The sequence below is a fragment of the Moschus berezovskii genome, chromosome 7, assembly GCF_049115385.1.
Source record: "Moschus berezovskii isolate FMDL1 chromosome 7, NW_MosBer_1.0, whole genome shotgun sequence".
NCBI lineage: Eukaryota > Metazoa > Chordata > Mammalia > Artiodactyla > Moschidae > Moschus > Moschus berezovskii.
Genome location: NC_142466.1, coordinates 13193466 through 13337644, shown reverse-complemented (window position 1 = coordinate 13337644; position 144179 = coordinate 13193466). Strand labels below are relative to the sequence as shown.

Sequence of the window (144179 nt, the reverse complement as noted above, 5' to 3'; positions counted from 1 at the left end):
ACCATTGGGGAAAAACCAAAGATAGTGGGAGTTCCAAAAAAAAAAACAGGTTCTCAACTGCAATTAAAACTAAACTAAAAAGTAGAGGAATGGAGTTTCTAGGGCACTGAAACTATTCTGTATAATACAATAATGATGAACATATGTCCAATAAAGGACAGAAACGGTGTAGACCTAACAGAAGCAGAAGATATTAAGAAGAGGTGGCAAGAATACACAGAAGAACTGTACAAAAAAGATCTTCACGACCCAGATAACCACGATGGTGTGATCACTCACCTAGAGCCAGATGTTCTGGAATGTGAAGTCAAGTGGGCCTTAGGAAGCGTCACTACGAACAAAGTTAGTGGAGGTGATGGAATTCCAGTTGAGCTCTTTCACATCCTAAAAGATGAGGCTGTGAAAGTGTGGCATTCAATACACCAAAAAATCTGGAAAACTCAGCAGTGGCCACAGGACTGGAAATGGTCAGTTTTCTTTCCAAGCCCAAAGCAAGGCAATGCCAAAGAATGCTCTAACTACTGCACAGTTGCACTCATCTCACATGCTAGTAAAGTCATGCTCAAAATTCTCCAAGCCAGGCTTTAACAGTACATGAACTAAGAACTTCCAGATGTTCAAGCTTGATTTTGAAAAGGCAGAGGAACCAGAGATCAAATTGCCAACATATAAAAAGCAAGAAAGTTCCAGAAAAACATCTATTTCTGCTTTCTTGATTATGCCAAAGCCTTTGATTGTGTAGATCACAATAAACTGTGGAAAATTCTTAAAGAGATGGGAATACCAGACCACCTGACCTGCCTCTTGAGAAATCTGTATGCAGGTCAAGAAGCAACAGTTAGAACCGGACATGGAACAACAGACAGGTTTCAAATTGGGAAAGGAGTACGTCAAGGCTATATACTGTCACCCTGCTTCAGTTCAGTTCAGTTCAGTCACTCAGTTGTGTCCGACTCTCCGCGACCCCACAAATCACAGCACGCCAGGCCTCCCTGTCCATCACCAACTCCCGGAGTTCACTCAAACTCATGTCCACAGAGTCGGTGATGCCATCCAGCCATCTCATTCTCGGTCGTCCCCATCTCCTCCCGCCCTCAACCTTTTCCAGCATCAGAGTCTTTTCCAGTGAGTCAACTCGTCGCATGAGGTGGCCAAAGTATTGCAGTTTCAGCTTTAGCATCAGTCCTTCCAATGAACACCCAGGATCGATCTCCCTTAGAATGGACTGGTTGGATCTCCTTGCGGTACCCTGCTTATTTAACTTCTATACAGAGTACATCATGTGAAATGCCGAGCTGGATGAAGCACAAATTGAAATCAAGACTGCTGGGAGAAATATCAATAACCTCAGATATGCAGTTGACCCCACCCTTATGGCAAAACGTGAAGAGGAACTAAAGAGCCTCTTGATGAAAGTGAAAGAGGAGAGTAAAAAGCTGACTTAAAACTAAACATTCAAAAAAAAAGATCATGGCATCTTGTCCCATCACTTCATGGCAAATAGATGGGGAAACAATGGAAACAGTTACAGACTTTATTTTCTTGGGCTGCAAAGTCACTATGGATGGTGACTGCAGCCATGAAATTAAAAGAAGCTTGCTCCTTGGAAGAAAAGCTGTGACCAACCTAGACAGCATATTAAAAAGCAGAGACATTACTTTGTCAACAAAGGTCCATCCAGTCAAAGCTATGGTTTTTCCAGTGGTCATGTATCGATGTGAGAGTTGGACTATAAAGAAAGCTCAGCGCCAAAGAATTGATGCTTTTGAAAAGTGGTGTTGGAGAAGACTCTTGAGAGTCCCTTGAACTGCAAGGAGATCCAACCAGTCCATCCTAAAGGAAATCAGTCCTGAATACTCATTGGAAGGACTGATGTAGAAGCTGAAGCTCCGATACTTTGTCCACCAGATGTGAAGAGCTGAGTCATTGGAAAAGACCGTGCTTCTGGGAAAGATTGAAGGCAGGAGGAGAAGGGGATGACAGAGGATGAGTCGGTTGGATGGCATCATTGAATTGATGGACATGAGTTTGAACAAGCTTAGTGTTTGTGATGGACAGGGAAGCCTGGCGTGCTGCAGTCCGTGGAGTCGCAAAGAGTCAGACACAACTGAGTGACTGAACTGAACTGACTTAAGAATGAACACTATTGTAAACTGTGGATTTAATTGTTAACAATGCTTCAGTGTTGGTAATCAACAAATGTACCCCACTAATGAAAGATGTAAATAATAGGGGAAACTTCAGAGTCGGTGAGGGTAGGGTCAAAGGATTAGGAGGGAGATAAATAGTCTTTAATTTAAAAACAGAAACGATCAATTTATTAAGATAAAAGCAAAGGTATCAAAGAACAGGAAGTGTCCATTGTCTTGACCTAATATATTTTATAGTAAACAGTCCTGAAGGTTATATTACCACCATTAGGAATTTGCATAAAGTGGGGAGTATCCAAGACCTGAACTGAGTCTGTACAAACGTTAGCAGTCCTTAGGAGAGGTCAACGCACCCCCCAGGGGATGCAGCGGGCACAGCACACAGCGCGTCACCTGTCACCAAGGCGCACAGGGGACCACAGCGAGGCTGGGAGCTCAGAGTCCACCGCTGGATCAGCCAGGCATCGATCATTTATTCATGCAAAGAGTGGGGTACCGCGCTCCAGGTGGACACCTTGCTCCTCACAGGCACCGCCCTCCCCTGTGATGGCCCAGGACTGGTCCAGGACAGGTGCTGTCTCTGCCTGCGGCAGAGACCTCTGTGTGCAGGCTTTCGGGGCCTATCACATCTTCCTCCCAGAGTTTCTCCATGCCTTGCTCCTGATAGCCTTGCACCCAAACAGTGTTTAAAGGCCAGAGTTATTTAGCCCATTGAAACTCTTAATAAAAAGAATCCATCTTATCAAGAATATTATTAAACAATGTTTGTAATTTTTACTTTCTTTGTGAGTGTCATAAAGATGTATGTGTTTATATGGCAGGAATACATAAGCCAAAACCACATGAACATGAACTTAGTTTCTTTTTGTTTTCTTATAAATTTAAATTTTTTTCTTTGGGAAATTTCCAGATACAGAGAGATTACTCCCCAGTCCCCTCAGTTGGAACCTAAGGTCTCAGGTCAATTAGGGATCTATTGACATTAAAAAACACATAATCATGGTTATTATTAAAAACTTACAGAAAATGCAACACTGTAAACCTTATCCAGGCAGAAAAGGTGGGGTGAGGTGCGGTGAGTCCATTGGTTCGCATGACTTGCAGGGTTTTACATGAAGCTGTTAGTTGTAACTCTCATGAAATACTCTGGCTTATTATTTACTGTCTTAAATATACCATGTAAGTAATGATAACCTGACAAGTATAAGAAATTTAGGACATCCTATTTAGTCAAGCTTATGGTAGGATAATAATTGTATAACTAAGATGCTATATTTAAATTATATTGTACATTATGATAAAATCAAATGTATAACTTTTTAAAATCAAAATTCATAATTGATTAGTAGTAGTAGGTGAATTTGAAATATAAATCTTTATATAACTTTCTTGTACTAAATAATATTAAAACTCTTAAAATGTGAATACGGGGTGTGTGGAACCATTATCTGATGAGTAGTTATTGACCAAATGCTGAATTGCGTTTATTTATTCCTTGTAAGTTATCGAAAGGAACTGCTGTTATTAAACTCTTACATTTTTTTTCTTTTCTGATCCAAAAGCTTTTTAGAGAGAATTGGTTTAGTATTAGAAAGCAGAAGTACTTTTTATATTTTTATTAAGGATTTATTTAGACATTGTTTTAATTTTTACTAATTAGGATAATATATACCTTTTTTACTATTAGGGTAATATATGTCTTTTTCTAAACTGTGTTAACCATTTTTAAGTTTATAACTATAGATGCTAAGTATATGCACATTGGTTTGTAAAAATATACCTTTTAATCCATGTTTTAATAACTGTGTTAAATTTAAGTCTTCGTATTGGAAATCTCCCTTTCCAGAAAGGGAGCTAGTGGATGCTTCAGTTTCTAGGAGACTGATTTCTTTAAACTATTCGAAATACGTGTATATATAGGTGGTTACAGTATATAATTTGCAACTTGACTCTCTCCAACAAATTGTACATTTTATTTCCCATGGCTGAAGAATTTTTCTTAAAGGGCCAGCATGTTTAAAGCATTAAGTATTTTGGCATCATTTTTTAACTTTTTTACTCTTTGGGGAGGCTTCAAGATTCTTTGTCTTGCTTATTTATGTTTTTTTAACTGCCAAAAATCATCAAAATAGGAACTGTATTGAATTTGACTTTCCAACTGCATTTGCTAACTACCCTGGGCAGACAGGCTATCCTGGTGATTCCTATGTGCATTTTTGAGACATTCTGGAAGCTGTATTGAGATATAATTTGTTCTCACATCTGGTACAACATGGATTGGCTAGTATTATAGGTTTCGTAAATTAATGGAGATTTTTTTTAAAAATTTAAGGGCTCTTAATTAGGTTTAAAAATAGCACCTAACTCATGGCGAAGGTTTATCTATTACCACCTGATCGTTCATTCATGCTTCCAGTGGACATGTGCTGGTTGACAGTGGAGGCCCATCTGTGTAAGAGCTGTTTGAGAGAGGGTGTTACTGGATCAGAACCTGATTTTCCTGTCACAGTTACAGTGAGCGGTTGGTGAGGGAGATTGCCTTCTCGTGATGTCTTGGTCCTTTCAGGCTGCTGTAACAAAATACCACAGACTTGGTGGCTTATAAATAGCAGACAGTTTATTTATTGCCCGCAGTCCTGCAAGCCCAAGATCAGGGTGGTAGTCTGGTCATGGGAGGGCCCTCCTCCAGGTTCATTTATGCTGTGACTTCATGTGATGGAAGAAACTTGGAAGCTCTCTGGGGCCTCTCTTGTAAGGGCACTAATCCCATTTTTGAGGGCTTCACCCTCACAACCTATATCACCTTTCAAAGGCCCACCTTCTAACACCATCACAATGGGCTTTAAAACACAGCATGGAGGTATGGGGGACACATTCAGTCCATAGCAGGAGGCATGGTAAGCAGAATGGGAGTAGCTGTCAGTTCCTGCTGTGACTTAAGGCAACTTCTGGACTTTAGGAGTTTTCACGTCTTTAAATTTAAGAGCTTCTTGAAGATGAATTACCAAACATACTAAACTTCCAAACAAGTTATCCCTCAGAAGACCTTGGCAACTAATACACTGATTCCATTTCTCTGGTTAGTTGTAAGATCTTTCCTATAGTGTATGAACGAGTAAAAATCACAAGTATTTTTGTTTTTTCAAAAGAGATTTGTTTCCTTTCATTCAGTCGCTCAGTCGTGACTGACTCTTTGCGACCCCATGAACTGCAGCACACCAGGCCTCCCTGTCCATCACCAACTCCCAGAGTCCATCCAAACCCATGTCCATCGAGTCGATGCTGCCATCCAATCTGTCATCCCCTTCTCCTTCTGCTCTCAATCTTTCCCAGCATCAGGGTCTTTTCCAATGACTCAGTTCTTCGCATCAGATGGCCAAAGGATTGGAGTTTCAGCTTTAGCATCAGTCCTTCTAATGAACACCCAGGACTGATCTCCTTTAGGATGGACTGGTTGGATCTCCTTGCAGTACAAGGGACTCTCAAGAGTCTTCTCCAGCACCACAGTTCAAAAGCATCCATTCTTCAGCGATCAACTTTCTTCACAGTCCAACTCTCACATCCATACATGACCACTGGAAAAACCATAGCCTTGATTAGATGGACCTTTGTTGGCAAAATAATGTCTCTGCTTTTTAATATGCTATCTAGGTTGGTCATAACTTTCCTTCCAAGGAGTAAGCATCTTTTAATTTCATGGCTTCAACCACCATTTGCAGTGATTTTAGAGCCCCAAAAAAATAAAGTCTGACACTGTTTCCACTGTTTCCCCATCTATTTCCCATGAAGTGATGGGACTAGATGCCATGATCTTAGTTTTCTGAATGTTGAGCTTTAAGCCAACTTTTTCACTCTCCTCTTTCACTTTCATCAAGAGGCTCTTTAGTTCTTCTTCACTTTCTGCCATAAAGGTGGTGTTATCTGCATATCGGAGGTTATTGATATTTCTCCCGGCAATCTTGATTCCAGCTTGTGCTTCATCCAGCCCAGCGTTCCTCATGATGTACTCTGCATAGAAGTTAAATAAGCAGGGTGACAATATACAGCCTTGACGTACTGCTTTTCCTATTTGGAACCAGTCTGTTGTTCTATGTCCAGTTCTAACTGTTGCTTCCTGACCTGCATACAGATATCTCAAGAGGCAGGTCAGGTGGTCTGGTATTCCCATCTCTTTCAGAATTTTCCACAGTTTTTTATGATCTACACAGTCAAAGGCTTTGGCATAGTCAATAAAGCAGAAATAGATGTTTTTCTGCAACTCTCTTACTTTTTCCATGATCCAGCGGATGTTGGCAATTTTATCTCTGGTTCCTCTGCCTTTTTTAAACCAGCTTGAACATATGGAAGTTCATGGTTAATGTATTGCTGAAGCCTGGCTTGGAGAATTTTAAGCATCACTTTACTAGTATCTGAGATGAGTGCAATTGTACGGTAGTTTGAGCATTCTTTGGCATTGCCTTTCTTCAGTTCAGTTCAGTCTCTCAGTTGTGTCCGACTCTTTGCGACCCCATGAATCACAGCACGCCAGGCCTCCCTGTCCATCACCAACTCCCGGAGTTAACTCAAACTCATGTCCATCGAGTCAGTGATGCCATCCAGCCATCTCATTCTCTGTCGTCCCCGTCTCCTCCCGCCCCCAATCCTTCCCAGCATCAGAGTCATTTCCAGTGAGTCAACTCGTCGCATGAGGTGGCCAAAGTATTGCAGTTTCAGCTTTAGCATCAGTCCTTCCAATGAACACCCAGGATTGATCTCCTTTAGAAAAGACTCCTTGGATCTCCTTGCAGTACAAGGGACTCTCAAGAGTCTTCTCCAGCACCACAGTTCAAAAGCATCAATTCTTCGGCGATCAGCTTTCTTCACAGTCCAACTCTCACATCCATACATGACCACGGGAAAAACCTTGACTAGATGGACCTTTGTTGGCAAAGTAATGTCTCTGCTTTTTAAAATGCTATCTAGGTTGGTCATAACTTTCCTTCCAAGGAGTAAGCATCTTTTAATTTCATGGCTGCAATCAGCATCCGCAGTGATTTTGGAGCCCCAAAAAATAAAGTCTGACACTGTTTCCACTGTTTCCTCATCTATTTCCCATGAAGTGATGGGACCAGATGCCATGATCTTAGTTTTCTGAATGTTGAGCTTCAAGCCAACTTTTTCACTCTCCTCTTTCACTTTCATCAAGAGGCTTTTTAGTTCCTCTTCACTTTCTGCCATAACGGTGGTGTCATCTGCATATCTGAGGTTACTGATATTTCTCCTGACAATCTTGATTCCAGCAAAACTGACCTTTTTCAGTCCTGTGGCCACTGCTGAGTTTTCCAAATTTTTGGCATGTTGAGTGCAGCACTTTCACAGCATCATCTTTCAGGATTTGAAATAGCTCAACTGGGATTCCATCACATTATAGATTATGGTTTGTTTCCTTAGAACAGAACAATCCATAATGTAAACACCAAGAGATTTGAAAATTTAATTCCTTAGTCTCTCTAGCCACATTTCCATTGCTCAGTAGTCACATGTGGTTAGTGGTTACCCTATTGGACAGCACAGATTATTTCCATTATCCCTGAAATTTCTGCTGGACATGAAGGTTTAGACCATATTCTCTGAAACATGGCTTAATGCAGGTTAAGTATTAACCCTACATTTCTCATGCGACGAGTTGACTCACTGGAAAAGAGTCTGATGCTAGGAGGGATTGGGGGTAGGAGGACAGGGATGACAGAGAATGAGATGGCTGGATGGCATGACCGACTCGATGGACATGAGTTTGAGTGAACTCCGGGAGTTGGTGATGGACAGGGAGGCCTGGCGTGCTGTGATTCATGGAGTCGCAGAGTCGGACACGACTGAGCGACTGAACTGAACTGAACTGAATTTGCATCTCTGCCTTTACCAACAGCTTCTCCCTCTCTCTCTGTCTCCTTGTAAGAGTTCTGTTGAGATGTAGTTCACATACCATACAATTCACTCATTTAAACTATACAAACCACTAGGTTTTAGTATATTAAAGGGCTCTGCAAACATCACCATGATCAATTTTGCAACATTTTTACCACCTGGAAAAGAAATTCCAGGGACTTCCCTTGGAGAAGGAAATGGCAACCCACTCCAGTATTCTTGCCTGGAGAATCCTGTGGACAGAGGAGCCTGGTGGGCTGCCGTCCATGGGGTCTCACAGAGTCGGACAGGACTGAAGTGACTTAGCATGCATGCATGCACTGGAGAAGGAAATGGCCACCCACTCCAGTGTTCTTGCCTGGAGAATTCCAGGGACAGAGGAGCCTGGTGGGCTGCTGTACATGGGGTCTCACAGAGTTGGACACGACTGAGCAACTTAGCAGCAGCAGCAGGGACTTCCCTGGCAGTTCAGTGGTTAAGACTGCTTTTCAGTGCTGGGAGTGCAAATTCGATCCCCTGTCAGGAAGCTAAGATCCCACATGTCTCAGGGCAAAGAAACCAAAACATGAAAGTAATATTGTAACAAGTTCAATAAAGACTTAAAAGAATGATCTGCATTAAAAAAATTGTTTTGAAAAAAGAAATTCCCCATCCTTTAGCTATCGTCTTCATGTCCTCTTATACCTCCAGCTCCAAGCAATCACCAAAATCATTTTTTGCCTCTCTGTTCTGGACATTTTGTTATCAGATCAGGTCCTACTGCTTGCTGCTTAAAAATCAGTACTCACAGATGTTGGTAGAAAGGTGAGGTGCCTTCAATCAGAATGCTGGCAGTCTGGGGAGAAGGTGGACTCGATGTTTTCCCCAAACCTCACTAGATTCTGCTCAGCCATGAGAGCTGCTGAAGGGAAACTGGAAAGTCATTTCAGTTGATCACTGAGATTGGGGAGGGGATGTCAGAGTCATTACCATCCCCCACTGTTGAAGAGGAAAAGTTAAAACTTTACACAACCTCCTGTTCCTCTGCCTCTGCAACTCAGCTTGCTCCTTGCACAGTCTGGATCACGTAGGTCACATAGTCTCAGAAAGTGGGGACTTTCAATACTAGGAACTGGAGCTTATCCCACTCACCCTTGTCCTGCTCTTTGCAATTGCCCAGCCCATGCACACCTGCTTAATCATGCCTGCGTGTAAAGGTCAGTCTTCCCCTTCCCATATGGACTGCTGTTCCTGTACACGCAAAACCCTTTAGTTTAAACCAGCCTATTATTATATTTGTTTCAGGTGTACAACATTTTTTATAGATGACTCCATCTAAATTTATTGTATAATAATGGCCACGCTTATTTGTTTTAAAATTTATTTTTAATTGGAGGATAAGTGCTTCACAGTATTGTGCTGATTTCTGCCAAACATCAACATGAGTCTGCCATAGGTACACGTATGTCTCCTCCCTCTTGAAGTTTACTTTTGGATTCTCAGTTCTACTCCATTGATCTATATGTCTATCCTTGTACCCATATCACGCTGTCTGGATCACCATTGCTTTGCAGTAACATCTGAATTTAAGAAGTGTGATTCTTCCAGTTTTATTCTTTTTCATGACTGTTTTGGTTGAGTCCCTTGCATTTCCATATAAATATGTGGGATGCATTTATCTATAAATATATTTATAACCAGGTTGTCAATTTCTGCAAAGAAGCTAACTGGGATTTCAGTAGTGATTACGTTGAACCTGATCACTTTGGGGAATGTTGTCTTTTTAACAGAATTGAAGCTCTCAATCCATGAACGTGAGATGTCTATTTATTTAGATCTTTAAAAATTTCTTTGAACAATATTTTCTAGATTTCAGAATATAAATTTTATACTTCTTTTGTTCAATTTATTCCTAAGTATTTTTTATACTTTTGTAAATGGAATTATTTTCAGATTGTTCATGGAAAGCATATAGAAATAACAGAAGATTTTTGTGTGTTGATTGTGTATCCTATAATCCTGGTGAACTTGTTTATTAGTTCTAATAGTTGTGGGGCTTTTTTAATGAATTCTCCAGGATTTTCTCTATGGAAGATGATGTTAAGTATAAATAGATATAATTTTATTTCTTCCTTTCTAATCTGGATTACTTTTATTTTGCTTTATTGCCTAATGGTCTTACTGGAACCTTCTGTACAATGTTGAATAGAAGTGGCAAAAGCATTTTGTATTATTTTTTACCTTTCAGAACCATTAAGTATGATGTTAATTGTAGATTTTTCACCAATGCCCTTTCTCAGGTTGAAGAAGTTTCTTTGTGTATTTGCTGCGTGGTTTTGTTTGTCGTTTTTAAATGAGGAAGGGTATTGGATTGCGTCAAAAAGTTTTACTGCATCTATTGAGCTAATCATGTGGGCTTTGTTTTATATTCTGTTGACATTGTGTATTACGTGAATTGACTTCCAGGTGTCCTTTTCGTATAGACATTTACAGCTACATATTTTCCTATAGGCATTGCCTTAGCTGCATAAGTTTTGGTTTTTGTATCTCCATTTTCATTCATCTCAAAATATTAAAAAAATTTTGTTTTTATTTCCCTTTCATCTATTGGTTATTTAGGACTGTGTTATTTAATTTTTACATATATGTGAGTTTCCCAGCTTACTTTCTGTTACTGATTTCTAATTTAATTCCATTTTGGTCAGAGGACGTACTAGGTTAATTCAGTCATTTTAAGTTTCTTAAGGTCTATCTTATGGTATGCTGCTGCTGCTGCTGCTAAGTCACTTCAGTCGTGTCCGACTCTGTGTGACCCCATAGACGGAAGCCCACCAGGCTCCCCCGTCTCTGGGATTCTCCAGGCAAGAACACTGGAGTGGGTTGCCAGTTCCTTCTCCAATGTGTGAAAGTGAAGTCGCTCAGTCGTGTGCGACCCTTAGTGACCCCACGGACTGCAGCCTACCAGGCTCCTCCATCCATGTAATTTTCTAGGCAAAAGTACTGGAGTGGCTTGCCATTGCCTTCTCCAAGATGCTCTCTAGTTTTCTGGGAACTAATTGTTAAGATTAGTACTAACTGTAAATTGTACAGATTGTAGCAGATCCCAAATTCTTTCTTATTTGCTATTCCAAAGTCATACTTCTAGCACCTCCATTTATTTCTTGCTGTTTAGTCGTGTCTGACTCTTTGTGACCCATGGACTGCCGAGCGCCAGGCTTCCCTGTCCTTCACTATCTCCCTTTTCTTTCTGCAAACATATTAAAATATTTCCTTTCCTTTCCAGTGTCTTCAGTCTTTTGTGAGTGTTTCTCTCCTCTTCCTCCTAACTCCTGCTACTGTGGCTTGTTTTCTCTTGTGTCTTATAAATTGTTGTTATGAGACTGTGTCCGGTGGAACCCACCTGGGACACTTCTTTGACTTGAGTCTGAGGGGCATTCCTTGAGCAAATAGTCACATTTGCTTTTGCAGACACCTGGTATACAAGCAATCAAGGATGTTTTAAAATTATCAGTTTGGTGTTCTCAGGACTTTCAGACAGTATACATTCTGGCCCTAAACCTTTCTGAGGGTGAAGTGCAAATTCTTAATATATTTGTCTCCCCATCACCCAGAGTTAAAGTCCAGAGAGATGTTTCCTTCCTATCTCCTTAAGAGAGTAAGGAAAAAATCCAAAGGGGATTTTTCCCCCTGGATTACTCAGTGAAATATGGCATTCAGGGTCCCATATAATGAAGGTTTCCAGATGGTAGACTTGACCACCTGTATAGGTGCTAGACTTCATCTCCTTTCCCCTCAAGCAAACTATCAAATGGAAACTCCAGGCCCCCAGAGTTTCCTTGAACAGTAACTGCTTCTATAGCCTTGCTCACATTTCTGAATTCATGATTTCCATAATTTTTGGTCTTTGAGAGTTTTCTTTTACCTTTTTGCCAGGCCAGCTATGCATTTAATAGCATGTTAGGTTTTAAATTTTCTTTAAAAAAACAGATAATGATAGCTGTTTTACACGAAAGGGTTATTAGGGTTTGTAATCCGCCATATAACTAAAAGTAGAAAGCAATAGTTTGGTGGGAGTTTTTATGTTTTACATTTAGAACTTTATTTAGGCTAGATCTTATTTTTGTGATTAGTTTGAAGCAAGCTTAAATTTTTTCTGTAGATTCAAACATCATAAAAAAAGGCACAATGGAAAATGGGCACTAAATGAGCGTGTTGGGGACTTTGAGTCCAGCCTTGGGAAGAAAAGGATGCACAAAAGCAGATATGAGGCAATGAACGGGTCGCTTTCGTATCTTTGATTACCGTCTGCTGCCCACCCCAGCCCTGCCTCCTCCTGATGCAAAAGGCTCGCAGTGACCTTTTCTGTAGTGCGCTACTCACCGCGTGTCCCCAGTCGTCTCACACTAGCTTTTCCCCGTTGAGCTTCATGACTGAGGATCTAGTTACTCTTCACTGTTTTTATTCCTGATTCTTCCAGGATGGTGAGGCCTGAATAAAGATGGGGGGTTAGGATGATGAGTAGATTTTAGGATTTTGGAACGAGTTTGGGTACAGATATAAGTAATCTGAGGCTGCTAATGCTGCTGCTGCTGCATCACTTCAGTCGTGTCCGACTCTGTGTGACCCCATAGACGGAAGCCCACCAGGCTCCCCCTTCCCTGGGATTCTCCAGGCAAGAACACTGGAGTGGGTTGCCATTTCCTTCTCCGATGTGTGAAAGTGAAAATTGAAAGTGAAGTCGCTCAGTCGTGTCTGACCCTTAGCGACCCCACGGACTGCAGCCTACCAGGCTCCTCCATCCATGGGATTTTCTAGGCAAGAGTACTGGAGTGGCTTGAGGCTCCTTATAAGAGTGTGTTAATAGCTGATTTGTAAATGCAACCCCATCTAAATACAGAAACTCAGAACTTAGGATAAATTCCATTCCTACCAAGTTTGAGGAACTCTCCTAATTTCTTGAAATATCAATTATATGTGTACTGTGTGCTTAGGCACTCAGTTGTGTCTGACTCTTTGCCAGCCCGTGGACTGTAACCCACCAGGCTTCTCTGTCAATAGGATTCTCCAGGCAAGAATACTAGAGTGGGTGGCCATTCCCTTCTCCAGAGGATCTTCCTGACCCAGGGATCAAACCCAAGTCTCCTGCGTTGCAAGCAGATTCTTTACCATCTGAACTATAGGGAAGTTCATCAATTCTATAAAAATATTACATATGTAAATATAAAATTAAGCCATTTCCTAGAACTTATAGATTATTTTGTTATAGATTTAAATTACAATCCACAGCATTTTTAGAAATGAGAAGAACCCTAAATGAAGACTAACTTCCATTTAGAGGTTAAAATAGTCAAACTTGAAAGCCCTTCCTACCCTTTGATTAGAATAGAAAAGTTTGCTTTCACTATTTTTTTAGAATTCTATTTTATTACAGTGCTTCCCAGGTGGCTTCGTGACATTCTACAAGAGGCAGTGATTGAAACCATCCTCAAGAAAATAAATGCAAAAAGGCAAAATGGTTGTCTGAGGAGGCCTTACAAATAGCTGAGAAAAGAAGAGAAGCTAAAGGCAAAGGAGAAACGGAAAAATATACCCATTTGAATGCAGAGTTCCAAAGAATAGCAAGGAGAGATAAGAAAGACTTCCTCAGTGATCAATGTGAAGAAATAGAGGAAAATGATAAAATGGGAAAGACTAGAGATCTCTTCAAGAAAATTAGAGATACCAAGGGAACATTTCATGCAAAGATGGGCTCGATAAAGGACATAATAGTATGGACCTAACAGAAGCAGATTTTAAGAGGAGGTGGCAAGAAGACAGAAGAACTATACAAAAAAGATCTTCTTGACCCAGGTAACCACAATGGTGTGATCACTCACCTAGAGCCAGACATCTTGGAATGTGAAGTCAAGTGGGCCTTGGGAAGCATCACTACGAACAGAGCTAGAGGAGGAGATGGAATTCCAGTTGAGCTCTTTCAAGTCCTAAAAGATGAGGCTGTGAAAGTGCTGCACTCAATATGCCAGCAAATTTGGAAAACTCAGCAGAGAGGCAATGACAAAGAATGCTCAAACTACTGCACAATTGCACTCACCTCACACGCTAGTAAAGTCATGCTCAAAATTCTCCAAGCCAGACTTCAACAGTATGTGAAATGTGAACATCCAGATATTCAAGCTGGTTTTAGAAAAGGCAGAGGAACCAGAGATCAAATTGCCAACATCCGCTGGATCATGGAAAAAGCAAGAGAGATCCAGAAAAACACCTATTTCTGCCTTATTGACTATGCCAAAGCCTTTGACTGTGTGGATCACAATGAACTATGGAAAATTCTTCAAGAGATGGGAATACCAGACCTGCCTCTTGAGAAATCTGTATGCAGGTCAGGAAGCAACAGTTAGAACTGGATATGGAACAACAGACTGGTTCCAAATTGGGAAAGGAGTATGTCAAGGCTGTATATTGTCACCCTGCTTATTTAATTTCTATGCAGAGTACATCATATGAAATGCTGGGCTGGATGAAGCACAAACTGGGATCAAGATTGCAGGGAGAAATATCAGCAACCTCAGATATGCAGATGACACCACCCTTATGGCAGGAAGAAGAACTAAAGAGCCTCTTGATGAAAGTGAAAGAGAGTGAAAAAGTTGGCTTAAACTTAATATTCAAAAAACTAAGACTGTGGCATCCAGTCCCACACTTCATGACAAATAGATGGGGAAACAATGGAAACAGTGATAAACTTTATTTTCTTGGGCTCCAAAATCACTGCAGATGGTGACTGCAGCCATGAAATTAAAAGGTGCTTGTTCCTTGGAAGAAAAGCTGTGACCAACCTAGACAGCATATTAAAAAGCAGAGACATTATTTTGCCAACAAAGGTCCATCTAGTCAAAGGTATGGTTTTTCCAGTAGTCATGTATGGATGTGAGAGTTGGACTATGAAAAAAGCTGAGAACTGAAGAATTAATGTTTTTGAACTGTGGTGTTGGAGAACACTCTTGAGAGTCCCTTGGACTGTAAGGAAATCAAACCAGGCAATCCTAAAGGAAATCAGTCCTAAATATTCATTGGAAGGACTGATGGTGAAGCTGAAACTCCAATACTTTGGCCATCTGATGCAAAGAACTGAGTCATTGGAAAATACCCTGATGCTGGGAAAGATTGAGGGCAAGAGGAGAAGGGGGATGACAGAGGATGAGATGGTTGGATGGCATCAGTGACTCGATGGACATGAGTTTGAGCAAACTTGGAGTTGGTGATGGACAGGGAAGCCTGACACGCTGCAGTCCATGGGGTCACAAAGAGTTGGACACGACCGAGCAACTGAACTTCCCAGGTGGCTCAGTGGTAAAGAATCTGCCTGCAATGCAGGAGACACAGGAGACATGGGTTCTGTCTCTGGATTGGGAAGATCCTCTGGAGCAGGAAATAACAACCCACTCCAGTATTCTTGCCTGGGAAATCCCATGGAGAGAGGAGCCTGGTGGGCTATAGGCTAGGGGGTCGCAAAAGAGTGGAACACAACTCAACAACTAAACAACAACAACGACAAATTTTATTACAACCTACATATTGCAATTAAGTTACATCTATGTGACTGAGTATTCTATTTTTTCTTTTTTCCTGCAGTGCAGCCTGGATATCCCTGTTCCTCTACTCAGAAGACATCTGTTTATTTATCTCCACCTTGTGATATCATGGAGCATTTGTTTTTTTAAAACATGTTTACTTTAAATTGGAGTATAGTTGACTTACAATGTTTTGTTTGTCTCATGGATACAGCAAAGTGATTTGATTATACATAAAGGCATATCTATTCTTTTACAGCTTCCTGTCCCATTTAGGCTATTACAGCATAGTGAGTAGGCTTCCCCATGCTATTTAATAGGTCCTTGTTGGTTATTTTTTTCTTTTACATATAGTACTGTGTACATGTTAGCTCAAAACTCCTAATTTTTTTCTTTCCTCAGTTCAGTTCAGTTCAGTCGCTCAGTCATGTGCAACTCTTTGCAACCCCATGAATCATAGCACACCAGGCCTCCCTGTCCATCACCAACTCCTGGAGTTCCCTCAAACTCATGTCCACAGAGTCAGTGATTCCATCCAGCCATCTCATTCTCTGTCGTCCCCTTCTCTTCCCGCCCCCAATCCCTCCCAGCATCAGAGTCTTTTCCAGTGAGTCAACTCGTCTCATGAGGTGGCCAAAGTATTGCAGTTTCAGCTTTAGCATCAGTCCTTCCAATGAACACCCAGGATTGATCTCCTTTAGAATGGACTGGTTGGATCTCCTTGCAGTACAAGGGACTCTCAAGAGTCTTCTCCAGCACCACAGTTCAAAAGCATCAATTCTTCAGCGATCAGCTTTCTTCACAGTCCAATTCTCACATCCATACATGACCACTGGAAAAACCATAGCCTTGACTAGACAGACCTTTGTTGGCAAAGTAATGTCTGTGTTTTTTAATATACTATCTAGGTTGGTCATAACTTCCTTCCAAGGAGTAAGCATCTTTTAATTTCATGGCTGCAATCAGCATCCGCAGTGATTTTGGAGCCCCAAAAAATAAAGTCTGACACTGTTTCCACTGTTTCCCCATCTATTTCCCATGAAGTGATGGGACCAGATGCCATGATCTTTGTTTTCTGAATGTTGAGCTTCAAACCAACTTTTTCACTCTCCTCTTTCACTTTCATCAAGAGGGTTTTTAGTTCCTCTTCACTTTCTGCCATAAGGGTGGTGTCATCTGCATATCTGAGGTTATTGATATTTCTCCCGGCAATCTTGATTCCAGCTTGTGCTTCTTCCAGCCCAGCGTTCCTCATGATGTACTCTGCATAAACCTTTCCTCAAATCATAAGCTTGTTTTCTAAGTCTGTGAGTCTGTGTCCATTTTGAAATAAGTTAATTTGTATCATTTTTATAGATTCCACATATAAGTGATGTCGTAAGATACTTCTTTCTCTCACTTTACTTAGCACGATAATCTGTAGGTCTACCCATGTTGCTGCAAATGACATTATTTCTTTCTTTTTTATGGCTGAGTAACATCGTTTTTCCAGTGGTCATGTATGGATGTGAGAGTTGGACTGTGAAGAAAGCTGATCACCGAAGAACTGATGCTTTTGAACTGTGGTGTTGGAGAAGACTCTTGAGAGTCCCTTGAACTGCAAGGAGATCCAACCAGTCCATTCTAAAGGAGATCAATCCTGGGTGTTCATTGGAAGGACCGATGTTGAAGCTGAAACTCCAATCCTTTGGCCACCTGATGTGAAGAGCTGAGTCATTGGAAAAGACCCTGATGCTGGGAAAGATTTAGGGCAGGAGGAGAAGGGGATGGCAGAGAATGAGATGGCTGGATGGCATCACCGACTCGATGGACATGGGTTTGGGTGACTCTGGGAGTTGGTGATGGACAGGGAGGCCTGGCGGGCTGCGGTTCATGGGGTCGCAAAGAATCGGACATGACTGAGCGATGACCTGAACTGAACCACAGAGATGGGGAGGCTGTGAGGACAAGCTGACGAGCTGCGACCCAAACATGGGGCAGATGAGAACTGTGTCATCGTTGCTGAAAACCTGGACTTTGTTCCCGGTGCCAAACAGGAGCGTGGAGAAAGAGCTTTGGAGGCCTAGAAAAGAGAAGCTTGATCACTCTGCTCGGCAAAGCGGGTCCCGGCAGGCTAACGTCCGCAAGACCATGCCCTCCTTCCTGGGAGCGAGGAAGGGTCTTGCCGTTTCAGGGCGGGAGATGAGGATCCGGGCTGCTGTGGTCTTGCGTCTTCTTTCCTCAGGTGCTGGCTGAGATCATTAGGGCCAGCGTCCGGTGGCTCCAGAATAGTTTCTGGTGATCCTCAAGGTTGTTATTTCATGACCACCTTTCTGGAATGAAGAATGCCCACAAAGGAAAGGGCTGCTTGGAAGTGTTGTCTTGGAGAAGTAAACACCAGGTCATAGCACAACTTTAACCAGAGGGCAGACATTTCAGAGTGCAGTTCTGTAAGAAAGAGAGGGGGAAATGACATCTACAGGAGACCAGCTGAATGGGCAGAAGGAATACGGGCTGAGGAACGGTTAATATCACGGGGACACCTCAGCTAGTTTGTACCACTGCATCACCTGAAGAGCCAGGATGCAGTGGGAAGGACCGGAGCTGTCTTGCTTGGCCTTGTCAATTAGTCCTTAATCTTTGGTGTTATACAGGTTGTTGCTGTCTTTTAATAGAAAAGACCATCTGCATTAGTCTGCTAGGACTGCCATAATAAAGAACCACACGTAGATTTAAACAACAGAAGCTTATTTTTTCCATAGTTCTGGAGGTTGGAGGTCCAAGGTCAAGTGTCAGAGGGTTGGTTTCTCCTGAGGCCTCTCTTCTGTGGCTTGTAGACAGCTGCCTTCCCCCTGTGTCTTCACATGGCCCTCCCTTTGCATGTCTGTGTCCAATTATTCTCTTCTAGTAAAGGCTTTAGCCATATTAGGGACTTCCCTGGCAGTCCAGTGGTTAAGACGCGGCACTCCCAGTGCAGGGGGCATGGGTTCCATCCCTGATTGGGGAACCTAAGGTCCCACGTGCTGTAGGGTGTGGCAAAAAAAGAAAACGAGAAAAAAAGTCTTTAGACATATTGGATTAGGGCCACTGTAGACTTCGCCTGCAATTCAGGAGACCTGGGTTCAATCCCCGGGTTAGGAAGACCCCCTGGAGGAGGAAAAGTCAACCCACTCCAGTATTCTTGCCTGTAAAATCCATGCACAGAGGAGCCTGGTGTGTCCATGGGGTCACAAAGGGTCAGACATGACTGAGAGACTAACACTTTTCAAAGATTTTGTTTAACTTTAATCATCTCTTAAAACTTTAGTCATCTACAAACGGTCACATTCTGAGGTCCTGGGGTTTAAAACTTCAAAATATGAATTTCGGGGGACACAGTCCAGTGAGCAGGGCTCTGTGCTTGTTAGTTGGTAATTACCAAGTTAGGATGGTATCCCCCACAGATGAGAGATGGGGGCCTCTCCTTCCTGAGGACTGCATTTCAAAGGAGTGGCTTGCAGGTCCTTGAGAAAGACACTCCTGAGTTGTAGGAGATACATATATATATCTCAAACGGACAGAGGAAGGGTTCACAGTTGTAGGCCCTTTTTTGGAAATGTTCTTTAAGGTCAAGTCAGGGCCTGTCATCAGGTTTCGTAGAACAAACACTAAATTCTTTTTAGGTTTGAGGTTTTTTAGGCAAGTGCTTTAAGGTGAATAGAGTCATCTTAGGGCTGTGCCCTTGAGCTGTTAGAAATCAAGTTAGTGTTGGGACTTCCCTGGTGGTCCAGTGGCTAAGACTCCGTGCTCGTAATACACAGAGGGTATAGGTTTGATCCCTGGTTGGGGAACTAGGGGTGTCACTCAGTAGGTAAAGAATCCACCTGCAATGTGGGAGACCTGGGTTTGATCCCTGGGTTGGGAAGATCCCTGGAGAAGGGAAAGGCTACCCACTCCAGAATTCTGGCCTGGAGAATTCCAAGGACTGTATAGTCTGTGGGGTCACAAAGAGTCTGACACAACTGAGCGACTTTCACTTTCAGGGAACTAAATCCCATATACTGCAACTGAAGATCCTCTGTGTGACAACCAAGATCTGATGTGGCCAAATCAACCAATAAATAGTTAAATTTTAAAAAAAGAAATCAGGTTAGTGTTATTCAAGGCTTCAAATGTGGTGGGGTAAGGAGAGGTGGGCAGAGGAAGTCACTTGTGCTGAAAGTTTGCAGATTTTAGAGGCCAAGACTGAGGCTTAGTTGAAGAAGGCTCAGAGGGTCTGATTAGAATTCAAAGGGAAAGTAAAACTGTCACTGTTGACAGATGACATGATGCTATACATAGAAAATCCTAAAGATGCCACCAGAAAACCACTAGAGCTCATCAACGAGTCTGGTAAAGTTGTAGGATACAAAATAAGTATACAAAAATCCCTTGCATTTCTATACACTAACAATGAAATATTAGAGAAATTAAGAAAATAATCCCACTCTCCCTTTAAAACATTAAAACATCAAGGCACCTTTGAACAAATAAAGTTCAGTTCACTCTGGATCTTCTTACCTTTTGCAGTACTGTGAGTGGTGGCTTAGTAGATAAGTCATGTCCAACTCTTGCAACCCCATGGACTGTAGCCCGCTAGATTCCTCTGTCCACGGGATTCTTCAGGCAAGAATACTGGAGTGGGTTGCCATTTCCTCCTCCAGGGGATCTTCCCGAACCCATGGATTGAACATGCATCTCCTACACTGCAGGCAGATTCTTTACGACTGAGCCGTCAGGGAAGTTCACTGCAGTAGTGTATCACTGGTTAAATCTGCCCTTAACACTCTAACTAGTGTCTGATTTGTTATTCTTTGATATTGATGATGACAGAATGTCCTCTTAAGTCTTAGGAGAGGAGATGTTCTCAGGTTGAAAGCTGAGAAAAACAGATGTTCATTGCTCCTTAAAAGCAAAAACCTGAGGGGCACACACGCGTGCACGCACACAGAAAACAAGGAGGAACGATGAAACTGACTCAAGGGGCTAGAGACTTATTGCCAGGGAGGAACCGATTAAACACGCAGCAGAAAGGACTGCCCTGGTGGTCTAGTGGTTATGGCTCCACATTCCCAGCGCAGGGCCATGGGGCTGATCCCTGGTTGGGAAACTAAGATCCTACATGCCACACAATGTGGCCTAAAAAAAATACAGCAGGAAACAGAGGCGGGAACTGCTGCTTCTTTCTGGTGTCTGCCCCAGGGAATGAGGAGCTGCAGGAAACACAGACCAGAGACCAGACTGTGGAGACAAATCCTGGGTCATTAGTTTGTATTTGAGGACAAACTGGTTCTTCATTCTTTCCCTATTCCTCATTTATCTTATCTCAAAAATTAAAAATTAAACTAGACAAAATAAATGGTGGCGAAGGAAGCATTGGTAGTAGAAAGAACACTGACAAGAAAGGTTAAAAAATGGATTTTGCAGCATTATTTATGATTGCCAACATATAGAGGGGCAATCTAAGTGTCTACCAACAGTTGAAAGAATAAAGAAGATGTAGTATTTATTAATACATATACACAGACACACATATATGCCAGAATTTCAATCTTTTTTACAGCTGAGTAATATCCCACTGTGTGTGTGTATATACACATGTGTACACAATGGAATATCACACACACACACACATGATGGAATATTACTCAATTGTAAGAAAGGAATGGAATTTTGCCATTTGCAACAACTTGGTGGAGAAGACTCTTGAGAGTCCCTTGGACTGCAAGGAGATCCAACCAGTCCATCCTAAAGGAGATCAGTCCTGGGTGTTCATGGAAGGACTGATGCTAAAGCTGAAACTGCAATACTTTGGCCACCTCATGCGATGAGTTGACTCACTGGAAAAGACCCTGATGCTGAGAGGGATTGGGGGCAAGAGGAGAAGGGGACGACAGAGAATGAGATGGCTGGATGGCATCACCGACTCGATGGACATGAGTTTGAGTGAACTCCGGGGTTGCTGATGGACAGGGAGGCCTGGCGTGCTGTGATTCATGGGGTCGCAAAGAGTCGGACATGACTGAGCAACTGAACTGAACTGAACTGACTGATTCTCAGTGAAATAAGTCATACAGAGAAAGTCAAATACTGTATGATTTCACTTATATGTGGAATCTAAAAAACAAACCAAACAAACAAACAGAAAAGAGTGATAAATACAGAGAACAACGAGGTGGCTGCCAGAGGGGAGAGGTACAGGGGGAAGGAAGAAATGGGTGCCTGAGATGAGAAAGTACGAACGTCCAGGTGCAAAGTGAAGGAGCCGCAGGTGTGAAACACACAGCGTAGGGAGCATAGTCAGTAACTGCGCAGTAACTTTGACGATGGCGTTAGTAACTGGGCTTATCGTGGGGATTGTCTTGAAATGCACAGAAACACTGACGCACTATGTCGTGTAACAGGAACTAACACAGTGTTGTAGGCCAGTTATCCTTCAAAAACAAACCAGGTCACAGAAAAAGAAACCAGATTTGTGGTTACCAGGGCCAAGGGCAGGAAGAGGAGGAATTAGATGAAGGTAGTCAGAAGGTATAAACTCCAAGTGAAGAAATAAATAAGTTCTTGAGATATAATGTACAGCATGATAAATATATTTAACACTGCTGTATAAGTCACTGATAAAGTAAATCCTAAGAATTCTCATCACAAGGGAAAATATTTTTTTCTATTTTATTTGTGTCTGTGTGAGATGATAGATGTTTCACTGGACTTATTGTGTGGTCATCGTCTCGTGGTGTACGTAAGTCAAACCATTTTCTTGCACAATTAAACTTATATAGTGCTTCTGTTTGTTGTTTAGCCATTCAGTTGTGTCTGACTCTTTGTGACCCCATGGACTATAGCCCACCAGGCTCCTCTGTCCTTGGGATTCCCCAGGCAAGAATACTGGAGTGGGTTACCATTTCCTTCTCCAGGATACACTGCTGTATGTCAATTATATTTCAATAAAACTGGAGGAGAAAAAATGAAAATTTTAGTCCACGGTATCTGCCATTTGATTTTAGATCAGTGATTTAGAATCTCTGAGCCTAATTTCTTCATCTGTAACATGAGAGAGTTGGATTAGAAAATTCAATTTCATTCAGGTGTATTTATCAAATATTTATCATATGCCCATGGCTGGAGCTACAAGGGTAAAGGAAATGCAGCCCTTCCCTTCATGCAGGTAGAGTTAAGGCTGCTGAAGTGTGTGGTGGAAATTATTGGCCAGTGGATGGGGTCTGGGCAGGGAAGGAAGTAACGCCGAGCAAGGCTGGTTCAGTTCAGTTCAGTCGCTGAGCTGTGTCCGACTCTGCGACCTCATGGACTGCAGCACGCCAGGCTTCCCTGTCCATCACCAACTCCCGGAGCTTGCTCAGACTCAGGTTCATCAAGTCAGTGATGCCATCCAGCCGATTGGTAGAGACCTGAAGTCTACCTGAGTAGGGCAGGTTTAGCATGAGAGAAAGCTAGGAAAAGGAGAGACTGGTGGATTGGGGGATTTGGAATTGTCACATGGAGAGAAGTTCTAACTGATGAAGAGATTACATTAAATACGAACGTATGACTTAACAACTCATATCTGAATTCCTACAAGTAACTCCCGACAATGCAACAATGAAGTTCACAGCAGCACTTACCTATTGCCAAGTCTTTTGGTCTTTGGTGAGCTTTAGGAATCCAGACATCCTCAAAAAGGTCAGCAATTATGCATCCCTGGGTCCAGGGTCACATTAAAATTGAATGTCCAGGCCAGGCCACTCCAGACAACACGCATGCTAAGCCATGTCTCCAAGTGTGTTCTTATCTTTAGCTGTCAAATTCCAGAACTTGAATTTGTTGTTGTTTTTGTTGTTTAGTTGCTAAGTGGTATCCGACTCTTGGCTTGGCAGGCAGATTCTTTACTGCTGAGCCACCAGGGAAACTCCCAGGAATTGCATTAATGCCATTATATTGTGTCAAAATATAATGGGATTATATTTTGTGATTTTTTTTTTTAACTTCTTGGCTGCACTGTGCTGCATGTGGGATCTTACTTAGCTCCCTGACCAGGGGCTGAACCTGTGCCCACTTCAGTGGAAGTGTTGTGTCTCAACTGCTGGACTGCCAGGCAAGTCCCTGGTGCTGTTTTCTTATTTTGATTTTCTTTCAACCTTAACTTGGAAAAAAATTTCCAGGTATAGAAAAGTTGCAAGAATGGTATGCACATCTTTAAGCCTTTCACCCAGATGAACCAGCTGTCAATAATTTGCCGTATTTTCATTCTCTGTGTGTACACTCTTCGTGTGTGTGTGTGTATACATGTATGTATATGTACACTTCATCTTTAAATACTTCAGTATGCATCTCTTGAGAAAAAGGACATTTTCCTGCACAACCGCATTGCCATTATCCCGTGTAAAAAACATTAACGTTGACTCAATAGTATCATCTCATATACAATCCATATTCAACACTCCCCCCAAAATGTCTTCTTGCAGTCATTCTCTCTTTGTGTCAGGAGCTGAATCGAGGTTTTGCTTCGCATTTGGTGGCTCCTTCCCTTTCCCCTCTTCAAATCTGCTTGCCCTCTTGCTTTTGTTTTCTGTGACACTGAATTTTTAGGGGAGTCCAGGTCAGTTGCCTGGTAGTGTAGTCCACTCTGTGGATGTGTCTGATGTTTTCCCCATGCCTAGATTCGGGCTAAGCGTGTCTGGCGAGAACACATCCTAGGTGCTGCTGTGAACCCGGCCTTGCCTCACATCGGGAGGTACAGAGTGTTGGGGTGTTGCGCGGTCAACACTTGCTCACGGTCACCATCACCAGCTCTCTCCTTGTAATTGCTGAGTCATCTTCGGGGTGAACCTTGCAGGTCCTCCTAAGGGGGTCATCTCTGAGAAAAAAGCAGAGAAAAGCAGAGGAAGATGGGAAAGGAAAGGATGGTGGGGGAAGGACAAAGGAAAGAAAGCGAGGGATGGTGAGGGGGGACTGGACAGGCGTCACAGCCTGTTAAACAGAGGGCTGGAAACAAAACCCAGTGTCACTCACAGACTTAAGAGAATGAGCTTACGGTTGCTGGGAGGAGAAGGTGGGCATGGACATGTACACTCTGATGCGTTGAACATGGACAACCAACAATGTCCTGCCGTACAGCACAGGGAACCTGCTCAATGCCTGGTGGCAGCCTGGATGGGAGGGGAGTTTGGGGGAGAATGGACACATGTATATGTGTGGCTGAGTCCCCTTGCTGTGCCCCGGAAACTACCGCAACATTGTTAATAGGCTGTACTCCAATATAAAATAAAAAAGTTTAAAAAAGTATGTGTCACGTTTTCAATTGTATACAAAGCTTCCCCTAAATACTTTGGCCACCTCATGCTACGAGTTGACTCACTGGAAAAGAGTCTGATGCTGGGAGGGATTGGGGGCAGGAGGAGAAGGGGACGACAGAGAATGAGATGGCTGGATGGCATCACCGACTCGATGGACATGAGTTTGAGTGAACTCCGGGAGTTGGTGATGGACAGGGAGGCCTGGTGTGCTGTGGTTCATGGGGTCGCAAAGAGTCGGACACGATTGAACTAACTGATTAAAATAGTGTGGGGAAAGAAAGAATGGGTGGCTAGGGAGGGGTGGATTTAAGAGCTGAAAGCAGGCTTTCCTCCCTACATAATTGGACAGCGATCGCAATTTAGGTTCAGTGACAATAAAATAAACCCTACAGTAATCACTGAATTTGCATTGTTGACAGTCCCACCTAGTAAATGTTCCTACTTCTTAATTATGCCTTTATTTTAGACATGTCTCTTTCTTTTAATTACATCCAATTATATGTAATTGCAGATTCTTAGTTCACCTCATTATGGCTGTGAGCAGAACGATTCTTTTCAGTATCCTGACTTCAAGTATTCTCTCTTCCTCTCTCCAGCTCCGCATGTGTGCAGGGGAAGTTCATACATGTGTGTTTCCCACTGTCAGCTGGCTCCCTGTGGCAGACGTTTTCTGACACTGCTCCTGTTGAGAGATGGAGCCTGCGTCCTCTCCCCGTGAAACCGAGTGGGTTTTAGGACTGTTTAAGATCCACAGAGGGCAGTGGAAATGACATGATGTGACATCTGCAAAAGTTGATGCGGCTCTGCTTTGCTCTCGGGAGTACTCACTCCTGACATTTTCAGCTGCCATGCATGCAGCCTGTCTGTTCCGAGGCCACTGTGTTCCTGAGGCCAAGCTCGCACTGCCGGCCTTTTGTTGTTGTTCAGTTGCCCAGTGGTGTCCGACTTTGCTGACTTCATGACAAGCCAGTAGGTCAAGAAATGAGTTGCTGGAGCAAGGAATATCAACTGTATTAGAAAAGCCAGAAGACCTAGATGATGGTGAATTAGTGTCTGGAAGAACCATCTTTCTGGAGTTAAAATCCAGCCTTCTCTTATACCAAACAGGATGGTGTCTGGTTGCTTGCTGTATACTTCTTGGTGCTGGAACCCTTTGTTCTTGGAGCTGCCCCACAGGCCTGCTCACAATGTCCCTGTAAACCTCTGGCAAGTCAAACAGCTCTTCTTTGCTCCCCAACTTTTTATCTCTATATGAGTGGGAAAATATTACACCTTAAAGGTCACAGCCTTGAGACTGGGGCTGTCCTGTTATATTTCCGGCTCTAGGCAACATTCTTCTAGCAAAAGCAATGGAAGACAAAGTAAAAGAAACAGATCTCATACAGAGTCAGATTTATTCTTCCTTATTAAAGAACTGATGCTTTCGAATTGTGGTGCTGGAGAAGACTTTTTTGACAGTCCCTTGGCAGTCAAATTTTTCCTTCGGAGCCATCAGGGAAGCCCCTGGAATAGAATTTCTAATGAAGTTCTCAGGGAATGCCGATGATGCTGGTCCCTGTTCTATGCTACCTCTTGATAGCAAGGTTCTAATTGGATGCAAAAAATCTCAAGAGACTACAGCGAGCTGTTTAAAGATGGCTGGTGTGAAAATTGCAAGGAACAAGGGTCGGGGATGGGTGTATTGAGTGGAGAGAAATAGGAGAGATGAGGCCTGCAATGCTGATAGCTGCCTGAGGGACTAAATCGTGAAGGGACTTAACAAATCAAGAAAAAAATTTAGACCAGCAGAGAGGGCTTCCGCTGCCAAGTGGGAAACAGACTGGAGCAGAACTCTAGAAGGAAGGTAACCATCTGAGAGCCTCTCCTGTCAAGTAACAAACTAGGCCGTTGCCCTGGGGATGCAGAGAAGTGGGGGGATTCAAGAGCTTCCAGAAGATGCCATCGACAGCTTAGCAACTGATTGCTTGGAGAACGGATGGAGAACAGAGAAACACAGCACAGGGTTACCAGCTCATTCCAGCCACAGGCAGTCAACACACAATTACAAAGCACACGGAGAAGAGCAGGTCATCAGTGGCTGACGCAACTGAGATGCTCCCACTGCTTCTGGCTGTCGGTTACCAGCACTGCAGTCTTCAGACCACCTTCACTTCTGCTAACTACTCAAGGCCAAATGGAGAAACACAGCACCAGGAAAGTAGATCTGTACTTCATTTTTTCCTTCTATGAATATGACTGATAGATAGAAACGATATGTAGCAAACAAGTTACAAATAATAATAAAATACATAAGCAGTTTTTAAAGGAAACATCAGTTTTTTCCTTTTTTAACATATGCTTTGAATAAATTCCTCATAGCCTTTCAATTCTCTCAAAATGCTTTTATTTTCATGCAGTTAACAGATGACCATGTTACCATGTAAATGTTGGTTGATAACGTTCATCTACTTTAAGGAAGTAAAACAAAAGTGAAACAATGCAGACATGACTGTACTCTTTCATCAGTGGCGTTCTTTGCAGTGAACGTCATAATTTAGCACTTACTGTCTCACTGTGTTCATTTATTGCGCAGGCTGCCTTGCCCTCCATAGAGCAGACATTATTCTTCGCAGACAAGGGCCATGTCAGATCTATTGTTTCCATTCTCCACTGTGGCAAAAAGCAGGCAGGCACTTAATGCATGCTAGTGGACTAGTTGATAGAATACTGTCTAGATGTTTCAAGTATCACATGAAATGATGATAACATTATCTATGAGGTGTTGATGTTTTATATACATTATAAATGGCCCCGTCTTATTTGCTTATTAGAATCCTCTGAGACCCTTATTTCTGGCCAGTTTGGATGACGACTTGTTTAACCAACAGCTTCACTCGATTAGTTTAATAGAATGAACGCCTCTCTCATTACTGTTGGACTCTACTGCCATCTAGTGTTCATGAGGTGGTTGTCGCTCAGTCCCTAAGGCGGGTCCCATGGCCTGCAGCCCTTTCACAGCATCATCTTTCAGGATTGGACATAGCTCAGCTGGAATTCCGTCACCTCCACTAGCTTTGTTCTTAGTCATGTTTCCTAAGGCCCATTTGACTTCATATTCCAGGATGTCTGGCTCTAGGTGAGTGATCACACCATCGTGGTTATCTGGGTCGTGATCTTTTTTGTACAGTTCTTCTGTGTATTCTTGCCACCTCTTCTTAATATCTTCTGCTTCTGTTAGGTCCATACCATTTCTGTCCTTGATCGAGCCCATCCTTGCATGAAATGTTCCCTTGGTATCTCTGATTTTCTTGAAGAGATCTCTGGTCTTTTCCATTCTGTTGTTTTCCTCTGTTTCTTTACTTTGTTCACTTAAGAAGGCTTTCTTATTTCTCCTTGCTGTTTTCTGGAACTCTGCATTCAGATGCTTATATCTTTCCTTTTCTCCTTTGTCTTTCAGTTCTCTTATTTTCTCAGCTATTTGTAATGCCTCCTCAGACAACCATTTTGCCTTTTTGCATTTCCTTTTCTTGGGGATGCTTTTGATCACCACCTCCTGTACAATGTTACAAACCTCCTTCCACAGTTCTTCAGGCTCTCTGTCTATCAGATCTAATCCCTTGAATCTAATCTTCCATTGTATAATCATAAAGGGATTTGATTTAGGTCATACCTGAATGACCTAATGGTTTTCCCTACATTCTTCAATTTAGGTCTGCGTTTTGCAATAAGGAGTTCATGAACTAAGCCACAGTTAGCTCCTGGTCTTGTTTTTGCAGACTGCATAGAGCTTCTCCATTTTGGCTACAAAGAATATAATCAATCTGTCTTTGGTATTGACCATCTGGTGACATCCATGTGTAGAGTCGACTCTCGTTGCAAGAGGGTGTTTGCTCTGACCAGTGCATTCTCTTGGCAAAACTCTGTTAGCCTTTGCCCTGTTTCATTTTGTACTCCAAGGCCAAACTTGTCCATTACGCCAGGTATCTGTTGACTTCCTACTTTTGCATTCCTATCCCCTATGATGAAAAGGACATCTTTTTTTTTTTGGTATCAGTTCTAGAAGGTCTTGTAGGTCTTCATAGAACCAGTCAACTTCAGCTCCTTCAGCGTTAATGCTTGGGGCACAGACTTAGAGATAGGTTGAAGGTTGCTGCTGGGGGGCACGTCCACAAGGCTGCCGCACTTTCCATTCCTGCTCCTGTTTCTAAGATAAGCAGAGCCTTGGACACATTCCTGTTCTCTCCTTGTAAATTAGGATGCCCTGCGTCAGAAGAAGGCTCCAGGAGCGTGTCTCCTTAATTTTTGTATTTTCTCCAAGTGGAGCATACAGCTTTTTATTGGAGTACCGTGTGTTTACAAAGCCATGTTTGTGGCAGGTGTACAGCATCTTCCCTTCCCCACCTACCTAAGTCTGTTCATCTTTGGTTTCTTTTCTCGTGTAGGTTATTGCATAGTGTGGAGTTCATCAGCCTTGCTCTCCAAGAGGTTCTAGCTGAATGGCTAGTGTGTGTGTGTGTTAACGGGTATCAGTTTGATCCCACCCCCAAATAGACCCTTCCTGCTACCTGTTCCCTTCACTGACAACCGTCAGCTTGTGTTCTCGATCCGCATGTGGATGTCACCTCTGTGAAGCAGCCTTTCACGGGCATCAGTGTCTCCTTGCCACATCTAAGAGACACCACACGTCGTTCTTGCTTCCTCCCTGAGATCATCTCTAGCTGCATAGGTCCCTGGGCATGCGATCAGGTCCTCCTTTTTCTGGCTGGGCCATATTCCATCTTCTGTGTGCCTCTCCTCCCTCTCCACTCATCTGTCCGTGCCTGTCTGGTATGCTTCTGTGTACCGGCTAGCGTACGTGGCGGTGTCCGTCTGGACACGCGTCTTTTGGAATTCGGGTTTCCAAACTGTATACCGTGTGGTGGGGGACCGCCCCTTCCTGTGGCAGCTGGCTTTTGGACTTGCCACGGCATTGACACGGGTGTCTCTCGTGGCTGTTCCCACCAGCGCCCTGGGAGGGTCCCCTTTCCCTGGCCTCACTCGTAGCTTTTCTTGTCTGTCACTGTTGCGCTCATGGCCATTTTGAGTGATGCCGGTGACCCCTGGTCGGAGTCTGATTTGCATATTCTAATACTCGCCTCGCTGAGCATCATGTCGGGTGCTTTTTTGTTTAATTATTGGAGTCGTAGTGTTTGCCTCATGATCCTTCAGAGTTTGCCCTGTTTGATATTCTTTTCCATGACTTGCCCCTTTAAACTGTTGGAGGGCAGGCACGATTTCAAGCCCAGGGGTCCTTGTGAATGTGAGGCTGCCCAGAAGCCACAGTGTCAGGTTGTTGTTGGGCCATGTGGCTAGAAGGTGCAAGGGTTTCTGGATGCCCAGCTCTGGTTTCTTCTGCAGCCAGAGCTTTAGTGGAAGTCCTGTTTAGGGACTTTGCAAATGAGGATGGAGTGTGCCACAGAAACACCAAATGCTGGGTCTCATTTGGTCTGTTTCATTCGATAACTTTTTATCCAGAATGGGAGGAACCTTGGTACAATATTGTGTGTCCTGTAGGACTCCAGAGTCCTTAGAAGTTTTCCGTGGAGAGACAGCTACTCATCTTTGGCTTCTGTTCTCATGGAGGTCATTACACAGTGTTGAGAGAACTGGCCAGATGTAAGTGTTGGCTGAGTATCTCCTGTGTATGTGACAGTCAGATTTTGTTCATCTCAACGTCCTGATTTCTCCCAGGCCTCCTTCGTTCTCCTTTGGCAATCAGAGTTTGTTTCTCCATTGCTCAGTCTCTTTGCTTTCTCCCGAATCAGTTCGTGATGTGCATTTTTAGATATTAGCGATGACTTTGATAGTGTTCTTTCTGGTTCTGACCGACTTCAGTTAATAGGATTATCCCTGGAATAGCGATGGTGCTGCAGAGGGCATTCTTTGCTTCTTCTTTGTGGCTGCGTCACTTTCCATCACGCTCACGGATCACTGCTCTCTGGACTCGTGCCTGTGGACCTTGTGTGCTACACGTGGCAATGCCCCCGTGTTGAGATGGTGCTGCAGTGCCCGCGTGAGTGACCTGTCTCTTTGAAAGCTGGGTTTCTCCAAATATACCCCTGCAGCTGGTTGCGCCACATCACCTGTTCGCTGAGTTTCCACCTTTTCAGGGCACTCCTCTCCCGTTCTTTTCGTGGCTGTTACCATTTACATGCCGGATGCAACATGAAAGGCTTCCCCTCTTCTAATCAGCCTCGCCACTGTTTCTTCTTTCCTGCCATTGTTTTTTTAATTTTCTCTCCCTAGACTTTTTGACGAGGGCCTTTCACACTGGAGCAAGTTGATCCCTCTCGTTGTAGTTTTTATTTGAATTGTGTCTTAGAATTCATGAGTTTGAGCAGGTTATCACAGGCCTTTTAAAACTCTCAAGGGTGGGAGTAGGATTTACCTGTTGAAAGTGTCTTTTGCTTTGTTTGTGTCTGGAGAAATTGTATTTTCGATGTCTCGCGTTGGAAATTCTTTGAGAGTAGATGTCCTTTAGAGCCCAGAAGTTCCTATGTATCGGTGTCTCCTTGCAGCATCTATTGATATCACAGGGTGTAGGGTCTAAGGTCATCTCTGGGTACACAGGTTACTAGGGATGTGGTCAGGCATCTCTGGGTACACAGGTTACTAGGGATGTGGTCAGGCCCTTCCTCTGTCTGGCCTGGCATATTCCATATTTTGGGGCCACACCTCTTTCTCCATTCATCTGTGCACGCCGTTTGGTGTGCTTCCCTATCCTGGTTAGCGGGCTCAGGGCTGCGGGGGCCGGTTGGACGCCTGCGTCTTTGGAGCTCTGGTCTGCAAGCTGTGTCCTCTGTGGGGGAGGACTGCCTGGTCACAGGCTGCGGGCTTTCTGGTTGCTCACGGCACTTGATGGCAGTGTCTCTAGCGCCCGTTCTGCAAAGCTCTCTGGGAGGGGTCCCCTTTCCTGGCCTCTCTCTTGGCTTTTCTTTCCTGTCAGTGTTCTGCTCATGGCCACTTGAGAGGTCCAGGTGACCTTTGGTCAGAGTGTGATTTGCCCGTGTGTAGTATTCGCCTTGGTGAGCATCCTTGTTGGTGCTTTTTTGGCAGCTATGATTTCCAACCCAGCGGTCCTTGTGAATATGATGCTCCCAGAGCAATCGTTTTCGGGTTGCTGTCTGGCCGTGCGTCTAGAAGGAGGAAGGATTTCTTCCTACCCAGCTCTGGTATGTTCTGCAGTCAGAGCTTTAGTGGCAGCTCTGCTGAGGGTTGTCAAAGACGGTGAACTGTGCCACTTGTTGTTTTTGTTCAGCCCTGTCAGACTCTTCGCGACCCCTTGGACTGCAGCACGCCAGGCTTCCTTCACCATCTCCTGCACTTTGCTCAAACTCATGCCCAGTGAGTCGGCGATTCCATTCGACCGTCTCATCCTCTTTCACCCCCTTTTTTATGCCCTCAGTCCTTCCCACCATCAGGATCTTTTCCAGTGAGGTGGCTCTTCGCATAAGATGACCGAAGTATTGGAGCTTCAGCTTCAGCATCAGTCCTTCCAATGAATATTCAGGGACGATTTCCTTTAGGATTGACTGGTTTGATCTCCTTGTTGTTCAAGGACCTCTCAAGAGTCTTCTCTTGCACCGCAGTTCCAACACATGGATTCTTCCAAGCTTAACCTTCTTCATGGTCCAACTCTCACATCCGTACATGACTACTGTACATGTACATCCGTACATCCATACATGACTTCACATAGCTTTGACTCTACAGACCTTTGTCGATAAAGTGATGTCTCTGCTTTCTAATATGGTGTCTGGGTTTGTCAATGCTTTTTTTTTTTTTCAAGGAGCAATCATCTTTCAACTTGATGGCTGCAGTCACAGTGCACAGTGATTTTGGAGCCCAAGAAAATAAACTCAATCTGTGTTTCCATTTTGTTCCCCCATCTATTTGCCATGAAGTGATGGGACCTGATGCCATGATCTTATTTTTTTGAATGTTGAATTTTAAGCCAGCTTTTTCACTCTCCTCTTTGACTTCATCGAGGGGTTCTTTATTTCCTCTTAGCTTTCTGCCACTACAGTGTTGTCATCTGCATATCTGCGATTACTGATATTTCTCCCGGCAATCTTGATTCCAACTTTAGCTTCTCCTGACTGTCATTTTGCATGATATAGTCTGCGTGTAAATTAAATAAGCAGGTTGTCAATATATAGCTCTGATGTACTCCTTTTCCATTTTGAACCAGTTCATTGTTCTATGTCCAGTTTTAACTGTTGCTTCTTGACCTGCATACAGGTTTCACAGGAGGCAGGTAAAGTGGTCTGGTAGTCCCATCTCTTTAAGACTTTTCCACAGTTCGTTGTGATCCACACCGTAAAAGGCTTTGGCATAGTCAATAAAGCAGAAGTAGGTGTTTTTTCTGGAATTCCCTTGCTTTTCCTATGATCCAACAGATGTTTATGGTTTAATCTCTGATTCCTCTGCCTTTTGTAAATCCAGCTTTTACATCTGGAAATTCTTGGTTCACATACTGTTGAAGCCTAACTTGAAGGATTTTGAGCATTACTTTGCTGGTCTGTGAGATGAGTGCAATTGTGTGATAGTTTGAACATTCTTTGGCATTGCCCTTCTTTGAGATTGGAATGAAAACACATTTTCCCAGTTCTGTGGCCACTGTTGAGTTTTCTAAATTTGCTGGCATATTGAGTGCAGCATTTTCACAGTATCATCTTTTAGGATTTGACATAGCTCAACTGGAATTCCATCACCTCCACTAACTTTGTTCATAGTGATGCTTCCTAAGGCATACTTTATTCACAGTCCAGGATGTCTGGCTCCAGGTGAGTGATCACACCATTGTGGTTATCTGGGTCATGAATATCTTTTTTGTATAGTTCTTCTGTGTATTCTTGCCAACTCTTCTTAATATCTTCTGCTTCTGTTAGGTCCATACTGTTTCTGTCCTTTATCGAGCCCGTCTTTGCTTGAAATGTTCCCTTGGTATCTCTCATTTTCTTGAAGAGATCTCTAGTCTTTGCCATTCTATATTTTTTCCCTCTGTTTCTTTGCATTATTCACTTAAGAAGGCTTTCTTATCTCTTCTGGCTATACTCTGGCACTCTGTATTCAAATGGATATATCTTTCCTTTTCTCCTTTGCATTTCACTTCTCTCTTCTTGACTATTTGTAAGGCCTCCCGTGACAATCATTTTGCCTTTCTGCATTTCCTTTTCCTGGAGATGGTTTTGATTACTGCCTCCTATACAATGTCTTGAGCCTCTGTCTGTATTTCATCAGGCACTCTGTCAGATCTAATCCCTTGAATCTATTTGTCACTTCCTCTGTATAATCATAAGGGATTTTATTTAAGTCATACCTGAATGGCCTAGTGGTTTTTTCTGCTTTCTTCAATTTAAGCTTGAATTTTGCAGTGAGTTCATGATCTAAGCCACAGTCAGTTCCTGGTCTTTTTTCTGCTGACTGTATGGAGCGTCTCCATCTTCAGCTGCAAAGAATATAATCAGTCTGCTTTCAGTATTGACCATCTGCTGATGTCCATGTGTAGAGTTGTCTCTTGTGTTGTTGGAAGAGGGTGTTTGCTATGACCAGTGAGTTTTCTCGGTAAAACTCTGTTAGCCTTTGCCGTGTTTCATTTTGTACTCCAAGGCCAAACTTGCCTGTTACTCTACTTATCTCTTGATTTCCTACTTTTGCATTCCAGTCCCCTAAGATGAAAAGGACATCTTTTTTTGGTGTTAATTCTAGAAGATCTTGTAGGTCTTCATAGAACCGTTAAACTTTAGCTTCTTTGGCATTCATTTTCATAGCTGAATGATAATTCCATTGTACACTGATACCTTGGGTTTATCCTTTCATCTGTTGCCAGACATCTGGTTGTTTTTCTAGTGTGCCGTTTGTAAACAGTGGTGCCGTGAACATTGCTGTGCAAGCATGTTTTCCAGTTTGGGTTTCTGCAGGACCTGGGCTCAGTAGTGGTATATCTAGATGGTCTGGTGGCACTCTTTCTGCTTTATTAACCAACCTCTGCACTCCTCTCTATCCGGCTCGACCAATTTACTTTTCCCCCAATGGTGCAGGAGGGTTCCCTTTGCTCCAGGCTGTGTCCAGCATTTTCTCCTTGGAGACTTGTTCACGATGACCCTTCTGACTGCTGTCAGGGGCGACCTCATTGGAGTTTTGATTTGCCGTTCTGTAATCATTAGGGATGAAGAACTTGTCTTCCTGTGCTTTGGTTGAAAAGAATATGAGTAAAGTATAAGTTTACTACATTTTACTACACAAAGATCATGGCATCCAGTCCCATCACTTCATGGCAAATAGATGGGGAGACAATAGAAACAGTGATAGACTTTATTTTGGGGGGCTCCAAAATCACTGCAGATGGTGACTGCAACCATGAAATTAAAAGATGCTTGCTCCTTGGAAGAAAAGTTATGACCAACCTAGACAGCCTGTTTAAAAGCAGAGACATTATTTGCCAACAAAGGTCCATATAGTCAAGGCTATATTTTTCCAGTAGTCATGTATGGATGTAAGAGTTGGACTATAAAGAACGCTGAGCGCCGAAGAATTGATGCTTTTGAACTGTGGTGTTGGAGACTCTTGAGAGTCCCTTGGACTGCATGGAGGTTAAACCAGTCAGTCTTGAAGGAAATCAGTCCTGAATATTCAGTCCTGAATATTCATTGGCAGGACTGATGTTGAAGTTGAAGCTCCAATACTTTGGCCACCTGATGCAAAGAACTGACTCATTGGAAAAGACCCTGATGCTGGGAAAGATTGAAGACAGGAGGAGAAGGGGATGACAGAGGATGAGATGGTTGGATGGCATCACTGACTCAATGCACATGAGTTTGAGTACGCTTCATGAGTTGGTGATGGACAGGGAGGCCTGGCGTGCTGCAGTCCATGGGGTCGCAAAAAGTCAGACACGACTGAGTGACTGAACTGAATTGAAAGTGTAGGTTGGAAACTGGCTTCCTGAATGTGAGCCCCATGGCATTTCTTTATCCTTGACCTACCTGGGCCCATTTCTTGAGGGCAGGTGTGTTTGACATCCCCACAGCCCTTGTGAGTTTGAAGTGTCCTGAAGCACAGGTTCTAAAGCTGCTGTTGTTATGCCGAGTGGCCACAAGGCGGCAGCACTTACTCATGGCCAGCTGTGGTTCGGCCTGCCCCGAGGGCTAGGGAAAGCGGTGCTCCGGGGTTGGGAATGAGACTGGAATGTGGTAGCAGTCACCCAAGGGCGTCCATCTCAGTCCTTCTTCCTCCTTACACTTCAACCCTAGACTAATCTCAGCGACTGTAAATTTGAGTCCTGAGCGTGCTGTTCTGAGAAGGGGGTGACTCTAAGGAAAGAGGCTGGATGGAGGGTGGGATGCCCACCCTCCCTGAACTGGAGACCTGGGGTCTTTTCACACGTCTTTGAACACAGACGTTCACATCCATTTGGGTGCACCAGGTATGTTTTAGGTGCAGGATGGACCCCCAGATCTGGAGATTGTGGTGCCATTCAGACAAGACCCCTGGAGAAGGGAATGGCAACCCACTCCAGTACTCTTGCCTGAAGCATCCCATAGCCAGCGGAGCCTGTGGGCTACAGTCCATGGGGTTGCAGAGCCGGACACGACTGAACGACCAGCACTTTCCCACTTTTCAGACAAGACCAGGCATTCCAAATCAAAGAAGGGGGTTATTTGCTGATACATTCATCCCAGCTCCCTCAGCCCCACAGGCTTGCCCCCGAGTTGTCTCAGGCTCCAGAGATATGACAACAGTTTAGGCTCCTGAGGTTGCAGCAGAACATAGTAGGCACTTCTGTCTGTTTGCAGTGTTTTTCTTTATTTCCTTTTTATTTTTGAGGGGATATTGTCCCAGGTTCAATCCTTGGGTCGGGAAGATCCCACCGAGAAGGAAATGGCAACTCACTGCAGTATTCTTGTGGCGAAAATCCAATGGACAGAGTATCCAGGCAGGCTGTGGTGAAGGGGATCACAACAGAGCCCACATTCAACTTGGAGAATCAAAAAAAAAAAAAAAGTGTTGCTTTTTTATGTTGTTTTAATTACATTTGTATAGCAAGAGGATGCGCCTATACACATACTTACTCTCGTTTAGATTCTCTTCCCAGATAGCTTTTGACAGAGTGTTCTGTAGAGTTCCCTCTGATCTAAGTAGGTTCTTGTTGATTCCTTATTTTATAAATAGGGGTTTGTATATGTTCAGTCCAAAGTTTGATGTGGCCCCTGAATTTGCCCTTTCCTAATCCTAAAGTTTTGGGTTTTTGGTCCAGAGTCTCTCTCCCTTCTAAACATTAGTTCATTGCTCAGCATTTTTAGATTCCACCTATAGTGAAGTAATGCAATATTTGTCCTTTACTGTATGGATTGTCTCATTAGTGTGACCATCTCTAGGTTTATCCACATTGCTGTAAATGGCATTACGTTGTTCATTTTCATAGCTGAGTAATAATTCCATTCTATTTTGATACCAGGAGTTTTATCCCTTCATCTGTCATTGGTCATTTTGTTGTTTGCCTGTTTTGCCATTTGTAAATAGTGGTGCCATGAATGTTGTTGTGCAAGCATATTTTCCAAATCGGATTTCTGGAGGATGGTGCCCAGAGGTGGTATGTCTAGATGGTCTGGTGGCACTCTTTCTGGCTTATTAACGAATGTCTGTGCTCTTCTCCATCCGGCTCTACCAATTTACATTTCCCCCAGCAGTGGAGGAGGGTTCCCTTTGTTCCAGGCTGTGTGCAAGATTTTCTCCTTGGAAACTTGTTCACAATGACCCTTCTGACTGCTGTCAGAGGCAACCTCATTGTGGTTTTGATTTGCCTTCCTGTAATCATTGGGGATGTAGAACTTGTCTCCCTGTGCTTTGGTTGAAAGAGTGTGAATAAAGTGTAGGTTGGAAATCAGCTTCCTGAACGTGGGCCCCGTTTGGAATTTTTATCCCTGACCTGGGGGGCTGGTTTTTTGAGGGCGGGTGTATTTTTACATCCCCAGAGGCCTTCTGAGTTTGAAGCACCCTGAAGCACAGCTTCACAGGTTGGAAGCTTTGAGACCTCATTCCACACGGATTTTCACATTTTAGGTGCACTGCTGTGCTCTGGGCTCACGTCGGCCCACCGCGATCTTGAGGTTGTTTCGCCAATCGGAAGGGGCTGGGCGCTACAAAGAGGGACTCATTTCCTGGCACCTCCCTTTTAGGTCCTTCGGTGACAGATCACTCCACTTATCAGGCTCGAGAGATATGAAAATAGCCCAGGGTCCCAAGGCTGCAGTGGAATACAGTAGACACCACTTTCCCTTTTAGATTTGACCCTTAGAGGACCAACAGTTGAGATCTAAAATTCTTTCCGTGCTTGGAGTTCGACCCAGAGAAGATGTAATTTTCTAATAGCTTCTGGTATTTCATAATAACAACACAATATGATTTTGACAGTTTTTTGTTCATCAGCAAGAAGATTTTATACCTTTATGGAGCACTAAACATTTTTGAATGTAATTTCAGAACAGCCTTTTCAAAGGCTTCCCCCTCAGGAAAACTGAAAGTAAAAGGTCACGCCTTCCGGGAAGAGTTTTTCCCTACCTAAAAGACCTCACTAAACTGGACAGGTGTTGAGGCTACACCCCTCTCAAATGATACCTTCTCCATAAAACCTTTCCCAATTCTTCATGCTTGAGAATAACTTTCCCTTCTTCAACTGGTAGTTTTTATAATGAACCACATGGTGAAAGGACAACAAAAATTGCCAAATTTGAAAAAAGACAATAAATCATTTCCCCTCACGCTCTTTTGTCTGTTGGTTCCTACTTTTCTATTGTAGACAAGCAACAAAAACTGGACTCTCAGCCTTAACTATCATAAAGGGCTTTGTCTTAAGCAGAGTTTTAGGTCATGAACATTTTAGGGAGGGTAAAGACAAGTGTTGAGTGATCTGATAAGAATTCAGGCAATTTATTTTGTCTTTGACGGCTCTGAGATTCAAACCAACTCACTGTTCTTAGGTACGATATGGTGAAGATTTCAAAGCCTAATGAAGTGACAGTAGACTGAAAGGGACTTAAACCCTTGCATATATTCCCTCTAATTCCCTATTTAGCATGAAAGTGTTAGTTTAAAAATAGAAGGAGACACCAAGCGTGGAGAAGTTACTGGAGCAAATTTCTGGCAGACTTTAGGTGTCTGCAAGTAGTTCAGTTAGATTGTATTTAATGAGGACCAAAGCAGTAGTGACAAAGCTCAATGCCTTGAATTTCCTAGACCTAGACTGACCTTACTTCTACAAGATTAACCGTGTTTGAAACTCGAGTTTATGCACGGAATAGGATTAATTCATGACCCAGATAATCACCATGGTGTGATCACTCACTTAAAGCCAGACATCCTGGAATGGGAAGTCAAGTGGGCCTTTGGAAGCATCACTATGAACAAAGCTAGTGGCGGTGATGGAATTCTAGTTGATCTATTTTAAATCCTAAAAGATGATGCTGTGAAAGTGCTGCACTCAATATGCCAGCAAATTTGGAAAAGTCAGCAGTGGCCACAGGACTGGGAAAGGTCAGTTTTCATTCCAATCCCTAAGAAAGGCAATGCCAAAGAATGCTCTAACTACTGCACAATTGCACTCATCTTACACTCTAGTGATGTTCAAAACTCTCCAAGGCAGGCTTCAACAGTATGTGAACTGTGAAATTCCATATGTTCAAGCTGGTTTTAGAAAAGGCAGAGGAACCAGAGACCAAATTGCCAACATCCGCTGGATCATGGAGAAAGCAAGAGCGTTCCAGAAAAACATCTATTTCTGCTTTATTGACTATGCCAAAGCCTTTGACTGTGTGGATCACAATAAACTGTGGAAAATTCAGAAAGAGATGGGAATACCAGACCACCTGACCTGCCTCTTGAGAAACCTGTATGCAGGTAAGGAAGCTACAGTTAGAACTGGATATGGAACAACAGACTGGTTCCAAATTGGGAAAGGAGTATATTGTCAAGGCTGTATATTGTCACCCTGCTTATTTAACTTCTATGCAGAGTACACCTTGAGAAATGCTAGGTTGGATGAAGCACATGCTGGAATCAAGATTGCAGGGAGAAATATCAATACCCTCAGATACACAGATGACATCACCCTTATGGCAGAAAGAGAAGAAGAACTAAAGAGCCTCTTGATGAAAGTGAAAGAGGAGAGTGAAAAAGTTGGCTTAAAGCTCAACATTCAGAAAACTAAGATCATGGCATCTGGACCCATCACTTCATGGCAAATAGATGGGGAAACAGTGACAGACTTTATTTTGGGGCGGCTCCAAAATCACTGCAGATGGTGATTGCAGCCATGAAATTAAAAGACGGTTCCTTCTTGGAAGGAAAGTTATGACCACCCTAGACGGCATATTAAAAAGCGGAGCCGTTACTTTGCCAACAAAGGTCCGTGTAGTCAAGGCCATGGTTTTTCCAGTGGTCATGTATGGATGTGAGAGTTGGACTATAAAGAATGCTGAGTGCCGAAGAATGGATGCTTTTGAACTGTGGTGTTGGAGAAGACTCTAGAGAGTCCGTTGACTGTAAGGAGATCCAACCAGTCCACTCTAAAGGAGATCAGTCCTGAGTGTTCATTGGAAGGACTGATGCTGAAGCTGAAACTCCAATACTTTGGCCACCTCATGCGACGAGTTGACTCACTGGAAAAGACTCTGATGCTGGGAGGGATTGGGGGCGGGAGGAGAAGGGGACGACAGAGAATGAGATGGCTGGATGGCATCACCGACTCTGTGGACATGAGTTTGGGTAAACTCCAGGAGTTGGTGATGGACAGGGAGGCCTGGCGTGCTGTGATTCATGGGGTCGCGGAGAGTCGGACACGACTGAGCGGCTGAACTGAGTGGAGGGTTAATCACCCCCTTTCCTGAGCATTGTGTGTCTTTCTGTCCAGGTGTTCTCACAGGCGTTTGCATGCTTCTCCTCTTTCTTGTTCACGTCACAGCGCGTTTGCGCTCGTCCTCTGTGACCGTGCGTGTCCGGCGGGCTCCTGCCTTACATCTGGCCCCTTCTTTGTGGCCACAGTCACCGCCTCGATCCCAAATGTTCTCTCTTCACGGCGATAGGATGAAAATCGCCAAAATTTACGGCAACCGCACTCGCTGAATAGGGATTCCTGCTCAAGTGGAGGCAGGCAGCTCAGGGACCTCCTCCCCTCGTTCCCTTTTCGCCTGCGTTTTCTCATATGGACTATTTGCAGGGGCACCGGGCGCAGCAGTGGGCATGCAGGCAGAGCTTTTTCTGGTAGGAACACAAATCTTCGACTCCTGCTGTGCTTCCGGAGACATTCTCCTCGCACCTCGGTGGGGACCAATTTCTGGATTGGACTGTCCCGTCTTTCCTGTTTTCAGTTCGTTGCTTCCGCCCGGAGCTGCTGTAAGTTCCCGCTGTGAGTAGCTACTTCCGCCAGGAGTCCTTAGCGTCTTGGACTTGGAAAGTGGCCCTGGGGCGGCCTCCTCCTTCTCTCAGCCTGGCTACCCGAAGCCAGATCTCAAGGTGGAGGCGGCAGCGGCTGGGCCTGTCGCAGAGCGTTCTTTTTGCCCAAGCCCTGGGCCCGAGGTTACTTAGAGGTGCGGGCGAGGCGCCCAGCCCGGCCCAGCCCGGGCCTCCCCCCGGCCGGTGACAGCGGCCAGAGGCCTCGCCGCGCCCACCCCAGCCTGGGGCGGGGCGCGGCCTCGGAGCCCGGGTCCCGCCCCTCCTGCCTGCTGGGCGCGGGATCAGTGCCTTCAGCCCAGGAGCGGTGGAACCGCCTTGCGCCTCTGGGACTCCGCAGTCCCCTGGCTCCGGCCGCTGGAGAACATGGAGTTTGCGGAGCTGATCAAGACCCCTCGGGTGGATAATGTGGTGCTGCACCGACCTTTCTATCCGGCCGTCGAGGGGACCTTGTGTCTGACTGGCCACCACCTGATCCTGTCCTCCCGGCAGGACAACACAGAGGAGCTGTGGCTTCTCCATTCAAACATCGACGCCATTGACAAGCGGTGAGTGCTGGTCCCATCCATCCCCTGTCTGCGCGCAACTCAGATGCTTGTCTGCGGAAACGCGTCCTAGCCTTTTCCTTGTGTCCCCTCGCCCAACCAGTCAGCAGAACGACCCTCGCTCTGGCCTAGACCGAGGGTTTGAGTTTTAGAAAGCTGAAACCATCCAGTTGAGATACCGGGTTTCCATTCAGTCTGATTATCATTTTTGGTTCAGTTCAGTCGCTCAGTCGTGTCCGACTCTTTGCGACCCCATGAATCATTTTTGGTACATAACACTGTTTGGATGGATTTGCAACGTTTTCATTTTGAATTTCTTTTCCTTGCACCATCATATTCCTTGAATGTTAATTGCCCATCATAGTTCATGAAGTTGTGAGTGAATGTGATTACAAAGGCTTTACTTGCAACTTTCGAGGAAAACTGAAAGAATTCAGTATATAGTGTCTAAATTTCATTAATTTTCACTTCTCCCCTCCTCTCGGAAATGTTCAGTTTATCATATTTCTCCTTGTTTCTTACCTTCTGGATCATCAATTTAAGACTTCCCATTTTGGAAGATTAGAATGTGTTTTATTTTCTTTACTCTCCTGTGCTTTTGCAAAGAACAGAATAAGCTCTTAAACAAAGGTATTAATTAATTGACTTTTTTTTTTTTTGCACCCCAGGCTCTCTTTCCAGGGTAGTGTCTAAAGAGGCTAAAAGTTATAGTTCATCTGTAGTCAAAATTACCATTTCCCCAATGATTTTGTGTACTTTAGCCAGAAGGTAACTTGGTCATCCAACTTACACTAAAGTGTAAGTGAATGACAGTAGTTTTTTTGGTTAGCTCTTTCGGAGAAGGCAATGGCAAGCCACTCCAGTACTCTTGCCTGGAAAATCCCATGGATGGAGGAGCCTGGTAGGCTGCAGTCCGTGGGGTCGCTAAGGGTCAGACACGACTGAGCGACTTCACTTTCACTTTTCACTTTCACACATTGGAGAAGGAAATGGCATCCCACTCCAGTGTTCTTGCCTGGAGAATCCCAGGGATGGGGGAAGCCTGTTGGGCTTCCGTCTATGGGGTCACACAGAGTCGGATACGACTGAAGTGACTTAGCAGCAGCAGCAGGAGAATTTGGAAGTGAAGATTTCCAAAGTGGTTATGCCTTAAAAGAAAATTATTTCTAATAGGGGAAGTTAAACAATATGAGTGAAGTGATGATAGATTTATTTTGAAGCAGCAGACTTCTGTTTGACTCCTGAGAGCACCCTCTCCTGTGTAGAAGTTTTCAGTGTTCCCTTTGTGCCTTCATGGTGGTGGTGGTTTAGTCACTCAATCAAGTCTGACTCTTACAACCCCATGGACTGTAGCCCACCAGGCTCCTCTGTCCATGAGATTTCTGAGGCAAGAATACTGGAGTGGATTGCCTGGGTCTTGAAGACCCAGGGATGGAGCCCTCCTCTCCTGCATCGCAGGCAGATTCTTTGTAGCTGAGCCACCAGGGAAGACCCCTTAGTCTGTCATGAATGGCAACCCTTGTTCTGGCCGGAATCTACTTTTCCCTGTTCAGTTCTTGCCATTCTCTTTTCTGAACCCATTTTACCAGTCAGTCCTCACTTTTTGTTTTGATTATCTATGTCCTGCATTCTCTCACCTCTGTATTTTACTGACGCTCTTCCTTCTGCCTGGAATGCTTGGTCCTCCCAAATTTGTGAAACATTCATTGACATTTTGTGAAACATTAAAGACAGCACGATGAATAAAATATACCTCTTGCCTTGCAGGAGGTTTATAGGCTATCATCCAGCTGTTCTTCATCTATCAATATTCAATTTAACCATTTTAATCTGCCACCCCTTTCACACAACTAAAAGTAATTCCTCTCCCCTTGAAATCCTTTAGCTCTTTCATAAATATAGCGCTTTCATAAATATTTGTTAAAATTTGTGTTTTGATAGTTATGTATGTGTTAGCTCCTTGAAGCCAGGGTAGGAATTTGGTTAATTTTTGTCTCCATCAAAGCTCCCATCTGTGGCATGGGCAGATAGGCACTTAGGAAATAAAAGACTTGACCACTGAGTGGAGAGTGGTGACACAGAATACAAATTAGAGTCTCTGCATGCCATCAACTCTGTTCTTTCTTTTTATCTCTTCCTGTGGTTTGTTTTCTGTCTTATCATTTCATATTTACGTAGCATTTACCACAGCTGGGCCTGGCTGGGCTTAAATGAAAGTTTAAGATAAGGACCTTTTAATCTGTTAGTAGAGAAATGACAGATTGTACACACTTTTACCTGGGAAGCAGCATGATGTGGTGGAAAGAGCGTGAGCTCAGTGGTAAGATCCAAGTTTGTTGAGTTGTTGCTTTCAAAAAAAGTTGTTGCTCGTATACTGGGAAGGAGATGGACATTCAAATAGATCAACAAATAAATACGTAACAGCGTCAGGTAATAAGTGCCAGGGAGGAAAAAAAGGAAGATGTGAGGATGGAGAATGCCTGGAGGCAGTGTGTTTAGAAGGAATGTTTGAGAGGACAAGTGACTTGAATAAATGAAGGGAGGAAGCCTGCCCTGAGTATCGGAGGAAGGAGCCTTCCAGCCGAAGGGAATGCAGATACAGAGACTGGAGACAGGAGCACGCCTGGCACGTGGGAGGAAGAACAAAGAGGCCCGTGTGGCCGGAGGGCAGTGAGCACGGGGTGGGGCACCCGGGGCACTGGGAGCCCACAGAACCTGGCTGGAGGGTCAGCAGTGGCCAGGCCATGCGGGGCTGAGATGCCGCTGCGATGGTATTCATGGGAAGTCTCGCAGAGCTGCAAGATGAAAGTGTAGCCGCTGATAGACTTCTAGGAGTTGATTCTGGTTACTGGCAGAAAATGGACGGTAGAAGGGCAAGAGTGGAAGCAGAAGACCTGGATATACTGTTGGGTACTTCAGGTAAAAGATGGTGGTGACTGTCGAGTGGAAGCAGAAGTAGTGTGATCAACAGTGGTCAGGTTTGAGGTATACTTTAGTCAGTTTATTAATTTTTGGCTGTACTGGGTCTTCACTGTCGCCCATGGGCTCCTCTTGGTTGCGGGGCCCTGGCTTCTCCTCACCGTGGCTTCTCCTGTTGTGGAGCGTGGGCTCTAGGGCACACGGGTTTCAGCAGCTGCAGCGCTTAGGGTTAGTTGCTCTGTGGCGCTTGGACTCTCCCCAGACCAGGTATGGAAGCCGTGACCCTGCAGTGGAAGGCCGCTTCTTGACCACTGAACCACCAGGGAAGTCCTGGATGTATCTCGAAGGTTTAGCTGCTGTGAATTTGTACATGGGATGTGAGAGGAAGAGCAGGAGTGCAACTGACTCCTTCAGTTCTGCCTCTCATTAGTTAAGTGTCCTCGGGCGAACTGCTCAACCTCCCCGCACCTCAGTGCTTTCACATGAGGAAGAAAGCCCCTCTCATATCCAGTATTAGCTTACATTTGAGTGTTTGACATGCTTGTAGAGTATGTTCGTGTACAGTGCACACAGAATTTTATTTACTCCCTTCCTCAGACAAGGTTGCGCACAGGGTCTGCAATTCTAGTTCTCTTCTATTTTTAGGGAGAAAGCTGAGTCACTCCTGCTCGGTTGGTGGCCCACCATTTTCATGATTGGCTCGTCACAGCCTTTTTGTCCTTGTTGGTCTTCTTCAGCCTAAGTGTCTCTCTTTCCGCTGGTCCTCAAGCGCTGCAGGCAGCTGTGTCCAGTGCTGCGGCTCGCCCTCGGATGCACGCATATCACTGTAAGCTGTGGAGCACTGTTGTGTGTGCGTGCATGAGTTTACTTTACCGAGGTAGGGTTATGGCGCAGATCTTGTTCTGTTTCTCAGCAGTTTAACTCAGTACCCTTTTTCCCGGTTCCCTTCATATTGTGGACGTGAGTTTGAGTGAACTCCGGGAGTTGGTGATGGACAGGGAGGCCTGGCGTGCTGTGGTTCATGGGGTCGCAAAGAGTCAGACATGACTGAGCGACTGAACTGAACTGAACAGCTGTCTCACTGCTTCTGCTCGCAGTGCTAAATTCCGAAGTGCCTGTGCTGGGCTCAGTCGCTCAGTTGTGTCTGACTGTTTGTGACCCCATGGACGTAGCCCACCATCCAAAGTGCCTACAGTGGTCCACTTCACCCCCCAATCTCCAGCTCCCTACAATCTAACAGCTCTGGTAAACGTCCTCACTCAGGTCCCTTTAGGGTCTTCAGCTGAGTTTCTCTCAGACCATGCCTAGGGTGGGCTCAGCCAGAAAGCCGATGCATGGGTCAACTCACAGAGAATGCCAGATGGCTTTCCAAAATGCCTGTTCCACTTCGCCCTCCCACCATGATTCTTATTTCTACCATGTTCCTACCAACATTTGGTATTGTTGTTCTTCAAGCTTTTGCCAATATGATGACTGGGAAATGGTGTCTCTTTTGTTTTAATTTGTGCTTCTCTTATTACCAGTGAGTTTAAGTATTTCCTAGTAGAGTGTGAATGCAGAGACTTGAGACAGGAGCATGGCTGGCATGAAGGAGGAAGAAGAAAGGCCAGTGTGGCAGGAGGGCAGTGAGCACAGGGAGACCGCAGAAACTGTGGTTGGGTGGGATCAGCAGTGGCCAGATTGTGTAGGGCCTGATATGCCCACTGTGATGGTTTTCACGGGGAGCCTTGGAGAGCTGAAACCTTGGAAGTGTAGCAGTTGATGGACTTCTAGAAGATGACTCTTGTTGCTGGCAGAAAATAGATTGTAGAAGGGCAATGATTTGTTAGCAGATCATTAAATTTTTTTCGCCTTTCTGTGGATTGCCTGTGAATTTCCGTGGCCCACTTTTAAAGACTGGGTTTTTCTCTTTTTTGTTCCAGCCAGTTCCTTATGTATTCTGTAGATGTTGATTTTTCACTTACACGTTACAAATATCTTCTCCGTATATCTCACCCATTTGTTGACTCTTGGGTGGTGCCCTTTGTTAAAGAGAAGTCTTGGATTTTAATGCAAAATTTATCAATATTTTGTTGTTTGTGCTTTTTAAGTGTTACTGAAGTCCTTCCTTATTTCAGGATTACTAGGATATTCTCCTAGATTTTCTTCCATATTAGTTTTACCCTTCATTTTTAGATCTTTAATCCATTTGGATTCTACATTCATTTCAAGTGTGATAAGAATCCAACTTTGTTTTTTTCCTCCATACAGCAAGCCAGTTTTCCTAAAACCATCATCTGACAACCTATCCTTGACTGATTTTTCATACATCAAGCGGTTTTATGCATATATGTATATGTAATATATAAAGCTTTGGCTGCGTCCCATAAGTTTGTAATATTGTATTTTTGTTTTCACATTTCTGTCTGTACTTTATAATTTCCCTTGTGATTTGTTCTTTGGTCTGTTGGTTATTTAAAAATTTATTAATTTTCACAATTTGAGAGTTTTTAATTGGAGTATAATTGCTTTACAATATTGTGTTAATTACTGCTGAACAGCAACATAAATCAGCTCTAAGTATCTGTGTATCCCTGCCTCTTGAGTCTTCCTCCCACCCCCGTCCTACCCCTCTAGGGCTGGCAGAGCACCAGGCTGAGCTCCTGTGTTCTTTGACAGCCTTCTCCGAGCTGTCTGCTTTACGCTGGTAGTGCATGTATGTCAGCTGTCCTCTCTGTTTGTCCCACCCTCTCCTTCCCCCTGCTGTGTCCAAATATTCAGTCTCTACATCAGCATCCCTATCCCTGCCCTGCGAATAGGTACCATTTTTCTAGATTCTGTATATATGCATTAATGTGCAGTGTTTGTTTTTCTCTTTTCTGACTTACTTCACTCGGTATGACAGACTCTAGGTTCACCCACATCACTACAAATGACCCAATTTCATTCTTTTTTATGGCTGAATAATATTCCACTGCGTATGTGTACACACCTTCTTTGTTCATTGATCTCTTGGTGGACATCTAGGTTGCTTCTGTGTCCTGGATATTGCAGATAGTGCTGCAGTGAACATTGGGGTACGTGTTTTTTTCAATTATGATTTTTCCCAGGGTATATGCCCAGTAGTGGGATTGCTGGTAGTTTTATTCCTAGTTTCTTAAAGAACCTCCATACTGTCTTCCATAGTGGTTGTATCAGTTTACATTCACATCAGCAGGGCATCTCCATCCTCTCCATTTATGGTTAGTAGATTTTTGATAATGGCCATTCTCATTGGTGTGTGGTAATACCTCATTACAGTTTTGACTTGCTTTTCTCTAATAATGATTCAGACTTAAATTGAAGAAAGTAGGGAAAACCACTAGACCATTCAGATATGATCTAAATCAAATCCCTTATGATTATACAGTGGAAGTGAGAAATAGATTTAAGGGACTAGATCTGATAGATAGAGTGCCTGATGAACTATGGACGGAGGTTTCTAACATTGTACAGGAGACAGGGATCAAGACTGTCCCCATGGAAAAGAAATGCAGAAAAGCAAAATGGCTCTCTGGGGAGACCTTACAAATAGCTGTGAAAAGAAGAGAAGCAAAAAGCAAAGGAGAAAAGGAAAGATATAAACATCTGAATGCAGAGTTCCAAAGAATAGCAAGGAGAGATAAGAAAACCTTCCTCACCCATCAATGCAAAGAAATAGAGGAAAACAACAGAATAGGAAAGACTAGAGATCTCTCCAAGAAAATTAGAGATACCAAGGGAACATTTCATGCAAAGATGGGCTCGATAAAGGACAGAAATGGTATGGACCTAACAGAAGCAGAAGATATTAAGAGATGGCAAGAATACACAGAAGAACTGTACAAAAAAGATCTTCACGACCCAGATAATCATGATGGTGTGATCACTCACCTAGAGCCAGACATCCTGGAATGTGAAGTCAAGTGGGCCTTAGAAAGCATCACTACGAACAAAGCTAGCGGAGGTGATGGAATTCCAGTTGAGCTATTTCAAATCCTGAAAGATGATGCTGTGAAAGTGCTGCACTCAATATGCCAACAAATTTGGAAAACTCAGCAGTGGCCACAGGACTGGAAAAGGTCAGTTTTCATTCCAATCCCAAAGAAAGGGAATGCCAAAGAATGCTCAAACTACTGCACAATTGCACTCATCTCACACACTAGTAAAGTCATGCTCAAAATTCTCCAAGCCAGGCTTCAGCAGTATGTGAACTGTGAACTTCCAGATGTTCAAGCTGGTTTCAGAAAAGGCAGAGGAACCAGAGATCAAGTTGCCAACATCCACTGGATCATGGAAAAAGCAAGAGAGTTCCAGAAAAACATCTATTTCTGCTTCATTGACTATGCCAAAGCCTTTGACTGTGTGGATCACAACAAACTGTGGGGAATTCTGAAAGAGATGGGAATACCAGACCACCTGACCTGCCTCTTGAGAAACCTGTATGCAGGTCGGGAAGCAATAGCTAGAACTGGACATGGAACAGTAGGCTGGTTCCAAATAGGAAAAGGAGTACGTCAAGGCTGTATATTGTCACCCTGCTTATTTACCTTATATGCAGAGTACATCATGAGAAACACTGGGCTGGATGAAGCACAAGCTGGAATCAAGATTGCCGGGAGAAATATCAATAACTTCAGATATGCAGATGACACCACCCTTATGGCAGAAAGTGAAGAGGAACTCAAAAGCCTCTTGATGAAAGTGAAAGAGGAGAGTGAAAAAGTTGGCTTGAAGCTCAACATTCAGAAAACTAAGATCATAGCATCCAGTCCCATCACTTTGTGGCAGATAGATGGGGAAACAGTGAAAACAGTGGCTGATTTTATTTTTCTGGGCTCCAAAATCACTGCAGATGGTGTTTGCAGCCGTGAAATTAAAAGACGCTTACTCTTTGGAAGGAAAGTTATGACCAACCTAGACAGCATATTAAAAACAGAGACCTTACTTTGCCAACAAAGGTCCATCTAGTCAAGGCTATGGTTTTTCCAGTGTTCATCTATGGATGTGAGAGTTGGACTGTGAAGAAAGCTGAGCGCCGAAGAATGGATGCTTTTGAACTGTGGTGTTGGAGAAGACTCTTGAGAGTCCCTTGGACTGCAAGGAGATCCAACCAGTCCATTCTAAAGGAGATCAGTCCTGGGTGTTCATTGGAAGGACTGATGCTTAAGCTGAAACTCCAATACTCTGGCCACCTCATGCGAAGAGCTGACTCATTAGAAAAGACTCTGATGCTGGGAGGGATTGGGGGCAGGAGGAGAAGGGGACGACAGAGGATGAGATGGCTGGATGGCATCACCGTTTCAGTGGACATGAGTTTGAGTGAACTCCGGGAGTTGGTGATGGACAGGGAGGCCTGGCGTGCTGGGATTCATGGGGTCGCAAAGAGTCGAACACAACTAAGCGACTGAACTGAATAATGAGTGATGTTGAGCATCTTTTCATGTGTTGGCCGTCTGTATGTCTTCTTTGAAGAGACATCTATTTAAATTTTTTGCCCATTTATTTATTGGGTTGTTTTTTTGAAACTGAGCTTTATAAGCTGCTTGTATATTTTGGGGATTAAGCCTTTGTCAGTTGCTTTGTTAGCAGTTATTTTCTCCCATTCTGAGAATTGTCTTTTTGTCTTATTTATGGTTTCCTTTGCTGTGCCAAAGCTTTTAAGTTTAATTATATACTATTTGTTTTTATTTTCGTTACTCTGGAAGGTATGGGTCAAGGGAATCTTGCTATGATTTATGCAAAGAGTGTTCTGCCTTTTTTTTTCCTCTAAGAGTTTTATAGAGTCTGTCCTTACGTTTAGTCCTTTGATCCATTTTGATTTTGTTTTTGAGTAGGGTTTAGAAAGTGTTCTCATTTCATTCTGTTACATGTAGCTGTCCAGTGTTCCCAACACCTTTTATTGAAGAGTAAGTCTTTTCTCCATTGTATATTTTTGCCCCCTTTGTCAAAGATAAGGTGCCATACGTGCGTGGGTTTGTCTCTGGGCTTCTATTTATCTGCATTGATACTTTTGCTTTTGTGCTATTACTGTTCTCTGTTGATTACTACAGCTTTGTAGTATAGTCTGAAGTCAGGAAGCTTGATTACTCCAGCTCTGTTTTTTCTCTCCCAAGATTTCTTTGGCTCTTCAGGGTTTCCATACAAATTGTAAAACTTTCTGTTCTAGATCTGTGAAAAATGCCATTGGTAATTTGATAGTGGTTGTACTGAATGTGTAGATTGCTTTGGGTATGATAGTCATTTTCACAGTATTCTTCTAATCCAAGAACATGTGCTGTGTCTCCATCTGTTTGTGTCGTCTTTGATTTCTTTCCTGATTGTCGTATACTTTTTTGTGTATAGGCTTTTGTCTCCTTCAGTTCAGTTCAGTTCAGTTGCTCAGTTGTGTCCGACTCTTTGCAACCCCATGAATCACAGCACACCAGGCCTCCCTGTTCATCACCTTAGGTAGGTTTATTCCTAGGTATTTGATTCTTTTTGTTGCAATGATAAATGGGATTGTTTCCTTAATTTCTGTTTGTGAGTTTTCATTATTATTGTGTAAGAATGCAAGGGATTTCTGTGTATTAATTTTGTATCCTGTAACTATTAAACTCATTGATTAGCTCTAGTAGTTTTCTGGTGGCATCTTTAGGATTTTCTGTGTATAGTCATGTCATTTGCAAACAGTGACATTTTTCTTCTTCTTTTACAGTTTGTATTCTTTTTATTTTTTTCTCTTTGATTGCTGTGGCTAGGACTTCCAAGACTATATTATAATAGTGACAAGAATCCACACTCTTGTGTCTTTCCTCATCTTAGGGGAAATGCTTTCAGTTTTTCACCATTGAACAAGTTGCTTGCTGTGGATTTGTTGTATATGACCTTTATTATTTGAGGTGACGCCCTTTATGCCCACTTTCTGGAGAGTTCTTATCGTAACTGGGTGTTTAATTTTGTCTTTCCCTGCATCTATCAAAATATTATCATATGGTTTTTATCTTTCAGTTTATTAATATAGTATGTCACTTGGATTGATTCATGTGTATTGAAGAATCCTTGCAACCCTGAGATAAACCCCACTTGATCATGGTGTATGATCTTTTTTAATGTGATGTTGGATTCTGTTTGCTAGTATTTTGTTGAGGATTTTTGCATCTATGTTCATCAGTGATATTGGCCTGTAATTTTCTTTTTTGTGTGTGATATCTTTGGTTTCTGTATCAGGGGGAATGGTGGCCTACTAGAATGAGTTTCGAAGTTTTCTTTTGTCTGCAATTTTTGGGAAGAGTTTAAGAAGGATAGGTGTTAGCTCTTCTTTAAATGTTTGATATTAAGAGAATTCTCCTGGGAAGCAGTCTGGCCTTGTGCTTTTATTTGTTGGAAGATTTTTGATCATAGTATTTTTTTTTTAATTATTAATTTGTCTCAATTGGGTCTTAGTTGCAGCATGTGGGACCTAGTTCTTGATAAAGGATCGAACCCCTGGCTGCCTGCATTGGGAGTGTGAGTCTTAACCCCTGGACCACCAGGGAAGTCCTGATCATAGTTTTGATTTCAGTGCTTATGATTGATCTGTTCGTATTTTCTCTTTCTGGTTCAGTCTTAGAAGGTTGTCCTTTTCTAAGAATGTATACATTTCTTCCAAGTTGTCCATATGCTGAAAGTCGTCTCTTATGATTCTTTGTATTTTGCAGTGTCAGTTGTAATCTCCTTTTTCATATTTCTGAGTTTACTGATTTGAGTCTTATTCCTTTTTTTCTTAAGGAGTCTAGCTGATGGTTTATCTATTTATCTTCTCAAAAAAACAGCTTTCAGTTTTATTGATCTTTTGCTGTTTTCTTCATTTCTTTTCCGTTTATTTCTGCCGTAATCTTTATGATTTCTTTCCTTCTACTGACTTTTTTTTGAGGGGGGTTGTTCCTTTTCTGATTGCTTTAGGTGTAAGGCTAGGATGTTTATTTGATATTTTTATTGAGGTAGGGTTATATTCTATAAAATTCCCTCTTAAAACTGCTTTTTCTGCAGCCCATAGGTTTTGGGTCATCATGTTTTTGTTGTCATTTATTTCTTAGTACTTTTTTATTTCCTCTTTGATTTCATCAGTGATCTCTTGCTTATTTACAAGGATATTGTTTAGCCTCCATATGTTTGTTTTTTTACAGTTTTGGGGTTTTTTTTTTTTCTGTAATTGATACCTAATCTCATAGCATTGTGGTTGGGAAAGATGCTTGATATAATTTCAGTTTTCTTAAATTTACTGAGGCTTGGGTTTTGTTACTGATTTCTGACTTCATCCCATATGGTCAGAGAAGACACTTTGTTTAATGTCTCTTTTTTTTGACCATGCTCTGTGGCATGTAGGATCTTAGTTTCCCCACCAGGGATTGAACCTGTGCCCCCTGCAATGGAGGGCAGTCTTAACCACTGGACTGCCAGGAAAGCCCCCATATCTGTCTTTTTAAATATCTTGAGACTTGATTTGTGGCCTAATTTATAGTCTATCCTGGGAAATTTTCTGTGTGTGTGTGTATCCTGTTGGGTAGCCTGTGTATATCTGCTGGGTCTAGTTAGTTTCAAGTTAGTTTATTGTATTAAGTCCTCTGTTTCCTTATATATATCTGTTTGTTCTGTCCATTATTATGCGTGAGGTATTAAGGTATCTATTATTGTAGAAGTACTTCTCCATTTACTTCTGTCAGATTTTGCTTTGTATATTTGATTTTCATTAGATGTGTTCAGTTCGGTCGCTCAGTCATGTCCGACTCTCCGTGACCCCATGAATCACAGCATGCCAAGCCTCCCTGTCCATCACCAACTCCTGGAGTTCACTCAAACTCATGTCCATCGAGTTGGTGATGCCATCCAGCCATCTCATTCTCTGTCGTCCCTTTCTCCCCCTGCCCGCAATCCCTCCCAGCATCAGAGTCTTTTCCAGTGAGTCAGCTCGTCGAATGAGGTGGCCAAAGTATTGGAGTTTCAGCTTTAGCATCAGTCCTTCCAATGAACACCCAGGACTGATCTCCTTTAGAATGGACTGGTTGGATCTCCTTGCAGTCCAAGGGACTCTCAAGAGTCTTCTCCAGCACCACAGTTCAAAAGCATCAATTCTTCGGCAATCAGCCTTCTTCACAGTCCAACTCTCACATCCATAGATGAACACTGGAAAAACCATAGCCTTGACTAGATGGACCTTTGTTGGCAAAGTAATGTCTCTGCTTTTTAATATACTATCAAGGCTGGTCATAACTTTCCTTCCAAGGAGTAAGCGTCTTTTCATTTCATGGCTGCAATCAGCATCTGCAGTGATTTTGGAGGCCCAAAAACATAAAGTCTGACACTGTTTCCACTGCTTCCCCATCTATTTCCCATGAAGTAATGGGACCAGATGCCATGATCTTTGTCTTCTGAATGTTGAGCTTCAAGCCAACCTTTTCACTCTCCTCTTTCACTTTCATCAAGAGGGTTTTTAGTTCCTCTTCACTTTCTGCCATAAGGGTGGTGTCATCTGCATATCTGAGGTTATTGATATTTCTCCCGGCAATCTTGATTCCAGCTTGTGCTTCTTCCAGCCCAGCATTCCTCATGATGTACGTTGCATATAAGTTAAAAAAGTAGGGTGACATATACAACCTTGACATACTCCTTTTCCTATTTGGAACCAGTCTGTTGTTCCATGTCCAGTTCTAACTGTTACTTCCTGACCTGCATACAGGTTTCCCAGGAGGCAGGTGAGGTGGTCTGGTATTCCCATCCTTTTCAGAATTTTCCATAGTTTATTGTGATCCATGATCCACACAGTCAAAGGCTTACATTACATGTAATAAAGGATTCCATTTACATTAGATGTGTAAATGTTTATAATTGTTACACTTTCCTGTTGTGTTGAACCTTTTATTAGTAATGTCCCTTGTCTCATATAACCATTTTTGATTTATGAACTATTCTTTCTAGTATTGGAGTAAGAAGTATTATCTTTCCTTGCTGCCTTTTGGTTGTTGTTTGCTTGGAGTATCTTTTTCCACCATTCCTTCAATTTCAACCTGTCTGTCTCTTTGGATCACAGATGTGCCTCTTGTGAGAGCACATGGTTGGACCGCGTGTCTTTGTCCCCTGTGTCAGCATCTGTCCTTCACTTGAAGAGTTTAATCCTCTTGCATTGTGGTTAATTGTTTGTCATTGTGCTGTTTGTTCTGCATATGCCCTAAAGCTGTTTTGGTCCCTCCTCTCCTGCGTTAATATCTTTTATTGTGTATAGTTGATTTTATGGCAATGAACTGTATAAAATTTTTTCATTTACTTTTGTGTTTATTCTGTAGCTGTTTTCTTTATGGTTACCATGGGGATTAAATTTAACATCCTACAGTTAAAATACTCTAATTTGAATTTATACCAACTTCACTTCAAAAAATAGAAAGTCTCCTCCTTTATAGCTCTGTCCCCATCCCTTTCCATGGATGTCATAAAATTATATCTTTATGCTTTGAGCCTGAGGGCATAATGTTGCTGCTGTAATGTTGTTACAATGTTGCTGCTGCTGCTGCTAAGTCACTTCAGTCCTGTCCGACTCTGTGACCCCACAGACGGAAGCCCACCAGGTTTCCCTGTCCCTGGGATTCTCCAGACAATGTTACTGGTCTCTTAAATCATGTATAAAATAAAACATGCAGTTACAGGCCATAGTTACAGTAATACTGCCTTTATAATTGCCTGTGTATTTACCTTTTTGAAATCTTATTTCTTCATACAGCTTCAAGTTGCTGTCTAGTGCCCTTTCATTTCACTTTGCCGGACTCCCATGAGCATTTCTTGTAGAGCAAGTTTAGTGGTCAGAGACTCCTTCAGCTTTTGTTTATCTGGGAATGCCTTAATTTCTCCCTCACTTTTGAAGGACAGTTTTGCAGGCTATCAGATATGTAGTTGACAGTTTTTCCTTTAACACTTTGAATATATCAGCCAACTGTCTTCTGGGTCCCAGGTTCTTGAGTTCTTGTTGTGGGTCTCTTTGGGTTAATCTTACCTGGACTGCATTGAGCTTCCTGTTTATATTGATGCCTTTCATCAGATTTGAGAGGTTTTCAGCCATTGTTTTGCAGATGTTCTCTGCCCCCTTCCTGTCTTTTCTCTCTGTGATTCCCACTGTGTGTGTGCTGGTCGGCCTGTTGGTGTCTCATGGGTCCCTTAGGTTCTGTTCATTTTTCTTTAAAATTTTTTCTTTCTGTTCTTCACACTTGATAATTTGAATCTGCTTTTGAATCCCTCTCATGAACTTTTCATTTCAGTTCTTAAAACTTTTAAGCTCCAGGATTTTTTGGTTTCTTTTTAGGTTTTCTATCTCTTTATCAATGTTTCTGTTTTGTTCACACGTTAATATTCTTGACTTTACCCACATTTTCCTTTAGCTTTTTGAGCATCTTTAAGACTGTTATTTTAGTATTGTCTAATACATCATCTTCTATCAAGTCTTTTTCAGAGACAGTTTCTGTTGATTTATTTTCACCTTTTGAACGGGCCGTGCACTCCTGTTTATTTCTCTTGCTTTGTGATTTTTTTTTTCCTCTGCTCAACACTGGACATTTGAACCTATGGTAACTCTGGAGATCAGATTTTCCCTCTTCCTTTGATGTTTTTTGTTTGGGGGGGTTTCTTTTCTTTACTGTTTTTGTTTTTTTGACTGTTATGGGATGTCTATGCCAAGGATCAGCCTGAGGTATAAAGTTAAGATTTTCTCAGGTCTTTTCTGAGCCTGGGTTTGTTCAGTCACAGTTACTTCTTAATTTTCCCTAAATGTTGTTTTCGAATGTCCTGATTGTTACTGTCTGGTTCCTGAAAGGAAAAGTGAAGAATGAAGACAAGTGAGGAGAGAGCCGACTGTCTAAATCCGCTGGAAGTCATCGATTGGAGGTGCGGGCAGCTTACAGCAATGCAGGAATTGCAACAGTGGCTGCCTGCCTCTCTGCACCTCTGTGATCAGAATCAGCATTCAGCGATCATAGCACAGATCTCTGGTGTTTGAAGAACAGGGTCCTCTCTTCCCATCTTGGCTCCTATGAAGTGTTGCTCTAGGAAAATGTACACAGCTGCGTGCCACTTGGCTAGGGGTGGGGGATGGGTAGCTGCTCTTTTATTAAGAGCTGAATTTATCCAAAACTAACTGCAATTTATTATCCAAGTCTTTCCCTAGAAGTTTAATAGACATGAGAGTTCCAAAGTAGTTACATCAGAGAGATTCTGGCAGTGCAATTGTTATACAGGTGGGAAGAGAGATTCTTAAACTTCTGATTCCACTGTCTTCCAGAGTCCTTTGCTTTTACTGAGTTATGAGGTTTTTGTTTAAGTATATTGTGGTACGAGTCCTTTATCAAATATAAGATTCACAAATGTTTTCTCTCAATCTGTGGTTTGTCTTTTTATTCTCCTTAACTGTGTCTTTCAGAGAGCAAACATTTAAAGATACACAATTTATGGTTCTTTTGTAGACTGGGCTCATGATATCTTACCTAAGAAATCTTTGCCTAACCAAAGGTCACAAAGATTTTTCTCCCATGTTTTCTTTTAGAAACTTTATAGTTTTAGGGTTTTGGATATATGATCCACTTTTAGTTGGTTTTGTGTATGGTTCCTAAAGATCCAGAGTCTTTCTCCGTATAGCTATCTCATTGCTGTGGCACCGTTTCTTGGGAAGCCTGCCCTTTCCCCAGTGAGCTGTTTTGCGCTCCTCTGTCCATGTGTCAAGGAATACATTGCTAGACTTTCTTCTCTAATGTGTTGATCTGTTTGATGCCATTGCTGCCACAAGGTTAAAGTATCTTTAAATTACACAGTGTTAGATATCCAATTTTGTTCTTACTCATACTTGTTTTGGTTATTTGAAGTCATTTGCACTTCCTTGTGAATTTTTTTTAATTTACTTATTTATTTTTGGGTCCGCTCTGCAGCTGGTAGGATCTTAGTTCCCCAACCAGGGATTGAACCTGCACTTGCTGCAGTGAAAGCACAACATCCTAATCACTGGACCAACAGAGTGGTTGAATGTGAATTTATTTTTTGTTTTGTATTTATTTTTTCGTTTATTGGAATATAATTGCTTTACAATGTTGTGTTAGTTTCTGCTGTACAGCATGAATCAGCCATGTGTATGCCTATGCCCCCTCACTGTTGAACCCTCCCTCCCACCCCGCCCCGCCCCTCCAGGGCCATCCCAGAGCACCACTGAGCTGCACTCCCTGCGCTTTAGAGCGGTTCCTCCTGGCTGGTTTTACACACGATAGCATGTATATGTCAGTGCTACTCTCTCAGTTTGTCCCCGCTGTTACCTCTCCCGGCTGTGTCCACGAGTCCATTCTCTGTCTGCGCCTCCATTCCTGCCCTGCAAATAGTTCAGCAATACCATTTTCCTAGATTCCCTATATATGCATTAATGTACAATGTTTGTTGTTCTGTTTCTGTCTCATTTCACTCTGTATGACAGGCTCTAGGTTCATCCACCTTGATAGAACTGACTCAGTTTCATTCCATCTTATGGCTGAGTAATATTCCCTTGTTTATTTGTACCACACCATCTTTATACATTTATCTCTCAGTGGCCATCTTGGTTGCTTTCATGTCCTGGCTATTGTAAATAGTGCTACATCTGCGTGAACGTTGGGATGCTTATGTTTTTTGGGGTTATGTTTTTCTTAGGGTATCTGCCTCATAGTGGGATTCTTGGGTAATATAGTAGGTCTGTATTTAGTTTCTTAAGGATCCTCCATACTGTTCTCTACAGTGGCCGTGCCAGTTTCCATTCCCACCAACACTGTAAGGGGGTTCCTTTTCTCCACACCTTCTCCAGCATTATTGTTTGTAGATTTTTTTGAAGATGGCCATTGTGGTTGATGTGAGGTGTGATACCTTATTGTAGTTTTGATTTCTATATCTCTAATAATTAGTGATGTTGAGCATCTTTTCTTGTGTTTCGTAGCTATCAGTGTGTCTTCTTTGGAGAGATGTCTGTTTAGGTCTTCTGCCCATTTTGATTGGATTATTATATATATATATATATAGAGAGAGAGAGAGAGAGAGCCTCCATTAGCTGTTTGTATATAAGGAGATTACTGTCAGTGCTTTGTTTGCAAAAACTTTCTCACATTTTGAGGGTTGTCTTTTCTTCTTGTTTATGGTTTCTTTTGCTGTGCCAAAGCTTTTAAGTTTAATTAGGTCTCAATTATTTATTTTTTGTTTTTATTTTCATTATTCTAGAAGGTGGGTCAAAAAAGATCTTGCTGTGATTTATGTCAAAGAGTGATTTTTTTTTTCTGTTTTCATCTAAGATTTTTGTAGTATCTGATCTTACATTCAGGTCTTTAATCCATTTTAAGTTTATTTTTGTGTATGGTGTTAGGGAGTGTTCTAGACCATAGGTGCTTAGGTTTATCTCTGGGCTTTCTGTCTTGTTCCATTGGTCTATATTTCTGGTTTTGTGCCAGGACCATACTGTTGATTACTGTAGCTTTGTAATGTAGTTTGAAATTGCGGAGCCTGATTCCTCCACCTCTGTTTTTCTTTCTCAGCTTTGCTTTGGCTATTCGGGGTCTTTTGTGTTTCCTTACAAATTGTAAATTTTTTGGTTCTAGCTCTCTGAAGACTACCATTAATTTTGTTAGAAATTTCATTGAATCTGTAGATGGCTTTGGTTAGTATCAGTTTAGCTCAGTTGAGTCCGACTGTTTGTGATCCCATGGACTGCAGCACGTCAGACTTCCCTGTCCATCACTAACTCCCAGAGCTTGCCCAAACTCATGTCCATTGAGTCGGTGATGCCATCCAACCATCTCATCCTCTGTCGTCCCCTTCTTCTGCCTTCAATCTTTCCCAGCATCAGGGTCTTTTATAATGAGTCAGTTTGTTGCATCAGGTGGCCAAAGAATTGGAGCTTCAGCATCAGTTAGTCCTTCAGTGAACATTCAGGACTGATTTCCTTCAGGATGGACTGGTTTGATCTCCTTGCAGTCCAAGGGACTTTCAAGAGTCTTCAACAGCACAGTTCAAAAGCATCAATTCTTCGGCATTAGTCATGGTATATTTTCTCACCTGTTTGTGTCCTCTCTCATTTCTTTCATTAGTATTTTGTGGTTTCCTGAGTACAGGTCTTTTCTTTCCTTAGGTAGATTTGTTCGTGGGTGTTTTATTCCTTTGTTGTGATGGTAAATGGGATTGTCTCCTTAACCTCACTCTCCGTGCACTCATTATTTATTTTTGCCTGCACTGGGTCTTTGCTGCTGCTGTGGGCTCTCTCTCATTGCAGTGCATGGGCTTCTCACTGCAGTGGCCTCTCTTGTTTTGGAGCTTAGGCTCTCGGCTCATGGGCTTCAGTTGATGCACTGCATGGACTCAAGTGGTGTGGCTTGCGGTCTCTAGAGTGCTGGCTTGGTAGTTGTGGTGCACAGGCTTAGTTGCTCCATGATGCATGGGACCGTCCTGGACCAGGGATTGAACCTGTGGCACCTGCATTGCAGATGGATTCCTAATCACTGGACCACCAGGGAAGCCCTGTGCATTAATTTTTATCTTGAAACTATCCAACTCATTGATGAGGTCCAGTAGTTTTCTGGTGGAATCTTTAGGATTTTCTGTGTATAGTAACACGTCATTTGCAAACAGTGAGTTTTACTTCTTCTTTTCCAATTTGTATTCCTTTTATTTCTTTTTCTTCTCTGATTGCCGGAGCCAGAACTTCCAAAACTGTTGAATAAGAGTGGTGAGAGTGGACATCCTTGTCTTGTTCCTGATCTTAGGGAAAATGCTTTCATTTCTGTTTTTCACCTTTGGGAATGATGTTCGCTGTGGGTTTGTCATATATGGTCTTTATTATGTTGAGGTAGGTCCCCTCTGTGCCCATTTTCTGGCGTTTTTATCATAAATGGGTGCTAAATTTTGTCAGAAAGCTTTTTTTGGATCTGTTGAAATGACCATATGATTTTTATTCTTTCATTTGTTAACATAGTATGTCAAATTGATTGACTTGTGTATTTTGAAAAATGTGTGCATTCTTGGGATGAACTTCACTTGAGCATGGTGTGTGATCCTTTTAATATGTTGTTGGATAGTTTGTTGTTCTATCCTTAAGTCACGTTCATCTCTTTGTGATCCCATGCACCGCAGCATGCCAGACTCCCCTGTCCTTCAGTATCTCCCAGTTTGCTCAAACATGTCCATTGAGTCGATGATGCTATCTAACCATCTCATCCTTTATCACCCCCTTCTCCTTTTGCATTCGTTCTTTCCCAGGATCAGAGACTTTTCCAGTGAGTCAGCTGTTCACATCAGGTGGCCACAGTATTGGTGCTTCAGCTTCAGCATCAGGCCTTCCAATGAATATTCAGGACTGATTTCTTTTAGGATTGACTGGATTGATCTTGCTCACCAAAAGACTCTCAAGAGTCCTCTCCAGCACCACAGTTTGAAAGCATCAGTTCTTCAGTACTCAGCCTTCTTTACCGTCTAGCTGTCACATCTGTATGTGACTATTAGAAAAACCATAGCTTTGAGTATACGTTCCTTTGTCAGCAAAGTGATGTCTCTGCTTTTTACTGTGTTGACTAGGTTTGTCATAGCTTTACTTCCAAGAAGCAAGCATCTTTTGACTCCGTGGCTGCAGTCACTGCTCACTTAAGTAGCTGTGGCCCACTGGCCTAGCAGTTGCATGGCATGTGAGGATCCTCCTGGACCAGAGTTGAACCCATCGCCCCTGCGCTGGCAGGCAGATTCTTAATCACTGGATTACTAGGGAAGTCCCAGCCAGTTGTGATTTTGATCCAGATTGTAGTGAATCTGTTGATAAATGAACTTGGTGAGAACTAACATCTGACATCTTAATATTCAGTATTCTGACTTATGAACAAATCTGTTACTCCATTTATCTTATTTAGGTCTCAAATATTTTTCAGCTGCTGCTGCTGCTGCTAAGTCACTTCAGTCGTGTCCGACTCTGTGTGACCCCCATAGACGGAAGCCCACCTGTATTATATTTTTCACTCTAGGTCTTTTAAATTGTTTGTTAGAATTTCTTCTATGCATTTCATATTTTGATGCTATTTCAAGTGGTATTTTTTAAATTTCAACTTCCTATTCCTTATTTGTATTCATCAAGTTTTTAACTTTCTGTATTTTATGATACATTGTCATCTTAGGGCTTACACTCTCAAGGTTAGCTAATTTCTTTTGTTATAGTTGTTTTGTTGTTGTTTAGTCGTGTCCCACTCTTGCAACCCCATGAGCTGCAGCCCACCAGGCTCCTCTGCGCATGGCATTCTCCAGGCAGGAATACTGGAGTGGGTTGCCATTTCCTTCTTCAAGGGATCTTCGTGACCCAGAGGTTGATGTCTCCTTCTTGGCAGGTCGATTCTTTACTACTGAGCTACTTGGGAAGCCAGCTTATTTCTAGAGAGAGTGAACAATTTGCTTACTAGCCTGCCGTTGATATGCAGGCTATTGATTTTGTGTACTTTTGTATCCTTCAGCTTTACTAAATTCATTTACTCAAATAGCTTTTTTAAAAATAATTTTCTTCAGATTTTCTAAATAGGCAGTTGTTATCCACAAGTAAAAACAGTGTTGTTTCTTCCATTTCAACCTAGATGCCACTTATCTTGTTTTCTTGCCTTGTAGCACTGGGTGTAACCGGTAGTACAATGTTTTTATTTTAAAAAATCTTAAAAAAATGTTTTTTGGCTGGTCTGGGTCTCTGTTGCTGCCCATGGGCTTTCTCTGGTTGCAGCTAGAGGGGCCTCCCTTTCAGTGCAGTGCACAGGCTTCTCTTTTTGCAGAACACAAGGCTCCAGAGCGCTCGGGCTTCCGTGGCTGCAGCACCTGGGCTCAGCAGTCATGGCTCACGGGCTGCAGGGCGCGGGCTCACTAGCTGTGGTGCCCGGGCTTAGCTGTTCCGCAGCATGCGCGGTCTGCTCAGACCAGGGGTCGGACTAGTGTCCCCTGCATTGCAAAGAAGATTCTTAACCACCGGACCGCCGTGGAGGCCCTGGTCCCACAGTGTTGAACAGAAGCGGTGACAGTGAAGTCTTAGCATTATTCCTGGTGCTAACATTGTTCCTGATATTCCCTTAGTATTTTTTAGTGTCTGCAGAGTCTATGTGATGTAACCGCTCTCATTTCTAACATTGTTAGATTGTGACTTTCTTTTTTCCTGATCAGTCTGCCTAGAAGATTATCACTCTCAAATGATCTTTTGAAGCAGTCATTTTTGCTTTGTTTTTCCCTACAATCTTCTCTCGTCTCTTTCATTAATTTTTTCTTCTCTTATCTTTGTTATTTAATATTTTCTGCTTTGGATTCAACTTGCTGGTGTATTTCTAGTATAGTGGAATCTGAGGCCACTAATTTGAGACCCAAATTTTCTTCATTAATTTCCATCTTTCCTAATATAGATGGTCTTCTCAGACTCTCAGCCCCACCCAAATCGTCTCTCCCTTCACTCTAACTTGGAAACTCTCAGAACAGTGCATGGGGACAGTCATCAGACTCATCTTGCTTCTCATCTCCCAGACATCTTTGTTCAGTGTCTTAAAAATTGTTGTTCGATGTTCAGCATCTTAAAAACAGTTCTGCCTTATATTTTGCCTCCTTATTTTGGTTGTTTCAGGTACTAGGGTAGATATGGTCCCTGAAATTCAAACTTTGCCAGAAGTGGAAGTGACAAGAATATGAACTTTCAGAATATACTTTATAAGAGGCATTCCACTGTGTTGATCGGTTGTGGATATCTGATGGAATTTTCTTTGCTAGGATTTGACCCATGTCGATAACTTTCGCTTATCCAAATTCACAGTGCAGTGATCTTGGGCATGGGGGTATTTACAGAATTCAGGAAGAGTAGCTATAGGAGTTTTCTTCCTAAATTAGGCACAGTATAAATAAAATTATCAGTTCTGGATCAATATAAGAAATCATAGTTTAGGGAATATTCACAAGTTTTAATGCGAAAGAATTGGGGCAGTTGGTGGCAACGCAAAAGGAAAATCAGAACTATCAAAAAGTGTGGACAAAAGAAAACAACAGGAAAAGGAAGACAAAAATCCAAACTAAGGTAAAATAAGTTTATTCAGAACTTACTGATAACAACATTTATGATTAGATATGGCATTTACTCTGAAGTTTTCCTTGACTTAGAATAGATATTGCAAGTTAATAGGTTTTAAAGACTGGGGAAAAAAAATACTTATTTTTCAAATCAGCTGTTGCAAATTTGGAAGGAAGTAAAATCTGAAATGAACAATTTTTCTATGCTTCAGAAATATCTCTATACAAACACTTAATACATCAACTACAGATTTATTTTTCTTATTCTTTAAAGTAAGACTCCTAATAATCTCCACTAAATGAATTGGCCTAGTGTAAATGACTTTATATATTAAAAAAATTTTTAATATATGTACTTTAAGTAATTCATGGCTCAAATTTTATTGATGGAGGCATGAGGTTCTTCCTTCATTAAACTAATAAGGGAGAAGGACATTGAATATAGGCACACAGCGGAGGTGATGCACGTTTGGTAGTCTGGAGACTACGTCAATAAATCACATGAATTTTTTGGTTTCCCAATGCATATAAAAGTTGTGATACACTATACTGTAGTCTGTTAACTGTGCAGTAGCGTTATATCTGAAAAAATTATATTTTAATTTATTGCTAAACAAAATGCCAGTCATCATCTGAGCCTTCAGCAAGTTGTAACCTTTTTGCCAGTGGAAGGTCTTGCCTCAGTGCTGATGAACCGTGACTGATCAGAGTGGTGGGTGCTGAAGGTTGAGGTGGCTCTGACAATTTCTTAAATTAAGACAGGAGTGAAGTTTGCCGCATTGATGGGCTCTTTCCTTTCATGAACAATCCCTCTGAAGCGTGCAGTGCTGTTTGATAGCATTTTTCCCCACAGCAGAACTTTTCTCAAAATTACAGTCAGTCTTCTCAAACCTTCTTGCTGCTTTATCAACTATGCTTATGTAATATTCAGATTTCCTTGTTGTCATTTCAGCAGTCTTTACCAGGGGTACACTCCATTTCAAGAAAACACTTGGTTCAACTCTTTATCCATTAAAGTTTTATCATGAGACTACAGCAGTTCATTCACATTTTCACATGCTACTTCTAATTCTCTTTCTCTTGCTATTTCCACCACATCTGCAGTGACTTCCTCCACTGAAGTCTTGAACCCCTCAACATCATCCATCAGGGTTAGAGTCAACTTCTTCCAAACTCCTGTTAATGTTAATATTTTGACCTCTTCCCGTGAAGCACGAATATTCCTAATGGCATCTAGAATGGTGAATCTTTTCCAGAGGTTTTCAATTTACTTTGCCCAGTTCCATTAGAAGAATCACTATGCATGGCAGCTATAGTCTAATGAAATATATTTCTTAAGTAATAAGATTTGAAAATCAAGTCATATCCACAGTCTCCAGAAGGGACATTGTGTTAACCGGCATGAAAACAACGTATATGTCATTGTATGTCTCCGTCAGATAGTAGGTGACCAGGTGCCTTGTCAGTGAGTAGTAGTGTTTTGAAAAGAATCTTTCTTTCTGAATGGATCTCAACAGTGAGCTTAACATACTCAGTAAACCCTGTTGTAAACAGATGTGCTATCATCCAGGCTTTGTCGTCCCATTTATAGAGCACAGGCAGAGTAGATTTAACATAATTTTTCAGGGCCTTAGGACTTTGGAAATGGTAAATGAGCTTTGGCATCAGCTTTAATTCACCAGCCACATTATCCCCTCAGAAGAGAGTGTATCTGCCCTTAAAATCTTGGAAGCCAGGCATTGACTTCTTTCTGCCTTGAAAGTCCTAGATGCCATCTTCTTCCGATATAAGACTGTCTTTAAAAAAGTTTCATTTACTTTGGCTGTGCTGGGTCTTCCTTGTCGGGCTGCTCTTTTCTCAGTTGCGGCGAGCAGGGGCTTCTCTTCACTGCGGGGCACGGGCTTCTCCTTGCGGGGGCTTCTCTTGCTGTGGAGCACAGGCTCTAGGGTGCACGAGCTTTGGTAGTTGCGGCACTTGAGCTCAATAGCTGTGGCTCCCGGGCTCTAGAGCACAGGGTCAGTAGTTGTGGTGCCTAGGCTTAGTTGCTTCACAGCATGTGGGATCTTCCTGGACCAGGTATCGAACCCGTGTATCCTGCATTGGCAGGTGGATTCTTCACCACTGAGCCACTAGGAAAGCCCTAGGCTGTTTTGTCTACATTGAAAATCTGTTTGATGCAGCCACCTTCATGAGTTACCTTAACTGTATCTGGATAACTTGCTGCTGCTTCTACATCAGCACTTGCTGCTTTCCTTTTATGTGATGGAGACAGCTTCTTTCCTTAAATCTCATGAACAAACCTCTGCTTGCTTCAGATTTTCTTTCATAGGTTTCTTTCCTGTCTCCATCTTTAGAGAATTAGAGTTAGGGCCTTGCTCTGGATTAGGCTTTGACTTAAGGCAGTGTTATGGCTGGTTGATCTTAAAACTTTCTATCAGCACTTAGGCTTTTTTTGTTTTTTTATCATTCTTATTTTCACTGGAGTAGCAGTTTTAATTTCCTTCAAGGACTTTCCTTTGCATTCACAACTTGCTAACTATTTGGCATAAGAGGCCTAACTTTTGGCCTATTTCAACTGACATGGCTTCCGTACTGAGCTTAATGTTTTTTAACTTTTGATGTAAAAGTGAGATGTGTGACTCTTCCTTTTATTTGCGCTCTTAGAGGGCATTATAGAGTTATTAGTTGGCTTAATTTCAATATTGTTGCATCTAAGGAAATAGGGAGGCCTGAGGAGAGGGAGAGAGATGGGGAAACGGCCAGTTGGTGGAACATTCAGAAGACGTTTATCAGTTAAGTTTGCTGTCATATATGGGCATGGTTACTGGTGCCCCAAAACAGTTACAGTAGTAATATCAAAGATCACTGATCACAAAGCACTGTGACAAGTATAACAAAATAGCAACAACAATAATAAGGCTTGGAATATTGTAACAATTACCAAAATGTGATGCAGAGAGAGGAATGAGCAAATGCTATTAGAAAAATGGTGCCAGTAGACTTGCTGGACACAGAGTTGCAACAAACATTAAATCTTTAAAAAACACTATCTGGGAAGCTCAGTAAAGTGAGTACAATAAAAGGAGATCTGCCTGTATAGCTGGTGATTACGACTAACCACCTCTTTTTGAAGAAATAAGCATATGCTTTGAGTTGGGAGTATATATGTCTCTAAGCATAATTTATGGGTTTTTTTATAGATTTGTGGGACCACTGGGTACCATCATCATAAAATGTAAGGATTTTCGAATTATTCAGTTGGATATTCCTGGAATGGAAGAATGTTTGAATATAGCCAGTTCCATTGAGGTAAGTGTTTTGGAAACAAAATGTGATAAAAGAAGGAACTTTATTTTCTAATTCACTATAACTCTTATGTTTCTTTTTCAGATAAGTCATGTGTTTTTTTAGATAAGTCATTTAAGTCATGTTCTGTGACTCAAATCTGGAAGACTGAATGCAAAGCCTTACCCTGAATCACTGTTACAGGAATGTAAAAAGAGTTTATGGACATACAGCAGTTTTTAATGTTACTTATTCTTCTGGGTTCATCTGTGTTGTAGCATGTGGCAGGATTTCCTTCCCTTTTAAGGCTGAGTAATATTCCATTGTGTGTTTATAAATGTTGAGACTTTTTGAAAATCTTATTTCTTTTGTAAAGCAAGTAATTATCACCAATGATTGTAGTCTTTTGTTTTTTTTAGTAAATTTGAATTTCCATATATCATGTTTGCTTGAGATATGATATGTTAATTTTATATTTATAGAAATTATATTGAACATATGTCTAGATTACAAATAATAGAAATTTTACTTGGATAATTTAGTATTTAAATTGAATAGTGCACACTATTTTCTTTCCCACTTTAACCAACTATTTTGGTATATACTCATTTAAAAAATTGCTTTATTTTAAATCATTACCATTAAATTATAGCAGTTAACTTTATGTTTATAGTATTTTCTAGATAAGTATAGAGACACATGGAGGTTTTTTTTCCTTCTGTCTTTGAGTTCCTAATATGGGCTTTGTGTGCAGAATAAATGCTGTTGGCTTAACTATTAAAAGGAAGCAGAAAGGCTTAAACCTGTAACTAGGATTTCCTTTGGCTTTTAAACAAAAAAACAGAAACAGAAGAACTGTTATGGTACTGAGAAAATGGCATGTAGTATTTTTCTTTCTGCTTTTGCTAAATTTTTCTTATGATAAGAAGAAGATAAGCTGAACTCTTTGTGTTACATATTCATCATTTGGAAATGACATAGGAATGTTGACTTGGCTGAATTTGTTGACGTGAGTGAGAATCACACTGTACCTTCTAGGCTGTTGAAGGGAAATGCTGTCTTGCTCTTTGGGCCAGGTAATGCTGCTCACCCACTTCAGTTGAGCATGGTATTAAGTTGTGGGGTTGGATTTTCACTGACCCATGCACATTTTTTTTTTCCTTATCCCTTTTATAACTTTTAAGATGGCCGGTGGATGTTAGTGAAATTGCCCGTGGTTAAGAAACAGGGCAAAAAAGCTTATTACCCCACTCTGACGGCATTTACTTAGCTTCGTTAGTGTTTGACACTAATCAGTTGCTTATCTAGCTGTACATATTAAATATTATGTAAAACTCTGTAGAAACTGACTGACTATGGAGAAGTCCTTATGGCTGAGAGAAAGCCGCAAATTCTGAGCCACTCTTGTAAGTTGACCTTATAAAATGAATGCTCTGTTGATTATTTCCACGGCATAGCACATACACAGTGTACTTGGCCTCTAGCCTTCTCCTGGCATCCAGTTTTCCTCTCTCCCTCCATACATCTTGATATAATTTGGTAGTAATAAGTGAATTCTTACAAAGCATAGTTGAGCTATTCTTTGTTATCAGAATTCATATACTCAAAATCTGCTACCTTAAGTAGAATCCCATTGGAAGAATAACTGGCAAGTGCTCAGTTTTCTAACTTATAGAAGTCTGATGAACCATTTTTTCTGTGTAGTTTTGGTTGTCTTTTAGGGTTGAAATGACTTTATTTCTTTGAGCATTAATGTGTTTAAAGGAAAAGTTCTGTCTCTAGCTACATGAAATGTAATCATGACAAGTCTGAGTGCTTACTGCCTGCCGGAATGTTTGTGAACATGGATTTAAAATAATGAGTGTACCAATCACTATTAATATAGTATGGAGGTTCCTCAAGAAATGAAAAAAGGATATTTCATTGATCCAGCAATCCCACTTCTCAGTGTATATCTGAAGGAAGCAAAATGATTGTTTTAAAGAGATATCTGTACTCCAGTGTTCATTGCAGCATTATTCATAATATTCAGAGTATATAAAAACCTAAGTGTCTGTTGATGGATGGATGAATAAAGAAAATTATACACACAATGTGTGCACACATGTACGCACACACAGTGGCATATTATTCAGCCATCAAAGAGAAAGCAGTCCTGCCAGTTGAAACAACCGCATGAACAATGGCATGAACAAACAGTGGATGAAACTAGAGGGCACTGTGCTAAGCGAAATAAGCCAGGCAGAGAGAGACAGGTATTGCGTGGTATCACTTATATGTGGAGTCTCAAAAATAAAAAGGGAAACACACAGAAACAGGGAGTAGAAAAGTGGTTTCCCGGGGCTAGGGGGTGGGTGAAATAGGGAGAGGCTGGTAGAAGTTACAGATGTTCAGTTATAAGACTTGAGAATCTAATGTATAACATAGGCTATAGTTGCTAACACTATATTATGTAACTGAAACTTGCCAAGAGAGTAGAACGTAAATGTTCTCAAAAGCAACAACAAAGGGTAAATATGTGAGGTGATGGATGTGTTAATTAACTCAAGGGGGAAACTCTTACAGTGTATGTACCAAATCATCACATTGTACGTTAGAAATATTTTACATTTTATTTATCAATTTATACCTCAGTAAAGCTGAAAAAAACTTTTTTATATTGCAAAGAATTTTTTAAAGTAGTAAAATAATAAAATTTAAAAATTAAATAAAGGTTTTACTGACCTGATCTTTCCGTGACTTAGAAGGAGGTAGGTTTACTCTGAGAGCTTGGGGATGTTAGCATGATGTTGGGCCCCTTGCGCCCCTCAAGCTGAGTGTCTCCAAAATTACAGCAATTTGAATTGTGCTAATTGATTTTGGTACCTTTGTTTTTCTAGCCATAGAAGTGCTTTCTAAAACTCCCCTGTCAGAAGGATGAAACCGCCAGGTGACGGGGAATGTTCCATCTCTCAGTTCCTTATCTAGTCAGGACTCCTTGGCATTGTACTTGATGACCTGTAGGCTGACTCTGGGACCACGGAGTCACTGCCCCGGTTTGAGAATTGTTAGTGTAGCGGAGAAGGCAATGGCAAGCCACTCCAGTACTATTGCCTAGAAAATCCCATGGATGGAGGAGCCTGGTAGGCTGCAGTCCGTGGGGTCGCTAAGGGTCAGACACGACTGAGCGACTTCACTTTCACTTTTCATTTTCACACATTGGAGAAGGAAATGGCAACCCACTCCAGTGTTCTTGCCTGGAGAATCCCAGGGACGGGGGAGCCTGGTGGGCTTCCGTCCATGGGGTCACACAGAGTCGGACACGACTGAGGTGACTTAGCAGCAGCAGCAGTGTAGCATGAAGGTATGAGGGCATCTGATCACTCTGGAATGGAGGGAATCTCACACCGATGGAGGCTACGTGGAGCATGTAGTAGCTGAAACTAGAGTCTGTTATGTGTCAGGTACTGTTCTAGCCCTGCTGCACACATTCTCCTAATGCCTCAACAGCCCTAGGCGACGCCCTGTGAAATAACTTTCCTCCATTGACAGCTGAGGCCTAGAATGGCCACATTATGTAATACCACTGTTGGCGCTGGCATCTGAAATTTGAGTCCAGCAGTCTGCCTCTTTGGCTACTAAACTTTTTTACAATTGCTCAGAAACTCTGATTTTAAGTGATTTGCATATGTAGTTAATAACTGGATTTTGAGCCAAGGCCTTACTGATTAACTATAGCCTGTTCTCTAATCCCCAGAAATATTTGGACCTTTTCATTAGGCCTTATTAAATTACTCAAGAAGAAGTTTTTTCATTTTTCTTGTAGAATAGGTGTGCATATTGTTTTGTTCTTTTGTTCATTCAGCAAATGCTAATTGACTATTACATTCCAGATACCATGTTAGAGCTGAAAATAAGGTATAATTGTATCTAGTGATAAATATAATATTAGAGAAATGCATTAGGTGTCCATCATTTTAGGCCATATTTGATGAATATCAATTTGGCAATTAGAAAATGTTTGGAATTGTGACACGTTCCTTTTTTCTTTCTTTACTCTTTCCCCGCCTAGGCTTTATCTACCCTGGACTCCATCACTCTGATGTACCCTTTCTTTTACCGGCCCATGTTTGAAGTGATAGAAGATGGCTGGCATTCTTTCCTCCCTGAGCAAGAGTTTGAACTCTACTCTTCAGCTGTGAGTAACTTCTGAGGGAATTAATGGATAATGAGAAATAACCCAGCACTGTACTGATGAAAATGTTCGCCTCCTTTTGACAAGTAAAAGAAGTCGCTATTAGCTATTAGTCCTGCAGCCTCTGCCATTCAAAGATTTGCGTAATTGTTCTCAGTGCTATGGCTTAAGTAATTTTCCTTCTAGTAGATTTGCTGATAAAGCATTAAGATCTTCATAAAGATAGTCCTGACCTGTTTTAATTTGGGGGTGTTTTAAAAGTGTTCCATAGAAGCAGTTTTATATATAGTAATTAGGTTCTGAGCCATCCCCCCAAAAGTCTGTTGAACTCACTGTGTACCCCGGAGAGCATCAGACAACCATGTGTATCGATCTCTTTCTGTGGGATAGTTTTTGTGATTTCATGATCTGGGTTACTGAGACCGGTGTCCTTCTCCTCTGTCTTTGGACATGGGTATCTGTCTCGGTGGATTCCTGCGTCTCCTCTTGATGGTTGTTCAATAATTGTGATTTCCTTGCTCTCTCAGAAGGAGCTGAGTGCGTGTCCTCTCACTGTGCCATCTTGAACCAATCTCTGAGTGGGATTTTACTTACAAAGGTTTTTTGATTGAACCAAAAGAGAAACATTTGTGTCTTGCATTGAGTATACCTCCCCTTCACTCTTGCTGGCCAGAATATACAGATGCCTCACAAAAGAAATGGTCTGTATCTCATTAAGAAAGAACCTAGAGATGTCCAATAAGTAGATGCTTTTGGTCTTCAAAAAAAAAATTTTTTTTTAACTTTTTCTACTATACCTCTGTAAATGGGTCCTGAGAGGATCAAGAAGTAGGGACCAGGTGCCATGAAATTTAAAGAACAAAGACGTCCATAGCAGCAAAGTGAAAAAGGGAGGGAAATTTTATATTCTTGCATACAGAGCATTTTTATATAGCTTGTGCTACCTGTATTTACATTTATTTTCAAAGTCTTTATAGCATTGAAAACTACACAGTAAACATTCTCAAATGCATGATGCTTTTCTTTCATATCAATTGACTACTACCTAATGGCTACCTTAGAGTAATCCTTAGTTACTTTCTAGGTGGAAAACAGCAGTCTGAGTTGGATCAGGAAGGGAGATGTCTGGATGATTTTCCTGGTTATCCAAAAAATATCAGTGTAAATTATTCATCTTGTAGTTAGATGCCATAAGTGAATCACTCTAAGTCTGCATTCAGCAAGCCAACGTTAGATCAGTCTCCTATTCTGTTCAGAAATCCTGTGTGCTGACAACATCCATGATGTGACTGTCCAGCTTCTGCTTGCAATCTCTAGTGCAGGAGGATTTGCAGCATCATACAGTGTCCTGGTCGGTTACCATCCCTGCACTTAGACCCCATGTTTCTGATGTGGCCTGTGGTACTCAGGTTGTCTTATTCCTCTACTGTAAATCGTTCTTCAAATTAAGGAGTTTTATGTCCCCACTGAGTTTTCTTTTCAATAGATTAAATAGGAGTATTTACTTCAGCCTTTTCTCGTACCACTGAACTCAGGGCCACACCCTGTCTTGATTGCTTTTCTCGGCAAGACCTTCAGTTTGTCACTGATACTCATAACATTTCGTGTAGATGGGAACTATTACTGATTCTTTAAGGTAGCCCAAAGTTGCATTGGCCTCTTTCAGAATTAAATTACTAATGAAGGCACAGAGGAAATGACATTATTAGATTTATGTTAGAGCAAATCAATTCTGATGCAAAATGCTGAGAAACTGCTTAGGAGGCTACTGAAATAATGATTGGATCAATAACAGAGGGGTTGTAGTGCAGAAAGTTTCAGGAAGTGGAATTAAAAGGAGCTGGTGACGCACTCATTGGATGTGAGAGGTAAAACAGGCAGTGGCCTCTAGGTGTTACTACTGAGATGGGAAAGACAGAAAGAGAAATGTGCGTGACAGGGAATGAGTTGAGCTCAGTCTTGACGATGGCAAATTCAAAGGGCCTGTGTGGTGCACATCACTGAATATAAGAGAGAGTTCAGAGCTTGAGAGACCTCTGTTAAACATGAAACATTGAGAGTCGTCCCTGTACACATTGTGTGCATTGTGAGAATCACAGGCAGAAGCCGAGATTACTGAGGGAAAACATCTAATGTCAGTAGGGGCCAAGGACTAACCATGTAAGGACGAGTGGAGGCAACAGCCAAGGGAAGAGCAAGTTTCAGGTAGGAGGGGTCACCAGTGTGCAAGCTTCTTTTCATTGTTTACTGTCTCCTGAACTAGAATACAAGCTGCTCGAATACAAACTTTAGGAGGCTGGGAACCATGCCATTCTTGTTCCCTACTGCATTCTTAGTACATGGTTTGCAAGCAGTAGGTATTTGTCAAGTCAATAAATATAGGAATGTGTGCAATTATGCAGGACAGGACAAAGGTATGATAAGTCTTTATATCACGGAAATCCTCCATCAGGTAGACGTATATCATGTATTGCTTGAGGAAGGCTTTTTGATCATTTAAAAAACTTTCTGAATAGTATTAGCCAGTCCCTACTTCTCTGTTATATCCGAAAGAGATATGTGGTATTGAGAAGACAGAGTACTCAAACTAGCTCTCAAATTATTTACATTGCATCCCAGATATTAATGTTGACTGCTTGACTTTCTGGGACTTTGTTTCCATGTCTACAAAATCAAGTGTTGGACAAATGATCTGTAAGAGTTCCTCCCCTTTAAACATACTTTTATTCTAGGATATAATAAAATACTATTTCAGATACTTTGCTGAAATACACATATACAGTATATATCTGTACTTCCCCAATCTACCACTTTAGAAATTATATACAAGAAAGACAATGATAAGGTAATGGTTGAGTAGCCCCTGTCTGACAAGATCTCCTGCAGATATCAGTGACAAACTATGAATAAAACAGAAAAACCTGAAGCTCTGGTGAGCGAACAGAAAGCAGCGTATTTTAGAGGGAGGGGAGGAAAAACTTAGAGGAAGTGAACGGCAGAGTAAATTTCCTTTTTCGGGGGCCTTGTCCTGAAGTCAGCACAGTTAATCGCATTGATGGTGCCAGACAGCTACCATTCTAATGGAATGCCCACTTTCTCTCTGGTGGGAGGAACCAGGGGAAGGGCTTGGGGAACCAGAGAGCCAGAAGAGGGGAGCCTTGATTCTGTATGTAATCCTGAATCTCTGACTGACTCTTGAACCATTGCTTGGGGCAGACTGGGGGCAGTCAGAACTAAGATCTGAGTTGCCATGCATCTCAGATGTTATGAAGTTTGTGGTTTGTCTGAACAAGCCAATTCCTTGTAAAACACTCTTCAAAGGTGTTTAATGGAATGCAGATTCTGCAACACAAAATTCACAGTGAATATAGGATATAATCCAAAGTTGAGTCAGGATATTATGACCCATTCTCAAGAAAAAGAGACTATCAAAAAAAGAAAAGACAGTCAACAAGTAAAGACAGTCCCAAGATGCCTCAGATGTTGAAATGTTTGATCATTCAAGGTCTTTAGAGCAGCTGTTTAAATTGCTCGAGTTTCCATAAAGGTAAATATATTTCAAATGAGAGACAAGACAGGAAATCTTAACAGAGGAATAGAAATGCTAAAAAGAGTTGAATGAACCTCTCGGCATTTTTTGAAAATATATATATCTGAAATAAAATATTCACTTGGTTAAATAGCAGAGAGGAGATGACAGGACAAAATCAGTGAAACTGAAGCTAGAGCAATAGAAATTATTTGGAAAAATAAAGGAGATGAGAAATTATGGGGAAAAAGAGCCTCAGAAACCTGTGGAACAAAATGGCTAGTATATGTGTAATGACAGATCCAGGAGATAATAGACAATAGGTAGGAAAAATATTCAAAGAAATCATGTTCAGAAGCTAAAAATTGGGTCAATTTTATAAGTTCAAAAAGTTCAGCAAGCCCCAAACAGGATGAGTATAAGCAAAATCATGCTAGGCACATGATAGTCAAATTGTCAAAGAATAGTGGTCGAATGAAGATCTTGAAAGTTGCCAGTTAAAAACAACACATTACATACAGAGATAATTCAGGTGACAATGGACTATTCGTCAGAATTTATGGAGACTAGATGATAAAACTTCGATATGTTAAATTTTATTTATTTGTAAAGAGTGTATTGAGCTGTGTCGGGTCTTCGTTGTGCACACGGGATCTTTACTGCACTCTGTGCAGTCTCTTGTTGTGGACCACAGGCTCTCTAGCTGTGGCGCATGGGCTCCACAGCATATGGGCTCAGTAGTTGCAGTGGTCCAGCTTAGTTGCTCTGCAACTTCTTTCTTGACCACTGATCAAACCCTTGACCTCTGTGTCATCACAAGGCAGATTCTTAACAACCACTGGACCACCAGGGAAGTCTCAACAAAACTTTTATTAAAAAGCTGAAAGGTAAAAAGCCTATCAACCCTGAATTTTGTGTCTGGTGAAAATATCTCACAAGGAAGAATGTGAGACAACATTTTCAGATAAAAAGAAACTAAGAACTTGTCACTAAGAGACCTTCACTATAAGAAATGTTAAAAGAACTTATTCAGACTAAAGGGAAATAATACCAGAGGGAAACCTGAATATTCAAAATAATTTAAGAATATTGGAAATGGTATAATTAAGTATAACAAGCTATTTTTTCTTTTTAATGTCTTTAAAATATGTATGACTATTTAAAACAAAAACTGTAGCATTGCCTTTGTGGTATTTATGGTGTGTGTAGACATGTTACGCATGGAAACTATGTCATTAAAAATGGGTGTGGGGTGGCTGAATGGATCAGTTCAGTTCAGTCGCTCAGTCGTGTCAGACTCTTTGCGACCCCATGAACCACAGCACTCCAGGCCTCCCTGTCCATCACTAACTCCCGGAGTCCACCCAAACCCATGTCCATCGAGTCGATGATGCCATCCAACCATCTCATCCTCTGTCATCCCCTTCTCCTCCTGCCCTCAATCTTTCGCAGCATCAGGTCTTTTCAAATGAGTCAGCTCTTGGCATCAGGTGGCCAAAGTATTGGAGTTTCAGCTTTAGCATCAGTCCTTCCAATGAATACCCTGGACTGATCTCCCCCAGGATGGACTGGTTGGATCTCCTTGCAGTCCAAGGGACGGGATTCTCAAGAGTCTTCTCCAACACCACAGTTCAAAAGCGTCAATTCTTCAGTGCTTAGCTTTCTTTATAGTCCAACTCTCACATCTATACATGACCACTGGAAAAACCATAGCCTTGACTAGACGGATCTTTGTTGGCAAAATAATGTCTCTGCTTTTTAATATGCTGTCTAGGTGGGTCATAACTTTCCTTCCAAGGAGTAAGTGTCTTTTAATTTCATGGCTGCAGTCACCCTCTGCAGTGATTCTGGAGCCCAGAAAAATAAAGTCAGCCACTGTTTCCCCATCTATCTGCCACAAAGTGATGGGACCAGATGCCATGATCTTAGTTTTCTGAATGTTGAGCTTTAAGCCAACTTTTTCACTCTCCTCTTTCACTGTCATCAAGAGGCTGTTTAGTTCTTCACTTTCTGCCATAAGGGTGGTGTCATCTGCATATCTGAGGTTATTGATATTTCTCCCGGCAATCTTGATTCCAGCTTGTGCTTCCTCCAGCTCAGCATTTCTCATGATGTATTCTGCATATAAGTTAAATAAGCAGGGTGACAACATACAGCCTTGACGTACTCCTTTTCCTATTTGGAACCAGTCTGTTGTTCCATGTCCAGTTCTAACTGTTACTTTCTGATCTGCATACAGGTTTCTCAAGAGACAGGTCAGGTGGTCTGGTATGCCCATCTCTCTGAATGGATACATAGACCAATACAGTTTCAGGGTTTTTACATATTATGTAACATGGGCTAATATTTAAGTTAACAGTATAATGATCACTGGAGCAGAGTTTCTCAAACTTGGCACTGTTGACCTTTGGGCTGTGTAATTCTTTGTTGTGAGAAGCTGTCCTGTGCATTGTAGGGTGTTTGGCAGTATCCCTGGTCTACCACTAGATGTCAGCAGTGGTCGTCTCCAACCCCCAGTTGTCGCCACTCATTAAGAAATGTTCCCTTGAGGCAAAATCACCCCTAGTTGAGAACCATTGTCCTTGTCACCTCAGTAAAAGTAATCATAGAGTCAGTTCAGTTCATTGGCTCAGTCATGTCCGACTCTTTGCGACCCTATGGACTGCAGTATGCCAGGCTTCCCTGTCCATCACCAACTCCTGGAGCTTGCTCAAACTCGTGTCCATCGAGTCTGTGATGCGATCCAACCATCACATCCTCTGTCGTTCCCTTCTCCTCCTACCTTCAGTCTTTCCCAGCATCAGGGTCTTTTCTAGTGAGTCGGCTCTTCGCATCAGGTGGCCAAGTACTTGAGTTTCAGCTTCAGCATCAGTCCGTCCTGTGAATATTCAGGGTTTATTTCCTTTAGGATTGAATGGTTGGATCTCCTTGCAGTCCAATGAACTCTCAAGAGTCTTCTCACAGTTCAAAAGCAATTCTGGTTCTAGCTTTCTTTATGGTCCAACTCTCACATCCATACATGATTACTAGAAAAACCAAAGCTTTGACCTGACTGACCTTTGTTGGCAAAGTAATGTCTCTGCTTTTTAATATGCTGTCTAGGTTGGTCATAGCTTTTCTTTCAAGGATCAAGCGTCGTTTAATTTCATGGCGGCAGTCACCATCCACAGTGATTTGGGAGCCCAAGAATAAAGTCTGTCACTCTTTCCATTGTTTCCCCACCTATTTGCCATGAAGTGATGGGATCAGATGCCATGATCTTTGTTTTTTGAATGTTGAGTTTTAAGCCAGCTTTTTCATTCTGCTCTTTTCACTTTCATCAAGAGGCTCTTTAGTTCCTCTTCACTTTCTGCCGTAAGGGTGGTGTCATCTGCATATCTCAGGTTATTGATATTTCTCCCGGCAGTCTTGATTCCAGCTTGTGCTTCATCAAGCCTGGCATTTTGCATGATGTATTCTGCATATAAGTTAAATAAACAGGGTGACGATATATAGCCTTGATGTACTCCCTTCCCAATTTAGAACCACTCTGTTGTTTTATGTCCAGCTCTAACTGTTGCTTCTTGACCTGTATACAGATTTCTCAGGATGCGGGAAGGGTGGTCTGAGCAATCATTTAAAAATGTTAAGAGATAGGAAGTTAATATATTAAAATGTCGTTGTAAAAAGTAATTCAAAAGAATGTGGGAAAGAAGAAATAGCAATAAAATATGAGGGGGCAAACAAAATAAATGCTAGACTGAAATCCAGCAATATCAATATTTAGTATTACTGAGCTTAACACCCCAATTAAAACAGAGATTGTCAGAGTGATTTACAGGGAAAAAGCAAGGGAGTTCCCTGGTAGCCTAGTAGTTAAGATTCCAGGCTTTCACTGCTGAGGGCCTGGGTTCAATCCCTCGTCAGAGAACTGAGATTCTGCAAGCCATTGATGCAGCTAAAAAAAGAAGTAAGACTCAAATATATGCTGTGTACAGAGATGCATTTAGTGTTCTTATTTTTAAGTAATTTTTATTGGAGCAAAGGTTCTCTACGATGTTGTGTTAGTTTCACTGTACAGCAAAGTGCGTCAGCTATTCTTGGACACGTACCCCCTTTCTGGATAGCCTTCCCAGTTAACGTCACCATAGAGCACTGAGAAGGGTTCCCTGAGCGATACGGCAGGCTCTCATTAGTGACCTATTCTGCATAGTATCAGTAGCGTATATATGTCAGTCCCAGTCCCCCAGTTCATCCTACCCCCGTTCTCCTCTTAGTCTCCAATGACCCAGTTTCATTCCTTTTTTTAGCTGAGTAATATTCCATTGTATATACGTACCACTTTTTTTTTTCAGCTTGTCCTATTTTTATTTGAAGGCTGTATTCAGAAGGGCCTAACTCGATAAATTTGCCATGAGTTATAAACTCTAGAGAGCCTGTTGTTGTAAAGACAAACTCACATTTTCTTTTCTTTTTAAGATGGTAGTTTTATTTGTTTATTTGCACGTTCATTCTTTTTTTTCTAACTTAAAATTTTCTTTAATTGGAGGATAATTGCTGTACCATGTTGTGTTGGTTTCTGCTGTACAACAACGCAAATCAGGCATAAGTGTGTATATACACCCCCTCCCTCTTGAGCCTGTCTCCCCTACCATCCTACCCCCCTGGGTTGTCACAGAGCGCCAGCCTTGGCTCTCTGTGTTATACAGCAGCTTCCCGTTAGCTGTTTTTGCGCATGGTGGTGTGTATATTCAGTGCTACTCTCTTGATTCATTTCCTCCTCTGTATCCACAAGACCATCTATGTTTCTATTGCTGCTGTGCAAATTAGTTCATCAGTGCCGTTTTTCTAGATGCCGTATATATACATTAACATACTACAGTTGTTTTCTCTTTCCATATAACAGGCTCGAGGTCCATCCACCTTGTTTCAGCTAACTCAAATTCATTTCTTTTAATGACTGATATTCCATTGTGTACATATATATATATGTATGTATCACAGCGTCTGTATCCATTCATCTGTCACTGGACATCTGAGTGGCTGGTGACTGTAAATGTGTGCAGTGAACGCTGGGGTACATGTCTTGATTATGGTTTGCTCAGGGTATATGCCCAGCAGTAGGATTGCTGGGTCATACGGTAGCTTTACTCCTAGTTTTTAGAGGAATTTCCATACTGTTCTCTGCAGCGGTTGTATCTGTTTACATTCCACTAATAGTGCCAGAGGGTTCCCTTTCCTCCACATCTTCTCCAGCATTTATAGTTTGTAGATTTTTTTGATGATGGCCATTCTGACTGGTGCAAAGTTGATAACCTCATTGTAGTTTTGATTTGCATTTCTCTAATAATGAGCAATGTTGAGCATCTTTTCATGTTTGTTGGCCATCTATATTTCTTCTTTGTAGAGAAATGTTTGGATCTTCTGCCTATTTTTTGATTGGGTTGTTTTTCTGATACTGAGCTGCATGTATATTTTAGAGATTAATGTTTGTTGGTTGCTTTGTTTGCAATTATTTTCTCCTATTCTCAGGGTTGTCTCTTTGCATTGTTCATAGTTTCTTTTACTGTGCAGAAGCTTTTAAATTTAATTAGGTCCCATATGCTTATTTTTGTTTTTATTTCCTTTAATCTAGGGAGTGGGTCATGTCACATCTTCTTTATCCATTCCTTTGTTGATGGACGTTTAGGTTGCTCCCATGTCCTGGCTATTGTAAACAGTGCTTCAGTGAACATTGGGGTACATGTGTCTTTTTTAAATTTCATTATTCTTGGCCATGCTGGGTCTTTGTTGCTACGTGTGGGCTTTCTCTAGTTGTGGTGAGCGGCAGCTACTCTTCGGTTGCAGTGTGTGGGTTTCTCGTTGCAGTGGCTTCTCCTGCTGTGGCCCTCAGGCTCCAGGGCACAGGGGCTTCAGTGGATGTGGCACGTGGGTTTAGTTGCCCTGTGACCTATGGAGTCTTCCCAGACTAGGGGTCAGATCTGTGCGCCCTGCATTGGTAAGCAGATTCTTCACCACTGGACCACCAGAGAAGTCCTACATGTGTCTTTTTGAATTATGGTTTTCTCTGGATAAGTACCAGAGAAAGAAGTAAGTGGGATTTCTGGGTCATATAGTAGGTTTTTTTAGTTTTTTAAGGAACCTTCACGTTGTTCTCCACAGCAGGTGTACCAGTTTTTATTTCCAGCAACAGTGCAAGAGGGTTTCCTTTTCTCCACATCTTCATCATCATTTATAGATGATGGCCATTCTGATAGGTAATATCTCACTGTAGTTTTGGATTTGTAGTTCTCTGATAATTAGTGATGTTGAGTATCTTTTCATGTGTTGGTTGGCCATCTGTATGTCTTCTTTGGAGAAAGGGCTGTTTTGGTCTTGTGGCCATTTTTTTATTTATTTTTTTATATTGAACTGCATTTACAAATATTTTCTCCTACTCTGAGGGCTGTTTTTCGTCTTGTTCATGGTTTCCTTTGCTGTGCAAAATCTTCCAGGTTTCACTAGGTCCCATTTGTTTACTTTTGTTTTTATTTTCATTACCATAAGAGATGAATCCAAAAAGATACTGCTGCAGATTTGTCAGAGAGTGTTGTGCCTGTATTTTCCTTTAAGAATTTTATAGTGTCTGGCCTTATATTAAAGTCTTTGATCCGTTTTGAGTGTGAGCAGCCAACCAGGCTCCGCCGTCCCTGGGATTCTCCAGGCAAGAACACTGGAGTGGGTTGCCATTTCCTTCTCCGATGTGTGAAAGTGAAAAGTGAAAGTGAAGTCTCTCAGTCGTGTCCGACTCTTTGCGACCCCATGGACTGCAGCCCACCAGGCTCCTCTGTCCATGCGATTTTCTAGGCAAGAGTACTGGAGTGGCTTGCCATTGCCTTCTCCGGTGAATGGTGTTAGGTAGTGTTCTAATTCCATTCTTTTACACGGAGCTGTCCAGTTTTTGCAGCACCACTTTTTGAAGAGGCTGTCTTTTCTCCGTTGCATACTCTTGCCGCCTGTGTCACAAACCAGGTGACCAGATGCACACAGGTTTATCTCTGGGCTCTCTGCCCCTGGAGTTCCATTGGTGTATATTTCTGTTTTTGTGCCAGGACCGTACCCTGTTGATTACTGTAACTTTGTAGTCTAGACTGATGTCAGGAAGCCTGATTCCTCCAGCTCCCCTTCTCAAGATTGCTTTGGCTATTTGGGTCTTTTGTATTTCCATACAAATTGTATAACTTTCTGTTCTAGTTCTGTGAAACATGCCATTGGTAATTTGATAGGAATTGTAATGAATCTTTATATTGCTTTGGATAGTATAGTCATTTTAAAAATACTGATTCTTCCAGTCTATATACCAGAACATGGTATATATCTCTCCGTTTGTGTCATCTTTGATTTCTTTCATTAATATCTTATAGTTTTCTGCATATGGGTGTTTTGCCTCCTTAGGTAGGTTATTCATAGGTATTTTATTCTTTTTGTTGCAATGTAAAGTGGGATTATTTCCTTAATTTCTCTTTCTGATCTTTTATTGTTAGTGTATAGGAATGCAAGAGCTTTTTGTGCATTAATTTTATATCCTGCAGCTTTACTAAATTCATTGCTTAGCTCTAGTAGTTTTCTGGTGGCCTCTTTAGGATTTTCTATGTATAGTGTCATGTCTTCTGCAAACAGTGACAGTTTACTTGTTCTTTTCCAATTTTTATTCCTTTTATTTTTCTTCTCTGATTGCTGTGGCTAGGACTTCCAAGACTATGTTGAAAAACAGTGGCGAGAGTGGACACTCTTGTCTTGTTCCTGATCTTAGAGGAAATTCTTTCAGTTTTCACCACTGAGAATAATATTTGTTGTGGGTTTGTCATATATGGCCTTTATTATGTTGACGTAGGTCTCTCAATGCCCACTTTCTGAAGAGTTGTTGTTTTTTTTTTATCATAAATGGGTGTTGAATTTTGTTGAAAGATTTTTCTGTATCTGTTGGGATGATCATGTGGTTTTTACTCATCTGTTTGTTAATATGATGTATCACATTGTTTGATTGGCATATATTGAAGAATCCTTGCATCCCTAGGATAAATCCCACTTAATCATGGTGTATAATCCTTTTACTGTGTTGTTGAGTTTGGTTTGCTAGTATTTTGTTGAATATTTTTGCAACGATATTCGTCAGTGATTTTGGCCTGTGATTTTCTTTTGGTCTGGTTTTGGTGTCAGCTGGCCTTGTAGAATGAATTTGGGAGTTGTCCTCCCTCTGCAGTTTTTTTGGAAGAGATGCATTTAGAATATAAAGAGACAGATTGAAAATAAATGGGTGGAGAAAATTTGCCATGAAAATAATGAGTATAAAAAAGAAATTGCTTTATTAATTTCAGATTAAAATGAAAAACTTCAAGACAGAATATTATGAAATAAAGAGATCATTCCATAATGATAAAATTGATCAGGACAATATAATGATATATATTTTTATAGCCTAAACTTATGAAAATAAAGAAAGTTCTGTGGTCATAGTAGATTGTTTAAACTTCCCTCTCAGCCAGTAACAGAACAACTAGACTAAAACAAAACAAAATGAGTAGAAAGAGAATCTGAACAGCACTATCTGATATTCACTGAATACTACTGCCGACTTCTGCAGAATAAACAGTATGGAAGAGCACATGGTATTATCCAAGAGAGAACATATGCTGGGCTGTTAAATAAATTTCAAAGGCTTGAAACCATACAGAATATAATCTCTGACCACAGAGGGATTATATTAGAAATCAGTTAGCATAACTGGTGGCTCAGATGATAAAAGAATCTGCCTGCAATGCAGGAGACCCGGGTTCGATCCTGGGTTGGGAAGATCTCCTGGAGAAGGGAATAGCAACCCAACTTCAGTATTCTTGCCTGGAGAATTCCGTGGACAGAGAAGCCTTGCGAGCTACAGTCCATGGGTCACAGAGTCGGACACAACTGAGTGACTAACACACAAGGTATTGAGGAATACCCAGAGTATTTCTAGATTAAAGGAAATACTTGTAAATAGTCTGTAAATCAGAATGGAAATTAGGAAACATTTTTAGCTGAATGATAATGTCAAAATTTGTAGACTACAGCTAAAGCAGTCTTTAGAGAGACACAATGTTAAGCTACATATGTGAAATAGGAAAAAAGGTCTAATAAATTCACCAACTTAAGCTCCAGTTTAAGAAACTAGGGGAAAAAATGAGCAAAGTAACTTGAAAGAATGAAATAATAAAAAATAAGAGCAGAAATCAATAAAATAACTAGAACTAGTAAGTTTAGCAAGATTGCTTGGTATAAGTGTTCAGAAACTAATTAGTGACACAACTGAGCGACTCAGCACTGCACAGCACAGTTTTAAAATGAATGGAATACTTAGTAAGAAAATTAACAAAAGGGCAGGATCGGTACACTGAGAACCACAAAACTGCTGAGAGAAGTTAAAGGCCACCTAAATAAGTGGAGATCTGTGTTCATGGATTGGTTAATAGTTGACTGAGTTATGTAAGGGACCCAGCAGTGAACATGTCAGGCTTTGTGGGGCATGAAGTCTTTGCTGCAGTTACTCCACTCTGTTGTATCATGGAAACACAATACATCAGTGAATGAGTGCTGCTGTGTTCCAAAGGTATTTTATAGGAATACCTGAATTATTGTTTCATCTTACTGTATTTCCTAGATATTGCATTTTGTTTACAGATTCAATGTTTGTGGCAATCCTATGTTGAGCAAGTCTTTAAGTGCCATTTTTTCCAACAGCGTTTGGTCACTTCATATCTCTCTTGCGCTTTGGTAATTCTCAATATTTTGAATCCTTTACCAGCAGAAAGATTACAACTCACTAAAGGCTCAGATGATGGTTAGCATTTTTTAGCAATAAAATATTTAAAATTAAAATAGGTACATTTTAATTTTTAAAGACATAATACTGTTGCAAACTTAATAAACTATAATATAGTTAAGTAAACATAACTCCTACAGGCATTGGGAAAGCAAACAAATGTGTGACTCACTTTAGGGAACTATTCACTTCATTGCAGTGGACCCAGCGAGCACTGCCGCCACCATATGCCTCCATTTGCAAAACAAGCAGGTGGCTGGATTGGGTTGTGGAGCGTAGTTTGCTGATCTCTCCAAGCTGATTTATTGATTCAGTGCAACTTCCTATCAAAAATTCCACTAGGTGTCTTTGTGGAAATTGTCAAAGTTATCCTGAAATTTTTATGGAACTGCAAAGTTACTAGAATAGCCACAACAGCTTTGAGGGGTGCAGAAATCTGAACGATTTACAAAACTTACTATCAGGCTGCAGTAATCAAGAAAATGTGGTATATTGGCATAGGATAGATACAGTGATACATGGAACAGAAGGTTTAAAAAAGAACTCTTGCATCTGTGATCAGTTTTTGCCAAAGGTGCTTAGACAGTTCTCTAGATAAAGGATAGTTTTTTCAACTAATGGCATTGGAACAATTGGATGTAAAAAAGATAGATCTAAACCTTTATTTCACAAAAAATAACTCAAAGTACAAAACATAAGAGCTAAAGATGTAAAACTTCTTGAGGAAACTACAGGAGAAAATCTTTATGACCCCTAACTAGGCAAAGATTTCATAGGTATAACACTAAAAGTGAATGAAAGCAGATGGTGATTCCTACTATTGGGTGTGGATGGAGAGGCATAGACTGTAAAAATGTACTAGGAATTTTTGTGAAAGATGATTGAAATGTTTATCTTGATTGTAGGTGATGTTTTATGGGTGGGTACAGCCGTCAGGAGTCATGAAATTGTGTACTCTAAATGGATCTAGTTTATTTTTCATATAAATAGTAAAATCTCAGTAAAGTTGATTTAAAAGAAGAGAAAAGAATAACTTGATGTAAAGGTTAAGTAGCTGATTCAGTTCAGTTCAGTGGCTCCGACTCTCCGTGACCCCATGAATCACAGCACGCCAGGCCTCCCTGTCCATCACCAACTCCCGGTGTTCACTCAAACTCATGTCCACAGAGTCGGTGATGCCATCCAGCCATCTCATTCTCTGTCGTCCCCTTCTCCCCCCGCCCCCAACCTTTCCTAGCATCAGAGTCTTTTCCAGTGAGTCAACTCGTCGCATGAGGTGGCCAGAGTATTGCAGTTTCAGCTTTAGCAGATTAGAGATAACTAAAAATGAGAATCTGGTGATCTGGAATATAGATACTCAAACAGGACAGAGAAAGAAGGAAGATGGAAAAAATGATAGAGAAGTTAGATGCATGCATGGATGGTAAAAGGAGAAGGCTCAGTATTTAGCAAATGGAAATTCAGGAAGATAATAGAGAAGTTGTAAGAAAGGCAGTATTGAAATAGATGATAGTGGAGGCTATCATCTTCAAAATCAGAAAGTCACAAAGCCTTAGATTAAGGTATCCCAGCAAACACCGCATAGGATAATGAAAAGGAAATCTTAGACATAATTGAGTTCTACTATTGAACAGTAAGGCAAGAGATATCACAAAATTAACCAAAGAGAAAAGACAAATTACATATATGGTAAAACAAAATTACAAGAGAAAAAACATTTTGAATAAATTAAGCATCTGTTCATGATAAAAGCTCTTAGCAGAGTTGAATTTGAAGGGAATTTATTTAATTTAATAAAGGGTAACTACAAAAGTAAAAACATACAGAAAGCAAATCTTTCATTATTCCCTGTAAGTTCAAGAATGAGAAGAAGATCTGCCCACCATCACTATCCCTAGCTGAGGAAGTTGAGAAGGGAAAATTAAAGGATTGAAGTGAAAGAAACAAAATTGCTATTAGTTGTTGATTATATGTTTCTGTACATAGGAAACTGAAAGAATCTTGAAATTGTATGCATTTCTTTACACCAGACACAAATTTGAAGACATACAACTAAAATGAATTAAAAATATAAGGTTCCCAGGAAAAAATATGCAGGATGTTTATTGAGAGAAATTTTATAACTTTACTGAAAAAAATTAAGACAGATTTAAAAGTGGAGGGATACTATGCCCATAGACAAGGAAATTAGGTATTATAAAGACGTCACTGTTTCCAGTCTATACAGTCAGTGCCATCTTATTAAAACCCCAGTGGGATTTTACATGGAATTTGATGAAAGTTACGTTAAAGGGCAAAGGATCAAGGGAAACCAAGATTCTCTTGAAGAGCAAGAAGAAGGGACAGGATATAGGAGACGTGGCCTATGAAATGCCAAGCTTACTGTAAAAGTCAGACTCGCTGCAGCTAGACCAGTGCGACAGAACGCAGGCCCCAGCGTGTGTGGAGACGTCACAGGATATTTGACCCAAGTGGTACTGCAGGTCAGTGAGGAACCATAGCATTCTCTCGAGTAGGAAACCAATAAGTAATCCCTAATAGTGAGAAACACTCAAAATTAATAAAAAGCTAAAAGAGTTGAAAATGGTTACTCTGCGGAAGGAGAATTAGATGATAGATTAGCAAAATGCTTTCTTAATATTAAGCTGTTATTGCTTTAAGAATGATGTTAACAGTCTTTCCTCATTTTTCCTCCTTTTTTAAATACGAGAAATGAGCAAGGGATTTGAGGGAGATAGTGGCATTATTCTGTTCTGGTTAAGTATTATCTGGAGTTGCAGTCTTCCTGTTGCTATACTTTAAGAGTACCATTAACAAAGTAAATGGTACCCAGACAAGAATGAATGAGAATAATTATTTAATTTGGATAATAGAAAACTAAAGGAGAATCAGCTATCTTTCATATATTCCATAGGCTGCTGTGTGAAATAGGGAACTTGTACTGAAATCATGGTTAAAAAATAAAATACAGGAAGTTACTGAGCAATAAATTTTCCTCAATATGAGGAAGAACTTTCCAGAAACTAGGGATACTTCTTTTTTTAAAAAAATAATTGACTCTTAGAAAGTATCTTTTAAATTAATAATGTGCATAAGTTTGAACAGTGAAAATATTTAATTAAAAATGATACTGCATCTTCTAAAAGGTTTTTTCAAATACATTTACAGTATATCAAGGGGCTTCCTCAGTGGCTCAGTGGTAAAGAATCCACCTGCAGTGCAGGAGACATAGAAGACTCAAGTTCAATCCCAGGGTTGGAAAGATCCCCTGGAGTAGGAAGTACCCACTCTTGACAGGTTCCTCTGTTCCATGGACAGAGGAGCTTGGCGGGCAATAGTCCATAGGGTTGCAGAGAGTCAGACACAACTGAGCAGGAGCATAGTATATTAAAAATGCTTTGGCTTATCCTCCTGGTACTACAACCCTTGGCCAGTATGTTAGGTCAACTCTGATTTACAGGAAAACATCAAAACTTTCATGCACAAAAGCTTTTTACAGTCTTTAAGTGGTTTTCATTTTTCATGTTAGAAATAAGTTGTCATTTGATAGTTTTATATTGTGTACTTTCGATCCTTAGCTTGCTGAGTTTGAAATTATTTCACTGACTCATAAGTATAATCTTTCTTAGTATTAAGCTGTTATTGCTTGAAGAATGACATTAACAGTCTTTCCTCATTTTTTCTCCTTTGTTAAACAGCAGAAATGAGCAAGGGATTTGATGTAGATAGTAGCACTATTCTGTTCCGGTTAGGCGTTATCTGGAGTTGCTGCTATACTTTAAGGGTATCATTGGTACCCAGACAAGAATGAATGAGATGATGTTCATGAATATAATTCATATATTTAATTTGGATAATAGAAAACTAAAGGAGAATCAGCTATCTTTCATATATTCCATTGGCTGCCTTGTGAAATAGGGAACTTGTACTAAGATCATGGTTAAAAAAAATAGAGGAAGTTACAGAGCAATAAATGTTGCTCAATATGAGGAAGAACTTTTTGTGATACCTAGCACTGTAAGAAGCTGGCTCTGAAGAATGGAGCTCATGTTTTCTGACAGTTTTTAAGGAAGGGCTAGGTGTCCTTCTATTAAACTCTTGTGAGATGGTGTCTTCATTGTGTGAAAAGGAATCCCTAAGCTCCTTTAATAGAAGTTTTTGGATTATTTTGTGAGATTGAGATACCGGCTTAGCTTTAAAGTATTTTGTGTCTTTCAGATCAGTGAATGGAGGTTAAGCTATGTCAATAAGGAATTTGCTGTGTGCCCCTCTTACCCGCCAGCTGTCATAGTACCCAAAGCCATCGATGATGATGTACTTCGGAAGGTAGCCACATTTCGCCATGGAGGCCGCTTCCCAGTTCTCAGCTATTATCATAAAAAGAATGGAATGGTAAGTGAACAGTAAATACTACTCCATGGTCGACTGGAAGATTTGGTTTGAGGTTCTTAGAACTGTTCATCTTTTCTGTGTACCTGTTCATTGAAGTGTCTCCTGCCAGGAATTTTACTTCTGTTTAAACTTTCGGGAATCAGGAGTAGAATGTTTTCTGTGATCAGGATATGACTTTTAATTCTTTCCATAATGCTGCTTAGCTTTAGAAAATCCAGGCAGGTTTATCTTCAGGACTCAGGACAAAGGGAACGAATGTTATCTGATACTGAAATGACACTGTTTGGTAGAAAATAAAGTTCTCTGACTGGAATAATGGCATGACACGTTTTTTCCACACCCCTGGCTGTGCCTTGCGGCACGTGGGGTCTCCATACTCCCAACCCTGTGCAGTGGACACTCAGAGTCTAGCCACTGGACTACCAGGGGAGGCCCTATGATGCTTTAATTATTCTCACCAGATTTCCCTGTGTAAGGTAAATTGAGCAGACATTTTTATTTTCAAAAGGGAGACGAGTGACACATGTCATTAATCACGACTTAAGTAAATACAGGAGTCACGCATTGAATAGGCAGGTGTTCATTGTTTATTCATTTCCTATTTTCTAAATTTATTTTTCTCCTCATGTTTTCTCTCAGTCAGTAAACTCTGCTTCTCATTTTGCATCCAGTAGTAAATTAGTGAATAAGTTATAGCTATTTTCCTTTTTCCCCTGAATTGCAGATATTTAGGATAAAGAGATTTTTTTAAATTAGGTCACCTATCTTGTTTGCTGAGCAGTATTTCTTTTCACTAGGGTTCACCATAAAGCATTTTAACAACTCATACAAAATAGATTATTGTTCAGTTACATGGTAAGTGCAGTCTGAGAGTTTGCCATTCTGGATGACCTTCCTTGATTATTAAATTTCAAAGTAGTTAAGAGAACAGTATATATTATGGGATGAGATTAAAATAATTCCAGACCATTCACCAGGGAAGAGGTCAGTATAATAGATGTTGCTTTCTTGAGAAAAGTATCAAATAAGTAAGATCTTATGGAAAAACCCAAAGGAACTTTCTGACCAACCCAGTATATAGTTTTTGGTCTTTGGAGTTGCGTGGGTAAGTCCTGGAATATTGAAAGAGAGCCAATGGAGAATAAAGAATAGATAATAAGTAGTTTTCAAGACATTGAAAATGATTCCCAAAGCAAGAATAATAGTGTATAACCTTTTAAATTTAACCACTGGTTCCTTTTCTCTTTATAATTCTTGATAAAATCTGCCAACCCTAAGTTTACGTAGCTGAAGCAAAATTTCCTGGTGTCTAGGCATTATTATTGTCTTAATTACAGGCCTGGATCTACTAGATGATTAATTCACTGACTAAATGAACTATAATATTTTATCTTAAAGAGGAACTATATTATTTGAAAGTATTTTGAGACAGTGGGAAGAAAAATCATGTAAGGATGCCAAGTCTTATTTTTGTTTTACTATTTTTAAACTGTTGTTAATACATAGAAATATTTATTTGTTTCAGGATTGAATTCATCTCTGAAATGACACACAATTGTTTTCTGAGACATTCTTAATCTAGCTTAATTCATTTCTGTTTTCAGAAACTTTGAAAGCAGCTGCTACTAAATTTTAGACTCTGCTGTCCTTGTAGGTTATTATGCGAAGCGGTCAGCCACTCACTGGCACAAATGGGCGACGGTGCAAAGAAGATGAGAAACTGATAAATGCTACCCTCAGGGCAGGAAAGCGTGGCTACATCATCGACACTCGACCTCTGAATGTAGCTCAGCAGGCTAGAGCCAAAGGAGGCGGCTTTGAGCAAGAAGCTCATTATCCCCAGTGGAGGCGGATCCACAAGTCCATTGAGAGGTAAAAGATTCAGGAGACAGTAATGGACTCTTATTTGAAGCTAATTAGAGTGGGTGAGCCCTTAGCTGTTGGAAGATCACAAGTTTTCAAAGGAACCTTCATATTAGCTTGAGCCAAAAATTGACTGGGTATCTTGCCTTTGTGTTCTGTAAGATAAGCAGAAAACTCATGGTAGATGCTCACAAGTGAGTTTTAATCAGATAGCATTTTTTCCTCTCTTAGCTCTGAAATTTCATCACCATGAGATCTCCTCTGCTTTAGATCAGCGGTCACCAAACTTACTGAAAAGAGATGCTACAGACCAACTACATTTTCCTAAGTCAAAAGTACTTAGACATTTAATTTCCCCCATACCCACTTAACTTCCACACCTTGTTTGCTCTACCTGTATCCTCTCATTTATGCTCGCAGTTAATGGTTTATAATTGCTTCTGGGAGGGTGAGGAGGTGGGAGTTGGAACTGATGAAATAATACGATCTGAGCTGGCCTTGGGTTCTTTGCTGACAGTATAGATGTCCAGAGTGAGCCCATGGGTGTAGGGTGCAGACGTCAGGGGCGCTGTCTCTGACCGGTCACATAGTGCAGGGCTCTGACCCTCTCCCCAGTCAGATAATTTTAAATAATTAGTTTTATAATCCTAACCCCTGTAAATTATTACATAGCAAGGTAAATATTTTTAGAGTATTTTGAGCTGCTCTTGCTCTTGGATGTATTGGAGGCTGAGTTTTTTATTTGGTTTCTTCCTTTATTGTTCTGTCTTCTGGTATCTTTTTTTCTTCTTATTTACTTTTTCTTATTTCTCAAAGGTATCACGTTCTTCAGGAGAGCTTAATCAAACTTGTGGAATCTTGTAATGACCAAACACAAAACATGGACCGATGGCTCAGTAAATTGGAGGCCTCCAACTGGCTGACTCACATCAAAGAGATTCTGACAACTGCCTGCCTGGCTGCGCAGTGTCTTGACAGGTAAATGAGTATCAGGGTTCTGGAGTGGGGAGCTCCTGCCAACTAGACTTGCTTCCGCCCAGACCTGTGCTTATGTATCAGGTTAGTATTTGTGTCTGTTCTGTAACTTACTTTCGTTGTTGTTGTTTAGTCGCTAAAGTCATGTCTAATTCTTTGCAACCCCGTGGACTGTAGCATGCCAGAGTCCTCTGTCCATGGGATTTCCCAGGCAAGATGACTGGGTGGGTTGCCATTTCCTGCTCCAGGGGATCTTCCTGACCCAAGGATCGACCCTGCATCTCCTGCCTTGGCAGGCAGGTTCCTCACCACTGAGCCGCCAGGGCAGCCCATCCTATGTGCACATTATTTCATAAGATAGTCGGTGCCGTTCAGTATCTGAAGTGTCTGTGAAGAGTCTGCCATTTAATTGTTAACGCTTGTTAAATTAATGTGAACCATGTACATACACATGTCATCCATGACACAGATTTCTTAAGTACTCAAGGACCTGGTTTTTTCTATACAAATCCTTAAGTTGTGAAAACTGAAAAATAATGAAAAGAAGTTTCAGAGAGTTCTTGCCCTATGAAATTTGGGACTTACTATACTTTCGTATTTTCCCCAAGGGAAGCTCTCTTCATGTACCTTGTTTAGATAGATCTGAACCTACCAGACAGAGCAGAATGCAAAAGGCTTTCAGCTGTTACTCTCAAGAAATGTTTATTATTAACAGTCAGTTGACAGTGCTGGGAGTGTCCCATTTGTTCTCTGGATTTTCCTTACAGGGAAGGAGCATCCATACTGATCCATGGAACAGAAGGAACTGATTCCACACTCCAGGTTACCTCCCTGGCCCAGATCATCTTGGAACCAAGAAGCAGGACCATCCGTGGCTTTGAGGCCTTAATAGAAAGAGAGTGGCTGCAGGTGAGAAAAGCTGTTTTGTCCACAGAGGAACTGCTCATAATTGATGTTTGATCCTGGTTTGTGGGAATGGATATATGAAATTTTGATTGATTCAGATGTTTACTTTTCTGGGGGACAGTTCATCTGTCTTCCTCTTAGTAGATGTCTGTGAGCCTTACTGCCTCTCCATTTCTGTCTCCCTCTTTGCTCATAGTGTTCATTTGGCACTTTATTCCCCTAACAAATGCTTGTTAGTTGTCTGCTGTTACCTGCAGGGAAGCACAAAGGGTGTTAAGCACGGTCTTGTCTCACAGAGCTTAGTCTTGTTAGAGGTGAGAGACGCACACAAGTGGGAGGAGTGGGGGCCTGTAAGTAGGCCGCGCGTGCTTCAGTGCCTTCTCACCTGGCTCCACCATGACTTCTTCCCCAGCCAGGCGGAAGTCCTTCTCATCCTGTAAGATCCAGCTCAGTGTCGCTTTCATGAAGTCTTTGGGACCTTAACTTCCTCCACAGATAAAATTGATCCATTTTTGTCACACTTTGTTTCCCGAACTAGATCCAAATATAGTGACTTCTTTGAGTTCAGAGAGCCTTGCCCAGTTCAGCTGTTTACTCCTTGGACACAGCACAGTACTGGCCTATGAAATGCTGAAGGGCAGCGAAAATAAAGGTCTCGGAAATAGATGGAAATCCTCCAAGCTAGAGATTAATTCAAATGTTTGTGCACTGTGTCACTTAGTATATAATTGTGATTGAAAGCAAATGTTTAGATATAACTTGAAAGTAGAATTATCTCTCTTCTAGCCCTTCCAGTTACAATTCAGATTTATTATGTGTTAATGCTGTTATGTTTACCACGTCTGTCCACTCTGACAGCGGTCCTTTATCTCTAAGTCGGACCATCCTAAGTATTTGGTGATCTTATACAGCTACATTCCTTTTGAGCATAGCAAACAAATGCGTTTGATTTGTGTGTGTGCTCAGCCGTGTCTGACTCTCTGTGATCCCATGGACTTGCCCACTTGCCAAGCTTCTCTGTCTACGGGATTTCCCAGGAAAGAATATTGGAATGGGTTGCGCATTAAAGATCCAAAGATAAAACAAAGTCTGTGAAATACCTAGAAGGATGTGATTGCAGGGATAACATCAACACTCAGGTTCTGGGTAGGCCAGAGAGCCAAATGATTTGAAACTTTCCTTTGGTCAGTAGATGGCAGGTTCTCCAGTTCTTTTGGTGAGGAGAGGGAAACCAAGGAGAGCTTTCTCTCTAATCTAATGAAAAGTATTCCTACAGATGTCTTCATGACAGTAACTCCTTTTCATACCTTCAGTTCAGGTCAGTCGCTCAGTCGTGTCCACCTCTTTGCGACCCCATGGACTGCAGCACACCAGGCTTCCCTGTCCATTGCCAACTGCCAAAGTTTACTCAAACTCATGTCCATCGAGTCGGTGATACCATCCAACGATCTCATCCTCTGTCGTCCCCTTCTCATCTGCCCTCAATCTTTCCCAGCATCAGGGTCTTTTCAAATGAGTCAGTTCTTTGCATCAGGTGGCCAAATTATTGAAGTTTCAGCTTCAACATCAGTCCTTCCAGTGAATATTCAGGACTGATTTCCTTTAAGATGGACTGGTTGGATCTCCTTGCAGTCCAAGGGACTCTCAAGAGTCTTCTACACCACAGTTCAAAAGCATCAATTCTTCGACATACATGACTACTGAGAAAACCATAGCTTTGACTCAAGATGGACCTTTGTTGGCAAAGTAATGTCTGTGCTTTTTAATATGCTGTCTAGGTTGGTCATAATTTTTCTTCCAAGGAGCAAGCATCTTTTAATTTCATCACTTCAGTCCCCATCTGCAGTAATTTTGGAGCCCCAAAAAATAAAGTCTGTCACGGTTTCCACTGTTTCCCCATCTATTTGCCATGAAGTGATGGGCCCAGATGCCATGGTCTTAGTTTTCTGAAGACTTATTGATATCAGGAGTGACCTGATGAAATCTATGAGAAGCCCGTATTTATCTCCATGTGGTGGTAAGGCTTGTGGAGCTTACTCCAGGCTGCAGCACTCTGACTGGATAGAAGGGGAGAGCTGACCTTTGCTTTGTACCTGCAGAACTTACTTCTTTGACTTTGCTCCAGATTTTCCCAACCTAGTAAGATTTATGTTTATTATTACTGAAGTCCATTATTCTATTTGATATTCCAAGAACAACCACAGATCTTATGGCTAACTGTGTAACCTTGTTAAGTTCTGGGATGGCCAAAAGGTTCGAGTTTTTCCAAACTTTTGGATCAGCCCGATATTTGGAAATCTTGTCTTTTTCCTTAGTTGAAGATTGTCTTAAACTAAGAAATCATTAAAGATCAGTCACCCAAATGATATGATGTTCTATGTAATAGTTTTGTTGCAACTGTGTGAAATTGGTAATAACGTGCCATAATGTGGTCTCACTAGGATATGACTTTCGCGTTTCCAACCTTTCTCTTAGGCTGGTCACCCGTTCCAGCAGCGCTGCGCACAGGCAGCCTACTGCAACAGCAAGCAGAAGTGGGAGTCGCCCGTGTTTCTCCTCTTCTTGGACTGTGTGTGGCAGATACTTCGTCAGTTCCCTTGCTCCTTTGAATTTAACGAGAATCTCCTCATCATGCTCTTTGAGCACGCTTACGCCTCCCCATTTGGAACGTTTCTGGGCAACAATGAAAGTGAGAGGTGGGTACACTGCTCCCAGGGGCCATTTTCAGTTGTTCTGGTTACTTCCTAAGAGATGAGGGTTTGCCTCGATGTTAACGTCATCCATATTTACACGATGGTGGTGGTGACTGTTAGTGTAACTGAGAGTCCTTCTGTATGAGTCCAGATGCTCCATGTTTATTATGAGCCTGAAACATGCTAGATGAGAGCAGACCCTAGATTTTGTACTGTCCATACACTGATTAAAAAGCTTTGAGTAAATTAAGCAACCATTAAAATGTTACTTTCTTTTTATAAGAACATAGTGTGTGACACCTGTAAGAAGCTTAAATGTATAATCTAATTCTACCTTCCATGCAGTTTCATAGGGTAAAAAGGTAATATCCAGAGAAGTTAATGACTGTCCAGGGATACCCAGCCAGTTGGTCACTAGAAGTGTGGCTACAGCACAGGTCTGCTGCTGCTGTTCTCGATTGTATCTCTCATACCAGGAGACTGTCCTCAGGCCCAGAGTGCCAGTCTCACTGCATAACCCAGGCGCCATCGAGTGTACAGGTTTAACTAGAAGATTCATATCAGAATGATCATTAAAAGATGCTTAACTGGTCATCTTCTCATTTGGGTACAATCTAAGGGCTTCCTCTGGGTGAGAGACAGGATTTGTCTCTTGACTGGCAGCTGACATTGTGTAGTTGAATAATAAATATAAACAATTAACAGTCTTCACAAAAGAATCTTACCTGAATCTTACCAGTTTAAAATTCAAGCAATACATTTTTCTTTTTTTTTAACTTTAAAGCTGAATTGGCAAATATTTCAACATTAGATTTTCTTATAGATTCTTGTAGGGAAAAATTCAGAACAGTTTGCTTTAGAAAATTCTGTCACCATAGTTTTCTCATTGTGTTTTGGCTATAGTTAACTGCAGCCAAACAATTCACATGGTCACTTTGACTAATTGGTGTGTTTATATTTTATACTGCTCTGTATCCCAAGGGTATTTGCTCTGAGTGTTTTCTTTGATGATAGTATGGAGTTGAGATAGGATTAACTTGTTCAAGTTGAAATGTCTTACTGTACTGCTTATCGCACCACAGGCCAATAAATTGAGACAAGTTGTCAGGGCAAAGAATAGCAACTGTATTAGGAAAGCCAGCAGATCGGGAAGATGGTGTATTAGTGTCCCAAAGAAGCTAGATACTTTTATAAAACAAAGAAGGGGAGGAGCTAAGGTGGCAAAGTTAAAAAAAGTAAGTTGTTTGAAATGTTTCCTGGTTCCAGCCAGATTTGGGAGGGGATGTGTTAACTTCCCTTCTGCAACCATTCATTGGTGGGCCTGGTAAGGATGTTTCCTGTGAGCAAAACAAATATATTTTAGCTGAGCATTCAGACATGGAGGCAGCGTTCTCAGAGATGGGCCATTATGTATGCCTCAAGCTATAAGCAACATCCTTTCAGTGATTAACTTGTAGCAAAAGGAATAGAACACAAAAGTTAAAGAGAAACATATCCAATACGGAGTCAGGTTTATTTACTTGTTATAGGTCTGTTGAGATTTTCTGTTTCTTCAGTTTAGGTAATTGTTGACAGTTAAAAATGCTGACAAATATTTCAGTTTGACAACATTTTGTTCCTCTGCTAAAAATCTTATGTTCTGCCTTCCAACATACAGAGAAAAGAAATGGTCCTATTAGAAGCAGCATTTAATAGTGGTTGTCATAAATTAATTGGTTTAACGGCAGTTTTCTTTCTTGATCAGATGTAAGTTGAAGCTGCAGCAGAAAACGATGTCTCTGTGGTCCTGGGTCAACCGGCCCAGTGAACTGAGTAAGTTCACCAACCCTCTCTTTGAAGCCAACAATCTTGTCATCTGGCCTTCTGTTGCTCCACAGAGTCTTCAGCTGTGGGAGGGTAAGTCATGCATCCTTTGCAAACCCTTTATTGATAGTCCAGGATGTTCTCTTGACTGCCTGTGGGTACAAGAGTACATGGGTACTGCTGTTTATATCAGATATTTTCTCAAGATAAGAAGGTACATTATTTCTTTTTATTGTGATAAAAACACAAATTTACCACGTAATACTTATTTGTACACAGAGATGGTCAGGTATATCACGTTGTTGTGAAACAGGTCTCTGGAACTTTTCTTCGTGTAACTTGACGACTCTGTGCCCATTGAACAGCAGCTTCTCAGAGTTCCTGTCCAGCCCCTGGCAACCACCACTCTGCTTACTCCTGCTGCCTCAGCTGAGTGGAACCACACAGTATCCGTCCTTCTGTGACTGCGTTATTTCACTGAACGTAATTATTGTGCTCAAGGCTGATCCTTGCAGTAGTGTGTGATGGGATTTCCTTTTCAAGGCTGAGTAATTTTTCATTGTGTGTATACATTTTGCTTACTCATTCATATGTCAGAGGACACCTGGGTTGCCTCTACCTTCTGGCACACAGGCATGCAGATATCTCTTCAGGATGCTGCTTTTGATGCTGGGATTGCTGGATCATACAGTGATTCTATGTTTGATGTTTGGAAGGACAGCCATACTGTTTCCCATAACAGTTGTACCATTCTACAACCCCGTCAGCAGTGGGCAAGGGCTGCAGTTTCTTCACGTCTTCGTCAACACTTATTTCCTGTTTCTTCCCCCATCTTTGATAGGTCATCCTAATGGGGGTGAGGGAAAGTACATTACTTCTTGTGTAAGACAGTGATAGATAGTTGGAACAGGAATAAATTGTAAGCTCTTAGAAGATGGTTTCTGTTCCCTTTATCAGCTAGTCTTTAGGACAGAGCCTTCTGTTAAACGCTGTTGAAGGGTTAATGAGCTAGTCCACTTTAGTAAGATTCCATAAAATGTACATAATGTCATCCATCAAGGCAGTAATGCAGATGTCTCGTTTAAGTGGAACAATAATCCAGACCTGATTTTCATATCTAAAGAAGAGTTTTTACCTGCATTGCTTTCAGATTCTGAAGCTTGTCTCCTTAAATACTCAATGCAGTCAGTTCAGTTGCTCAGTAGTGTTTGACTCTCTGCAGCCCCATGGACTGCAGCATGCCAGGCTTCCCTGTCCATCACCCAACTCCTGGAGCTTGCTCAGACTCATGTCCATTGAGTCGGTGATGCCATCCAACCATCTCATCCAACTCTGTTGCCCCTTCTCCTCCTGCCTTCAATCTTTCCCAGCGAGTCAGTTCTTCACATACCTTAAATACTAAAGCTTGCTTCTTAAAAAATTACCAAAAACCTATCTAAAATATATTATCTATTCATTACACAAAGGGTATGAAATACCATTTATTTTTAATCAATTTGAAGGTGGTAAGTACATTTTTGGTCATCTTTATGTTAAACACCAAGGGCATACACACAGAGTGGCAGCTGTTTGGTAAACCGAAGTACCATCCACATCCATTACTTCACTGTGTTCTGCTGTGTGAGACTCTCAAGGGCAAGTCTTTTGTGGAAACTGTCTGCCCGTTGTACATGTGAGGGGGACTCAGGTTGCTTTCCTTTCGGGGTTTGACACGGAGCCTGTTTCTGTCACTTGTCTCTCTGTCAGCTCTCGTGGCTTGCTCTGCATGGGGTGTCTGTCATCAGCTGCCTCCTGCCCCCTCAGCTTCTGCTGCTAATCTTGCCGGTCGAGGTATCCCGTGCTCAGCACTGTGGGAAAGTGGCCCCAACCTTGGAGTCTCCCGGGGCTCTCAGCCTCGGCTCAGTGTTTCTGCTTACTTGTGTAGTCGGTCACAGGTGCAGCAGAAGTGACCACTTCAGTGAGAGAGAACAGCTGTACTTCCTGTTCAGGAACTCTGGGACAGTTTACCTAAAAGCCACGGTCATGTTTAATAACAGAAAGGAGAAACTAGTTATTTGGGAGGAAAGGCAAACTTGACAGCCAGATGGCTTCTGAAGGACAATTTAACTGGTTTTTACAAAACCTCATTGAAAGTTCAGGGATTAAGTGATAAAAGAAAATTTTTTTATATGGCTGCGTTCCTGCTACTCCATTAAGGACAAGATTTCCCTCTGTGTTTAGTGCTCCTCAACCTAGAACTGGATGAAATTCTAAGTTGGATAAAAATATTCTCATGGTAAGTATATGGATTGTAGACCGACACCATTGTGGCCTTAAAATGTCTCTGCTGTTTATATCTGCACCGAAGTTAACCGTTAAAAGTAAGTAATTCCTGTATTGAAGAACAGGATTTTAAAAATACATGCAATAGAAAAATCAACAAGGTCGGTCTTTAGTCGGTGTTTCTATCTTCCTTCTTTGATAAGAATGTAAGTGGTATTCGGACACATACAGAACTCTCTCGGGTGCATGGCAGTTTATGGAAAGTGTTCTGATAACTCATAAAACCTTTGTGAACTTACCAGCTACTGGTAAGTTGCTACTGGTACATGCATGCTGCAGTCTGAAAGTATTTGTACCTCCTGACTTGAATATCTTTAAGCCATCACTTTGAGCTGATGTCAATAACATATATGTATGTACAGGAGAAAATGTCTTTTTATCCATAATAAAAGGATAATTAATGTTATCTGGGGGAAAAAGGAGTTTCCTACAGAATTGGAAGACGGTCTCTTAAGAAACAGAGAGGGAGAGAGAGCGCTGAAGTTGCGGCTTTTTAAACAATTTGTGTGGCTCTGCTTTTGCTCTAACTGCTGCTACTTTCCCACTGAACATGGTTTCACACCTATAGGAGGTCTTACAGGTCTGGATAAAGTTCTGTAATTGTTTAAAAAAAGAATATTTGTATTGTGAAACTGTGAAGCTTATGGCATTGTAAATGATTAGTTTATATTCCTGAATATAAGCAGAACTGCATTTCGATCTATTTCATAATGTTATGGGGTTTTTGAATAACAGGCATGTACATGGTGACCTCTCGTACATTATTCAGCTGTACTCTTGCAGTACCTCAGATTTCTGTACGTTTTAGAGTATAATAAAAAACAGATGCGAATTGTGAAAAAGAAAAGGGTTATAATACATGGGATTATGTATTGACCACAACAGTATAATGCTAATCCATGGTGTGCATCTCTTTCCCTTCTGTTCTTCTTTCATGGATTCAATAGGTATTTTTTTACGCTGGAACAGATCCTCCAAGTATTTGGATGAAGCATATGAAGAAATGGTTAACATCATAGAATACAACAAGGAATTACAAACGAAAGTAAATCTCCTTAGGAGGCAGTTGGCAGAACTGGAGACTGAGGATGGGGTGCAGGAGAGCCCCTGAACCCTACCCACTGCAGCCCTCGCAGGACCGTGCAGCCTGGTAGCCCACCTCTGTCTCCTCTGCCCTCAGTTCATGTCACACGTTCAGCCTTGAACGTAAGGCTTTACAAGTGAGAACCTTCCAGTGTAATGGACTCCTCAGTACTTTATGAATGAAACTTACTACAATTACTCATGTTGCACGTGGCCTGTTGGGGCTCTTCACTGCGGGAGCAGGAAGGAGGTGCTAGTCGTTTGATGTGAAGCAGGTGACTATTTAATGCCATGTGTGTTACACACCATTTCATTGTAAGCTTTTCTCTGCATCTACTTTGCAAACAGTGCTCCAGACCAGTCAAGGATATGACTAATCTCTTTAGGGAATATTTGTTAGTTTAAAAAAGGATCAGACTTTTTAAGCACTCCAAATATAGAATTTTTCAAACCTGAAACTGCTGGTAAACCAAGACTTTTGTGTTTAACATGCTATTTCCAATATCTTTGCCTCATAAAATAGCCCTTCTTCTTTTAAAACAGAGTTGGACTGACACGAGCTGAATTCATGTCCTCATTCTGGTTTGTCAAGAAAGCAAAAGCTGAATATTTATTCAAGGTAAATTATTTTTACAAGGGCAACAGCTAAAGTCCTCTGGTATTTACATTAAGAAGAAGTAAATTTATTTTAACCGTAGACACTAAAAGTATGTGCAATTTAGAAATAAAGGAGAAATTTGTTACTGATAAGGTGTCAGTAGTGTCGAATTGGTTCTTCAGGGTTTTGGTCGTACATTTTAAATGTGTCAAATGCTGGATGTAACATTAAACGATCATTTAGAATAGGTGTTAATTTGTTATAATTAAGCTACAAATACGGTTACCTTAAACCAGAGATGCACTGCCCTTGTCTGAAGTTCTTATTGCACTGGTTTATGTACAAAAGTGTGTGCTTAATTGTTTTGTTTTTAAATATTCTGAGTTTACTAATACTAAGGTTAAGATTTTCTTACTCCCTTGAGCCTTCTGAAAATTTATCTTGACTCTGCTGGTTTGTCCATTAGGCAAATATAATCTCAGTGGAAGTTTATGAACATGATGCAGGTATGTTTGAAACTTCAGAAGCCAATCTGAAATGTCTTCGGTGTTATAGACACAGTGATGACTTTTGCAATAGGGTGGTTTTTGCCTGAGACTCTTAACAGTTCATGACTAGGTGCTTTCCATGTACGTTTCTACTCTGTGGCACTGTTCATTTTAACAAATACTTTAAATTGTAGTTTTCCCTTAAAAGGACAGTTGAAGGGTAATCTTTAATATCATTTCAACCCCATCTATATAGAACCATTTCATTGTAAGACACACCAAAACTGAACCCAGCTTTAGAGTTATGTATCGAGTTAAAATGTTAGTTCTTCAAAATCAACTCTAACAAAATCTGTGGCGACATTCAGAAGCTGCAGAAAGCGGCAAATACTTTCTCTCTCCAAAAGAGTTGTCAAGACATCTTTTTCCCTGTTTCCGCAGACTGGGAGCAAAAGGCTAGACAACTAATCTACAGTCAGAGCTTTCTTTTTGGTAAATTTGTCTTTCTCCTGTAAGCTCAGTTTTACTCCTGGCTTGTTTTCTTGATTATAGTTAAGAATCTTGGGGCATTCAAGTCCTCACCTAAAGAAAGGCTAATGAGGGAAGGAGCAAAGATGTACTTTCTTGCTATAGGTATTTGTGTGCTGTGTGAAATGTCTCTGTTAATTTTTTAAAAAAGGAAACATTCGTGCTTTTTTAATGGATCCTCAAAATTTAAGAAGGAGCCTTTTTCTTCTCAGTTAACTGACCCGTAAGGAAAACTAGAGAATTTTTAGTGGTTTTTTTTTTTTTTCTTTTTAAGAAGCAACTCTCAGTAGTAATGTTGGTTGGCCGTTGGCCATAAGGTTTCTGTGGGTGGAAACATTAGACGGTTTTTTTTTAGGCTTGGTCACGGAGAAACTGTATGCCGTCAGCTTATACCTGTCTTCCTGATGAACATTTCACGTGTGAGCCAGAGTATGATGATAACATAGTGTTTCCATTTCTTTTTCTTTCTCTTACTGAGACAGCAATCATAAGCAGTTTGGACAAGTTTGTGTTTTAGTGTTAATTTATAATTAGGGATTGTCCAAACTATAGTTCTGTTTACAGGGCGTAAAAACAAACTTCTGTATCAATGCACTTTCAAAGGGGTCATCTAAATGTAAATACTAAGGTTTTCCCACACTTGAGAATTCTGACAAAGACAAGTGTTTTATAATATAATTTTGAAGAGGGTTTTTGGTAATACTATTAAATTACTCATCCCTTGGATGAAAAGAATAGTTACAGTGGATATATTAATAGATACTTACTGAGGCTTAAGTTTGGAGAACTGTCTTTGATAAAGGCGGCTTTAAAAACTTTTATAATGAAGAGAATAGTGGCTCAGTTAGTGAGAATGCAGATTGTCCCATGAGTAATTTTTTTTTTTTAAATCAGAAGAAACAGTTTGGTTATATCAAAATGCTGAAACTTTTTGGGTGGTTTAAGACTTGTCAGTAATTGTTTCAAATTTTTTGTTTGATTTTATTAAGTGGGAAGAAAATAAGCAGAAATTATAAAACCTGATAGAAATAAGATAATTTTATAGCTTGTTTTAAACCTAAGAAAAATTAGGCCTTTGAAACAAGATTTTAAAGTGATTTTGGGGAAAACTTTGGAAGACAATAATCATTTAAGATACATACTTACTTTTGTATGTATCTTATTTTAAAACTTTTCTTTGAACCCGCAGCCTGATTTTGTAGAGGTGATAGATAAGTCACTGCTTTTCATTTTAAAGGATGAAATTAAGTGAGATTTTAGTCTTTGATTCAGTCTTTCTTAAGTTAAAGGAAAAAAAAAATCAACATCATGGAAACGATCTGACTAGTAATTGTCACTTGAAGTTAAAAACAAGAGGAACATTGTGCTGCATTACAAAGAAAACCTTTAAAGATGTAACTCTTGTAGTTATCTGGTTTCAAGAGTAGCTACTTTAATGGTTGTCCTAGCTAGGGCATCAGGTTCACTTACTATCAGACCTTCACCTGAGACACAGTTTTGGTATCTACCCATATCCAGATTTTATGAATTAAAACAACACAAGTCTGTTATGAGCACCCTTTATCAGAGAGGTATTTCCTGGACCAGAAAAAATGGGCAATATTTAGAATAGTTAATCCTCTGTTCTGGAAGCTTTGAAATTTTCCAGATAATGAAGTCATTCAGTCCATCTGATCCAGGTTATCCTATACTTCAGGACAACATAGATGAGTCATTTCTTATTCTTAAACATGACACAGACACCCACCCACCCACCCCCGCCCCCAGAGCGTGTACACTAACTTATTATAAGTATTTTTGTGTAACTCACAATCTCAACAAAAAACTGTAAAAGACTGGTTGCTACACTCATATTTACTCTCAGGTAATAGGAGTAGTTATTTTCTAATTTTTGGTTTCTTAAATAAAAACGACTTCTATTTTCACTCACGTCCTTATAATCTGCCATCCACAGCATTTTCTTCCTTTCAACCAGAAGCCCAGAAGAGACCTTGTGAAACTCTATGCTAGGTTTTAGAAAGTCTGAACTTGTTATCTAAATCCCCTCAAAAAAGACGAAACAAAAAACTAATGTCCTATAATTGAACCACAGTGCAGAACCGTCGTTTGTGTTTAATTAAGGAAAGATAAGGACTCAGTGTGGACACTACATTGTCCTGGAAAATGGTTCCTGATGAGAGCTCACTGTCTTCTAGAGCAGTTCTCTTTAACCACCTGTGAGTATACATACTATATGTGTGATTTCTGATAAAAAGTTGTGTAACACTGCCAGTGTCTGTCAGCCCAAGACATTTGCTTCAGTTTTCCAAATGCACATATGTTTGGAGAGGTAAGATTATTCTATACAAATACTCCTCGAGTTCTCTTGTTTAGAATCCTTATAGATATATTACCATCTACACTGAAAATCTTGTACTTGCACAAGTTATTTAAAAAAAAATAATAACAGTATGTATTTCTTCAATAACCAGGTACTTGAAGTTTATTCTCGATATATTTGAATGTGACTGTTGGATTTAAGTGCACTGTTACTCATGTCTTACACAATAAAAATTGCACTGTGTGGAAAATGTATCTATAATGTATGCTTTGCAAAAACCTCAGAGTGCTGTAATGTACAGGTTTCTACATGGTGAACCTGTCTGCGCCTAGGGGAAAATGACAAACTTCGTTAAGTCTGTGTAACATTTTAGTATAATCTGTAATGTTCCCTTAAGTGGTAAGTTCACTTATGTCCTGGAATCATTTCTCTTGAATTGGCTGCTCTGTCAAGCTTGGTTTACTGAATCAAAAAACAGTCTTGTTGAACATGGTACAGTTATTTTTAGTGTGTAAGATTTGTGTCTTAAGATCCCCTCTGCCTAAGAGGACTGCTGCACAAATGCTAGTGTTAAATATCTATAGACAATGGTAATAAAATTTGAATACATTCAAATGCGAGAAATTAAATCTATAGGCTGACTTTTTTCCCAGATATTTATAAAGGTTTTTGCAGTGTCTTAATTAAAATTGCTACATACATGGGTAGCTCAAATGGTAAAGAATCTGCCTGAAATGAGGGAGACCTGGGTTCGATTCCTGGGTCAGGAACATCCCCTGGAGAAGGGAATGACAACCCACTCCAGTATTCTTGCCTGGAGAATCCCAAAGACAGAGGAACCTAGTGGGCTGCAGTTCATGGGGTCGCAAAGAGTTGGTCACGACTGAGCAACTTGACACTTCATATATTTTTGGACTTTATGTTTTGAAAAAATTCACATCAGTAGAAAAGTTGCAAATAGTGCAGTGATCTCCCGCATACTGTTCACCCAGGTGGAATACTTCAAAATCAGCATAGGCTTGAACACCCTTGAGTGTGTGTGTGAGAGAGAGTGTGTACCATCACTGTTGTTTTGGTGAAACATCTCCAGGTGTGTGCAGACATCATGAGCTTTCCACCTAAACCTCACAGGTATCTCCTGAGAAGTAGGAGTAGATATTGAAAATACTATTTATTCAGTATGTAGTGAAAAGAAATGCCATGAAAGATGCTCAGTTATGGTGAATTATTAGAGACATGCAAGATGAAAATTACACATGTCACTTCACACCAGTCAAAATAGCGATTATAAAAAAGGCTGCTGACAGTAAATGGTATAGTGGGGAGCCGAGGAAAAGGGAACCCTCCTATAATGCTGGTGGGATGTACCTGGTAACAGACGCGATAGAGAGCATTAGGAAGTGTGTCTAAATGGTGAAAACAGAGCTGCCGCATGATCAGACAGGCACATTCCTAAGAGAATAAGAGAAGAAAATAGGAATTCAGAAACAAGTGCACCCGAGCACGCACTGTAGCACTATTTACAATACCCAAACACAAAAGCAAATGTCCATCGACAAACAAATGGGTAAGGGAGTAACACATTTCCACAATATGATAGGATTCTGCCATGAAAAAGAAAGAAAGAAAGCCATTTGTAGTAACCTATGAACTGGGAGACAGTATGCTGTACAGTACTAAGTGAGGTAAGTCAGAAAAAGACAAACATCATATATCAATTGTATGTGAGACGGAAAAATGGATGCCAACCCACTAACTTACGAAAGTGAAAGAGACGCACAGACTTTAGAAAACAAACGCACGGTTACCAAGGGGGGAGGTAGGATGGGATACATTAGGAGGTGGGGAGTAATGTATCACACTGACATATAAGACTATCAGCAAGGAACAAACAGCTGTATAGGAAAGCAGGTAACATAACACCATGTAATAACTTACATGTGAAAAGAGGGCAGAAGCTGAACAGACATGTATATGTGTATAACTAAATGAGATCCTGTATACCTACAACCTCCACAACAATAAATCAAATGTACTACAATAAATGGAAAATCTTAAAAAAAATAAGAAATAATAAGACAAGCTGACGGTGGTTCCAGCTGGTATATTCAAGCTACTGTAGAATCAGTCAAACTGACCGTAAGGCTTTCATTAGCATAGTACCAGAGTTGTGTATGAAGAAATGCTGCCGTCTTGTGGTCGTTTCCAACAACAGGAAGCTAAAACCTATTCCTTTTGATTCAAAAGGACTGCTGCTGCTGCTAAGTCGCTTCAGTCGTGTCCGACCCTGTGCCACCCCATAGACAGCAACCCACCAGGCTTCTTCTCCATCCCTGGGATTCTCCAGGCAAGAATACTGGAGTGGGTTGCCATTTCCTTCTCCAACGCATGCATGCATGTTAAGTCACTTCAGTCATGTCTGACTCTGTGCGACCCCATGGACAGCAGCCCACCAGACTCCTCTGTCCATGGGATTCTCTAGGGAAGAATACTGGAGTGGGTTGCCATTTCCTTCTCCTCAAAAGGACTACTAGACTGTAAATGATACCTGCTGTCAAACAATTTTCATACAACTAATCGAAAATAATTTTTTGCAAAAGGAAAAGACTTGGAAACTAATTACAACTGGTAAATGCTAGTTTCATTGTTAACAGTTATAAAATGTCCATGAAACATGCTCACTATCGTGAATCCATACACAGGAAAATTTAATGTGAAAAGGAATAAACTGGTTCCATATGAAAAGCCATCATCAAAAAGTCAATACAAAAAAAAAGAGGAAAGAATAAATGTTGGAGAGGCCGTGGAGAAAAAGGGAACTAGTTTATGGTGCAGCTGGGATGTAAATGGTGACACCTACTATGAGGACAGTAGAGAAGTGCCCTGAAAAGGTGAAAACTTTCAGCCACAGGGTGACTGGGCAGACTCACCTCTTAAGAGGGTACTCGGAGAAACCCAAGCAGCACCGTTTACAACAGAGAGCACGTGGCAGCACACAGTGTCCACGGACAGGCGAGTCCAGACTCAAGTGATCTATGAGCAATGGAGGACGACTCAGCCATGAAGAAGAATGAGAATGCCGCTAGCAGGAACACAGTTATACCCACAGCTAATCATACCAAGTGAAGTCAGTCAGTTCAGTCTCTCAGTCGTGTCCGACTCTGCGACCCCGTGGACTGCAGCACGCCAGGCCTCCCTGTCCACCACCAGCTCCCGGAGTTCACTCAAACTCATGTCCATCGAGTCGGTGATGCCATCCAGCCATCTCATTCTCTGTCGTCCCCTTCTCCTCCTGCCCCCAATCCCTCCCAGCATCAGAGTCTTTTCCAGTGAGGAAACTTGTCGCATGAGGTGGCCAAAGTACTGGAGTTTCAGCTTCAGCATCAGTTCTTCCAGTGAATATTCAGGCCTGACCTCCTTTAGAATGGACTGGTTGCATCTCCTTGCATTGCAAGGGACTCTCAAGCATCTTCTCCAACACCACACTTCAAAAGCATCAATTCTTCAGTGGTCAGCTTTCTTTATAGTCCAACTCTCACATCCATACATGACTACTGGAAAAACCATAGCTTTGACTAGATGGACCTTTGTTGGCAAAGTAATGTCTCTGCTTTTTAATATGCTATCTAGGTTGGTCATAGCTTTTCTTCCAAGGAGCAAGCATCTTTTTATTTCATGGCTCCAGTCACCATCTGCAGTGATTTTAGAGCCCAAGAAAATAAGTCTGCCATTATTTCCACTGTTTTCCCCGTCTATTTGCCATGGAGCGATGGGACCAGATGCCATGATCTTAGTTTTCTGAATGTTGAGTTTTAAGCCAACTTTTTCACTCTCCTCTTTCACTTTCATCAAGAGGCTCTTTAGTTCTTTGCTTTCTGCCATAAGAGTGGTATCATCTGCATATCTGAGGTTATTGATATTTCTCCCGGCAGTCTTCATTCCAGTTTGTGCTTCTTCGAGCCCAGCGTTCCTCATGATGTACTCTGCATATAAGTTAAATAAGCAGGGTGACAGCCTTGACGTACTCCTTTTCCTATTTGGAACCAGTCTGTTGTTATGTGCAGTTCTAACTGTTGCTTCCTGACCTGCGTACAGATTTCTTGATAGGTAGGTCAGGTGGTCTGGTATTCCCATCTCTTTCAGAATTTTCCACAGTTTGTTGTGATCCACACAGTCAAAGGCTTTGGCATAGTCAAAAAAGCAAAAGTAGATATTTTTCTGAACTCTCTTGCTTTTTCAGTGATCCAGCGGTTGTTGGCAATTTGATCTCTGGTTCCTCTGCCTTTTCTAAAACCAGCTTGAATATCTGGAATTTCACAGTTCACATACTGTTGAAGTCTGGGTTGGAGAATTTTGAGCATTACTAGAGTGTGAGATGAGTGCAATTGTGCAGTAGTTTGAGAATTCTTTGGCATTGCCCTTCTTTGAGATTGGAATGAAAACTGACCTTTTCCAGTGAAGTCAGTCAAAATCAAAGAACAATATCATAAGCTATCCCATGAATCTGAAATACACATCATGAATACATGCAGGAAATGACAAACAGACACAGAAACGGAAAAACTTCTGATTAACAAAGGAGAATGAAGGGGCTGAGGGATCCACTATGCAGGTTGAGATGAAGAAACAAACTATGACTTATCCTGTAGATAATCAACCAGGACCTATAGACACAAAGCTGATTCTGACAAGACTCAGGAATAACATACATGAGAAAAGAATCAGTGAGTAAAAGTTGAGTAGCTGTTTCACGGAACTGTGAAACTGAGAAAGACTCTGGAGTCCCACAGTACCATATACCAATGTTACTCCAACTCCAGGGCAGGGAAAAGGCATAAAACAGAAACCAGACCCAGGCATTTGGCGTTCAATCTGGCACATTACACCATCCTTCACAATCCCAAAACATGACTTCCAGAAGCTCTGACTGCTTTAGAAACCAGAGCCAGGGATGAAGAAATCCTTCTGCCTTCTAGCCCTATGGCCCAACAACAACCTACTGATTCTCAGAACTTAATATTCATGGGGGCTACTGGGCTTGAAATAATGCCTGTCCTCCCAACATTTCAAGGGATTAGTCATGGGAAAGAATTACACACAGGGGAACGTAGGAAGAAGAAATGATCACCAGGCAACTGCCACTCCCACCATTTAAAAACAAACCAGAAAACACACCTAAATGATGTTCAGGACGGCAACTTATTAGAGACATTCAAAGCAAACTGGGAGGAGGGGTCACCAGGCCCCACTGAATCAGCCATCATCAGAACATCAGCAGATGAGAAAAGCTAAGAGAGGTGAAGGGAAGGGGGGACCTTCCCAGGGTGTGGTGGGGAAGGGCCACTGAAGACAACGGGACGCAGGGGCCTTAAAAGAAATTCAGACAATGAGCTGCCGTACGATCGGGCAGTCCCCCTCTTCAGAGGGTATGGTTCAAAAACAAGAATTCCAGAGGACCCGTGCACCGCAGCAGGCACTGCAGCAGCATTTACAATATCCCGAAATCAGAAGCAAACCAGATGGGCATGGCCAGATGAATGGAGACAGAAGTGATGCACACACAAGAGGGAATTTGTTGTGGCGGGGGAAAGGAAGGACAATGCTATCCACAGGAACTTCTGCACCCAACAGTGACCTCAGGGAGGTCAGAAAGATGAACACTAAATAGCACATCACTTATGGGTAAAATGGAGAGACATCCACACCCTCCGACAGCTGCATTCCAAAAGTGAGAGTGACACGCAGATTGAGAACAAACGGACGGTTGTGAACAATGGAAAGAGGGGGCTGCGGGCATAGAGGAGATAGCTGGGAGAAACTCACGCCCACTAATACAGAGAAAACAGGGACTCAGCAGGGACCTCCTGCAGAGCAAGGGTGGCGAACCAGGCACTCAGGAATAACCTACCGGGTGAGGAAAGCCAGGAGGAAGAGACGTGGAGGCGGAGATGGGGGAGGAGGCTGTACACCTGCGACCGACGGCACTGGAGGCAAACGCAGTCCCATCCCAAGAACTGTACGTTCCACATGGAAACAAGAAGACACAATTACCTGGGGGGCAGACCCACCTCTAGGGGTATATTTGCAGAAACCCAGCTTTCAACAAGACAAATGACCCACGTGGGCCCCGCAGCAGCACTTCCGACAGAGGACGTGGCAGCACACAGAATGGCCACGGACAGATGAAGGCAGAAAGAAGTCATCTAGGAAGGCAATGGAAGATGACTCAGCCATGGAAAAGAATGGAAGAATGCCCTTTACAGGAACATCGTTAAATCCAGAGCTAATCCTACTAAGTGAAGTCAGTCAGAATCAGAAAGAACACTATCATAAGCAATCCCATGTATCTAAAAATGCACACCACAAATTGATTCAGGAAAGAACCAATAAACAGACTGAGCAACAGAAAAACAAGCTTCTGGTTCCCAGAGGAGAATGAAACTGAGCCACGCGGGAAGCCCAAAACTAGGCAGTCAGAACATCAAAAGATTACTGTTAAAGAAAAGGAAACATCTCAAGTTAATGAATTTAGAGGTTTGCTGTGTTTGGTAAGGTGCCAGAGTCTGGCCTCCCTGAAATCATTCCTTCGTTATGCACCTTAAGTATCTATGGCCAGTATCCTGCTTGTCTGCAGCCTGAACCCCCTCAGGGTGAACAGTCCAGGCAACTGTTGTGGCTGCTGGGCTGGCGGCTACCAACATCCTTTGTTTACTGATAAGCAAGGCAATACTTTTCATCCACAGCGCCTCACATTGGTCATTAATTCAACTAACATTTGAGAGGCATTTCATGACCAATCTTGTCCCGTGGTGCTAAGAAGTTTTATTCCTAATCAGCTAAAGACTCTATTGCTAGGCCGTCTGGTGTGCTGATCTTTTCTGGATCAGCCCCTGTTGATAATCTAAAATCCTCTAGATTACCTTTCTTATTAGTCTGTTGTGATTCAGGAAATGTTCTCCCTTGTTGCTTCTTCTCATACCTAGAGTTTCACAAGTACAATTATTCCATGTACAATTATATATATGATGAACTCTCTCATGACATCTCTTTCGTTGGAGCCCTGGATACACACTGGGCAATGCAAGAGACAACAATCTTATAAATCAGACAAGATATAGGTAATACAGATGGGTAACAGGTCAGGAAGCAACAGTTAGAACTGGACATGGAACAACAGACTGGTTCCAAATAGGAAAAGGTGTATGTCAAGGTTGTATATTGTCACCCTGCTTATTTAACTTATATGCAGAGTACATCATGAGGAACGCTGGTCTGGAAGAAGCACAAGCTGGAATCAAGATTGCTGGGGGAAATATCAATAACCTCAGATATGCAGATGACACTACCCTTATGGCAGAAAGTGAAGAGGAACTCAAAAGCCTCTTGATGAAAGTGAAAGAGGAGAGTGAAAAGGTTGGCTTGAAGCTCAACATTCAGAAAACAAAGATCATGGCATCTGGTCCCATCACTTCATGGGAAATAGATGGAAAAACAGTGGAAACAGTGTCAGACTTTATTTTTTTGGGCTCCAAAATCACTGCAGATGCTGATTGCAGCCATGAAATTAAAAGACGCTTGCTCCTTGGAAGGAAAGTTATGACCAACCTTGATAGTATATTAAAAAGCAGAGACATTACTTTGCCAACCAAGGTCCGTCTAGTCAAGGCAATGGTTTTTCCCGTGGTCATGTATGGATGTGAGAGTTGGACTGTGAAGAAAGCTGATCGCCGAAGAATCGATGCTTTTGAACTGTGGTGTTGGAGAAGACTCTTGAGAGTCCCTTATACTGCAAGGAGATCCAACCAGTCCATTCTAAAGGAGATCAATCCTGGATGTTCATTGGAAGGACTGATGCTAAAGCTGAAACTGCAATACTTTGGCCACCTCATGCGACGAGTTGACTCACTGGAAAAGACTCTGATGCTGGGAAAGGTTGGGGGCGGGAGGAGAAGGGGACGACGGAGAATGAGATGGCTGGATGGCATCACCGACTCTGTGGACATGAGTTTGAGTGTACTCCGGGAGTTGGTGATGGACAGGGAGGCCTGGCGTGCTGTAATTCATGGGGTCGCGGAGAGTCGGACACGACTGAGCGGCTGAACTGAACTGAACTGAACATTAATAAAGTCATATGCCAGTAGAGAGAGAAACCATAAACACATTGAAAATAAAGAGCCAGTTAAAACAATGGGTAGTATAAGAAGTAATCTGATTGCAAGAAACCATCAAGTTGGATGGAGAAACCAAATCATGTAAAGAGAAAAAAATAAGTTTCATCTTTGCTTACCAAGGGGCAATTTATCAACTTGTAGTAAGTCATAGCATAAGAGTAAAGGTTTTTCTGAAAAATAAAGATTAAAAGCTGATATATTTCAGAAAAAAACTGTAGAATTATAAATCATATTTATCAATTCATTCAGTTCCATGTGATTAATTCCTGTTGATCTGGATGAAGCTGTCAGGTTTATCAGAGTTTTGTAATTTCTTACACAGTTTAGCAGTATGGTCATAAGTTATCAGAAACATTCATCAAGAAGTCTTTTATGAATTTTCTTGAAGATCTTCATTTTATAAAAGGAGTAAAACAATGATTGTCTATAGACCACAAAAGACTTAAATAGCATGGTTAAAGATCTGATTACAAGCCAATTGACCAGAAACTTGGATATTTCTGTGACATACAACATTTTAAGATAACTGGAATATGACTGATAACATTATACTGGTACACATCACATTTTTTGGAATTCCATATAAATTTTATAATATCTCTATTAATGTTATTTATCCATACAATATAAGTTTTATCTCCAATCACTTGACAATTCTCAAGTAATTTAATATATCAGTTCAGTTCAGTCGCTCAGTCGTGTCTGACTCTTTGCGACCCCATGAATCACAGCACGCCAGGCCTCCCTCTCCATCACCAACTCCCGGAGTTCACTCAAACTCATGTCCATCGAGTTGGTGATGCCATCCAGCCATCTCATTCTCTGTCTTCCCCTTCTCCTCTCGCCCCCAATCCTTCCCATCATCAGAGTCTTTTCCAGTGAGTCAACTCCTCTCATGAGGTGGCCAAATCAAATAAGCCTAATTATTTTAGGCAATCTGAGTTGCCCCCCGGGGTTCCTCTGAAGCATTCCAGAGTGAGCTGGAGGTCAGAATAACTATAGTTACAATTTGCTATTCAGGCAGGCAGTTTGTCAAAAAATATCAAATAGCTATCAAACTGGAGAAGGCAATGGCAGGCCACTCCAGTACTCTTGCCTAGAAAATCCCATGGATGGAGGAGCCTGGTAGGCTGCAGTCCGTGGGGTCGCTAAGGGTCAGACACGACTGAGCGACTTCACTTTCACTTTTCACTTTCACACACTGGAGAAGGAAATGGCAACCCACTCCAGTGTTCTTGCCTGGAGAACCCCAGGGATGGGGGACCCTGGTGGGCTTCTGTCTATGGGGTCACACAGAGTCGGACACAACTGAAGTGACGCAGCAGCAGCAGCAGCTATCAAACACTTGGTCCAATGGGATCATGGGTCCTTGTGAAACAGCTTAGTCACTTAAAGTGACAGAAGATTTCAAAAAGCAAATACAAACGTCTTAAAGGCAAACAAACTCATGATCTGTTACCAAAAGTTATATTCCAAGAAAACTTTGTTCTCTTAACAGAGAGAGGAACAAAAATCTAGTCTTGCCATCAGCCTACTTTTGTAACAATCCACTTATCTAACTAAATTTAGTCTAGTCTCAGCTGGACCATTTACGAAACTTCTTTATAGGGCTCTCTCTACACACTGGCCACGACTTTCTGTATCCTTATTAGTTTGTGTTTCCACCTCCAAAACAAACACACACCTCAGTCTAGGCCACAATCATTGCTTTCCCTAACAAAATGTTTTTCCATTCTTCATAGCTTATTTTGCTGAAAATGTCACATCCTATTTTCTTTCCATAATGAAATATTTCCATTAATATCTTTAGTAGCTTCAATTATGTATTACAATTCTAACCCTTAAAAATCTTAATCTATAGCAAAAACTGCCAAGCACCAAGTAATTGTAGTCTTCTCCATACCAGCGTTTCCTGATTGGAATATTCCACGGCCTCTAGAAACAAATAACAATTTCTTTCTTCAGTGTGGCACCAGATGTATATCTAAGAAACCCACACATTATTAGTTTCCCCTTCCTAAGGAGCTACTGTCCATAACAGTGCAAAGAGTCGAACACAACTGAAGCAACTTTGCACACACACTCACTCATAAGGAGACAAAGTAAGTACATTTAGACTTGTTCAGCAATTAACATTCAGGTATTTTATCTTACTTGAACTGACTTGGATAATTCAATGAATTACCATCATTTAACTTAGCAAAACTTTACCAAACATCTGGAGAAACTATTTTAGAAAGACATAACCAAAACACGTTGTTTAATAGCTAAGTTGGGTCCGACTCTTTGTGACTCCATGGACTGTAGCCTACCAGGCTCCTCTGTCCATGAGATTTCCCAGGCAGGAATACTGAAGTGGGTTACCATTTCCTTCTTCAGGGGATCTTCCTGACCCAGGGATCGAACAGATGTCTGTGTCTCCTGCATTGGCAGGTGGATTATTTATTGCTGAGCCACTGGGGAAGCTCATGGGAGAGATTAGACTGCCATTGTAATATTGATCATATTGTATTAAAATCTTACAAAAAAGATAAATAGCTCCATTTTCAAACACAGAAGCAATGCCACAGTGTTTGCAAACCAAGCCTTATTAGAATATCTAACTGACCCTCACTAAGCTAAAAATATCCACATACATTCTTTCAATAAGTGGATTTTTGTTTGGTGCCATATAGTATCCATATTCATGGGTGAATTTTTCTAAGTAAACTTGGGGCTTCTCACAGTATAGCATTATTCACAAGAGCTAAAAGGTGGAAACAACCCTAATTTCCATCAATAAATGGATAAATAAAATATGATATACACATGTAATGGACTATTATTCATTCTTAAAAAAAGGAAAAATTCTGACATGCCACACACAGATAAACCTTAAAAACGTTATGCTAAGTGAAGTCACAAAAGGACAAATAATGTGTAATTCCACTTATAGCAGGCACCTAAAGTGGTCAAATTCATAGAGACAGAAAGTTGTTGAATGATGGTTGCCAGGGTGTTGGGGAGGGCGTAATGAGAACTTGCTATTTAATGGGTACAGAGCCTCAGTTTGGGACAAGAGACTTATGGAGACAGGTGGTGGTAATGTTTGCACAACAGTGAGAATATATTTTATGCGTACATTTAAAATGCTTAAAATGATGAACTTTATGGTTTACATATTTGACCACAAGTTAAAAAAAAATGCTGGGATTCATATAATTAATCTCTACCGCACTAAGTAGCTGATTATGTGACCGGGCTGTTCAGATTTATTTTTAAATAAACCTCAAAATATAACAGAATCACTACGCAGTCATTAGAGCAATATGAGAAAGCTCTCTTCTATGTTTAAGTTCAAGATCCAGAGTAACATGCGCTTTCTCAGAACTCCAGGAAGCTGTTCAACAAAGTATTTTTCTAACACTGGAAATTCCTTTCAAGTTAAATTTTTTTGAAAAAAGGCAGAAAAGACATGAAACCTATCCTACCTTTACATTTCAGAACTCTAATCCATTTTGAGTATTATAATGTACTTAATTTTAAGTATTCTAATACAGAGCATTTTGAGTATTCTAATAGAGCAATGATATCGTGAACCCATCTGCTAGAAGCCTCCCTTTGGAATAATGTCATCAACTGCCATTGCCGGAGCCAGTCTGAACCAACTTACCAGGGCTGAAGCTGACTCTTAACTTTCCAGGAATTTTGTCAGCTGCTTGTTAAATACAGACATTATTAAAAATCAAATTACGTGACCTTAACAATTAAATAAATTACAAAGGTAGTTAATATCCAAATTCACTACTTGCTAAGTATTTTACTAGATTTTATTTTACTCTGCATGCTCTTGAGATTAGTCACTGGAGCCTTATCTTTATGGTGGAAATATTGCCTAAGGAAATCTTGCCATGTGGTACAGTACATCTCTCCCCAAATCCAAATGCGGTATGACGACATGCTGGTAGGCTGGCATCAGTCATGGTTTAAGTACTTAATCCTCCCTGGTGGCTCAGGCGGTAAAGCGTCTGCCTACAATGCCTACCATGTGGGAGACCCGGGTTCAGTCCCTGGGTCGGAAAGATCTCCTGGAGAAGGAAATGGCAACCCACTCCAGTATTCTTGCCTGGAAAACCCCATGGATGGTGGAACTTGGTAGGCTACAGTCCATGGGGTCACAAAGAGTTGGACACGACTGAGCGACTTCACTTTAAATACTTAACGCTGTGGAAATGGGCAAATGCATAAATCAGGAGTTATTACGTTTTAAAAGGGTTATAGAAACGAAGAAAACGTGACATAGACTACGTGAGACCCATAAAGTCTGACATATTACTCTCTTGCCCTTCACAGGAAAAAGTGTGCCAATTTCTGGTTAAGATGTTGACAGAGACTGTTAATAAGAGAATCAGACTTAAAAGTGTGCATGTCTGAGTCATTACACCATAAATAGCACAAAAAAATTAAGAAATCATTTTTCCAGTATTCAGAAACCATTACCCAATTCAGCAAAGAAGTCACAACACTGATGAATGAATGAAGCTCGGACATGGTTTCACTACTGCCCTTTCATCTTACTCATTTTAATAAATGAAAGTATCAAACTGACTCTCACATCAGTACAAAAGTTTGATATATGACAAATAGTACAAGAGAGAGAATACTGGATTAGGAGGGAAAGGAACTGAGTTCTAATCTTAGTTATGACCCTCAACAATTTACTTCGTCAGTTTTCTGTTTTCTAAAATGAGTGTGGGAAGAAACTCAGATAATCCCAAAAGGGATTCCGAATAATAGATGACTACTCTATGATTGGATACTCTATGGATGTGAGAGTTGGACTGTGAAGAAAGCTGAGCGCCAAAGAATTTATGCTTTTGAACTGTGGTGTTGGAGAAGACTTGAGAGTCCCTTGGACTGCAAGGACATCCAACCAGTCCATTCTAAAGGAGATCAGTCCTGGGTGTTCATTGGAAGGACTGATGCTGAAGCTGAAGCTCCAATACTTTGGCCACCTGATGCGAAGAACTGACTCATTTGAAAAGACCTTGATGCTGGAAAAGACTGAAGGTAGGAGGAGATGGAGGATGAGATGGTTGGATGGCATCACCAACTCAATGGACATGAGTTTGAGCAAGCTCTGGGAGTTGGTGATGGACAGGGAAGCCTGGAGTGCTGCAGTCCATGGGGTCACAAAGAGTCGGACATGACTGAGTAACTGAACTGAACTGAAGCTTTCATAAGGCAAGTAAAAAAAAAGTCCTTTTTCTGAGTATACAAATTAAACTCAGAACAAAATTTCTACTATTACTAGCCCTTGGTTAGTAATACTGGTTCCCAGTGTGTTGTGTTTGTTTTTTTTTTTTTTGCTGTTGTTTTGTTAAAGGGCTCAAGTAACCATATTAGTCTCTTTTAGTATCTTTAATATTTCTTGAGGGGCAAATCTACTTGGTGTAGTATTCCCCAGTGAAACATGTTTATTCCCCAATGTAATTAAGCAAAAGATAGTAACCATCTTATATAAACACACCATTTAAACATACCAATTTTTGCAAACTTTAATCTTAATTCTACATACTTTAGTTTCCATTGGGACTCAGTCAACAAGCCTTAGTTTACAGAGTCCTAGAGCTGTCCTCACTTATACAAAATAGATAAAATGGTCAGAGGATTAATAAAAGTATCTGGGGTCTGCAGTGAGGGGTTAAGTCAAGAGACGCAGGCCCTTTTGTCAATTTTACAACTTCATTAATCGATCTAACTGTGGTCTCAAGTGGTCACGGGTCAGGTATATCAGTCTAAGTTTCTTACAGCCATATATATATTTTAAGCTGGGGTAAATAGAGAAGACTTGTTTGGGGCCCTTTAATGTTGAGGACAAATACACGGTTCCTTTTGCCCATGCAGCCTTAGTTAGTGTTGTATCAAGTCTTTTGTTTAATCCTATTAATGTCCATTTTACTTCTCTCACTTTAAAATAACCAAAGATTTCTTTATCCATTTGGAACAGGTCCCTTTAAAATATCCACCTGGTTGGATAAAGTCTCTACATTCCCTTCAGTTTTTTCACTCTAGTTAATGTTAATTAATCCTCTTATATTAGCATTGGTAAGACCCACTGAGGGAAAGAGGAAGCCACAAATAAGAATTCTCAAGCTGGTTTTCTTTGTTTTAAACTAAGGGAGTTAAAAAAAAAACATGTATTTTTTCACCTGTTAATTTTTTTTTAAGCGAGGCACCAATAAAATAGTTGTTTATAATGAGCACTCTCTAAGAATTTACAGTTTTTCCAATGTAAAGAATCCATCATCTGGCTGATACTGAGAGACATCTTAACTGTGATTCGAATCAACAAGATCCAAGAGACTTCCCCACAACAAAGTATAAACGGTGTCGCCTTAACAAGATGCAGAAAGTTTATTCCCAGAAACAGCCTATGAAAATAACATACTTCCTGATGCAAGGAAGGTTAAAAATGGCAAAAAGTCCCCGAGAGTTCAGACAGTCGGATAAGGACTGCTCAGAATCCCAGTCTGTTCTGTTGGCGGCCAAAAGTACACATCAGTATATCTTTTGGATGGCAGAGACCAAGTTCTCAAACACATGCAAAATGTTAACTGCATATGCAGTAAAAGAATCCCATCTTAGTCATTTTGGGGGCGATATTTTCTTCAGTTCTCAAGTAAGTACTTTAATTTTGGACATACATAAACTTGGCTGGGATATTAGTTGGAAGCTGGCAATCTATGGTTAGATCTGATAGAGTGCCTGAAGAACTATGGATGGAGTTTCGTGACCTTGTACAGAAGGCAGGGATCAAGACCATCCCCAAGGAAAAGAAATGCAAAATGGTTGTCTGAGGAGGTCTTACAAATAGCTGTGAATAGAATAGAAGCAAATGGCAAAGGAGAAAAGGAAAGATAAACCCATTTGAATGCAGAGTTCCAAAGAATAGCAAGGAGAGATAAGAAAGCCTTCCTCATCCATCAATGCAAAGAAATAGAGGAAAACAATAGAATGGGAAAGTCTAGAGATCTCTTCAAGAAAATTAGAGATACCAAGGGAACATTTCATGCAAAGATGGGCTCAATAAAGGACAGAAATGGTATGGACCTAACAGAAGCAGAAGATGTTAAGAGGTGGCAAGAATACACAGAAAAACTATACAGTAAAGATCTTCACGACCCAGATAATAACAATGGTGTGATCAGTCACCTAGAGCCAGACATCCTGGAATGCGAAGTCAAGTGGGCCTTAGGAAGCATCACTACAAACAAAGCTAGTGGAGGTAATGGAAATCCAGTTGTGCTATTTCAAATCCTGAAAGATGATGCTGTGAAAGTGCCGCACTCAATATGCCAGCAAATTTGGAAAACTCAGCAGTGGCCACAGGACTGGAAAAGGTCAGTTTTCATTCCAATCCCAAAGGCAATGCCAAAGAATGCTCAAACTACTGCACAACTTCACTCATATCACACGCTAGTAAAGTAATGCTCAAAGTTCTCTAAGCCAGGCTTCAACAGTACATGAACCATCAACTTTCAGATGTTCAAGCTGGATTTGGAAAAGGCAGAGGCACCAGAGATCAAATAGCCAACATCCGCTGGATCATTGAAAAAGCAAGAGAGTTCCAGAAAAACATCTATTTCTGCTTTGTTGACTATGCCAAAGCCTTTGACTGTGTGGATCACAATAAACTGTGGAAAATTCTGAAAGAGATGGGAACACCAGACCACCTGACCTGCCTTTTGAGAAACCTGTATGCAGGTCAGGAAGCAACAGTTAGAACTGGACATGGAACAGCAGACTGGTTCCAAATAGGAAAAGGAGTCCATCAAGGCTGTATATTGTCACCCTGCTTATTTAACTTATATGTAGAGTACATGATGAGAAATGCCAGGCTGGATGAAGCACAAGCTGGAATCAAGATTGCCGGGAGGAATATCAATAACCTCAGATATGCAGATGACACCACCCTTATAGCAGAAAGCAAAGAAGAACTAAACAGCCTCTTGATGAAAGTGAAAGAGGAGAGTGAAAAAGTTGGCTTAAAACTCAACATTCAGAAAACTAAGATCATAGCATCTGGTCCCATCACTTCATGGAAAATAGATGGGAGACAGTGACAGACTTTATTTTTTGGGGCTCCAAAATCACTACAGATGGTGACTGCAGCCATGAAATTAAAAGACGCTTTCCTTGGAAGAAAAGCTATGACCAGCCTAGACAGCATATTAACGAGCAGAGACATTACTTTGCCAACAAAGGTCCATCTAGTCAAAGCTGTGGTTTTTCCAGTAGTCATGTATGGATATGAGAGTTGGACTATAAAGAAAGCTGAGTGCCACAGAATGGATGCTTTTGAAGTGTGGTGTTGAAGAACACTCTTGAGAGTCCCCTGGGCAAAAAGGAGATTCAACCAGTCCATCCTAAAGGAAATCAGTCCTGAATACTCATTGGAAGGACTGATGTTGAAGCTGAAACTCCAATACTTTGTCCATCTGATGGGAAGAACTGACTCATTTGAAAAGACCCTGATGCTGGGCAAGATTGAAGGCAGGAAGAGAAGGACATGACAGAGGATGAGATGGTTGGATGGTATCACCGACTCAATGGACATGAGTTTGAGTAAGCTCCAGGATTTGGTGATAGACAGGGAGGCCTGGCGTGCTGCAGCCCATGAGGTGGCAAAGAATTGGACACGACTGAGCAACTGAACTGAGCTGAATCTATCATTCCTTTTTCTTTTGAAAGCTTTGTTTCCCATACCAGGGTTGGTTTATTGAGATCACTTTTATTTCAACAAACTCTATTCAAACTATTCCAACTACCAGTTCAAGGAAAACTGATGCCAGTCTTCCACTTAATTACCCGGTCCAACCCTACCCAGTGACTTTCAACTGAGCGACATCTTCCCAGTCTTTCAACTGAGAAGGAACCTCTTGGTGTCTAAGCTGAGCAAAAATCTTCCCAGCGTCTTTCTCTGAGGGTAACCCAGGTACCTCTTCTTAAAACTAAGTTTCAAAGGTAACTGACTCCTCCAGAGAATTTAAATACCACGGAATAATGGATCATCAGCCAAGAACAAGAGATTCAAGAACCAGGAGACACTCACCCAGATTCCTCTAGAGTCTCTGAAGAGGCAGATGGGCCCAAGAGGCCTCTGCTGGCACCAAGTTCCAGATCCTCATCGAGTTCAGTTGAAGGAGAGAAGTCTGTTTGGGTCCCTTCGTAGTCATCAGAACTGTGGACTAAAAGATATGCACAGCCTAAGAGTTGAGAATCATGTTTTATTTGGCAAATTTTCTGAGGACTTAAGCCCAGAAGGCAGCCTCATATTTCTCTGAGGGGCTGCTCCAAAGAGCTAAGGGAGAAGCCAGGGTATATAGAAGTTCAGTAGTCAGAACATCAAAAGACTACTGTTTATTTAAAAAAAAAAAAAAAGCCAAACATCAAATTAAAGAATTTAGTGCTTTTCTAAGTGTGGGAAGATCCAAGAGTCTGGGTTCATTGAAATCATTCCTTTGATTTGCACCTCAGCTATCTGGGGCCAGCATCCTGGCTTTTTGCCATTTTGGGTCCCCTCAGGGTGACCAGTCCAGGCACCTGCACGTGGCTGCTGGCTTGGTGACTGCAACATCCTTCATTGACTGATATGGCAGACAACATTCTTCATCCACTCCAGAAACCACTCACCTTTCAGTCCCTTGGGAATCACCCTTGCCTCCTTCTTGCCCTGTCCTTAGGAGCAAAGGTTGAATGTACTCTTCCTCACTTTCCCCTCCCGGACTAGCAGCATCTCCAGTGGTCTGCTCCACTCTGAAACATCCCTGTCCCCAGCCCCCTCAAAGCAAGCTCAGGATCATCTCCAACCTCACCACACCGTTTGCGGAAAACCAAAAGTAAAACCTCAGGATATGATTTGGTGTATTAGAAAGGGCAGTGACCCAGTGGCTGAGTCAGTTTTTAGGGTCCCCCTGGTCTCTTGGGAATTTCTTCACCGGTTTAGGTGGGGCTGCACCTCTGTCAAGTGGCACAGTGGCCTTGATAATCTCCTAGGTCTCTTGAGAGGCCGAAAGTCTAATTAAAATTTCAAAATTCAAGTGCACTAAAGACCCATAATGAAGATCATGTCAAAGAGAAAAAGGTGAAGAAATGGGGCCTTCTAAGAGTCTGTAAAACAGAAAGACATACTTCACAAAATCATAGACTCTTAATGTTGGACGAGGCCTTACAGATCTTTTTCCAAAACCCTCACATGCATAAAAACCACTCAGAAAGCCCCTTAGAAATGCAGACTGAGATTCAGTAGGTCTGGCTGGGGGCTGCTTTCTCCAGGGGCCATACTTGGAGGCATACCTCTAGGGTATACCCGTGGTTATCACCTTGACAGCGCATGGGGATTACTCAAGAAGCTTTAAAAAATACTCCTGCCTGGACATCCTGCGGCCACTCCCCCTCCGCACAACGTAACTGATTTATTTCAATCACTCCTCCCTGATTCTAATCTGCAGCAAACTGAGAACGACTGCCCCAGATCAGTGCTTCTCAACTTTAGCACATATGATCATCATCTAGAGAGCTTGTGAAACCACAGTTCTCGCAAGAGCCCCAACGCAGAGGTTCTGACTCAGCAAATCAGATGCAGCCTCAAATGTGCATTTCTAACAAGGTCAAGAAGCAACAGTTAGAACTGGACATGGAACAGCAGACTGTTCCAAATCGGGCAAGGAGTACATCAAGGCTGCATATTGTCACCCTGTTTATTTAACTTATATGCAGAGTACATCATGAGACATGTTGGGTTGGATGAAGCACAAGTTGGAATCAACATTGCTGGGAGAAGTATCAATAACCTCAGATAGGCAGATGACACCACCCTTATAGCAGAAAGCAAAGAAGAACTAAACAGCCTCTTGATGAAAGTGAAAGAGGAGAGTGAAAAAGTTGGCTTAAAACTCAACATTCAGAAAACTAAGATCATAACATCTGATCCCATCACTTCATGGAAAATAGATGGGGAAACAGTGGAAACAGTGGCAGACTTTATTGTTTTGGGCTCCAAAATCACTACAGATGGTGACTGCAGCCATGAAATTAAAAGATGCTTGCTCCTTGGAAGAAAAGTTATGACCAGCCTAGAGAGCATATTAAAAATCAGAGATATTATTTTGCCAACAAAGGTCCATCTAGTCAAAGCTATGGTTTTTCCAATAGTCATGTATGGATGTGACAGTTGGACTATAAAGAAAGCTGAGCGCTGAAGAAAGGATGCTTTTGAACTGTGGTGTTGGGGAAGACTCTTGACAGTCCCCTAGGCAGCAAGGAGATCCAACCAATCAATCCTAAAGGAAATCAGTCCTGAATATTAATTGGAAGGACTGATGCTGAAGCTGAAACGCCAATACTTTGGCCACCTGATGCGAAGAACTGACTCATTTGAAAAGACCCTGATGCTGGGAAAGATTCAAGGGGATAACAGAGGATGAGATGGTTCAATGGCATCACCAACTCAATACACATGAGTTTGAGTAAACTTTGGGAACTGGTGATGGACAAGGAGGCCTGGCATGCTACAGTCCATGGGGTCGCAAAGAGTTGGACACAACTGAGCGACTGAACTGAAATGTTGTTTTCCAGCTATTTAGGCAGCAACCTATACAGGGCTCCTGCATCTTCAACAACAAGCACAGTCCATGATACACAGTGGCTGCTGCTAAGTATCAGTCCATAAACTGAATTAAAAACAAAAACTATCAGAGGTTAAGATACTAAACAGCAAAGTTGTTGTGCTAGGTTGCTTCAGTCGTGTCTGACTCTGCGACCTCATGGACTGTAGCCCTCCAGGCTTCCGTCCATGAGTTTCTCCAGGCAAGAATACCAGAGTGGGTTGTCATTTCCTTTTCCAGGGGATCTTCCCAATCCAGGGATGGAACCCGGGTCTGCTGCACTGCAGGCAGAATCTTTACCACTGAGCCACCAGGAAAGCCCCCAAACAACAAAAGTCTAATCCAAATTCTAAAAGGAAAACCATTTCTTTTTTCCACAAATATTATATTGAGCTAGGCACTGTGCCACTAGAGATAAAAGATAGACATGATCCCAAATGTACAGCTTACATTATAAATGACGACTTAAGTGTCTCATTTGAGGTTACAATCCCTTTGATCAACGAAGTCCGAAAAACAGAGAGGTACAGAGTGACATACTTCAGAGGAAGGCTTTTCCCACCCCGTGAGCAGGAACAACAGCACATGCGCACACTGAACTGAACAAGCTCCTAGGTGATGCTGAATCTGCTAGTCCCATGGCCTTGAAGGTCATCCAATTTCGCATCAGTTTCCCACGTGGGAAACCAAGATGAAGTGAGTCACTCAAGGTCTCTTCCTTCCCTTCCGTATCTCCTGACTCTGGTCCCCAGGTATATACTCCGTCAGTCCTTTCTGCGTCCCGCATTCTTCCCCTGCTGCTGCTGCTAAGTCGCTTCAGTCGTGTCCGACTCTCTGCGACCCCATAGACGGCAGCCCACCAGGCTCCCCCGTCCCTGCAATTCTCCAGGCAAGAACACTGGAGTGGGTTGCCATTTCTAGTCCTTAATCGCCAGAATGAGCTTGTGCCGGGGGGCTCCGGAGGGCCGAGGTTCCTTGCGATGGGAGGCTCTTGACCTACCCTCACCTGCACAGTCCGACGCGAAGACCTGCGGTCTAGCTCTGCCGCAGCCGGGACCCCGCTCGCTGGATTCGGAAGCTCGGCTGGCAGTGCGTGACCTCTCCTAAAGCAGGGTGGGAGGCGGAGCCCGCGAGAGGGGCTCGCGCTGCGAGTTCGGTTACCATGGCACCCGGTGCCCGCCGCCGCGGTAACCCTACGCTGACGTAAGGCTGCCCGGACCGAAGGAGATTGGCGCGTCTGGGGGCGGGTTTGCGCGCAGAGAGGATAAAAGCGCGGTGCGGCCAGGGCCAGCTGGGCTTTCTGCTCTGCGCGCAGAGTCTCCGTGCCACGTGCGTCTCCAGCGCTGCAGCGGCGCAGCATCTTTGGGCGGCTGCCTCGGAAGGTCAGTGCGGTGGGGCTGGATGTTCCCCCGCGGCTGATCCTGGGAACTGAGCCTCTTTGAAACGGAGGCTGACGCCGCGGGATTGCCTGACCCCCTGCCCCCCACTGGCCCGATAGGTGTGACAAGGCCGGGCGCCCCAGACTCAGAGCTCCCCGGGGCGATCGCGGGTCCCCAGCCGTCGCTGCGGAACTGGGAGGCCGAGGGAGGGTCGGGGTACTGCTGGGATCGGCAGGCGCGGCTACCGGCCCTTCCTAAGTTTCGAAGGGGCATCCCCTGCCAGGAGCGGTTTTTCTCATAAAACCGGTTTATCCAGTCATCTTCCCTGGAAGGTGAGCCCCCCACAACTTTTCCATAGGAAAGTGGGAGGCTAAGGCTGGAGATCCGCGAGCGGCCCATGTCTCCACGTCTTTCGGGGTTCCCTCTCCTAGGCCAGTGTGCCCTGGGGAGAAGTTGCGGGGCGCCCGCTCCGCAGGGCCAAGTCTGTCTCTGAGACCCTCTGTGGCTCACGCTGAGAGCTCCAGGGTTTATTCCCCTGACCCTTCCTGGCTTTCAGATCATCCCCACGTTAAGTACAGACTTTACCAGCTGGTTGAGGTCCATGGAGTCTTCAGCAGTTTGCTAAGTGCTTTTATAAATTGCTTTTATTAAATCCTGTCAGCATGTGGTGTCCCCTTTCTAAGAATGGGGAAACTTGGGGTTGGCGAGGTAGTGTACGCCGGCTCGCGCTGGAGGGAGGGCGGTGTCTGGCCTTGAACCCCGGGTGCTGGTGGGTACTCTTCTCCTGGGGAGCGGCGAGGAGGAGGAGCCGAGCTGCAGCAGACAGGGGCGGCGGGGAAGGTGGCCCCTTCGCCTCCACGAGGATGTGTCGTCTTTGTCCCCTCTCTTAGGTACCCTATGTTTTTTCTTGGCAGGGAAGAGTGGGGGTGCTGGCAGGAGGGTTTGAAACTCAACGGACCTGGTTGGCAACCCCTTTCCTTTTGGTAATTATGTGCCTGACCTTGGGCGGGTCAATTCATTCTGCAAAATGGAGGAAAGACCCCAGCTTCAGAGTTACAGTGAGTTTTAAATAAGAGTTCAGGAAAGCAGATTCTTCCTCATCGCTCAGTAGTTGAGGTGCCAGGTTTTCCCGTTGGATCATTACTGTGAAGAGGACACATTTGGGGGCATCCCTGTTTCCACTGCCGAGGTCACAGGTTCAGTCCTTGATGGGAGAACTATGATCCAGAATGCCACAAGGTGCAGCCAGAAATAAAGAAGACACATTTATTTTTATGAATTTTTTATGATTTAATGAACGGGAGGATATAAAGCCAAGACTGCCTTGCAAATAAGCAGTTATAAGTGTTATTGACCCTTAAAGCAGAGTGAGAGGTGGGAGAACTCGGGAGATGAAGATGGGTATGGTAAGCCCTGGGAGAGGGTCCAGGGGCCAGGAAATTGTCAGCTGGGCAATGACTGACCTTTGGTGAAAGCAGTTTCACTGAGTGTGGATCAGAAGGCCTGCTCGGAGGGGCACTGGGTGTCGGTTTGGGGCAGTATAAACACTCTGGAGACCCCTGAGACTGGAAGGAAAGATGAAGGCTGGATGAGAATGCTAGGTTTCAGCAGGTTTATAAGCAGAGGGCAAAGAACCATTTAAGGGGATTGGTGGGACCAAGGGCTTGGGAGTTTGAATTGGCTGGGGGTTTCGTGGGTCTCTGGGGCAGCACTGATCTACACTGGGTGAAGTTTCTAGCTCCCCAGTAATATATGTATGCATTGACCATTTCTTGGGGCTGGATTTTTAAAAATTTGATAAATTGTGGTTTTTAATCACATAACATAAAATTTACCCTCTTACCATTTTTAAGAGTACAATTCAGTACTGTCAGGTATATTCACAGTGTTTTGCAGTGGATCTCTAACACTTTTTTATCCTGCAAAATGAAAGCTGTGCCTGTTAATTAAGCACTCCTATCCCCTCTCCATCTTTGCATGGAATGTTCCCTTGGAATCTCTAATTTTCTTGAAGAGGTCTCTTGTTTTTCCTATTCTGTTGTTTTCCTCTATTTCTTTGCATTGATCACTGAGGAAGTCTTTCTTATCTCTCCTTGCTATTCTTTGGAACTCTGCATTCAGATGCTTATATCTTTCCTTTTCTCCTTGCTTTTCGCTTCTCTTCTTTTCACAGCTATTTGTAAGGCCTCCTCAGACAGCCATTTCGCTCTTTTGCATTTCTTTTCCATGGGGATGGTCATGGTCCCTGTCTCCTGTACAATGTCACGAACCTCCGTCCAGAGTTCATCAGGCACTCTATCAATCTGATCTCCAGTCATCTTTGATGGTTTCCATTTGTAAGTTTGATAACTATCTTGGCAAAGCAAGTCTTACTCTAGAACAGTTATTCTCAAGTGTAATCTGGGGTAACCCTGAGGTTCCCTGAGACCTTTGTAAGGTCCGTGAGGTCAAGGCTACTTTTAAAGTAATACTCAGAAATTTTTTTGCCTTTTTCATTGTTTCTCTCTCAGATATGTGGTGGAATCTTCTGGAGGCCACATGGCTTGTAATGAGCTTTTCCACTGATCTAATGGGGTGTGTGCTTGTGTACTCTTGTGTTTCCAGAATCTTCTAAGGATAGCAGGCTTAAAGTATAAATAAGTGCATTTTCAGAGATACACTCCATTTGTTCTTATCGCTTCTGTGCATTTTTATTAGCTACATGCTGTTATATCTGCTATTATCTTTGGAGCCCATTTTCTTTTAATATCAATATGTCATTGCTTTGAAATTCTAAGTTGAGCCTTTGCCTATATGTAAAAATAGCAAAAAGTTTATTTTAATTTTTTTTTTTAAGGATACATCATTGGCTTAGAGGACTTGATTTTTTTCAACTCAAAGTTATGCCATCTATATGTATAAATGCTGAAAAGAAATGACACAAGAGTTCTCTGAATCATGGAAAGAGGAATTTTTCTCCAGATAAATGTACAAAATTAAGTAATACATGAAAATATGAACACTTTCCTCAGGTTTTACAGGTGTTGGAAATTTAACTTGGGTGTCTGACGCCACAGAACATTTTGAATAATGTTTTGGTGGCAATAGCATTATTCTGAGACCAACCATTGTGAATGAATGAAGTGTAGATAGGATGATCTCTTTAAAAGCCAAGCATTATTTGTTACAGCTCTCCAGACTAGAAAAGAAAAAAACTATTGAAGTATGAAAGATAGGTTATCAAATTGCAGTGTCCGGAGAAACAGTAAAGCCTTGTTTGGATGAAAAAGCGTAGACAAAACTCAGCATAGCCACTGTGACAGTACCTTGCCAAAGACTTAGCTGCAAACATGAAGACTGACAGAAGTGCGTGTCTTGCAAGTGGAAGAATCTGTGGTCAAGGCTGGACTTATCATTCTGTTTGTTTTCATACACTGTCAACACCAAACCAATCATCAAAGACCATCTTTTTAGTGAATGTTTGACAGCAAACACAAATAGTGCCAAACTGTTGGGTATAGAATTATTCTTTAATTTCATGGTTTGTCCTGGAACAGCTGCTGAATTTTCACTGGCAGTGCACCAGCCGCAGTGGCTGAAAGTACTGGTCCCTTTGCGGGGGTTGCGGCAGAGGCCCCTTTGCGGGGGTCGCGGCAGAGGCCCCTTTGCGGGGGTCGCGGCAGAGGCACCACTTGGTGCTGGGAGTCACGGTCTTCTTCACCGCCCTGAGCTTTCCTGTAAAAAATGGAAAGTAGAAAACTTAAGGATTGTTGCTTCTCTCATTGTTGAGTCCCTGAGTTGTGTCTGACTCTTTTGCAGTCCTGTGGACTGTGGCCTGCCAGGCTCTTCTGTCCATGGGATTTTCAGGCAAGAATACTGGAGTGGGTTGCCATGTCCTTCTCCAGGGGATCTTCCCAACCCAGGGATCCAACCCGGGTCTCCTGTGTTGGCAGGTGGATTCTTACCACTGACCCACCAGGGGAGCCCCTTACTTAAGAATACCCTTTATGAAACAGTAAAAAGTGATTAATTTTTATTAAACCTTGAGCCTTGAGATGTATCTTTTTAATGTATCATGAGGTAAATGGATGTACTTGTTGTGTATCAAAATATGATGGTTGTTTTGAGATTAAGCATTTTTTGTGATTGAATTGTGAGCGGAACTGGTCACTTTTTTTTTTCATAGAGTACTAGTTTTACCTGAAAGAATGACTGACAAACTATGATTATTCATACCTAGATAATCGGCAGACATTTTCTTAAAAAAAAGAAATTGATAAACCTAGCGAGCCTGTCAAGGAAACAACCAATAGTATCTGCTGCAGGTTAACTTGTATCCATCATTGTGAACGTGACAGCTTCCCAATACTTAGGGATTTTCTGATGAGATCAGTGACATTAACTAGTATAACTTTGAGGAATTGTACAGTCAAGGGTGATGGCAGTTAGAAGCTCTGCATTACTCACTGAACGAATATTTTCCAAAAGACCAATGCATGGAATTGTAAAATCATACAGGAATAAAAGATCTGTTTGAAGCATTAGATATATTAGTGGGTTCTAATGTAACAGGTACAAAAATTTCATGATAATGTCTTCAGATTCTGTGTTGCAGCTAACTTTTAAAGAAACGAGCATGTGTTGAGTTCTGGGTATCAAAGCTGAGTATCCAGAATTATCTGAGAAGGCTTTTAAGATACTGCTCCCTTTTCCTCACTGCTTTGCTTTATGAGTCTGGATTTTCTTCATTTACTTCAATCAAAGCAACAGATTGAGTTAGAAGCAGGTGCAAAAATCCAGTTGTTTTTCTATTAAGGAAAACATCAAAGAGATGAGTAAATGTAAAACAATGGCACTCTGCTCAGTATGTTTTTTGTTTTGGAAAACATATTTTCATAAAATACGTTTATGTTAACACTAGACAGAGGAGCCTGGTGTGCTACAGTGCATGGGTCACAAAGAGTCGGACACGACTTAGCAACTTGAACAACAACAAAAGGAGTTCTGAAACCAGAAAATGTGAGAGCTGCTACCTTAAAAGCATTCGACTGAACTTGGAAATGGCAAGATAATAATCTTGACTTGGAAAAGCTATATGCTGTAGATGGGTGGAGGACTTTGGGGTTTTGTTTTTAATGTATATGCATTGTTTATCAAAGCCATCCCATAATAGGGACTGTAGTACTGCTTGATGGTTAAGAACTGGGTTCCCTGAGACGGGTGGTGGTTGCGATGGTTAAATGCTGTAATGCAGGGAGGCATTCATGGGCCTGTGGCCTGGATTGAGCATTACATGTTAGCTAGTAGTATTTGTAGAATAAGAACCAACTCAGTCATGAATTGTCCACATTGCTAAACTAACATACGTTCTCTGAAGTTTCATCTACCAGTGCTGTTGGAAATCTGACAGCTGACAGAGGTGGAGGCCACAGGGCAGTGTGCAGAGAGCAAAGACCTGACCTTGGGGAGGATGGGCAGGAAGGTTGCTGTTCGAACCTTTAGAGTAAGCCCTGCACTCTGATCTACTCTTGTGACACGCTCACCTTGGGTAAAGTTGCTGAGGAAGAGGAGCTGGACTGCAGTAAAATATACATGATCTGCAAGAGGGGAGAAAATGGCTTTCTAAATTATCCTCTCAGAGATGGCAGTGAAACAGAAATTAGTCACGGCTTACTCAGTACTGCTGGGGGCCTTTTTACCTTAACGATCTGCTTTTCTGGTCTGGATCATCCTTAAGATAATGTCTGAGTTAGCACTCAGGTGTTAACATCTGAGTTTCATAGGGTGCTGTGTTATTTAGTCCGGGACTTATTTGCGCTTCAGTGGTACGTGGACAGATGGTAATGGCTGTGAAGATTGGAGGCTTTCACTTGGATCCGTGACTTGGTGTTCCTGGCAGGGACAGCTCTGTACACAGCAACCTCCGCTGTGACTTTAGAGCCTGTTGCCGTCAGCACTGTGTGGCTCCAGTTCTCAGTCTCAGCCAGCCTTTGTTTGCCTGAACTTTGCATGAGCAACGTTTATCCCTTTTCATGGGCCTGGGCTCACTGTCGTCTCTAGGTTGGCTCCCTGTCCCCGTACTCAGCAGTCTCTTTAGTTTGGTTCTTGAATCCAGGGCATGGCTTTGCGTGGGAGCAGGCGATCTTAGTGTTAGTCATGGTTAAATGGTTTGTGTTTTGAGGGGTCTGGAAGGTAAGCAGTTACATGCTGAACTCTGCTTTTTTGTTTATTAAAATTTTATTGAAGTATAGTTGATTTATAATGTGTTAATTTCTGCTATATAGCAAGTGACTCAGTTATACATACGTGTATATATATATATTCTTTTTCATTATGGTTTGTTACAAAATATTGAATATAGTTCCTGCTATACAGAAGGAGCTTGTTGTTTATCCATCCTATATAGAATATCACATTGGCCAAAAAATTCATTCTGGTTTTTCCATAAGATGTTTTCCTATGCTAATCCCAAACTCCCATTCCTTCCCTTCCCTACCAGTTCTTCCTTGACAACTTCAAGTCTCTTCTTTATATCTGTGAATCTGTTTTTGTTTTGTAGATATGTTTTTTTTGGTATCATATTTTAGATTCCACATATGATATCATACAATATTTGTCTTTCTTTTTCTGGCTGACTTCACATAGTATGATAATCTCTAGGTCCATCCATGTTTCTGTAAATGGCATTGTTTCATTCTTTTCTTAGTGCTAAGTCGCTTCAGTCATGTCTGACTCTGTGTGATCCTATGGACTGTAGCCTACCAGGCTCCTCTGTCCTCTGTCCATTCTCTAGGCAAGAGTACTGGAGTGGGTTGCCATGCCCTTCTCCAGAGGATCTTCCTGATACAGGGATTGAACCTACATCTCTTCAGTCTCCTGCATTGGGAAGTGGCTTCTTTGCTACTAGCGCCACCTGGAAGCCCTTCACTCTTTTCATGGCTGAGTAATATTCCACTGTGTGTATACAAACCACATCTTTATCCGTTCGTCTGTTGACGGACGCTCGGGTTGCTTCCGTGACTTGGTTACTGTGAATGGTGCTGCATGAACACTGGGATGCATGTGTCTTTTCTGAACTCCGCCCCTTTTGTTTACAGGTGTGTCACAGAGACCATGCCGGTTGTTCGGACGTTGCGGCGAGTTGCCTGCTGGATGCTGCAGAGCCCAGCCTGTGGCTGCCGGGCTCCCGTCCTACCCAGTCGGTTTCTGGGCACCTCCCCTCGGCAGATTCCAATGGATGCCAACTTCCACTCCACTACTTTCTCGGAAGCAGACCAGCAGCGTGTCTTAATTACAGGTGGGGTTTTTTTTTCTTTCTCCCGCCTTTGTGGCTTCATTATTTTCTCTGTGTGGCTGTATATTCGTTTTTGGAATGTCTAACATACCACCGGGTAACACGTATTCTTCAGAAACTCCCTTTCCACTCTTGGCTTCCTCCTGAATTGTGCAAATCCCTGGTGCTTATTTTGTTGCTATTGACAGAGCTTGGTTTCCCTGCCCAAATCTTTTGTCATCTAAATAAAGGACCTGAGAACCTGGGGATGAAAACGCTTCTCTGGGACTTGGTTCCCCTTTCCTGCTCGAGATCCAAGGTGTGTGGACAAAACGTGGCCTCTGGAGTCTGGCACATCTTTCCTTGGCCAGGCTCCTCCGGCCAGGCAGTTGCTGCACATTTGTGTCTTGGAGACGAAGCAGATGGCCAGGGCCTGCCCGGGGCTCAGGGGACTTCTCGCCATGACCTCGTGGAGCCTGCATCTCCTTGTCCACAGACTGGCTCGCCAACCCCTCTCACCGGGTTCTGCGTCTGCTCACTGCAGATTTGACCGTCTGCCCACAAGTCCTTCCAGCTGACCCAAGCCCGCCGCTGATTGATGAGCACATTTTATTGTCTTCTATTTGCCAGAATTTGATGCCTTGACTTCACGTCATTGTCCGTCTTACGTTCTTCAGCGTGTGCGTATCTCTCTCACTGCCACCTCCTCCTCCTCTGCTGTAAATGGGCTTCGAGCAAGGTCTGCTCCCTTAGCTCTTCCCTCCCCGACTCTCCCGCATCTTGTCTGTGTCTTTGATTCCGTCCTCCCGCCACCAACAAAGCACCTTCCACGTGTTACTGTCAGCACGCTGGTTTCAGTCACATGTTTACACGTGAATACAGGAAATCCCACGGTCTGCATCTTCCTGCCTGATTACTTTCTCCCTAAATGGAATCTAGGGTTGTATTCCCCTAAATGTGTTCCTAGACCCCCAGCTCTCCCGCGTCCACCAATGGCATTTGTAAGCATCCAGATTAAGATGCTGTAATCATTTTTTAAATGTTCTTAGCAGCTCCTATGGAGAAGGCAATGGCAACCCACTCCAGTACTCTTGCCTAGAAAATCGCATGGACAGAGGAGCCTGGTGGGCTGCAGTCCGTGGGGTCGCTACTAGTTGGACATGACTGAGCGACTTCACTTTCACTCTTCACTTTCACACATTGGAGAAGGAAATGGCAACCCACTCCAGTGTTCTTGCCTGGAGAATCCCAGGGATGGCGGAGCCTGGTCAGCTGCCGTCTATGGGGTCGCATAGAGTCGGACACGACTGAAGCGACTTAGCAGCAGCAGCAGCAGCAGCTCCTAACCCACCCAGTTATCTACTCTTTTTTTGGTTTTCGCCTTCTTTCTCCATTCCTATTCTACTGCAGGTCTAATGGAGGAGGGTGCTCTGGATAATCCCACCAGAGGTTGATATCCAACTATTATATCTGCACCTAAACTTATTTACAAAACAGAAACAGACTCATAGACTTAGATAACAAACTTACAGTTATCAGGGCAGGGTGGGAAGGATGAGGGGAAGGGACAGTTCAGGATCAACGTGCACACACTGCTGTATTTAAAATGGGTAACCAACAAGGACCTACTGTATGACACAAGGAACGCTGCTCAGTGTCATGTGGCAGCCTGGATGGAAGGGGAGTTTGGGGGAGAATGGACACCTGTATATGTGTGGCTGAGTCCCCTTGCTGCTCACCTGAAACTATCACAACATTGTTAATTGGCTATACCCCAATACAAAATAAAAAGTTTCTTAAAAAAAAACACTATTACTTGTGACTACTGTAAGTGTTCTGGTACCCACAGGAGACAGGCTTCATAACCCATCAAATAACAAAGGCAAACCTGCTAGTGAGTTCCTGGCTGGCTGATGTACCTGCTCTCCTATGACTGTTCTCTTCCTGTTCCCTGACTTCCCCTTAGCCACCCCTTTGCTAGAGAATGTTCTGTCTCTGAAATTCATCTTATCTGTACTGATCTCTGACCCAGTTCAGAGAAGGTGATTTAGTTCCATCAGGCCATCCTGGGGCTTTGCCTAATTAGCTAAGATTACCAGTAGAGTTTTATTCTGTTATTACATCCTGGGAATAATTGAACTGGTTCGATTTAAATTAAAGTTTCACTTTTTTCTTCTTTATCCAGGGGGTCTTGGCCAGCTTGGAGTGGGTCTTGCTAGCTTTCTGAGGTAAGAGCTCTCAAAGCTGAAATTTAAAATCTGAGTTTAGGGGCATGTGAAGCTTATCTCTGCTCCTGTTTAACCACTGAATCTGTCCTTGCCTCTCTTGCTCCCGAGTCTTCGACGATATCGTATCTGAATGACCGTTTGGAATGCAGTTCATTGTGCCTCTTAGTGTCACAGACTTTGTCTCAGGTCCCTGACTCAGGGTCCCCCGTGCTGGTCCTTTGCCCTCTGCCTTTTCTAGGTTAGGCAAAGTAAGACCTGCCTCCAAATGAGTCAGTCAGTTTTCTGATGTTTGGGGACTGAGAGAAGAACATGTAGCAACTGAAAAGGAACAAGGTGGTATTTAGAGAAAGTGAGATAAAAGGGAAAGAGAGAAGAACAGGCGGCGGCGGGGAGGGCTCCGGGCACTGGGAGGACATTGGTGACAGGCACACGGGCAATGAGGCGGTAAGGCATGAGCAGGAGATGCAAACCCATGTGTGGCTGGAGCCGCAGGGGTGCTAGCTGAGGGTGGAGAGGAAGAAAGGCTCACACTTAAAGGTGGGATTTGCAGGCAGGCAGCACATGGCACTTTCTCTGGGCAGGATGGTTTTCACAGGACCTGGTATGTCTTCATAGGTACCATCGTGTATCTTTAATTTTCCCTTTAGGAAACGATTCGGGAAGGACAATGTGATTCTGTCTGACATTCGGAAGCCCCCGGAGCACGTCTTCCTTAGTGGTAAGCGGCTCTCAGAGCAGTCGGAGAGTCAGCTCGTGGGATTCGTATCATTGCTCATAACCAGGCTTGTGAATTAAAGGAGGAGTATTTGAGGCACGCTTGTGCTACTTAAAAATGTTTCCTGCTTTTGGATTTTCCTGGTCATTAGGTGGTTGAGAGTCATGTTTCCAATGCAGGGGGCATGGGTTCAATCCCTGGTCAGGGAACTAAGATCCCACATGCTGTGGGAGTGTGGCCAAAAAAGAAAAAAAAGTTTCGTGTTTTTGTCTTCATTAGTTCTGTAAAATGTCATTGGTATAATCACTGCTTGTTCAGGTAATCCAAGGACAGGGGAGTTCATTAGACCTTGATGTAAAGTCATGGAGTAATATCTTTGGATATAATCTGCAGCCATATCTGTGGAATAAAAATTTGGATTCCTACCTTTGAGAGTTTTCAGTGAACTTAACTCAGAGAAAGCACACAGAAGTCAAGTTCTGAAATGAGGAAAAGGAACTTTAAATTTTGGAGAAGTTAATCCTTCTATTTCAGCATGGACTTGCTCTTAAACACCTGTGCACACACATGGATCTCAGACCCCTATAGTCGAGTTGTTTACCACCTCAAAGATGTTTTTATGTATTTTTTATTTTTTTGAAGTTCCCGCGAACATATTTTATTGGATAAATATGTGCATTGCATTCTTATTGTTGATCTAACCTACATAAAATAGTGACTTAAGAAATTAAAGTTCTAGAGGTCAGGTCAGAAATTAAAACTCATTTCATTGGGTTGAATACAAGATGTCTGGGAGAGCTGGATCCCTCAAGACACTCCAGGGAAGATGGCGCTGGCTTCCTAGATCACTTACTCATCAAAAATATGTTTATAACATCTCCTAGTCCTTCCTGGTTCCATGTCAGTCTTTTGTGGTTCACCTTAGGGAAGAGCTTTAATGTGCTGAAAGTGGGGGAAATTGGCATTGCAGAAATCTGGCTCTACCTCTAGCCTAACCAAGTGTGTTGAACCCACAATTTGTAGGTTATTTATATCACAGTGGGTTTTTGGTTTTTGTAAACCCATTTTATCTATTCCTTTAAAATATGCAGCTCATTTAAGCGCAGTGAAATCACCAGGTGCCTGCGGTTTGGCTTGAACAGCATCGACTCAAGCCAGCTGCCTGGTTTTGATCCCACTTCTTAATCTTAATTCTGTTTGATTCTGGCAAGTTATTTAACCTCTCTTGGCCTCAGTTTCCTCCTCCTCAACAAAATACTCACCTCAAAGTTTGCTTGAAAGTTAAATATACAGTAAGTCCCCTACATATGAACTTTCAAGTTGAAAACTTTCAAAGATGTGAAGGTGCATGCCAGCCTCTGTATGCCAGCTGTTGTTCTGTACTATTGCACTTTTCAAGGTGCTAGACTGTCAGATTAAAAATGTTTTATTTTTTTTGTTTGTTTTTTATGTATGTATTATTTGCATTAAAAATTCTATAAACCTATTGCAGTATAGTACTATATAGCCGATTGTGTTAGTTGGGTACCTAGGCTAACTTTGTTGGACTTATCCCTGGGTTTGGAAGTTCCTCTGGAGAAGGGAATGGCCACCCACTCCAGTATTCTTGCCTGGAGAATTCCATGGGCAGAGAAGCCTGGTGGGCTATAGTCCATGGGGTTGCACAGAGTTGGACACGACTGAGCGACTGACACACACATGAACAAATGGGAGTTACGAACGTGCTCTCAGGATGGACTCGCTCCTATGTGGGGATTTCCTGTACAGGAAGCCCTTAGACTAGCGCTCAGCAGGTCTAAGCCCTGTGTGAGACTTAGGTGTTGTTAACCATGGAGTGTGTATGTTAGTCACTCAGTCGTGTCTGACTCTGTGACCCCGTGGACTGCAGCCCGCCAGGCTCCTCTGTCCATGGGATTCTCCAGGCAAGAATACTGGAGTGGGTAGCCATTCCCTTCTCCAGGGGATCTTTATGACCCAGGGATCCAACCCAGGTCCCCTGCATTCCAGGCAGATTCTTTACCATCTGAGCTACCAGGGAAACACCTGGGGGTTGGGCTTTGTATTCTACATAAGAAAAATACTGAGTGGTGTCCAAATAGTTGTTACCGAGGTGGTAGCAATGGAATTCAAAGTCACTGGGAAAACCTGTTGAAGTTTTCAAACCCTGAACTCCTTCATTTGCCTGATTCACTGCTCCTTGCAGGCCCGTTTATTTATTCCGACATCCTGGATTACAAGAATCTTCGGGAGATTGTGGTGAACAACCGTATCACCTGGCTGTTTCATTACAGCGCCCTGCTCAGCGCAGTGGGAGAAGCAAACGTGTCCCTGGCCAGAGCCGTGAACATCACTGGTGAGTCTCTGGGCCGTACCCTAGGTGCCCTGTTTGCCGGATTTCCCAGTTCCTTGGGAAGAGGCTTCCCAGGTTATGATGGCTGCTTGTTTCAGGACTGCACAACGTCCTGGATGTTGCCGCAGAGCACGGTCTGCGATTGTTTGTGCCAAGCACCATCGGGGCGTTCGGACCTACTTCTCCACGGAACCTAACCCCTGACCTCTGCATCCAGAGACCCAGGACCATCTATGGGGTGTCCAAGGTCCACGCTGAGCTTATGGGCGAGGTAAGCATCGCTTGGCAAGGTGACTCAGTGTTTCCTTTTCTGTTCTTGTCTCAAGCACCTGCTAATTCATCCTTGGAGAGGACTTCCTCCCTCCTCCAATCCCTGCCCCCAGAAATGCCTGGGGACTGATTGTGTTTGCCAAGTGGCCAGTACCCATGGCTCCAGCAGAATCCTCAGTCCTGTGCTAACATTCAGCACTTCAAACATGCCCCTTGAGGGTCACCCCTCCTTCCTTTGCTGCCCATCTTATTTGTACTGCACCGTTCAGGCTCCTGATATTACTATTATCAGAGCTAACTTTAAAATAACTTCAGGTGTCCTTTTGGTTTTGTTTTTAATACACGTTGTCTTTATACTGTATCTCACATCTCTTTTTCTGTCATGCCTCATAGCTTATGCTTACGGGATTTTAGTTTTCCAACCAGGGATTGAACCTGGGCTCTCAGCATTGAAAGTGCAGAGTCCTAACCACTTGACTAAAATGTCCATAAAAGGGCATTTTAGCCAGTGTCTGACCCTTCAAATGATGTATCACAGTGACCATCTTTCCCTGTGCTTTCCCAACACCGCCTCCTAGGACAGGATCATGGAGATTTATTTAGGACAACGAGCAGGGCTTTCCTTCCAAAGAAAGGCAGAAACTCCCCATCGTCAGCTGATCTATTATTTACTGTCTTGTCTAATGATGTTATCACCAGAATGGCAATTATTTGAAGATAACAAACTTCAGGGTTATTTGTTAAAGAAAAATGGCAATTCTAGGGTCTTCATTTCCTCAAGGAAGATTTTAAGATGACTGTATGGGGAAATGTTTGAGGAAAAGGCTGTTAATTCTTTGCATTGCTCTACCTGATTTAAGAGATTCTTTTTAAAGTTTTCTCTTTCTCGTAGTATTATTATTACCGGTATGGATTAGATTTCCGATGCCTGAGGTATCCTGGAATCATTTCTGCTGACTCCCAGCCTGGAGGAGGAACAACCGGTAGGGTTGTTTTTTATTTCTTTTTTATTTAAAATTAGCTTTCTATTTGCCTGGTGGAGTGGGGATGGATCTGCTGTCATTCCAGCCATATGCTGGCTGGAGTCTTTGCATCCTTTCTGAAAAGTGCATCTGAGAAACTCATTGAACTCTGTTGACTTAAACTTGTTCAGGTAAGCTCAACCAATGCTGTAAATCCAATGGAATTTACCACCCACAGTGCCAGAATCAAACTGACTAATTTCACTAAGCAGATTACCTTCCAAGTTCATCCATGTTGTTGTAAATTGCAAAATTTTATTCTTCTTTATGAGTGAGTAGTATTCCGTTGTGTACATTAGCCAAATCTTTATCCATTTATCTGTTCGTGGACATTTACAATGCTTCCATGTCTTAGTTATAGTAAGTAAAGCTGCAGTGAATGTTGGACTGAGTGTATCTTTTCAAATTAGTGTTTTCTTTTTCTCTGAATATGTACCCAGGAGTGGAACTACAGGGTCATATGGTAGTTGTGTATTTAGTTTTTTAAGGAACCTCCATACAGTTTTCCACATTGTTATCATTTTGGACTTGAGTATGCATTATGTTCAGTAACTCCCGCATCAGAGATCCTTCCTATATGAGGGGTTCTGAGCTATAACGTAAAAAATACTTGACAACATCTGAGGGATTTTTACTATAGCTTTGTAGTATTGTCTGAAGCCCGAGAGGCTTATACTCCAGCTTTGTTCTTTTCCCTCAGGATTGCTTTGGCAATTCTGGGTATCTTGTAGTTCCATATAAATTTTAGAATTATTTGTTCTAGTTCTGTGAAAAATGTCATAGGTAATTTAACAGGGATCGCATTAAATCTGTAGAGTGCTTTGGGTAGTATGGCCATTTTAACAATACTATTGTAATTCTTTCAATCAAAAGCATGGGCTTTCTTTCCATTTCTTTGAATATCTTCAATTGAAATTTGAGGGATTTTATTATTTGAAAAATTTTTTTACTTCTTATTTTGTATTGGGATATAACTGATTAAAACTGTTGTGTTAGTTTCAGGTGAACTGCAAAGGGACTCAGCCATAAAAATTTGAGGGATTTTTTTTTAAGGTATTTTAAAAGAGCCGTTGGGTTTGGTTACTTTTAAAAAATTTGCCTAATACAGTGCTTCTCCGGGAAGGCACTAGGAATCCCTGGGGATCCTTGAATCAAACCCTCTCAAGGGATCCAGGAGGTCGAAACAATTTTCATAGTAATACTAAGATATTATTTGCCCTTTTCACCGTCCTTTTCAAGTATACCATGGAGTTTCTCACAGGTTGCCTGATTTATGTAGCATAGCAGACTGAACACAGAAGCAGAGATTCTTACTGTTTCCCATTAAGCCAGGGAATAAAGAGATTTTCAAAATGAAACACACACCATTCTTCTCACTAAATTTTCTCTTACTTGGAATCTATGTTCTTTTTTCACATATAGTATCATACATAGAATGTGTGGGCTTATTATCATTTTTAAGCATAGAAATATTTTTTAAAAGTTCCCAGTTAATTTCTGACATGGTTCAGTTCAGTTCAGTTCAGTCGCTCAGTCGTGTCCAACTCTTTGCAACCCCATGAATCACAGCACGCCAGGCCTCCCTCTCCATCACCAACTCCCGGAGTTCACTCAAACTCATGTCCATCGAGTCGGTGATGCCATCCAGCCACCTCACTCTCCGTCGTCTCCTTCTCCTCCTGCCCCCAATCCCTCCCAGCATCAGAGTCTTTTCCAGTGAGTCAACTCGTCGCATGAGGTGGCCAAAGTATTGGAGTTTCAGCTTTAGCATCAGTCCTTCCAATGAACACCCACATTGATCTCCTTTAGAATGGACTGGTTGGACCTCCTTGCAGTCCAAGGGACTCTCGTAGATGTTGCTAATTTCTGATACGGTAGATGCTGTGTGTCTCTGTGCTCAGTCGCTCATCGTGTCTGACTCTTTGCAACCCCATGAACTGTGGCCCACCAGGCTCCTATAACTCACCTTAATAAAACCTTTTTGGGGGTCCTCAGTGATTTTTAAGCCCACAAAGAGTTTCTGAGACTAAGACATCTGAGAACCACTGCCTTAGTCCGAGAGACTCACTCATAATTTTTGTCATAAGATGACCCTCAGACAAGCTTCTCTTTCAGACTATGCAGTCCAGATTTTCCACGAAGCTGTCAAGAATGGCAGATTTGAGTGCAACCTGAAACCTGACACAAGGCTCCCGATGATGTACATTGACGACTGCCTCCGGGCCACCCTGGAGGTCATGGAGGCCCCAGCAGAGTCCCTGTCCATGAGAACCTACAATATCAATGCGATGAGCTTCACCCCCGCGGAGCTGGCCCAGGAGGTGTGCAAGCATGTCCCAGAGCTCCAGGTCACCTACAGCGTGGATCCTGTCCGACAGGCCATAGGTTGGTACACCGCTGCCTCCCCCTCAGAACTAAAGTTAAGCTGCAGTCCGCTGCACGAGTCCTTGAGGACATAAACCACGGAGGAGGAGAGCTCGGTGCCTTTCCCAGGGACCTGACACCTGTGAAGAAGGCGCTGCTGTTGCACCCGAGCTGGCAGATGGCACGGTTTGGGGAAATGATGTCCAAAGTGGGTGGACTAGAGCTGTCCAAATAAACAGCTTGTCGGCATTTCGCCGTCTGCCAGTTTAAATATCAAGCAAACAGACATAGTATGAGGGCAGCCCTGGGTTCTCAAAGGCTGTGACTGTGCCCCTGTGTGAGTGCCATGCCACCTGAGCATGGCAGTTCGCCTTACAGGGCTGCAGGGGACTCTCCTGGTAGGTGACAGCTCACAGTGCCGACAGTAGACGCAGGCTTCCAGTCAAAGAAGGTGACCATGTGCCCGTAATAGCCGCTCTGCTCTGCTCAAGGGAAATTTCAGAGAACGTTTCCTTCATGGGATGCTGACCTTTATTTAAAGTGTTCTAGACCTTTTTGCAAACCTAGAGCCTGAATCGGAGAAGGCAATGGCAAGCCACTCCAGTACTCTTGCCTAGAAAATCCCATGGATGGAGGAGCCTGGTAGGCTGCAGTCCGTGGGGTCACTAAGGGTCGCACACGACTGAGCGACTTCACTTTCACTTTTCACTTTCACACATTGGAGAAGGAAATGGCAACCCACTCCAGTGTTCTTGCCTGGAGAATCCCAGGGACGGGGGATCCTGGTGGGCTTCCGTTTATGGGGTCACACAGAGTTGGACACGACTGAAGTGACTTAGCAGCAGCAGCAGCAGAGCCTGAATAACTTAAGCTCCTTTTCCATGTCTTATCCTAGCGGAGAGTTGGCCAATGAACTTTGATGATAGCAACGCTCGGAAGGACTGGGGATGGAAGCACGATTTTGACCTCCCAGAGCTGGTGACGACAATGTTGAACTTCCATGGTTCTGAGAGCAGAGTTGCCCGGGCTAACTGAAGGGGCCGGAGGAAGAGCTCGTGAGTCCTGGGTGGCTGTCCAGGGAAAGCTATAACAGCCCTGAGGTTCCAGACCCCAGGGAATCTAGATGATGTGGGGCTGAAGGACTAATTGGATTGAAGTTTCGCAGCTCATATTGAACTGCCACATGGAGAAATGACTTGTCTTTAGCGTCTTCTCAGTGCTGTAGGTTTGGTGGTAGCCCTTCTGAATCTTTGCTGTTTGCCTAAACTTGTCCAAATCACAGAATGAAGACTTACATCACAATCATTTCCGTTTTCTTAATTAAGATGAAGTGACCACTTCCGGGAAGATATGTGACATTTGTATTAAGTTAAACTTAATTTAAATATCACTCCTAAGACTCCATCATTCCCTTGACTAAGAACAAAGATTACTTTTTAAAGACCATCAAAGATAATCTCCCAATTTAAAAGAATTCTTTACTATCCCATCAGAACCTAAAAAAATGTCTGTGTATTAATCCCATGTTCACAATGTTCAAGAGATTCTAACCTGTTAAAAATGATCACTTCCGATTTATTTTTCTCTAAGAAGATACACTGCTGCTGCTGCTAAGTCGCTTCAGTCATGTCCGACTCTGTACGACCCCATAGACGGCAGCCCACCAGGCTCCCCCGTCCCTGGGATTCTCCAGGCAAGAGCACTGGAGTGGGTTGCCATTTCCTTCTCCAATGCATGAAAATGAAAAGTGAAAGTGAAGTCGCTCAGTCGACTCTTAGCGACCCCATGGACTGCAGCCCACCAGGCTCCTCTGTCCCTGGGATTTTCCAGGCAAGAGCACTGGAGTGGGCTGCCACTGCCTTCTCCACGAAGATACACTACTGGTAGGAAACTAAGAATATCAGAGATGGTCTAACTGGTCAAGGGGAGCATCTCTTACTTTGATTGCCTTCCTGCTGGTGAGCTGGGGGGTGGTGACTGGGACTTTGATCCCTTACCTGCCACGTCAGACTCTCCTGGAGCTTGTCTAAATGTACAGGTTTGGGGGCTCCATGCCTTCAGGTGGACTCAGTTGTTGGAGATGGGAATCTCAAAGGACCATGGGGTATTTTCTTCCAGCACTGGGCCCC

At 42.0% G+C, this 144179-nt stretch overlaps 2 protein-coding genes across 4 annotated transcripts; both read left to right on the top strand.

The window, feature by feature from the left end:
* Positions 1-41324: 41324 nt before the first annotated feature.
* MTMR9 (myotubularin related protein 9) lies at positions 41325-105319 on the top strand. The gene is made up of 10 exons (XM_055428045.2): positions 41325-41909; positions 67079-67187; positions 71215-71340; positions 88899-89072; positions 90727-90944; positions 91752-91913; positions 92678-92819; positions 95292-95512; positions 97254-97405; positions 100582-105319. The coding sequence occupies exons 1-10, from the start codon at positions 41728-41730 to the stop codon at positions 100743-100745; spliced, it is 1650 nt and encodes a 549-aa protein (XP_055284020.1). The 5' UTR covers positions 41325-41727; the 3' UTR covers positions 100746-105319.
* A 20398-nt stretch (positions 105320-125717) lies between these two features.
* Positions 125718-143438, top strand: LOC129557485 (L-threonine 3-dehydrogenase, mitochondrial). 3 transcript variants are annotated; one of them, XM_055428043.2, is made up of 10 exons: positions 125768-125852; positions 126764-126832; positions 132926-133125; positions 135287-135329; positions 135977-136047; positions 138248-138397; positions 138493-138665; positions 139557-139647; positions 141802-142071; positions 142946-143438. In XM_055428043.2, exons 3-10 carry the CDS (start codon positions 132942-132944, stop codon positions 143083-143085), a joined length of 1122 nt encoding a protein of 373 aa, XP_055284018.2. In that variant the 5' UTR covers positions 125768-125852; positions 126764-126832; positions 132926-132941; the 3' UTR covers positions 143086-143438. The 3 variants fall into 3 exon arrangements, with proteins under 3 accessions (XP_055284017.2, XP_055284018.2, XP_055284019.2); XM_055428042.2 differs by lacking the exon at positions 126764-126832 and having other exon boundaries at positions 125718-125852; XM_055428044.2 differs by lacking the exons at positions 125768-125852; positions 126764-126832 and adding an exon at positions 128713-132020.
* The last annotated feature ends 741 nt before the right edge of the window (positions 143439-144179 follow it).

Excerpts from the sequence above, each read along its gene's own strand:
- MTMR9 (XM_055428045.2), top strand. The coding sequence starts at position 41,728 with ATGGAGTTTGCGGAGCTGATCAAGACCCCTCGGGTGGATAATGTGGTG. Across the intron at positions 71,341-88,898 it reads TTGAACTCTACTCTTCAGCT|ATCAGTGAATGGAGGTTAAG; the intron begins GTGAGTAACTTC and ends TGTGTCTTTCAG. Across the intron at positions 92,820-95,291 it reads TAGAAAGAGAGTGGCTGCAG|GCTGGTCACCCGTTCCAGCA; the intron begins GTGAGAAAAGCT and ends CCTTTCTCTTAG.
- LOC129557485 (XM_055428042.2), top strand. The coding sequence starts at position 132,942 with ATGCCGGTTGTTCGGACGTTGCGGCGAGTTGCCTGCTGGATGCTGCAG. Across the intron at positions 136,048-138,247 it reads GGAGCACGTCTTCCTTAGTG|GCCCGTTTATTTATTCCGAC; the intron begins GTAAGCGGCTCT and ends TGCTCCTTGCAG. Across the intron at positions 138,666-139,556 it reads ACGCTGAGCTTATGGGCGAG|TATTATTATTACCGGTATGG; the intron begins GTAAGCATCGCT and ends TCTTTCTCGTAG.